The sequence below is a fragment of the Miniopterus natalensis genome, chromosome 19 (genome assembly GCF_054644295.1).
Source record: "Miniopterus natalensis isolate mMinNat1 chromosome 19, mMinNat1.hap1, whole genome shotgun sequence".
In the NCBI taxonomy this organism is placed as follows: Eukaryota; Metazoa; Chordata; class Mammalia; order Chiroptera; family Miniopteridae; genus Miniopterus; species Miniopterus natalensis.
In genome coordinates this window covers 17,844,154-17,988,332 of record NC_142099.1, presented here as the reverse complement: position 1 = coordinate 17,988,332, position 144,179 = coordinate 17,844,154, and the positions used below count along the sequence as shown (strand labels likewise).

The following is a 144,179-nucleotide window of genomic DNA, read 5'->3' as shown; positions in this document are numbered from 1 at the left end:
CTAGTCAGGCAGGGAAAGCCAGCAAGAATTCCATACATTTGGGTGAGACAGGGAGCTGCTAGAAACCCAATCGTCCTCTGAAAGGGTCGGCGCAAAAACTCTCACTGGCAGACACTCACCTTGGGCTCCAGCAGAAGGACAGAGGCTTGGGAGATGCTAGAGACATACTGGGAGAAACTGAGTTGTGTGGCTTCTGGACAAGGGCTGGAGGGACAGCCGCTATTGTTCCTGTGCTGAGCTGTCCTCCCATGTGGCCGATGGACTGAAAAACACACAAACACATGGAGGCTAAATAACATGTTACTAAACAATAAATGGATTAATAATAACATCAAGGAAGAAATCTAAAGATATCTGGAGACAAATGAAAATAAAAACACAATAACCCAATAGCACACAAGAAAGCAGTCCAGGAGGGAAATTCATAGCAATACAGGATATGAACAAGCTAACCTTACACCTAAAGGAAGTGCATAAAGAACAACAAACAAAGCCCAAAGTGAGTAGACAACAGGAAATTATAAAGATCAGAGTGGAAATTTTTTTAAAAATAGCCTAAAAAATCAATACAAAAGAGCAAAACAAACAGCTGGTTCTTTGCAAAGATGAACAAGATTAATAAACCTTTAACTAGACTCATCAAAAAAGAAAAGAGAGCAAGGACCCAAATAAATAAAATCAGAAATGAAAGAGGAAAGTGACAACTGATGCCACAGAAATACAAAAAATTTATAAGAGAATACTACAAATTGAGACTCCATAAAATCCCATTTCTCACTTCACTTTCATTAGTTTTAGCATTCATTAATGTATCTCATGTAAGAACTTTTTCTCTTCTCCCCATTTATTTATTCATTCATTCATACATACATATCAGTGTGGAATCATGAGTTCCTGTTTCACTCAATAGGTTGTTATCTGTAACCATTACCATTTATTTTGATGCTCAGTTTGTTCTAGATTTGACCTGTGGGGCCCTTCAAGCTGGCTTCTGGGTCCTTGCCATGCCCTTACCATTCCTGGAACATATTTTTCTTTATAACACAAGATATTCTAGGATCATCTCATACTTTGCCCCAGTTCTAGAATCCACCATTTCTTCAGGCAGAGAGTGATACTTAGAAACAAAAATCTGGGCTCTAAGTATGCTCAATACTACTGGGGTACTGCTGTTCCCAGTCCCCTTCAGTGGACAGAACTAGAAAATATATGCTGGAAGATGTCTAACAACCAGATTTTGGGGGGAGGTTGCAAAGAAAAAGCACTAATTTTAAACGTTTGCCAATTTCTAAAGTGTAAATGCTCCCACCATGATTAATTTCAAGATATGATCTCAATGTCACTGAAGGAGAAGCTGAGAGGAGGTGGGTACAATCGGCTCTCATGAGCTGGTGCAAGGCAACTCCAGCCACCTCCAGCCCACCATTGTTTATAACCATAGTTTTGTTCTTGGTCCTTCTATTGTACAATAGTGTACTTTAAAATTGTTAGTGTATAACAGGAGTGATGCTTTCTGTTTGGTTTTGTACGGCAAACAGAAGGAATACAGCTTCTTTTCTCTTCATAATGACTGCCCTGAATGAAATGATGGAAAAGGGGGCTTTATTGTCTAGTTGATAAAGCTGCTCTTGCAGTGCTGGGGGTGGGAGGGGTCTATTCCTCATACACTATGCATTTTATAATATGCGTTAATGCTATGTGGTAAAATATTCTGATTCCTAGTGCCTAAGGTCAGATTCAATGTGTATCACCGAAAATATGCTCATTTGGGCTTGTTCTTAATGGTCCTTAAAGTAAATAGCCCTTCCTTTGTAAGTTATGTAGGTTGCTAAGATTACTGAATAATAATTTTAAATTTAAATTTAAATAATAATAAAATAAGCTTATTTGGGGGGGTATATGATATAGTAATATATAGTTACAGTTTTCTGGAAAGATTCTGTTTAGCAATTTTTCTTTGGATATTTTTCCATAAATTATACATATAGGTATAGGGGCATAGGTGTAAGTATGTGTGTGTAAGAGAGAGTATGTGTGAGTGTGTGTGTGTGTTGGGCTTTCTCTTTTTTTTTTTTTTTTTTAAATGGAATCAGGAAAGAAGCCAGACCTGAATGTGCAATAAAACCATTTTCCTATTGGCATGCTGAGATGCTGTTGCCAAATTCCTGAAGAAAATAAGCGTTTGAACTAAAGTAAAACACACCTCTTATGCAGCTACTGGAATCATGAACCTTCTAATTATAACAGTCGCCCTCACTTTTATGGTGTTTTACAGTTTCCAAAAGGCTTTTAAGAGCATTATGTCTTCTGGTGGACTTGTGCCAAAGCATGCTCTTGAGTCTAAGGTGCACCACCTTTTCTTGCATGGTCCAGAATCTCGGCAGAAAAGCTGCCAGAAGAGCACGAAAACAAATACCTTGAAAAAGTCTTGAAAGAATTCGAGATTGGAGGAAAGCATTAAATAGGCAATGTGCTCTCCATGTTGGCTTTAACACAGTGGGTGCTATTATATTTGGGGAGAAAAGCCCCCAAATAATCATCATTTAAATTAATTTAAAGCAAAATGCCTTCTAGGTCCATCCATGTCACAAATGGCCGAGTGAAGTAAGTCAGACAAAGACAAATACTATACAATTTTACTTACATGTGGAATTTTTTTAAAATGAACAAACAGAACAAAACAAATACAGACTCAGAAATAAAGAACAAACTGGGGTCACCAAAGTGGAGAGCTGGAGAAATGGATGAAAAATGAAAGGGATTACAATCCGATGACAGTGGGATAATCTGCACAGTGACAGATGGTTACTAGACTTAGTGTGGTGTTCACATCGAAAGATATATAAATATTGAATCACTATGTCGTGTGCTTGAAACTAATATAATGTATGCCAACTATACTTTAATAAAAAAAATTTAATAAGTTAATCTAAAGCAGCGGGAATCATCACCGCATCACACACAAGACGGGGGACCTCACTGGATAGTGCATATTGTTGATCTGCGTAACAAAAAAGAGAAAGGCTGGGAGAAAACAATTTTTGGAAGTTGTCCTGAACTCCTAGGATATGACCAAATTATGGTATAAATAATGAGGTTTCCTGTTTAATTCAATGGAGCTTAAATTTCCATGCCAATCTCCCAGGCAAAGTTGTGGGAGAAATAGATGAAGCAACAGAAAAAGAGACTATGTGACTTGACCTCAAACTGTAAAGGCAGTAAGAACAGGTACCTAGAGTGCCCTGTGGTGGAGCTACGGCTTGTAAAGATGGTTGTGATTATTTTGCAGTTAGGTTCACTGCATGGCATGAAAATCAACCAATGGCAATTTCTCACCTGCCCCTGAAAGAACTGCCTCATTTGAATGATACTCTTTGAACCGTACTCATAGAGAATCTGGTATGTGTAAGAGAATTCAAAGGAATACAGAGATTTCTCCTGACTTCAATGAAAATATGGCCTTGTTGAGGCAGTAAAGCAATTGCACATTTAAGAGGAACTAGCCAAAATATTCTCTGATATTCTCAGCGGGGCTGACATTGCTAACCTTGGTCAGGTCCAGGGACTTGAACATCCCTTTGCAATACCGTGTTCATGCAATGCCCGCTCCAGCGAGGGGCCTGGGATGCAATCCAAACATATCTGCAAGCTCCTCCCCTGACAGACAGCATGTGAGCTATATCGTGTGGTCCCCTTTTGGCCCGTGGCTGTGCAGTCTGCTTTTGTGTGTCAAAAGAGCAGTTTTGGTGTCCTTTTGCAGATGTTCTTGAGCTATGTGAAAATGCGATGATAGCAACATCTGTTCGTAAATAGCTGAAGAAAATATCTCAGTGCTTTTGATGATCCAACGGCACAGGGTCCTAGAGATCATTTAGAAACTCTCCCTCCGCACACATCCCTCATTTTTCACGTAAGGAAACACGGCTGCAGCAGGCTGGAGATGGAGGAAGACTGGAACCCAGATTGCTTGTCTCAGAGACACCGTAATTCTCACTAAAGCATGCTACTTTTTCCACATATCCCGCAGTGTCAATCTCAGGGGGTTAAGCACTAATATAGATATAAAAATTACGTTCAAAGGCTTTACTGCTTACAAGTAACTTCCACCCCCATTACTTCAATTGGGTCTCACCACAAAGAAAGCTGACACCTGGAAGGATTCAGTGACCTGCCCAGTGTCACTTAGCCAGGTGGTAACAGCGCCAGCCCTGCAGTCCAACTCCTTTGATTCCTGGTCTTCTTTGTTTCCTGGATTTAGCCCTGCCTTCCATCAAACGGGCTGATTACCAAGAAATGAAGTAGATCTTTCCACCGTGTCTGGCTGCTGAGGGGTCAACCTGAAAAGGATTGGTCCAGTTGGCAATTTACTCCAAGCTTTTCCCATGTTCTAATCTACTAATATCAACACTATAATTAAGTTTACTTTTAGGAAACTCCTGAGCAGGAAACTAACCAGAAGCCAGACGTTCTAGCCAATTCTTTCCCCCCTCCCCCCCTTTTCTTTTGGTGCTCTGAAATAGCTCGTTAATACACTTTTCATTATGTTAATACACAGTTATATAAATGGGTGGTTCACCCAGACACAATCACTAGATAAGCTATTTTTTTATCCGAAGCATCGTGGTCAAGGAGGAGGACAGGAGTGATCATATCAGGGTCTAAATCATGCCTCTTTTTCTAGATGTGCAATCCTGTCAGAGTCCTCCTTCATATAATGGAGGTAAAATTATAGCACACACGTTATAAAGCTGTTAAGAGAACTAAATGTGCTGATATTTATAAAGGGCTTAAAGTTGTACCAAGCCCACAGTGAACAATGAATGTTAGGTATTATTATTACTTATATAATGGGGAGTCACATTATCCTTATCTTACAAACAAGGAAACTGAAACTCAGAGAGGTCAGTGGTTTTCCTAAAGCCACAAACTCTTAATTGTCCTTATGGGAATTTATTTGCTCAAACCTTATTAAAGATTAATTGGTGTCAGGCTGGGAGCAAAAACAAGTGGTAGGAGGGGCAGAGGTGTGAAACAGGTTGGCCCTGCACCCATGTGTGGCATCTGAGAATCTAGAAAGAAGTGCCAACAGCAAATCAAGGCTCAGCTACAACAGGAGGGCACAAACACCCACACAAACGCCGCTTCTGGAGAACCCCGCTCAGGGGATCAGGGAGACTGTGCCACTGGGCCCCACAGGACACCTACTACATAAGGCCATCCTGCCAAGGCTGGAAGATGGAGCAGATCTATCTAATACATAGAAACAAACACAGAGAGGCAGCCAAAATTATGAGACAAAGAAACATGTCTTGAATGAAAGAACAGGGGACATCTCCAAGTAAAGCACTGAATGAAATGGAGGCAAGAAATCTACCAGCTACAAAGTCCAAAATGCTGGTTATAAGGATACTCAAGAAACTTAGTGAGAACTTCAACAAAGAGACGGGAAATGTAAAAAAGGACATCATAACTCTAAAATGAAGCAGTCAGAAATGAAGAGTTCGGTAGCTGAAATGAGGAATACCCTGAAAGGAGTCCACAGTGGAACAGATGGAGCAGACGATCACATCAGCTATCTGGAAGGCAAGGTAGCACAAATGCCCAATCAGAACAGCAAAAGGAAAAAATAATTTTGAAAAATGAGGCTCGTTTAAGGGACTTCTGGGACTACATCAGGCATAATCAGAAGGAGAGGAGAGAGGGCAAGGGACTGAAAATCTATTTGAAGAAATAAAAGCAGAAAACGTCCCTAACCTGGCAAAGGAAAAAGATATGCAAGTCCAAGAAGAAGAGAGACCCAAACAAGATGAACCTGAAGAGGCCCACACCAAGACATGTCGTATTTAAAACAGCCAAGGTTAAACACAAAGAGGGACTCTTTAAAGCAGCAAGAGACAGACAGTTACCGACCAGAAAGCTCCCATATAACTGTCAGCTGATTTCTCAACACAACTTTGCAGGCCAGGTGGATTGGCATGAAATATTCAAAGGGATGTAAAGTACTATATAGGCAGTATAATCAATAACATTGTAATCACTACGTATGATGCCAGGTAAGGATAGAATTACTGGGGGATCGGTTCACAAATTGCATAAGTATCTATGCTGTACACCTGAAACTAATATAAAACAATATTAAATGTCAACTGTAATTGAAAAAATAAAAAAAGAAATCATTTAGAACAGGTCTTGGCATGTGGCAAACCCTAAATAAATCTTAACCTTACTATTATTGCTAAATGGTTGTGGGGACTAATTTTGAGTTTCTGTATAACCCAAGGTCACTTCAGAGGTACCGAGGGCAGTTTCCGGAACTCACTTCACATAAATGCACAAGAGGGGAACAGTGAGCACGTAGAGAGAGATGTTATGGGCTACACCTGTTGCTTCTGAGAGAGGGATGTCAGGGCACTCGCTCAGAACCAACGGAGAGTCACTGGACTCAAAGCTGCCTGAGTCCGGCAAAACCCGGGAACCTGGCAGCGTGAGGCTGTGGGCCCTTAGAGTCCTGCTTCTCCTAAGACACTTTGGAACCAGTTGTGGAGAAGTCCCCTGATGGGCCATGGAGCACCAGAACTGTGCTCCGCGCCTAGAGGTGGGGCTGAGGTAGTGCTGTCTGCTTGCCATGAAGCTATTCCAGGAAGCAGGAGACTCTGGAATGACCCGGAGGGCCTTTCAAGAGCTGTTGACAGGAGCAACTGGGAGTTGCCACGGCCAGCAGCAAATGCTGTTGGGAGTCACGGCATGCAGCAATATAGAGAGGAATGGTCACCAGGAGCTGGGGCCACTGGCTTCTCCTATCATTGAGGGTGAAGACCCACCAAAGCTGGCACCATCAATAGCAATTTCTAAACGGCAGTGCTAGAAACTGCCCATGGAACGAATCCTCATTATTCCAAGCAGCAGACCCTAGGTCGGAACTGGAACATTTTATTGCTCAGGCGTTTCTGGCCCTCCTGGCTGTCAATTCAGTGGATCAAAGTGCTGATCATTGAACAGCAACTTTAGAGGGAACAGCATGTGCTTGGAACCAAAGACCTGGACTTGAATTCTGGATTTTCCATTCTGTGACCTTGGGTAAGTTCCATAATCCTCTGAGCTTCAGAGGATTTAATGAGCTAATACATATACATATATATATATATATGAAAATGCTTTATAACATGTGCAGTGCCAGGAAAATGAAAAACATTGTTATCATTATTTTTTCAGTATATTCCTCAATGGAGAGCAAAATTAGCAATTTTGCACCAGAAAACCTGAAGGTAATATAACCCCAGAAAATCTGAGCCGAGGCCCAAGCCAGCTTCAGAAACCTCTCGCAGAAACACAGCTAAAAGGATGGGGTGGAAAATGAGTCTCGCTAACGAATAGGACCAGATTCAAATCTGTGATCTCCAGCTCTTGGGCCTCTGCATAGATGTGGTACAAGTTTTCAGCTGCTTAATGTTCTTGAAATCCCATTTTGCTTCAAATGAACAACCACCTGAAAGTTTTTTGAAGAGGGTTCTTTAGGGAAAATTTAAGCATAGCATATCTGTGGTTGATCTGTCAGTAAAGTCCCTTCCAAAGGTCCTTGGGAAAACCAGAGGGCAGCAATATTGCAGCAGTTGGGAGAGAGGGACACATGACAAGCTGCCATCACAGCTGCTGTGTTGAGTCAGGACACCCTTCATACGTGCGTACTGGGGCTATGAGGGTGGCCATGCTCTCTGCCCTTCACCACCGGTCTGGAGGATCCCTGCTCACATCTCAGGGGCCGCACTACCTCTGTGCCTCCCTTGCCTTGGGCACCGTCTTCTGTTTTGGCAACGACTGGTGCTTCTGACAGACTCCATCTGCCTATCCACTTTGAGTTTCCACTGCACTGACATCTGGGATTTAAAACTATTCAATCTACTGTCAACAGAGCCTTCTTTAAAAAAGGGGGGGGGGGAGAGAAAGAAAGAAGAAAGAAAGATAGAGAGAGAGAGAGAGAGAGAGAGAGAGAGAGAGAGAGAGAGAGAGAGAGAGAGAGAGAGAAAGAAAGGAAGGAAGGAAGGAAGGAAGGAAGGAAGGAAGGAAGGAAGGAAGGAAGGAAGGAAGGAAGGAAGGAAGGAAGGAAGGAAGGAAGGAAGGAAAGGAAGGAAGGAAGGAAGGAAGGAAGGAAGGAAGGAAGGAAGAAAGAAAGAAAGAAAGAAAGAAAGAAAGAAAGAAAGAAAGAAAGAAAGAAAGAAAGAAAGAAAGAAAGAAAGAAAGAAAGAGTCAAGAAGTGATAGAACCCAAACACTATCTAAAATAAAACAGAGAAACATCATTATTTTTGTCTTGTTTTTTAAAATAGAGCTTTCCATCCCCCACTAGTTTATTCTATAATTAGAAAGGGTATTATGATCACCCTCTAAAAATCCTGTTTTTGTAATACTGAATTTACCATATGATATTAATTTAGGGAAAGAAAAAAAACAGGAAAGCAGCTACAGCACATAGAGTTCTGCAATGCAATACTATGGAGCTTCAGAGGCAAGAGGAATAACTGAAAAAAAAATAGTCTATTAATGTTTTCAGACATGAAAGTGATGAAATTGTTTAGTTTCAGTCCATATTGACTCTTGCCTGGACTATTGCAATATACTGAATTGCTTATCCTACTTTCCAATTTTCCCCTCCTCTGACTCAATCTCCAGAAGTTATTGTCCTGAATTCCAAGTCATATCATGCCCTTGGCCTGGTCAGAAGTGTTCAGTAAACCCTTATCACCTAAAAGAATGAAGGACTTCCCCCAAACTCAGTATCCAAGGCTCCCTCCGTCTTTTTCTACAGAGGTGACACTGTCTCCCCTAGGGGGAGTTTTTAGAATGTTGAGGGAATTCTCAGTGATCAAAACAACATAGAGCAATACTGACTTTTAGAAGGCTGGGGTCAGGGATACATAATCCCTAAAACGACAAAGAACCATCCACCCCAACATACCCATAGAGAAACTCTGAGCCTAACTTTTTAACTTTTCCTAACTTTATTTTCTCTTCCTTCTTCTGTCATATCCAACACTCCAGTCACCCTGACTAGTCCCATTTCTTTTCTTTTTTAAAATTTATTGATTGATTATAGGGAGGGAGGGAGGGAGGGAGGGAGGGAGGGAGGGAGGGAGGGAGGGAGGGAGGGATTGATTTGTGGTTCCACATATCGATGCATTCATTGGTTGCTTCCTGTATGTGCCCTGATAGGGGATCAAACTCACAACCTTGCTGTATGGGGTCAACACTCTAATCAACTAAGCTACCCGGCCAAGGCCCTGACTAGTCTCACTTCTAAGCTCAGAGGCTGTGCTCACACTAGTCCCATGTCTGAGATGCCCTTCCCAACCCACTGATCTTTGACACACTCTGACCTTCAAAACCCAGAATAAACTAGTCTTAGCCTGCAATTGACATTAATTTCTCCCAATTCTGTGGTCCCACATGACTTTGCTTATACCTCTGCTTTAGTACTTATTGTAGTCTGCCTAATATTAGTGCCTTTTTTATTACTCTTATCTCCACTACCAAATAATACATCCTTGAGGACAGGAACTACTTTATACAGCTTTATTACCTCAAACAATGGGCACTCACTTAGCATCTCACTGCCTGGTACTTAGTAGATTTGTTGAATTTAATTAAATTAAACTCATTATTTGTAAATATTTTCTCTGTCAAATTATATAATGATATTTTTTATTTTTTAATTACTAGTGGATTTAATATGTAAAGTCTTACTTCATTAGTTCTTCATGGACAAAAATCTGTTTAAGTAAATTGAAAAAAAAAAGGTTGGTTTTCTGCCCCTGTAACTTAGGGTTAAATTCTTTCAAAAGAAACAGCCAAAAGGAGTTAGTCTTCCAAAAGTCACAAGGAAAGGGAAAATGTAATTTTTTGGTGTTACCAGTGAGATCTTTGTGTACACACAGCTCCCCAAATGACTAAACTTTACAAATTTCAATTGACTTCAATTCAACTTTCCAAAAAAAAAAATTTTTTTTAAGTCACCTTTGGACCAGGATGAAACGTGGAAAATTTCAACTCAAAGTTAGACTTTTTTTTTTTTTTTCCTAGGAAGCTGTGAGCAAATGAAAACAAGATTTGGCGGGAGCATTCTACCACCTCAACCATAGGACGGGTCACTGCCAGCGCCATACTTGTTGATGAGACATTTGGCAAAAGGCCTGCTGTAGAAATACAGTCTGTGACTTTATTTTGCTGGACATTTCATCTGTGAAGATTTTCTTTTCCAGTTACAAAGTCCTCCCAAGAGGGACATAGCCACTTTTTGGAAACCTGTGAAGTGTTGGCAAGTCTTGCCCTGTTTACCATGGAAACTTGTGCTTGGATAGAATTACAGTGTATGACCTGGTACAAGCATAGATGAATGTTTGATGCCTGCTATTTTCTCTTCATGTTGATTTGGAAATTATAAATCACAGGACCAGATCAAATAGCTTTGATCTTTCCAGTTCATCTGTTCATTGTGGCATATGGTCATACCTGCATAGACTTGAAAATACATTGGCAGATAACAGAATGTGTTATGATTAAAATGTAGGAGTTTGGTTCTGATTAACGGCATTGCCTGGAAAAGGAGTAGACTATTTGTAAACATGGATGATTTAATATCTGTTTATCTGTTGTTCTTTCTTAGAGAGTTCTAAGTATCATATAGCTTTGAAATTGCATTGACAGGTTCTTGGGTTTTTTAATGAGAAAGAAAGAAATTAATTAGCTCTGACTGCAAGCAGATATTATCTGCTTTCCTCTAAATAGCTGTTTAAAGCATCTGGCCCAGGATTGTGTAAGACATTTGTTTTTATATCTTTGGGAAATAGTTAACTGTCTAGTTCAGGACCTCATCACTTCTTGCCTGGATTACTGCAATAGTTTCTAACTTGATCCCCGACCATGGTTTCTGCACCCCACCCTCAAGTCATTTGCCACACTCCTCCCTACTGGTACTGTCATTCAAAACACAGATCTGATCCCCCCAATCCAATGGCTAAAATCCTTCAAAGGTTTTAGGAGAGCTTTTAGGAGACAGTGTCAAATTACGTAGTATGACATGCAAAGTTCTATCCTAGCCTCCCTCCGGGCCCCACTTTCACTCTGTATTCCACTGTGCCATGTGTCACACTGTCAGTTATCACTCATATGTGTTGCCTCGCCTTAGAACCATTTGTTCCCATGCATATAATGTCACTTCTAGAATTCCCTGCCCTTCCCATACCTTGCTTCTATTCATCTTTCAGGTCCTAGATCACTTTCTCCAGAAACTAACCCAAAGTTTCTCATCTAGAAAAGGTGCCCCCCCCCCCCCCCAAGTGCTCCAGCAAACTTGTACATTTCTGCAGGATGGCAGCTGTCACACAGCCCTGCGTTTTAATAGCAGGGAAGTTCCAAGAAACCAGACTTTATCCAGAGCCTTACAAATACTCTGGTATGTAGAAGGTACTCAATAAAAATTGGTCAAGTTATAAATGAGCAAAAGGATGAAGGAAGGAATTAAATGTGGACATTTACAATGTACTTGTTTTACTTTTAGATACAGATCTTGAATTTGCCCTTTGGAAAGGATCTCGGAAATTTTTTTTTTTCACTTTCTACCATTTTGAGGAAACAAAGTAGATTTAAGAACCAAGTTGAACACAAAGAAAGTTTAGATGAGCTAAAAAGAATTGAAATTTCTCTTTTTGTGGCTAGCACAGCCATGGCTCTCTGTCCCAAGAAGCACATGAAGCGCGGAGCGGCTCCAAAGCATTGGGTGTGGATAAGCTGACTGGTGTGTTTGCTTCTCGCACACCTACCAGCCCCCCCAAGCTGGGAGAATGCCTCCCTCTCATCGTTTTCTAAACAGACTTCTGTATGCTCTGAAGGGAGGTGAGGTCAAGACCTGTCTGCAGCAGTTCATTGATATTGATGGTAGGGTCTGAATGATATAACCTACCCTCTGGTTTAACAGGTATCTCAGCATTGACAAGACCAAAGAGAATTTCAGTCTCTTCTGTACACCAAAGGTCGCTTGGCTTTCCATCATATTACACGTGAGGAAGCCAAGCACAAGTTGTGCAAAGTGAGAAGGATCTTTAAGGACACAAGAGGAATCCCTCATCCGGTGACCTGAGATGCTCACACCAACCCTTACCCTGATCCCCTCATCAAGGTGAATGGCACCATTCGGATTGATTTGGAAACTGGCAAGGTTACTGATTTCACAGGGAACCTGTGTGCAGTTACTGGAGGTGCTAGCCTGGGAAGAATGGGTGTGATCCCCAACTGAGAGAAACACCCTGGTTCTTTTAATGGGTTCATGTGAAACATGGCAAAGGCAACAGCTTTGTTATTGGCAAAGGTGACGACCCATGGATTTCTCTTCCCAGAGGGAAAGGGATCCAGCTCACCATTGCTGAAGGAGAGACAAGAGACTGACAGCTGGACAGAGTGCTGGGTAAAATGATCTCCAGGTGATGTGATTGTTAGGGTCTTTGTACTTAATTAAAAACAATATGGCATAATTTAAATTTTTAAAAAAACAAGCCCTGGCTGAGTTGCTCAGTTGGTTGGAGCGTGATCCTGGCGCACCAAAAGACTGTGGGTTTGATTCCTGGTCAGAGCACACACCTAGGTTTTGTGGGTTCAGTCCCTGGTCAGAGCACATACAGGAGACAACAGATCGATGTTTCTCTCCTTCTCTCTCTCCTTCCCTCTCTTTCTAAAAATCAATAAACATATCTTGGAGTGAACATTAAAAAAAAATTGAAAATGGCACAAATGATTTAAGAACTAAATATGAATTATTTATGTAGTCATCATTCAAATAACTTCTGACCCTTTGCACTGTGTACATTATATTGACCAACTCAGGGCAACTAAAACGTCAACTATAGTTTGTGACCAATAAGCCACCTCCAGCCATCCCATAGATGTAATTTTCAGAATAAAATCATCTTAAAAAATATAAATACAGAAGAATTAACACAAGTGATCTTCTTTAGCACTTTTAGTAAAAAGTATGTTATTAACTTGAACCAACAATAGGGTTTGTAATTCCCCCTGAGATTTGAAACAATCTGCTTGCAGGATTGTGACTTTCCACTTAAAAAAAAAAATCCTGCATATGCATCGAAGTTCCAAGAACTCAATCTTTAATTCTAGCAGCAATAAATCCAGCTCCAGTCCAGAACATGTACTTCCTGGCATCTTCCACATAGGCTCCAAGGAATAAAAGCAGTGTCTGAAATCAGCCTTCTATGTTGAAAAAAACATCTAGAGTGTAGTATGAAGTACAACAGACTTTCTAGCCCCAAAATACATCCCTCCCTGACCCCCACCCTTACTGTCAATGCCTGAAATTGCTTTAACAAACAGAAACATACAATAAGAGAAAATAAGGCTTAAGATGTCCAAGAGATTACCCACTGACAAATTCATAAGGCCTATTATATTTCCCTTTTTGCCTTCTGTGCCGGGAAGCTCGAGAGTTTACTGTTCAATTGTAGTAACACTTCTCTAATTTTTGCTTCAGTTAGAAATTTCTTTTTTCTTTTTCTGTATTTTATGAACTAGATATTTGTGGCCCCCACAGTTCATATATTAAAGGTCTAATTCCCAGTATGGCTGCGTTTGGAGAAGGGAGCCTCCAAGGAAGCAATTAAGGTTAAATGAGGTCATAAGGGTGATTCCCGGATCCAATAGGATTAGTGTTCTTACAAGAAGAGACACCAGAGAGCTGGCACACTCTGCTTCTCTCCCCCTCCTTTCCTCCCTCCCTCTCTGCACATGCACCAAGGAAAGGCCTTGTGAGGACATAGTAAGAAGGCAGCCAGGAAGAGAACTCTCACCAGAAACCAAATCATCCTGAACCTTGATCTTGGACTTCTGGCCTCCAGAACTATGAGAAAATTAATTTCTGTTGTTTAAACCACCCAGTCCACAATATTTTGTTGTGGCAGCCCAAGCTGATGATTACATATACGATCCCTGTCTTCTCTTTTTTTATCTGTCTCTTTACCGTTTCCCTGGCAACCAGTCCCTAGGCTCTGGTCACCACAAACTCTGCTGTGCTGCATCTCTCACCATGCATGAAGGCTTTGAAAAAAATATTCCAGAAAGTGAAAGACACTAAGGAGGAGAATAACTGAGCACAGTAATTTGGGGGCTGCATTCAATCTATGTTTACAACCTTAACATTAGCCTTGTCTAAAACTTTCAACAATAAAGATAATTTTTTTTTAAAAAAAGTGTACTCTATAATTTCATTTAAAAAAACAATAATAACTTTTTTCCTTATTAGATAAGTGTTCAGTTCTATAAGTGATGTTTCTGTAAAATTGGCAAAATTAACAAGTGTGCTCCTGTGGCCTGATTTCATGGGATGGTGTGTCCTTATTGGACACCAGAACAATCTCCTCCCATCCCATTTCCTTACTTTTCCTGTTTTTAATGTGATTAGCCCAGTCTCACTCCATTCTCAGGCCTTTCCGTCCTAATACATTATCAGCAAGTGATCTCAATATGGCCTATTTCTCTGCTGTCATTCATTTTAATTTGTGAAAACTAGGTTCTCATAAGATATACTCCAGATAGCTATCCTATAAGCCTTATAAACAATAAGATAATCTAAGAGAAGTATAGATGCTTAGAGGTATAACAAGGCTAATAGTGTTCAATTAATAGTTTTTGGCCAAGAAAAAAAGTCATCGATTCAGATAACAAGCATTTCCTCTACAGCGTACATGCTTAAAACGTTCTTTAAAAATTCTCCCTGAGAGCTAAAATATTCTTTATTTGCATTGCATGACAAATTATGCCACTGGAAATGAGTCCATTTTGACTTTTCCTTTTTTAGGTATAGAAGCAAAGAAATGTCACATTTACTTACTTAAAATTCTATTTGGACATTTTTACCAAAATAAATAAATAAATAAATAAGTAAATCTAAAAAGTGGTTGAACTTTATAGATTCCTGTGCGGATAGACTTCAATGAGAGGTAATGTTAGTGAAACCCAGTAAAAATAATAAATGAGCTTAAATGTGATTTGAAAATACTTTGAGTGACTAAAAAAAATTCTTTAAAATCTTCTGGATGAGCTTGTCAAGAATAGCCTTCTGGGCCATTAAAAACTGAATAAAGTTAAAAGACTCAAGATGCAACAGTGCCCAAATATAGAACAGCCAGGTCCACTTAGCTGTCAAGCTTGGATGCAAGTGTGCCTCTATACACGGCTCTAGAAAACATCATTAGTCAGAAAAGTGAGCACCAGACCTCACTAATTTAAGAATTAAAGTACTTAGAGTTTTCTAGAAATGCCCAAAAAGGTGTTTCATGGGATCCCCAATACAGGCCTTTCTAGTTTTCAGTTCCACAATCCTATCACAGACCTCATTCTGCAGTCGAAGTAAATTCCTCCCCGACCACTCACGCTCTATATTACTTTACGTTGTTTCCTGCATAAAACCTACACTATCTGAAATTATCTAATTGATTTGTTTGCTGTCTGTCCCTTACCTCTCAGAATGTAAGTCTCATGAGAACAAAGATTTTTCCTTGTTTAGTGCTAGATCTCCAGGGTCTAAGACAGTGTTTGTCACATAGTAGCTACTTTATAAATATTTATGGAATGAATGAATGAATGACATAGTTCCCATAAACATATGAACTTAATTGCCTCTGTGCCTTTTCATATACAGCTTCATCCATCTAGATTGCCTATACACTCCTTCCTCTCTACATCTTCATGGTCCATTTGAAATTTTATAGCCTTCAGGCTTATGTCAGAGTTGCCATGTACAAGCTTCAGCTCCCTTCACAGAGTGGGAGATATTTAAAGGATCAGCCTTTGATGGTTTCTGTTCACACATACGGGGACACACACACACACACACACACACAAGCACAGTATCACTCAACAAGCATTTATTACATTAATAAATGAACCTAATGTAACATTCGCCTTAGCTAAAAATTCAACAAGAAAAGTGAACCCATTACTTAATTAGTGTTGTGAAACAATAGGAGAAATATATCAGTTACATGTATTCGACCCACACAGAAACAGCCAGAGTGACAAAATTCTGATCACTAGTTAATAAACCTGGATTTAATTTTGCCATGTTAAGGTCAGTTGTCTCCTGCCTGGCTCCTGGGACAGACCCAGGGCTCCCTATGGCATTCTGATGGGAGTTTGGAAACAAAGAGAGGGAAAGAAGGAAAAACAGAATCTTCCCGAACCTACATAAATCTGCAAGGGCCTCATGTCTGTCGGTTTATGTCAGGCTGACCTCTGCTCTGCTCTAGTTGGAGACTCTGGCTGGAACAGGTCAGCTGTGATTTATGAAGGCAGAAAGCGAAATGCTTTTGTTCATCCCTGAACTGGAAGGTCTCAGGACCAGGTCAGTCATGCTAGTCCCGCTCATTTACTCAGCCACCAGTTCCCTCTTCTCCTCCCTCTCCCTCCAGGCATTCGGTCTCCAACAGTCTATTTAGTAACAAGTTCTTTCAGCTCTAAACAAGAATCCTCATGACTTGTAATGACAGTGAGTTCTCTGACTATAAAAAGTATCAATGTTTAATCTCATTCTTTTTCTCTACTCTGTACTCAGTCTTTGCCTTATAACACAGAAGTGTGTCTTTTTTATTTCATGTTGCTGTGTAGTATCTCTGGCTGGGTCTGGAAGGGAGTGAAACTTGTGGATGCTAGCACAGTTGGCACCTGTATTTTGTTTTTTTTTTTACAAGTATGAACAGGGACTTACAAATTGACCAGAGAGTCCCAAAGTCCATTTTGGGATGCCCAGGTTGTGATAGCCCAAAAGGTATTATAAAATTCTTAAAACTAAATTAACGTGGATTCACCTTTAAATTTCTGAGATAAATATGGGGTAACAGAATTCCCGGACACAAAACATGACAAAAATTGTTGCATCTCCAATCAGATTAGGAACTGTTGTTCCCAGAGGGAGAGACCTAGTCCATCTCATGAGTACTGTTCAGTTACTTACCACAACGTTTAGATGTTTTGTCATGATAATAAATGAATTCGTGTTTCCTGCATTTAAAGCCTTTGTATTTTAAACCATTCACCCCCTCTGTAAGCCCTTGGAATTAGAAACCTGACGTGGGCGGGCGAGTTACATAGACAACTACTAGGAGTTACTTGCACCAAGTGTTACTTCCAGGCCTTAGGATGACTTGCGAGCATTAGAAGACAGGCAAGAGTTACCCTGTGGACGAGACACAAGACAGTGGCGCAGGTAACAGCTGCCCCGCCGCCTCCCGCAACCACACCAGAATCACAACTGAAACACAGAGCCACCATCACTCAGGACCTCCTGAAACCTGCCTGAACAGAAGCCCCACAGCCAGGGAGCTGAAGAGGCATCGAGACCGGTAGGAGGGGCGGAGACGCGGCCGCGGGCCCACGCCAGGTGCCGCGGGTTAAACCCGGGAGGGAATCTCGGCGGTGGGGGTTTCCCGGAGGGAGGGGGCCCAGCCCCACATGGGGCCCCCAGCCCAGGGCTCCAGGGCTGGGAAGAGACGTCCCCACAGCTTCAGGCTGTGGAAACCAGCGGGGACTGTTGCTAGGGGAGCCCCAGGCTTTCCTCTTAAGGGGCCCACGAACGCACGCGGACTCACTTGGACGCGCTCCCTCTGAGCCCAGCGCCGGGCAGCGGCTTGAAAGGACCTGGGACACTCGGGGAGGAACTAACCTGCCTGGAATCGGGGTGAGAGCTGGAGGGGCGGCTTCCTCCCAGGCAGAAGGGCTGGTGGAGGCCATGGCTCCTGTGGCGAGTCCTCCCCACACATAGCGGGCAGGCAGGCGCCATGTTTGAGTCGCCAGCGCCTGACTCGCACCTTTGGCCCCGCCCCGTGATTCCTGGAGCCCCGCCCCTCCCCACCTGCAGCTCATCCAGGCCAGTTCCAGGGGCTTTTCTGTGCAAGTGGCCTCTCGAGCCCCATGCTTAGGACTCTCCTAAAATCTCTCAAACAACCTGTACAAATTGGGATGTAAATTAGGAACAAGAGGAGGTGATAGGAAGTGTTCCTTGTGCGGCCTCAATCCCACTGCACAGTGCTTAGAGCTGGAAAGTATTTTGCTTGGTACCAGTGCACTCAACACAAGTAACATTTGATACTTATTTACTTAATAGTATTTAGAACTTATAAGCTAGGTTTTATTTAGTACTTAATATGTGCCAGGAATTGTTCAAAGTCCTTTAACACATTAGTCATTTAAACTTCACAACAGGTAGGAGGAGGTAGGCAACTGTTGCTGTTTCTGCCATTTTACAAGTGAAGAAACCGAGACACAAAGAGAATAGGCAACTTGCCCTAAGTCATAGGGGCACTGAGTGGCAGAGCTGTTTCAAAGCTGGGGATTTATGGCTCCAGAACCCATACCATTAACTGCTATGCTGCATGCTTAAGGGGTTATAAATCATACCTATAAAACTCTAGTGAAAGATATCTTGAAGTTACAGAATAGTCGAGAAGCATTGAACAAGAACAAGAAAAGTGATGCCAATCCAAGGGAATGCATTGCTGCAAACAACCCCAGAGAGACCGCAGACTAATCTAGATCCGTGCAGACTGAAGTTACCAAGATGGGTGCACACATGACCTGCATCATCACTAAAGGAAGACATTCCACAACTGCAAAAGAGGAAACCTTTAAAAACCATCCAGAAAAAAAATTATGCATTTATTGTAGACAAATGAAATTACTAAGAAGCATGGTAAGTACTATAATGATGGGTTTTCCTCAGTCATATTTAAGGGGACGTTAGATATACCCTTCTTGGCATGACAGCTGCAAACAGGTATGCAAGAAAGGAAATGAGCAAATATCGAGTATGACAATGAGGCATCGTTGAACAAAGGTCACAATAATCGTGAGGGCACTGGAGGTGTTTTGAAGAAACTTCATTACTCCTTCGAAATCATTTCTCTTTTAACGGAGTATATCCATGGTCAGCACAAAAACTCCTTTAGGCCATGTGAGGAGCTGAGTCAGTGATGAACAGGTTGGAGTTCCATTACTAGTTAATAGTTTTCTTTGTTTCTTACTTACATCTTCATTTCCTCTTCACTCATTCTTCTTTCTCCTCCTGGCATCAACATACACGGCAGCGATACAGAGTTTTACAAGGCAAGAACTCCATCTAAACCAGGCAGGCCCAGAGGCGGCACCTAAACATGCTGGATTGGTGAATCCTACCATATATTGTTATCACCTTGGTAGAAGTAACCAAAATTACGGAGATATTACTTCAAGAAGCCAGCCCTAGAGGATCATGACTTAAAAATCCATGCTTTGAGTCTAATAGAGACTCAAACTTGTAGATATTATTAAATAAATTAAATGCTACTATTTCAGCAACAGGAAATATTACAGCCATCCTATTAGTTCTCACTGAGAATGGTGATACCCAAATGCCCATGTTAGCAACCAAGATAATGAATAAAAGGAACTGCTTGCCTTATGAGATACAAGTTTGATGTTATAATCAGTGAGATCATATGAAATGCAGCATTTCTAATCTATTGATTTACTTAGTAGATCACTTGAACAATTATTTAGGCTTAACTAAAAATTTTATTTTGCACATAGGAACTATAAATATTTTACTCATACTGGTTTATTTTTAGGAAAGAAAATACAAAGTTAAAAATTAAATTATACTTGCAAGTGGAAAATAAATTACATAAACGTATTTAATTATCTACAGGCAATATTAAGACACCTTAAGATATGCAGAGCATTTAACCATGTCTTCAAATAACACCTTTGTCAGTGGCAAATGAGTTGCTAATGAGTTACATTTAAGCCTTTATGATTTTTAATAAACCCGTAGACTTAAAGCTTCAGCAACATAGTGTTTTAGCATTTACTCTCTGGCTCATGCCAGTGATTATGTAAACTAATAAAATTATAAAAACAAATATTTTATTATTATTAAAGTCCATTAAGACAAACACCATCATTCTCACATATATTTTTTAATAAAATAACTAAAAAGTAATAATAATGCTGAATTATGTGCTATTATAATTAGGACATCAGGGACATTGTACCCAGATTAAACTGCCTGAACTAAAAATGTTATGGTACAAAATCTTCCTGAGGAAATAAATGTATTTCATTGGTTCATTTATTCATTTACTCAATAATTATTGAGTGGCTACAAAATGATTTAACATATGTTGTACTGCCTACTAACTTTTGATAAGTATTAATATATTAATTTATTGTATTTTTTTATTCATACAGTCTATTGTAAGTGCAATTAAACATTGTTCTTCTTAGATGCATTTAATGAATTCAATATTGAAACTCTTGAGAAAATCCCATATAGTTTCCTCAAAATGTTGTCTCTGGGACCAATTTTTAATTGTAGAGAAATGCACATTAAAAAATGGGGGGCGCCTGGCCCAGCATAGCTCAGCGGTTGAGCATTGATCTAGGATCCAGGCGATTGGGGTTCAATTCCCAGTCAGGGCACATGCCTGGGTTTCGGGCTGCAGCCGATCAATGACTCTCTCATCATTGATGTTTCTATCTCTCTCTCTCTCCCCCTTCTTTCCTCTCTCTGAAATCAATAAAGATATATTAAAAAATAAATTAAATTAAAATTTTAAAAAAATTAAAAATGGGGGCAATGGACCACATCAGCAACTTACTCCCAAACGTTTCAAAGGAAGAAATTACTGTGCTGTACTTGAGGCTTTTCGGTGTCACATTTCTTTTTCAAACTGGTTTTGGGTTTTTTTTAATATTGAAAAAGAATAAAAAGACAGGCTAGAAATTGCATTCTTTGAGACTCTTGAATAGCTCCACTGTAGAATTAAGCGGGAAGGCTCTAAGTGTCCTTGCTTTCCTTCCGCTTGATCAGTCCTCCGGCGTTGGGGCCTGTGTGCTTGAGTTCTTTCTGCGAGGAATGCCTCACCCCGAAGACGTCCGTGGCTTTGTTCCTCACTGCACTCGGGTCTTTGCTCAAATACCATCTTCTCTGGCAGTGCACGCCTCGGTCACTCTCCATTCTTTCCCCCGCTGTAATAGACTGTTATGTGAATCTGCTTTGAAACATTGTGCTTGAAATAGCACCAAGAAGTGCATGTGAAATGGACTCAGCATTAAGATGTCCCCGTAGCATGGATCCTGAAGCCAATCTTAGCATTATTCAGCCTTACACATCAATAAAGATTCTATTTCCAGACATAATGACATCTACTGGCTTGGAAACTATTTTCGTCTTAATAGTAAAGACTACTACTTTCATTAAAACTCTGATGACATTTGCTGAGTGAATTTGAAAGTCAAGTTCCTGAATTTGAGAGCGAGTCCACCTCAGGCACTAGAAATGTGGCTTTTGAAGTTAGATAAACTTGGCTTCAAATCTCAGGTCTGCAACTGACCAGCACATAAGCATACCACTGAAACTACTCTCATTAAAAGCACCTAAAACCTTCTCATAGTTTAATCTGGGGGATTCCAAGACGGCAGATTAAGTGGAAGCCACGCTGACACTCTCCCAGGACCAAACTGGAATTACAACTAAAATATAGAGGGAAGAGACAGGGGATGACTGTAGATGGATTAAGTTTTTGGGGGGGGAAGGGGAAAAAGGGGCCTAAAATTAGATTGTGGCGATCGTTGCACAACCCAGTGAATATTTGAAAACACACTGAATTGTACCCTTTAAATGGATGAATTGTATGGTATGTTAATTATATTTCAATGATTTATAGGATAACATCATTTACTAATTCAGCTCCGTGATCAGCAGGCACAGAATTGACTGTCACGTATCTTCACCGCTTTACCCTGTCACAGCAGCGTTCTCCGTGCAGTGATGGCTTTGCTTTCAAGCTCCTTGCCTCTGCCTCCCCGGCCCCTCGATGAGCAGAGAGTAAAGTTCAGAGTTTCTTCTTAAGCCTGTTACATCCAAGACCTTGTCATTCCAATGAAAAGATTGTTGCATGCGCTCCTCAGGTCTGAGCTGTCTATTTGGGGGAACCTTGAACACTGCTCAAAAATATAGAGACATATACCCCTTTCGCACGTTCCCTCTGGTCTGGTTTTACTGATTTGCCAGTGACCCTTTACCATTAGGGTTGGGAGTGATTGCTATTTTCATTAAAGATGTTTTCTACTCTGTTTTTACCCATGGTGTTGCTTTTAATTATTTTGGAGATAACAAGGGGGTAGAGTTGCCTTTACCATTTTTTAACCACAGTTTCCTCATAATTAGCAATGTGAACTATCATTAACACTTCAAATGTTCTAGCCCTCTTGAGCACAATTGGAATTCGAACATGCAGTCTCCCAGCTCCCTGTCTCCCGGCTCCCTGCCGAGGTGCAGGTGCCATGGATTGCCTCTCACCAGCCATACAGCCCTGGGCCTAGATTTAGTCCCAAAACTCTTTTCAGCCTAGCTTTCCAGGTACCGCTACTGATTGATGAAAGTGAGCACATGGCAAGATAATCATTTTTCATTCTGTGTCTATATTTGTGATTCTTGCATAAATAAATCATTTACTTGTGAAATCCCTCCTTTGTAACTTCAAACAGTGCCATTTGTCCAGTTAATCTTAGGGAGATTTTTTTCCAGTGACATCACTGGTGGATCATCTTTGCTGATGTTTGGATTTCTGAAAATCCAACTTGATTCACGGTCTTGACTTCCAACATGATCCATAGTCAGAGCAAGTTTTAAAGCTTCTGACTTGAAGGCACAGACACATATTAGAGAAATCTGAGAGAGGAGCCTTACCAGATGCTGACCCTAAGTGTCTCTTTACCTGTGAGCCAGGGTTGAGTCCGTTCCACTTTCACCACTCTGCACAGACTCTCAAAATTCTAGCTAGAATTTATAATCTGCAAATGGATGGAACACATTACTAAAATAAATCAAATTTCCTATTTATTCTGGACTGCCTAAGATTAAACTACTAGCTTTGGATTTATAGGTTTTGCTCTCCGAAAAAATACATATGTTTTTAGACATTGCCGTTGTATGATAATCGAAAAGCTTTGGAGTTATTCTCTTTGTAAAGATAATTCTAAAATAAGGTAAGTTTAATAGGATATTAAATTTGATATTAAATTTGATTTTTTTGGTTCCTCTTTTTTTTATACAACATATTCCATTACATACATCATAAAACAAGGTGTTTGACTACTTCTTTATTTATTCACTTATTCATATGTTCAACATCTGTTGAGTACCTACTATGTGTCAGGTACTCTTCTAAAACCTAATGATACACCAATAAACAAAACAGACAAAAATGCCTGCTTTTTTGCCACTTGCGTTCCAGTGGGAATCAAAGGCCCTGGGAGACCAGCTCCTCAGCCCCCTCTGGATGGCTCAGAATCCATTGGGGTGGTGAAGGGGCTGGTAAGGGGAGCTCAAAAGAGCCATTTGAAACACTAATCTATATTCTCCAGAATTAGAGGAACACAGAGGCAAGTTGCTTGATCCATTACTGAACAAAAAAGCAATGTGTGTAGCCAGAGCTACATATGGAAGAAAAGTCTGTATCAGTTGAGAGCTGGGCAGAGGGGTCTGTTTTCCACGGATAAGGGACAGACCCTGTGGGATGACTGACAGTCAAATCCACTAGCTGGCCACGAGTTCCACCAAAATCTCCTGGCAAAAGTGAGGCAGCTTCAATGGCGAGAGAATGAAGGTGTCCCCTGGATGCAGAAGCGGGGTGCAGGGGTGAAGTAGGCCCCCTGGCTGCAGCATCGCTCATGCCGAGAAGTGCAGGTGCCGGTTTCAGGGAAAAGCAGCACCCCAGAGGGAAAGGTGAGCCTTGCTTTTCCATCACGCTCAGCTGCCAGGGTCACCGCTTTATAACTTTACCAGTCCAGGACTTTTTCTGCCCCCTACTTCCTCCTCTGTTCCCTTATAAAAGGGTCCCAGAACAGCAGCTTTTCAGTGGGGAACTCAGTAAAGTGAGAAAAGAAAAGCGTCAGACCGAAACCCCTCCCTACCCCATCCTTTCAATCCCCTGAACCCGAGGCAGACCTCAAGTGGGGAAGAGGAGATTTTACAGTGAATGAGGTTTGGGGCTTTTGATATTCATCTGTACCGTGCTTTTAATTATTTAGTGAGACAGAAAAACCTTGGGACCTGACAGATTCTATGCCAGGGGCAGGAAATAACTAATCCAAAAAACAAGCGAAGGGGAGTAAAGATGCTTTCTGCTACACTTTAGTGAGTGCAGCTCATTCAATAACCAATTAAATAAGTTTAGCTGTCATGAGTAGGAAGAAATCCACAGTTAGAAAAATGTCTGAGTTAGACGTACTGGAAAAACGGGGTGACATAACTGTGGACTCTTTTGATATTGGAAGTGAAGCTAAACAAAGCCTCCTTGATCAATTTCTAAATACCCTATGTCATGGACAACAGGGTGGTGATTGCTGGGGGGAGAGCGAGGGGGTGGGGGTGGAAGAAGACATAGAGGGGGTAAACAGTGATGGAAAAATAAAACAATACATAAAATTAATAAATAGTTAATAAAATATAAATACCCTATATCAATGGAAGATTAGAGATTCATAGACAATTAATAATATATAGCCCACTATTGGGCATCTTTATTGAATATTCCAAATATTCTACTAATTTCTGTCATGTAATTCAGGATAGGGAGATTGTGACCCATGAACTACAGAGCTCCCAGGTGAGTAATTATTTTTCTTTTTTACTGAAGCTGAATTTGAGCATCAAGGCCTGTAAAAAGGTTCAACTGTGGTCAAATAAACACAGTTTCTACCGCCTTTTCAATAGGATGCAAAGTTCAACCAGGACAGGAGATAAAGGAGTCAGGTGAAATATTGTAGATGTTTTCGGATCGGCATGCCCTGGTAGCACAGATCCAGGAATATTTAAGACATGTCCTAAACTTATCATAGAAACATCTTTCTGGACACATGGTGGGCGGCTGCGAAGCCGAAACATAGAGAAAGGACATGGGTAGGACCTACCTCTGGAGAAGAAAATGAAGTAATAACCCTAAAAATTATAGCCTGGTCACCTTAACTTTTATACCTGAAAAGACCAAACTCATCAATCACTTCATTTATAAAACACTAAAAAATCACAGGGTGCCAGTGACTGGGAAGCTGGACTTCGGGAGGCTAAATCAGCCAGACCTATGCGCTATCAGACTGCCAGCCGTTATTGATGGAAAGGGAAGAAGAAAGCCCTTAATCCTGGTCTTAAAGGACATGCTCATAAATAAAGCCGGGAGAATGTTTTCAAAGTGTGTAACTGTAAGAATTCTCAACTTATTAGAAAGCAAAACAGATGGGGTTTATTCTCCCCTTTTCTTTCCTGGAGAGAGGGCAGCGAGAGGAATGGCTAAACCTTAATTGAATAGATCGGGGTGGGAGTGACCCGCTGCCAAATTTTTGTAAATTGGGATGATGTGATTTCATTCTGCAGTTGGAGAAAGCACGCTTTCTTCACTTGGAATATTGTAAATATTCCCCGTCTGCAATATCCATCTGTAAATGGCTTTGCAGATGGATTTATTTTATGCTACACTAATCCAAAAAGAATCAAAAGCTAGGGGATATTGCTCCCAAGAAAAAACGAGAGGGGTTCAAGGGATTCAGAAAACGTAAGCTGGCTGGGGAAAACCAGGACAAGCGGAACAACCAGGCCGAGAGGAATTCATGGGATCTGAGTAAGTTTTACCATACTGAGGAATGGAAAGGACTTTCATCCATGTAGATAGAATCACAAGAAGATAGGAATTGGGTGCCGGATTTCGTTGACTTTGAAACCATTTTGACCTGAAGCTAAAAGGGCACACTCCCACAGGGACCAAAGAGGGATTACTCAGGGGGATTACTCAAACTGTAGCAGACCATTCGAAAGTCTCGGAATTTTCTGCAAATGTTGCCTCAACTGAAATGTGCCTTTGCTATGATAATACAACTACCTCGGAACCTTTCTCACCAATGGAAGCCATTCTTTTCCCCAGTCCCTGTCTTTTTTTTTTTTTAAATATATCTTTATTGGTTTCAGAGAGAGGAAAGGAGAGGGAGAGAGAGAGAAACAGCAATGATGAGAGAGTCATTGATCGGCTGCCTCCTGCACACCCCTGACTGGGGATCGAGCCCGCAACCCGGGCATGCGCCCTGACCAGGAATAGAAGCCCGATCGCCTGGATCCTAGGTCAACGCTTAACCCCTGACCCACGCCCGGCCGGGCCAGTCCCTGTCCTTAACTGGGCAAGAGGAGATACAGCTCTGAATGGTCTTTGCTCCAAACTACTCCATCAACAACTCCTAACAGCTTTTATTACTCATTGCTATTACTTACAGGTCATGTCACCATTCCTGATGACTTTAATCAATGAACTAGTCTTTCTATTCATCTGATGCCCTACCCAATGCCATTCCTGTTCTTATCAACTTAACACCTAGCTCCATGGCTACAGAATTCCTCTATTCCCATGATACCTACGAATGCTTTATTTCAGTTGCAAGATGGCATGACCACACTGGGTTTTATTATATAACATTGTTTCACCTCCAAATTTATAAAACCTGGGTTTCTTCTATACAACACTTTCATTCCCTCACTTGTATTAAACTCTTTCTTAAACTTCACTGGGATCCCTAAACCTTGGACACTAGAATAAACAAAACTAAATTTAAATACAAACTTTCACACTTGCAGGCCATATGCCTTTATAAAAAGTTACTCCCCAAATCTCAGGCTGTTTCTTGGTATAGCAGCCTACCAGCATTGCCTGATAAAACTCAGTGCACCCTCAATTTAACATTAAAAACCCATGACAATACACGAAATGACAAGAACAGACTACAACATCATCAGCTAAAGATGAGAAGACCACATGTCACGTCTGAGTGGAACTTCCACGAGCTGCATTGTCATTCAACATGGATTAAGAAAAATCCTTGGACTGTAAATCACGTTTTCCACAATCTCAATAAAATAGCACAGAAACACAACCCTACCACCCCAAAAAAGGGAGAAAAAAGCTTTGCCTCTCCCTTGCTATATGTTGTCAACTCTGCGATACAAGGACTATAATAACCAGCAAAACAAACCAGTGTTCCTCAACCCTATCAACCAAAACCAGAATCTGAAATAGTCGTGTTCTTTGGTTTCTCTACTTTATTATATTCGTGGGTCCATATGGTATAAAAAATGATTGATTGAATAAGGAAGTACATGGTGGAGAAGAGACAAACCTGCCATGTAGAATTATAAATAATTCATGTAGGTGCTTCGCTCTCATGGAGGTGGAGCATAGCTCCCTGTCCTTGACAATGAACTGGACACAGTGACTTCTTTCCAAAGACTACAGTATGGAAAGAAGGGTGGTCGGGGGAAGAAACCTTACTGTAGGGAAACCTGACGAACGCCTGGTGATCTTGTGGTGATCAGTGATAAGTCATGATGCTAGAAAGTATTTTTGACATAATGTAATGAAAAGGGTAATTTACCTTTGTGATCTTGCTCCCCCAAACCCATAACTTCAGTCTAGTCATGAGGAAAAAAATCAAGCAAATCCCAATCGAGGGACAATTTGCACAACATCTGACCAGTAGTCCTCAAAACAATCACAGTTATTTTAAAAAGTACACAGAAAACAAGTCTGAGAAACCATCACATCCAAAAATTGTCTAAGAAGACATGATGGCTACGTGGAATTTGCCCTGGAGAGGATCCTGTAACAGAAGTACCTCGGTAAAAACTAAGGAAATCTGAATGTGTGGACTTCAATTAATAATAACATATCAATACTGATTCATCAATTGTAATAAAAGTACCATTCTAATGTAAGATGTTAATAATAGAGGAAGCTGGATGTGGAGTTTATGGGAGCTCTCTATTTAACTCATTAATTTTCTGTAAATATAAAACTATTCTAAAAAATAAACTTTAGTAAAAAACACACACACACAAGTTCTCCCTCTCTAGGAGCAGGCTCACACAGTGCCACCCCCAACCCCACCATTAGTACCCCACTGGAAGGGAATGTTTCTTTTAAGAAATTACTATAAATTCAACAAAAACATCACATTAAAATTTTTAAAAGAAATAACTGGAGCAGGGAGAGCAAAGGAGAGACAGTAGATGAGGCTAGAGAGCTAGGAAGAAGGCCCTCAGGCTGTAGGAAGATTTTGAACTTCACCTAAGGGAGGCACTAGTTTTCAGCAAGGAAGTGACATAATACAATTTGCATTTGCAGCAGTTTTAAAATGGTATCCATAATGGCATGTGCAAAAATATAAACTCATTTTCTATAACACAACTAGCTTAAAAGTCCTCACTTCCTCTTAGTAGCAAAAATAAAGTCACTCTGGGGGAAAAACTTAAGTACTTCTTAAGTAACTCAGTTTCTTTGAGATTAGATATTCAGTGTTTCTTTCTCAGCCCTCAGCCCTTGATACTGGAGGGCGAGAATTCTGGGTGACTTATGTGATGTCTGTTATTAGACAGAACTGTACGGTACCTTTCTTTGGTACTTCGGCCTCTTGTTCCTGTGCAATTCTCTTGTCTCAGCACATCCTTCAACACACACTGGCATCTACTGAAGCATAATTGTTCCAGCCTGGCCTTAGGTATTAGGGAACAGAGGAAGTTTTGCATGGTGATTTGAAAACCTGAGTGCTGGAGCCACATGGCCTAGATTAAAACTCCAGTTCTGCCACTTACTAACAATCTCTGTACTGGACTTTCCTCTTCTGTAAAACTTAGATGCTTATAACACCTACCATACAGGGTTATTTTTCTGGTGAGGACAGAGTTAGTTAGCATAAGTGTAGAACTTAAAACAATATTTATCATATAGTAAGTGCTATGTAAGTGTCAGCTACTATTATTAATGAACATAGGTTCCAACTTTACACTTGAAATAAATAATTTACTTTTAAATAATTTTAGATATGCAAAAACAATAGAATTCCCATGTACCCTTCATCCGGTTCCCCCTAAAGTTAATATCATACACAACCATGATACATTCACCAAAACTAAAAGATGAATGTTGGTACATTTATTTCGTTAACTCCAAACTTTATTTGGATTTTGCCAGTTTTTAAATTAATGCCCCTTTTCTCTCCCAGAATCCAATCCAGTATAGCACATTGCATTTCGTTTATTATATTTCTAAAACATCACACAGGAGCTTCTGCTTCTAGCCACGGCAGAGGAATGAAAACCAGACTCTCAAATACAACTATGGACAAACTAAAGTGTTCAGGCAATGAGCAACTGTCAGCAAGTGAATGAGCATTGAAAAAGTAGACACACTCAACGGGAGCCCCACAGTCACCTCAGATGTTTGTCAGGAGAGACAGAAGAAGAAAGCAGAGGCCTGGTGGCACAGTGTACTTGTTGGGCTGAAGTGTTAGAGACTTCTGAAGCAGCTGGGATTTGTGGAGCAGGGTACCTGAAAACAGGGAGCTGCCTATGACCAGAAGGCCAAATGTCTGTGTGGAACTCACCACAAGGTCATGTCCATGGGCTGGGCCACCTAAGCACAGAACAAGACTGCTCAAGGCCTAGCAGGGATTACCTGCAACAGAGATGAGAGCTACATTATGATCATACATTGAAGCCCCAACTCAGCCAGAGCTGAGAGGTCTCACTGACCATCTCAGAAACATCCTTGGAGCTTCAGAAAGTCCATGTCTTAAGAAAGAACCACACTCCAGAATAAAAGCACATCCTAGAAATAGGCTCAAAATTGAAGACTGACAAGGCCAAAAGGGTCTACCAGTAGTTCACTTGACCACAAGAACAAAATTTAATATTTTTTATAGTGGAAAAAGTCATAATCCAGGCTCCCAACAACATACCATCCATAATCCATACATTATAATAGATGCGTGCATGTTTATAAATATAGAGAGCATGAAAGACAGGAGTGGCAAAGGATCATACATTTTATATAAAATTTTACGCAGTCTTGACTCTAAGTAGGCTGTTTTTAGTATGCATCCTGTAGTCCTGAGAGCCACCCTGGAACATAATGTGAAGAAGTACTGCTGAAAAGGCTACAGAGTGATTATACTAGAATACTAAAATAATATTCTATTAACCCAAAAGAAGTCAGGAAAGGAGAACGAGAAAAATAAATTGATACATTTGGCAAATCAGAAGCAAGTGACAAAAAGGACAGACCTAAATCAAACGGTATCATTAATTTCATTAAATGTTAAAAAAAAATAGGTTTGAAAGAAAAAGAATGAAAAAGATACACCATGTAAATGGTATGCAAAAGAAAGCTAAACGAGTTTTATTACTATTAGACTTAATGGGCCCAAAGACAAGAAGAATTCTCAGAGACAGAGACATTTATGATGATAAATGGGTCTATCCATGGAGAAGACATAGCGAATCTAAAATGTAGGTGGCTAATAACTGAGCTTAAAAATAGATGAAGCAAAAGCTGACTGAACTAAAGAGACAAATAGAGAAATCTACAATCAGAAGTAGACATATTAATTTCCTCTTTAATAGCCAGATATTACAGAAGGATGTGGAAGATCTAAAAATAACGATTAACCGCTCTAACCTAACTGACCTTTATAGAACAATTTATCCAGTAACCGCAAAATTCACATTTTTTCCATGTGCCCACAGAGCATTAACCAAGATAGACCTTGTGCTAGGACATAAAACAAATCTCAGTACATTATAAGTTTGAAATTTTAGAGGGTATTTTCTCTAAACACAACGAAATTAAATGAGAAATCAGTAACAATTAGATAGCTGACTCCCATCCTTTGCCTTCCTCTGGGAAAAGAACTCCTTCTAATCTGCTGTTCTAGTTAATATATCTTTTTCCTCTGAATACTGCTCCTCACTAAAAGCAAACTCCACTTGTCCCAGGATACGTAGGCCGGCATCTATCTCTCCCAAGGCCCTTTTCTGACTTGCAGGTAATTGTTGTTTAATCCACTGTGCATTTTATTGTAATCACGTGTTGTTGATCTGGGTCCATTTAGGATACATATTTTGTACCCAAAAAATGTTGGGTCCTCCAACTAGGATTAAATGAGTGGTAGTCAAAGCCAGCTTGAATTTGGTTTGAGTATGTATGCCATAAGGCCTCCCACAGCCTTCCTCATCTCAGAGTGAGGCTGTTCCTCAGATCTCAGATCTACCGCTCAATGCCCAGGCTTTAATCCCATCAGGAACCCATTGCTTCCCTCCTTCCTGCTTAATAGCTTTCCATCCACAAAAACTGGGGTGATTGCCTGCATGCATAACACACTGTGGCATATTGGGCATGCTGCCATTATATTTTTACTGTTATAACCAGGGACCTTGCTAAGCATCTGACCCAGCAATCAGTGTGCTATGAGCCACATGGTTTAAGGCCCCAGGAGGAAGCAATTCTTAGAAATTCTTTCCCAAATGATGCCCTTTGCAGTGGATGCAGCTTGAAAACAGTAGTCAAAGACACCAGCATATTGCTAGAGTTCAATTTAGTCATTAATAGTTTATCCAATTCAACAACATATCATATGACCAGAATGTCCCCCAGACTCAGGTTTGCAGACTGCCATCCAACCTTGTCAGCTTCCAAAAGCAGGGGTGGTCTCGGTAACCATAGCTTCACTCTTCTGGGCATCCGGTATAATTATGCTCAGAGATAATGTTACTCTCTTACTCTGAGCTCTTGAGTTATTAATACAATGTTGGATTTCTCTCACTGAGTAACCCTCATACATTTCTTTACACTAAACTATTATTTCTCCTCTCGATTTGTCATTTTCCCAGCATGCTGTGACCAAGGCCCCGGATTGCTCTTAACTCACACGGTAGCCCCTACTTCCCGAGTTAGCAGTCCATTTTAAGTCATCAGCACGTCATTGGCACAGCAGTACCATAGACACCCACACGTGTTCCTTTGATATTAATAGAACATTCTTTTCCTGCCTACTGCCATCACGATGCACACAATTATAAATTATTCTCTTCTAGCCACCAAAAAGTATTCAGTTAACTTACTGTAAATTGGGAGAGTTGGCCTTCCTGCCTCTTTCCTTTGGAAAGTATAAAATAATCATATCTTTCCTGACATCCAAGGCTTTTTCTTACCACAATGTGGACTTGCCTTCCTCCCAGGCTTTATTATACTAATTCATGCCTAAAAGATAGGACTTATTACCATAAAAACAATTTACCATTTTGAAGGGTAGCAGAACACACCACCCCAAAATATGACTCTTTGGCATAAGGATTATTTTGAACTAATTATTTTAAGAAACTGTAGGCACAAGAGAAACTCTGAAAACAGTAGAAATTACCCGTCTGTAAGAGAAATCTACATTTGTAAAGGAAATTTACATTAGAAAGGGGGCCTGTACCATGAAGACACCTAGTCTGCAGATAAATTTTTCACCTGAGAAAATTATTTGCATGGCAGGGTAACCTTTGTTTACTAAATATTTCCTCTTCTCAACTTCCCCTGAATTGCCTTCCCTTCCCCTCTTTGAAGCCCCGGACCCTAACCCGTTCCTTAGTTCACGGTATGTTATGTAAGTCTCAAACCTCTGGCCGTCTTTTGAGTCATATCTTTGAGGGGCTCCTATAAGAACAAAAAAGCTAAGTAAATTTAAAGATCTAATTGATTTTATTGAATGATTCATGAATTGGGCAGAATCCCATCTAGTAAATGGAGAGGTGTTTTGAGAAGTGTACAGAAAGGAAGGTTTTTATAGGCAGAAACAGGGCAGGATGAGAAAGGGTAGGAGGGGTCTTATCAGTATAGCTCACTAGTGTTGATCGGGAAACTCCAGGCTGATTGGCTTAAAATTCACTCCTAAGAGGCTGAAACTGCGATTAAGTTAGGTATTAAGTCTTGCTGGGGCTTAGCACAAGTGACTTCATTTTGGGCCTGTTGTTTCTTTCTTAACAGTACATGACTAAAATAGGGTGTTGTTGTTCTTGTTTCTCCTGTTAATCTGTCTCCTTACTCCAAGCCCCTAAACTTCGGCCTACCTTCAACCTGAGCCCGTGTACATCTCCTCCTGAGAAGAAACTGTCTTCAGGATAAAATGAAATACTCTCTGAGCTACTACCTGAATGTGCCGCCCATTCACCCCACTTGGCCACACTTAGTTCTTTCCAGCTTTGCTTACTCTTCTCTTTTTGCCTGACTCTTGAGCCCTTGTGGTCAGTGTTCTCCTATCGCAATGATCTCCCGCCCCCATTTCCCCATTTGCAATCGTCCCTTCCCCTCTCTTGCAATAGTAGTTTTGAATAGAGTCTCTTGTTCACTAGATCCAGATTTGACTTTTATCCCAGTCTTGTCTGTCATTTTTCTTGCTATTACCTACCTTGTAACATTCAAACATAAGGGCTTTATCTTTCATGGTTAACCCTGAGTTAATGCTCGGGATGAAATAATGAGACACCACCTGGAGCAGAGGTCATCGTCGCCTGCAGCAGCCCCACTGACAGCCCAAGGAAGACCTGAAGGACTTCCCAGTGGAGCTCAGTAGGAAATGCCAGCCTGTAGAGTGATAAACTCAATAAATAGTGTTGTTTTAAGCCTCTAAGTTTATGGGCATTTGTTATGCAGCAAATGGATTAATAATACATTGGCTGAACACATGAATGTGTCGGTATAAGAAATGTCCAAACCTGTAGAGAATTTTTATGAGTTTATTTAAGTCAAACTGATGACAATTGCCAGGAAGCAAAATCTGGATGGACTGAGAAAAATGCTCTGAAGAATGGCAGTTTTACAGCTTACTTTATACATGAAATTTGTTGGTGGTAGATTAGGGAGGTGGCAGAAAGCAAAGCGGGAGATCTCTGAGGTTGGATAAAGGCTAAAATGGAGAGACACATACTTTTTTTTACATTGTTGGGTACAGAAGAGTTAACAATGAACATTTACTGCACATAGAGATGGTATTGGGGGGAAATATAACAATGAGGGGTTCTGTGGTCTTGTGCCCTGAGGGCTCTGGACAAAGAGATTATGCTGACCTTCCAAAGGTATATTATCTTAGATGCAGAGAGACAATAGACAGGCTCCTTTAAGGTGAAAATTGACCTTTGTCAAGGAAGCTACGGGCCTAGGATGTAACTACCTGCCAGGGTCCACTTTTTAGTTAGGATTTTTATATCCAGACCATCCTATGTGGTTACTTTCGGTCTCTGACTTACTAGGGCCTGCCATGCAGGCCTCCCCTGATCTTGCCAGGTTCGGTATGTGGCCCATTTTTTTTGTCCACAAATGGAAGAATTAACAAACAAATGAATAAAATAGATAACGTCAGTCTGGGATTGTGCTTCTTCCCAAGGAGGAAGGCAAACAAGGGGCTCCAAAGCAAGTTGCTACCAGTCCTTCTGTTCTGAGGTGATACATAGTACATGAGCTGACAAGGATGAAAATATGACTTTTGAGTATATTTCTGAAACTTCAGTTGCTATGGGGGTGTTTGGAAGTGTAGCAAATGTATCACCCACCAAAAATATGGAGTCGTCATGCTAAAAAAATATTAGTAACTTCTCTGTGAGTCATGCATTCACTCCGGACTAGAAAATATCTTTATGATGTTGTGAAAAGTCAAAATCACATAGGGAAATTGAATTGGTCTCTAAGGCATCTTTAAAACACGAGAGCATCTTCATTCAACATTGATTTAGTAAAATACATGAGCCTTGACCTCTATATTTCAGGTACTTTGCCAGATGCTAGGAATCGGCCAGAAAATAAATAGTCCTAGCAATCAAGAATCTGACAGTCTAGTTGAAAGAATTAACAATTACAATGCTAAGTGTAATAACAGCAGTAAGAAATTTATTGCCTGTGTAAATATTTTGGGTTAATGCTGATATCGGGTATGGCTGGATTCAGGGCTGAAATTATGTGATCAGAATTTCATTTCTCTCCACTTATTAATTCTGCTTTCCTCTATGTCAGTCTCATTTGTTCGGTTCTATATGGTAGCAAGATGGTACCAATAGTTTTAGTCCCTATGACCTCTGTGGCTTCAGATCCAAAGAAAAGAAAACAAACTCTCCTTCTTAGATGTCCCAGCAAAACCTCCTCTTCTTGAGTAATTTGTCTACTTCGGAATCAGTCATTCTGGAAGGGAGGGAGAGACACTAAGACTGTGACTCATTAATTGGTCAAGTCTGGACTATATATTGAACTTGCTGGAATTCTGGGGTTCGAGCTCTCTCCAGAACCACATGAACTGAAAATGAGAAAGGGCAAGATCCCCACATGTCACCAGAAGTAGAGCAAATAAATGATGATATTCAAAGCACAATTACTGTGGATAATAGAGGACCTAGGACTTGTCATTCTTATTTACTGAAAAAATTTACCCACAGTTTATGGTTTGCCTTTTGACGTTGACATTTGTGAGTTGAATTTTTATTGTTCTGGTTGTTAAAATATGTCCATGTTTTTCTCAGCGATTATTTCAGGAACTTCGGTGAAATTCTCCACAATTCTCACCACACTATTGGTTATGCTTTCTTTTTTTAATGGGAAAAAATGGAAATAAACCGTGAGTCTTATTATTCTCAAGAAAGCCCCACCAAATACACCTTAAAACAAGTGGAATATATAATTTTGTACAGTTTCCATGAATAAAATCTTTGTTCAACCTGTAGCAGTTTACTGTTAAAGGCTCCTGGTTACCTATATTAGTTTGCTAGGGCTGCTATAACAAAATACCACAGACTGGGTGGCTTGAACAATCAGAAATTTATTTTCTCACAGTTCTGGAGTCTAGAAGTCTGAGATCAAGATATCAACAGGGTTGGTTTCTCCTGAGGCTCCCTTCTTGCACATGTCCACCACCTTCTTGCTGTGTCTTCACATGGCCTTTCCTCTGTATGTTTCCCCGGTGTCTCTCCCGGCCCAAATTTCCTCTTCTTAGAAGTACTCCAGTGAGATTGGATTAGGACCCACCCTAAAGGCCTCATTTTATGTAATCATGTCATTAAAGACCCTGTCTCCAAATGTAGTCACATTCTGAGGGATTAGGGGTTAGGGCTTCAACACACGAATTTAGGGGATACAATTAACCTCTAACACTGCTTTTCTGACCTCAGCCACTTCTCAGACTTCCAATTCCGTTTCCTCAACTGAGAGAGAATATCTGGCACTGCCTAGGTGCCCCCTCCCTGTAGTGTGGCCTGGAGACGTTCTTCGGGCAGTAAGCTGGGGCTCATCTAATTTATTTCCCTTTCTCAGGGTTTATTCCACCTCTCCCTCTCCACATCCTCTGTGGGTATTAAATCTCTGCTTATCTAGGTGGTTCACATTCTTCAGAGAGCTCTTTCAGTTAGGGGCAAATACTATTACTATTAGCTTTCTTAGATATAGCTGAATGGGAAAGGGCTTGATCACAGAGGCCCTGATTTTGATCTGCTAAACGTAAGCATCTCCTGCTGGGGGGGGGGGGGGGGGGATCAGTGCCCACTGTCAGCATGTATTAGCTTTAGAATTACCACAGTTATCCAATAAGACAAGAGTGAGTGACCAAAAGGCACCATAACTGATTTAGTGAGTGATTCACAGTTTTAGTGCACTTAGACCAGCTGTCCCATGGATAATCTTTTCATTAATTAGCACAAATAATGCTTGAAGGCTTCACCATGCTTTGGGCTCTAGTGCTCTCCACTAACTTTCTTCTTAATATGTTTTGAGCTATGGACTCTTGTACTCTAGATTCTTCATTAGTCTATTACAATTTGCTATATAGGGTATTATATTGATAAAATTATATATACTAGCATAGCTAGTATATATACACTATCACATATATACTAGCATAGTAATATATATTACTAGGTATTATATATACTCTATATTATACATACCATGTATATATGGGAAAACTCCCACACTTCTTGTTCACTATGGGTCTTCCATTGTGTTTTATGGTGCTGTTATGGATGCATTTTTTGATGGATATATCTTTTTTTTTTTTTTTAATTGATTTGGGGGTGGGGGAAGAAACATTGATTTGTTGTTCCACTTATTTACGCATTCATTGGTTGATTCTTGTATGAGCCCAGACCAGGGATCAAACCTGATGTGAGAGTGACATGAGAGTGAAATATCAATTGGCTGCCTCCTGCAAGCCCCCCACCTGGGATTGAGCCTGCAACCCAGGCATATGCTCTGACCGGGCATCGAACTGGCAACCTTCAGCGCATGGGACAATGCCCAACCAACAGAGCCACACCAGCCAGGGCTCACATAAGCTCTTGAAAAGTGGAGAAGGAAGATAGAGGAGTCCATCAGACAGATGCAGTGTGAGAAGAACTTGACCCACTGTTGCTGGTGATGGATGAAGGGGACCCTGAGCCAAGGAATGCAGTGGCCTCTCCCTAAGCAGGCAGCCAGTAAGGAAATAGGAGCATCAGACCTAGAACCACTGGGAATTCAGTTGTGCCAACAACCTGAATGGGCCTGGAGGCGGATTATCTACCTCCCAGAGCCTCCGGAAAGTAAAGCAGCCTTGCTGACAACTTAATTTGTCTTGTGAGACTCAGGCTGGGAAAACAGCGAGCCTCAATTGTGCTGTTTTCAGCCGCTAAACTTGTGCTAATTTGCTATGACAGCAGCAGAAAAGTAATACATTGCTATTGGCACTGCAGTGAGTAATACCAATACTAATCTAGATCTTCAGTATGGAATTAGCTTGTGACTTCTTCAGAGGCATTACTAACGTTGGTTAACATCTTGGTACAAACCAAGCTTTGGAAAGTGATGCAGTATCACACAGCAAAGGAAGGAAGAATGAAGAATCGTGTATGATACTCAATTTTCATTTGTGATTTTTGTTTCACAGAACTAATATATGCTCTTGTGTCAGTTGAATTACTATCAAACAGATCACCCAGATTCAACAACCCTCAGTTGTTGAATGTAAGTGGAGTATCGGGGTTTGGTCAGCAGCTTAGTGCCTTGACCTAATTTTTTCAAACTGAAGACAAGATAATACAAGTTTCTATTATCTCCCAATAAACTGTTAAGTGGGAATGCAGTTGATGAACTGGTTTAATAGATGCCCAAGGCTCTGTGTGGGAGGAATCAATGGGGCGAGAAAAGAAATGCCTGCCGTAGCTGAGTAAAGCAAATTTAGAGTATAAGAATTACCATACAGACTGAGAGAACAGGAGGAAACATTGTCAGAAGGAATACTTCTTTTACTTGACGTCACTTTCAAAGGTTAAGAATAGGCTCCCAGACTAACTTCTCTCCCAGCTGGACATAAGTCTAAATAGAATTATTATATCCAAATACTATTCAACCTTTATTCTAAGTTGTTTAGACAAGTTCACAGTTTAGTGCTGCTTTAGCATTCCCGGTTTCTTACAGAATTCAGTGGGTTGACTGGAGATGGTGTCATAGTATGATTTGCCAGCAACTCCATCTGAATGGTCCACCAGGACAGTAGGCAGACAGAAGTACCACTCACGGTCTAGGGAGGAGCCCTGATGCAACCTGCAGTGGACAACGGGCCTTGATTCTAGCTCTACGCACTTTTCCAGACCACTTAGCTATGCCACATTGCATGCACGGGTTGTCAAACCCAAGGAGCCAAAGACTTGCAATGTCATCTGCTTCAGTTTCAAGGTTAAGTGGAGTTTGTTTTTTTCCTGACCTGCTATCTCATGATGACACCAATTGTTCTGGGGGTTTTTTTTGTTGTTGTTTTTTTCCAGAATTCATTAGACCTCATTTTGTTTTGGCTTATGACCTTCAGGTGGATCTAAACCTACCCACGTACATAGTCATAAAATATGTATACATTCACCGCATAATACAAGTAAATGTTTTTCTAGTCAATGTTGGTTTTTCCCAATCTTGCTTTTTTTTTTTGTAGTAAACTTCTATGACTTTATTTGAGACAAACTACTGATGACATGTATCGGGGAGCAAGATCTCAAATGCTGCCTTGTTCTTTTTTGTGTGTGTGTTTAAGCTGACTAATCCTATTTAGTAACCTGCATTCACACACATACAGCTCCACCTATATAATCTTTCATTGTCACAATTACTCTGATGGACCTAGGCCGTATTTTACAACTACCTTGGCTAAAATTGCTTAGCGATAGCTTACAAAAGAAGTGCTTTAATAAAGAACATTGACTTCTTTTAATATGATGACTGACTTAGCAAGGTATTAGATCTATTAATTTACCTTCTCTAAAAAGTGCTTGTAATTTTATACAGGAAGACTGGGAGAGGAGTAAAAGCTAATGATGCAATTCTAACAACGAAAACAGTGTGACGGACAATTTTGGAAAAAGAGTATGCCCTCAAATAACAGCTCTAAGCCATTATTAGTTCTCCATAGGTAAGTGCCTACGTTGGGTTTTAATGTGTAAATTGGAGCTTTTCATTTTCCTGATTATGGATAATTTTCTGCTATATGCCTTATTATGCTATCAGGTTACAGAAACTTTTCCATTTCTTTCTTGTCTATTTATGCTGACAGAAAAATTTTTCTCCTCAATTTAGCTTTCAATACCATGGGTATTTCACACACCCCTCCTTTTTTAAAAAAAAAAAAACAGGGCAAACACATTAATTTTTTAAAAAATGACAGGACACTATTATTCAGAGAGATTTGGTGAGAGATTTGGTTAAACAGCAAACAGGGCTAACAGGTAGCAAACCCTTCAGATGAGTCAGGTAAATACAGCTTTTTAGGGAGGATCCTTTTGGGAGATTGGTTACCAAAGGGCAGGGCTAATGAGATGAAAACTAGCAGCCTCATTTCCCTTAAATATTATATTTGGATAAGACACCTTAGAAATATGTCTGGGAAGTTCAGTTCTCTAGGTAGTTCCACTTTACCTTAACTCCATTAGCTTTTACTTCAGTAGCAGTGTTTTTGTGGAAGACTTTGGGTTTTGGTCTTGTCAGTTTTGTCACTCACAGGATTAATGTATTTAACAATATGATGGAATTCTTTTAAATATTAGGGCTTAGTTTTGTGTGTTTTTTAAACCCTCACCCAAGGATACTTTTTTCCATTGCTTTTTCAGAGAGTGGAAGGAGAAACACCTTGATTGGTTGCCCCCCGGCACGGGCCCCAACCGGGGCCGGGGTCGAGCCTGCAACTGAGGTAGGTGCCCTTGGCTGGAATCGAACCTGGGACCCTTCAGTCCACAGGCTGACCCTCTAACCACTGAGTCAAACCGGCTAGGGATAGGGCTGTTTTTATTTTACATTTACTTTCATTTCTCATTAATGCTTTCTTCCCTTCTGTTTACGACGTCTCCCGAGTTGTCTGACTTCCTTTTTATATTTCTGTGTTTTGCCATGCTTCCTCTTCTCTCTTCTGCTTCCTCAGAAGATCTTGCCAGTAGAAACTAATAAGGACTGTGTATTTCCAGAATAGTCTTTATACATGTATCTGGTATTTACCGAAGTATTACAAAAGTGGTAAAACTAAGCACTGACAGTGTTTTCCTCCAAGACTTCTAGGCTGGGGTCATATTTTTTGTCCCCTGAATAAGGCACCTAGACTATTTTATGTATTTCTCTTACATTACCTAAAATATCACGGCATTTCCCAAAGGGTTAGTCACCTGCGTGAGATTCACCTGGCTGCTGGTAAGAATGCATATCCATAGGCCTGACCCCAGACCTGTGGAGTCAGAATCTGAAGAAGCCAGGAATCTGGTTTTATTCCTCTCATGTGCTGAACTTTTTCCTGTGCCTTGGCCTGAATTTTCAATCACTGCCTGGATATACTTACCTGAATGTATTTTTATCCCATACTCACACAACACATCCAAAACTAAACCACCTATGGGCTGTTTCCAATTCTGTCCTCACGCCATTATCCCTGGAGTCATCTCTGGAATCACTCCTCTTCGCATTCCATCATTTTTACTTCATCAGTTTGTTGGCCTTTGTACCAAGGACTGAGAAAGACAGTGATGAGCACAGACATGGGTCATGTCCTCAAGGGTTGTAAAGATTCTTTCATAGAGTAACCTACTCCTATAGATTCTTTTGTGTTTTTCTCAGGCTACTCCCTTTCCTTGTCAGCACCCTGATCTAAAATCTCACCACTTATGCTTGGACTGCTGTAATTTTTTCCTAATTAGTCTCTTTGCTCCTAATCTCCCATCTCTTCTGAAAGATTAATCTGCTGAAAGCTTAATCTTCAAAACACCACTTTGAATATAGTTTACCCCCACTTACTGTCTTCATTGTTCCTAATTGCTTACAGGCTATTTTCCAAAGCGTATTCAAGGCTGTTTACAACCCACCCCACAAATGAATTTTTCCTGAATAAACTCTTTACCCCTATCAAATAGACATCTGAACTTAATGTAGGTATTTTTACTTATTTTCTGAGCTTATGACTTTAATCAAACTGATTGACCAGACCATACTTTTCTCTCTTAAGGCCTAACTTTCCCCCACCAGCACAGCTGGCAACAGCACTTGTTCTTGCTTCAGCTCCTGTGGTGACTCTGTTTTCCTAATTAAGCATTTTGCATGTGATCCTTGGTACTATTACGTCTTTATTTGCTTTCCTATTTCTTCAATTATATCATAAACTTCCTGAATGTGGGAGCAATGTTTTATATGCTTCATTTACTTATGCACTCCTTCATCAAAAAACTGAATGGCCACCGTGAACCAGTATGGTCCCATCTTTCATGGAGCTTACAATTTAGTTGGAAAGGCGTATTTTCAGCAAATAATTAAAATGATATCAACTGCTTTATTCATTTGTTAGTCAAGAAATATTTGATAAGCAGCTATCACAGGCCAGGTATTGTTACATGCTGAGACTACGAAGTTGAAGCAGGTAGGCTGGTGGTGGTGGAGAACCATAAACAAACCACTAAAACGCAATGTTATAAGTGCAAACGAAATATCCTAGGCGCACATAATGAAGGTGAAACTATCTCTGTCAAGGAGTAAGGCAGGCTTCACATTTCAGGTGGGTTTTTTGGTTTGTTTTGCCCCCCCCCCCTTTTTTTTTTTTTTTTTTGTATTTTCAGATGGGTCTTGAAAGTGACTATGAACATGGGTTGGATCATGCAGTGTTCATACAAGGAGAGTGGTTCTTGGAAAGCTGGTAAGGCCGTTCCTATATTATTCTGAGAAGAAACCCGAGCTGGGGATGGAGGGTGAGCAGCTAAGGCAGAGTCGAGGCAGATGGCAGCCTCATGGTGGCTCGCTGCTCGGGCCAACCGCTAGGTTTTGTTGCTGGGCCTTCATTCTAGGCCCTTCCCTGGCCCTCCTCCCTCAGCGTGGATAGATGTTACTAGGGAAAGGCTCTCCTTGCCCTACAGTGTTCAGAGCTCGTGAAAATTAAGTTAGGGGTCTTTTCCCTCTAGAATCATACCACGGTAACAGAAAAAATACCAGAAATCACCCAGTTCAGTTTCTAATTTACATCCCCGAGAATCTTAGGGATTCTCAAAAAGGCAAATGAAAATCCGTAATCAGGTCTTACTATTCCAACAAGCCTACCAGAAATCGCACATATTTTCTGGTGGTTTTAAAGGCCAGGCGTCCTTGTTCTGTGCTAGAATTCTATCAGATCCACACGAAACCGGGGTCGTGACTGAGCTGTGCTCTGCTTAAACACGTTTTCCCATCGTTGATACGGTTCACTTGGTAAATAATTTTTCCAAATGCAAGAGTGAGCTCACGGTCGAGCCCATAGACGTGGTAACATGAGCTACGACGTTTCCCACTCACGAAGCACTGCCGACGGGCTTCACCTTTCTTCCTCACGATCCTGTGCAACGGCTTCAAACGCCAGAGCCGGGAGTCCCTGCCTCGCAGCCCAGCGCTCCCTAACTGCTCCGAGGTCCTGGGTCCCTGCAGTGCGTCCCGGGCCACAGGGGCTTCAGTTCCCTCCTCGGAAGCACCTGTCGCGCCTCGGCCGCCGGTCACGCCGCCCGCCTCCTGCCGCCGCGGCCGCTCCCGCCCCAGTTCAGGAATGCGGCGCTCCGCGCGCATGCGCGGCTCGGCGGCTGCCCCTGGGCCGGGAGGCGGGGATCCTGGGTAACCCAGGGCGTGCGGGCCCGGCCGCTTTCTGAGCGCGTCCCCTCCACCCACGCCGCCACCCCGACCACGCATTCCGCGCTCCTCCACCTCGTCACCCATTAAGCGTGCCTGCCCCGCGGTACGTCACGAACGAAAACAGCTCTCCTAGAGGGCCGCGCGGGCCCCGAGGCCGCCGCCGTCACCGGAGGCGCGCCGTGCGTGTCTGAGCAGCGCCCCGGCGGCGTCTGAAGTCGTCTCCCCCGCCGCTCCCGCCCCTTCCGCCGCTCGCGCACGCGCACAGCCGGCCCTCGGCGCGCCCGGGTTGGCTGCGGCGGGGACGGCGGCGGCGGCGGCCTCCGGAGCGGTAGTGGTTTCCACTCTGCGTAATTAGTTTCCTCCGCCCCCTCCCGTCGGACGCTGTTGTGTGGTCGCCTTACAAAAAAAAATCAACTTTATTGTTCCTCAGCCCCACCTCCTGGCGCGGCGCGCGTCCTCAGGATGCACTGAGGCGGCGGGCCGGGGCGGCGGCGGCGGGTCGCGGGCCCTCTCCTCCGAGAGCCCGGCCGGAGGGGAGGGAGTCACGATGTCCGGGAGCCGCCAGGCGGGGTCGGGCTCCGCCGGGACCAGCCCAGGCTCCTCGGCGGCCTCCTCGGTGACTTCCGCCTCCTCGTCCCTGTCCTCTTCGCCGTCGCCCCCTTCCGTGGCGGCTTCGGCGGCGGCGCTGGTGTCCGGCGGGGCGGCCCAGGCCGCGGGCTCCGGCGGCCTCGGGGGCCCGGCGCGGCCTGTGCTGGTGGCGGCCGCCGTGTCCGGCAGCGGCGGCGGCGGCGGCGGCGGGGTGGTGTCCGCGGGCCTGTCCCGGCTCGGCTGCGGCGCCAGGCCCAGCGCCGGCGGTGGAGGGAGCAGCTCCAGCCCCGGCAGCGGCAGCAGGAAGCGACCTCTGCTCGTCCCGCTCTGCAACGGGCTCATCAACTCCTACGAGGACAAAAGCAACGACTTCGTCTGGTGGGTTTGAAGAGCATCACTGCTCGCTCCCGTCGCTCGGGTCTGAGCTTGTGCGCTCGGGCTGTTGGGTGCAGCAGGGGCGCTGGGGCTGAGACGGGGGAATGTCGGGGGCCCCGAGACGGGGTGGGGTGCAGACGAGGTAAGTCCTGCGGTGGCGGTGGGGGGTGAAGGGAGTTTAGGGAATAAATAAGGGGGGGCGAGATGGAAAGGCAGTAAATGGGTGTGCGTAAAGGGAGAAAGCTGGGCGGGGAGGTCGGGCCTTGAATTTTCCGGCTCCCTGGTGAATTAATTAGGCTCCTACCGGCCCGATTGCTGGTCGAAGTGGATTCAACTTGTAAAGGGAGAGGGTTAAGCTTTTCGGGGATGCTGAGGGATGGAGCTGTGGGCCGGAGTTTGCTTCCTGAGAGTGTGGTGCGCGGTGCCCTAAGCACGGGTGTGGATGTTGTAATCAGCCGTGTTTCATGTAAGCGCCCGTGGGGTGTGTGTATAAACAGCTCCCGTTTCGGGGGGCGGGCCCCTTTGAAATATGCTGTTGAGGCTCCTGTCGTAAAGAAAGTCTGTTTGCCCCCCCCCCCTCAAATTTTACTTCTCAATGTCTTGAAAGAGGGAACCACGTTTACTAAATCTCGCCGGGTGTCGGCTGTAGCTCGCACCCGCGCGTGGCGCCGGAGGCTGCGCCGAGCTGCTGACCCGCGGCGCTGGGCATCGCTCAGTCCGGCGTCTCCAGAGGCTCAGCTCTGTCGTCGTCGGTCGCTATGGAGGAGACAGCGGCCGGAGGTGGACGACGGAGCTGGCCCTTTGGTTGAGAGTGTTTTGGGATTTTCATTGGGTTTGTATCCAAAATAAACGGTCAGATTGGTAGAATCGTGGGAAAGGAATCGCGTTTGGGCGAGTGAGAATGGGTAGGATTTTGTGGTTTTTCTCCGGAGGAAATTGTATGTAGACTTAGAATATTAGTGATATAGGAAGTTGGCTTGCACGCTCTCATAGGGGAAGTTGATTCATTTTCAGGGCCAAAGATGATCTGAGTCGGTGTCATTACAGGGGTTTGAAGTGCCCGGGTCCATTTGTAGGTGGAATTTTTTCAATAAATACGGTTGGCCCTTGGATCCGTGGTTTCCAATCTATAGATTGAACCAACGCTGAACAAAGACAGTGTTTCGCATGCCTAAGGGCAGATAGGAGATACTGTTTTCGGTCCCTGATGAGTTGAGTCCACCTTGCCAAGGGCCAACCTTAGAGGTAGAAGTTATAAGTGGATTTTCAGCTGTGTAGGGGTTGGTGCCCCTAGCCCCGGTGTTATTCAAGGGTCAGCTGTAAATGTGATAGGAAGGTATTGATTAGACTTAATAATTTCTAGTTCTTGCAGTCAATAATGTCTTCATGTTTTTGCTTTTGTCTTAAATTTTTCTGGATTCCGAATTAATTTATTTTTAATTGAAACTGGCCTATAATTGCGATTGTTACTTATAAATAAATTACTTAAGTAGCTTATGATTGGGTCTAAAGGTGTTTGGGGTCATACTCAGTAGAGAGCGCCATATGATAAAGTAGAAGCTAATGGAACAAAGTGAGGGTTTGCAGGATTCAGTTGTCTTATTGATTGATTGAATGATTTTAGAGAGAGAGGAAGAGAGACAGACAGACATTGATTTTTGCTCCACTTATCCATGCACTCACTGATTGATTCTCGATTGTGCCCTGACTGGGAATCGAACCAGTTATATCTTTTTAGGCACCGTTTGCATTTCAGTTTTCGGTAGGCTAAAAGAAAACATGCTAGCATTCGTGTAAGTACACTAAAATAGTGTAAAAGATGTGAGAAATAAGGGAATCAGGTATTCATTCAGCAGGTATTTATTTGGCACTCACTGTCTGCCAGGCACCATATGAGTTTCACTGTATTTACTACAGGCTATTTTATAGGAAATTGAGAGTGATGGGGGAGTATAAGTAGCTGGCACTTTTTTTAGGGGTAAGGTTATTTTTGGTGAAGTTGACTGTTCAGAAGAATTCATTAATGGGAACCTAGTTTCCTGATTCTCAAGCTAGATTTGATTTTGCCAATCTTTTGGGGTAGAAAGATATGGATTAGGCAAGGCACAAGGAATCCTTTTCATTTCTAATTGACTCTGGGTATGGTTGGTCTTGTATGCTTCAAGGTCAAACTGAACCAATCTCAGTTACTCCATGCTTTTACATCTAAATGAGGTTGAAGTTTGAATAATGATGATACTTTCTTATTCATTACATTTTAAAGATGTTTATACTTCACATTGCATTTTATCCTTAGAGAAATTCTGTGAAGTTATATAGGCTTCCAATTTTAATACAATGCTAATGTAATTATATTTTGATTTCAGAGAGAGGAAGGAAGGTGGAAAGAGAGAGAGAGAAACATCAGTCTCCTGGTTCATGGTTCTGCACTCAGCCACTGAGCCGTGCTAGCTGGGCTAATTATATTTCTATTGAGGTACAAAGAAGTTATGTAACTTTGTTTCAAATTGGACGGCTAAGGGACAAAATCAGAACTCAGATCTCCCAATTCTGGACTTAGTGCTTTCTTTGTATGGAATTAGAAGACTCCAGACCCACAGGTTTGAGTACAAGTATTTAGCCTAGTGGTAGATTGGAGGGAAACAGTTGTTTCATAATCACATGAGATCAATGGTTTTAATCCCTAACCGGTCCCTCCCCCTCCCTGTCAGCCTGCTCACATCCTCAGAGGACGCATCAGAATTGAGGCTGGAGCAAGGCAATGTAGTTTTCAAAAGCTCCCCTGGTGATGATGACTTATTGTCTTCTTGAGAACATTCGAATTAAAGTCAAATGCTTAATTTTCAGTAACACATATTGGCCTGCCTAGACTTATATCATATATAAAAATAAGTTTATGTTTAATTGCAGAATTGATGAACATTTTAGGGATTTATAGTTTTCACTTTAATATTTTCTTTCTCACAAAGGATCGAAAGTACCTATTAAATTGCAAGTACTTCTAAGTGATTTTATAGATAGAGAATGTATAGTACAGGAGAGAGTAGTATTTAACTTGAAGTTGGGAAAATCTTTGACATTCAAAGGAAATCTTTGTTTCTTTGATTTTTCAAATGTTTCTTCATGATCCATTTAACTAAAATTACTTGAGTCTAGCCTGTATTTGAAAGATGACTTCTTATTTTATCACGGTACTACTTACTGCCTTTGCATTAGCTTTTCGACGGCCTGAAATGCTTTTTTATACCTCTGCAAGGCCCAGTTATTCTCTTAAGTTGCAGCAGAAATAAGTGTTTTTAAGTAGATAGTAAGCCCCTTGTGGGAAGGGTTAACTCTAATCATCTGTCTGATAGGAAGTAGGTAGGATCTACATTAAATAGACCTACCATTTATGAAATCTGTCACTGCCTCTGAGTCAAACTATTAATAATAGACTATCCTGAAGGCTCTCACTCTTAATGCAAAGAAAGACTTTTTAATAATTGTGTCATATCCTGGCATCATTGCTTTACTTAGGTGTTAAATACTCTTCTGAATTCAGATGTTATCTCACTGCATTGCACCCTAGGCAGCCATTACCTATAAATCACACTTAGCACTAAAGATGAAACCTGGACCATTCTTGCTTCTATGTTTTCCAAACCATTAAAAAGTGTTTTTAGGAGATGTTAAAGCATATTCAACTGCTGAAATAAACTAGAATTCATCAGATTGTTATTATAGCAGCATCAGTCAAGCACTTCCTTGAATCTGCAAAACAAAACTTGGCCCTGGCTAGTGTGGCTCCTTTGGTTGGAGCATGGTCCTTTACACAAAAAGGTTGCAGGGTTCCATTCTGGGTCAGGGCACATGCCCAGGTTTTGGGTTCAATCCCTGGTAGGGGTGAGTTTGGGAGGCAGTCTATTGAGGAGGTGTCTCTCTCACCTTGTTGTTTCTCTCTCCTCCCACCCCTCTCCCCACTTTACCCTTTCTCCCCCCCTTTCCTTCCTCTCTCTAAGATCAATTAAAAAAAAACTAAAAACAAAACTTTTTTTAAAAAATTTGTTTTTATTGTTGAGGGTATTACAGTTGCCCCCCCACACACCTCTTTGCTCCCCTTGCCCAGCTCCTGCCCCACCCCAGGCCATTATTGCGCTATTGTCTGTGTCCCTAGCCTATGCATATATGCACATAAATTCTTTGGTTAATCTCTTCCTGCACCCACCCCGCACTTTACCTCTGAGATCTGTCAGTCTGTTCCATGCTTCCATGTCTCTGGACCTGTTTATTCGTCAGTTTATTTTATTCATTAAAAACAAAACAAAGCAACAGAAAAAACCCACCTTGATTCTTTTGCTTTATAATACATGTGTTGTTTGGATGACGATGGTAATGAAAGGTACTTTGCAGAATTTGTCAAATCATAGCAGTTCATTATGGTCCTTTTGTCAGTGTCAACACAAGATTTAGGTGCATCAGATGGCAGAGAAAATGAATGAAGATCATGAAGCAGGATATAAAAGACTATTATTAACTTGAATTCTGGTCTATAAATTGAGAGGGAGGTACTTGTGGAGTAGTTTATTACCAAAGAATGTACTGATTGAAGGCTACCTTTTCCCTTTACGAACCTTTCTTGATAATGAACCAACATTCTTTAGTTAACCCTATTCCACCTAAGAATTGGTAAAATAACTACAACCTTAAACTCTGTTGCTTATTTTTTCTCCTTGCATGCTCAAGTTTGTGCTTGATGGTGATTTCTTTCTGTTTTAAGTTTAGCCTGCAACCCTTTTCCCTCAAAGCTTTAGCTTGGGAGGAAGGCTTTGACAGTCATTCTTCTTTTTCCTGTTAAAATTTGTATTGTGCGAAATTAAAATGATTCTTAAATTCTTGACTTGTTTTTAACATGTGTCATCTCCCCATCTTTGCCTCTCACCTTGCTTGTTCTTTGCCCTGCCTTTTCTCACGTATGCATGTGTCAGGTTCTGTTTGTATAGTCCCTACCATCTCAAATAATACTGTCATTGGGCAACATGTTTTCTCTTCATATTCTCATATATAAAAGTTAACTGTCCTTTCATTTTTCAAAATTAAGTTTAATGAACTGATTTTTGTCTCTGTTTTTATGTAGAGAGAAAGGTGGATTATAATAGGTGATCTGATTTCAGTTTGTATTTCTGGTATCTTTGGGGGTCCATCCTTCTCTCTTCCTAATCTGTGTGGTTTGGGGTGGGCGCTCTTTGTCCCCACATTCAGAGTTGGAACACATGATCCTAGGCCCAAGTAATCTAGTGTATTTGAATCCTCTGCCCTCAGTATTAGTTCAAGGATGAGCATTTGGCTCAAACAGAAATAATGAGACAAACTGGATTAAGTAAAAATTACAGATAACTGTTTGGGGACTTTTTTATAGATACTTGAAACTCAAAGGTCGTAAGTGCGAAGTCCACTCTAAAGTGAAGATTGAATGTGCTATACTAACAATTGGTTTGGTATATTAATAATAATAGTATGTGCTCTCATGTAAGCTGTTGTTATTTGCCAGGCCTATTTTAAAGGTTTAACTTAACTTACTCATTGCAACAACTGTTTGATACAGATACTTTTATAATTCCCACTTTAATAGATGAGGAAATGAGGGTTAGAGAGATTATGTTACTTGTCTCAGTTCATACAGTTAATAATGGTGGTATCAATATTTATATTCAGACTTTATGGCTCAGGGCCCAGGTTCTTTTTTTTTTTTAATATATCTTTATTGACTTCAAAGAGAGGAAGGGAGAGAGAGGGAGATAGAAACATCAATGATGAGAGAGTCATTGATTGTCTGCCTCCTGCACACCCCTGACTGGGGATTGAGCCCACAACCTGGGCATGTGCCCTGACCGGGAATTGAACCGCGATCTCCTGAATCCTAGGTCGATGCTCAACTGTTGAGCCACACCCGGCCAGGCCCTGGTTCTTAACCATTATGCTACCTTGCCTTTATTTAGAGGCTGGAGATTTTGTTTAAAATCAGCTTTATTAAGATATAATTTGCAGCCAGGCCGGGCGTGGCTCAGTGGTTGAGCGTTGACCTAGGATCCAGGTGATCAGGGTTCGATTCCTGGTCAGGGCACATGCCCGGGTTGTGGGCTGCAGCCGATCAGTGACTCTCTCATCATTGATGTTTCTGTCTCTCTCTCTCCCTCTCCCTTCCTCTCTCTGAAATCAATAAAGATATATTTAAAAAAAAAGATATGATTTGCATACTATAGAACATACCAGTTATAAGTGTATACAGTGTTTTGACAAATGAATACATCTGTGTAACCACTACTCTAATCAAGATATAAAACATTTTCATCACCAGAAAGTTTACTTGCACTCTGTCTTCTAACCTTACCTTTGACACCTGGCAACCAGTGACCTGATCTGTTTTCTGTCACTGTAGTTTTGCCTTTTCTAGGATTTTATTAATGGAATCATTCAGTACATTGTCTTTTGTGTCTGACTTCTTTCATTTGCCATAATATTTTTGAGATTCACATTAAACCATAGTAAATGTATACATAGGTGTGTATGTACTTATGTGCATAAATGTGGTTATTTTTTAACTGATCATGTGGAGTTTTACTCTGGTCGTGTATGAGTAGTATTCAGCAGTGGATTTGAAGAAAGCCCTGTATAGATTTGTAGAATTCTTTGTCCTTATAGCTCCTTCCTCTGGTGTCCTGTCCTGTAAATTCTTTCCCCTTTACCTTTCTGGGCCTGTGAATCTCTCTGTGACAACAGAAAACTGGTCTGTGATGGTGCTCACTTACTTGTTCATCTTCCCTCAAAAATATCAGTACGGTGTTGCTTAGTGTCTGGTGTCTGAAAGCAGTGGTTTCATTTACCCTCCTCCCCAGTTTTCTAAGTGTATGTAGAAAGAACATATGTCTGCTTGCAGTTAAATTTTAACCTCAAGAGAACTGTGAGTTTTGTGTTTCACTTTGTCCATTGGCCCATCCAAGGCTCCTTTCTTGCTTTGTTTTACTTTGTTATATTTCTTTTATTTTGAATTGAACACTTTTTCTTCAACACTTTGGCATCTCTGAAAGTTGGATTATGTGTTACAGATGATGAAATTTAAAAAAACTTCTGTGGGTTAACTGGCCATTGGATATAGTAGCCATTGTTTCATGCAGGTGTGTGAATGTAGAAAATGCCTGCCTCAAAACTTGAATATAGGTTTCAGCAGATTGGAAGAAATTCTCTTGAGACAATTGTGAATTACTGTTTTATTCCTTATGAACTAAATGTTTGTTATGTGGGAGTGAGGGGTGGAGGAGATTCTGGGATGTGGTGAATTAGACATGCTTAGCAACATTCCTAAAGCTGGAGTCAGATGTAGTTTAGCTGGCTGAATGTAAACCTGGCTTAAGATACCAATACCAATCAATGGCTTTTAGTTCTATTATATATTCTCTTAATAAATGCTACTTCACCAAAGTAATGGAAAATATTGTGTGGGAAAATCTGGATATCAGTGAGTTAGTCAAATATTGATTTAGAGAAGTTAGACACTGAAGAATGAGAATTTGCAGGAAAATCCTAATTTTCCTGCAAATCCTAATTATGTGTGTATACGTACATATATGTTTTTCTCGTAAAAGTAATACATGATAAAACTGTTTAAGTCTAAAAGAGCTTTTTAGAGAAGCATAAAATAAAACTCCTAACTGGCAGGAAAATATGATGATAGGTTAATTAGTAGAGTTGCTTCTCATTTAGAAGTATGCAACGGTAAATCATATTGTTGGTGACATTTTTAGCCCCTAGTGAGTAAGGGACTGCACCCCCCCACACTTCATTTATCCTTGTCTCCTGGCTTTCTGTTCCGTTGTGATTTATGCATGTCTTTGAATGTGTGTATCCCTGCGAAATGCGTATTTTACATGTTTTAAATGTATATAAGTTGTATCATGCCACAGATCTCATTTCATTTCTATTTTCACTTGACAAAACATTTAGCTATGTTCTGTGTACCTTTGGTTCATTCCTCATGACTGTTGCATGATGTTTTATAGTATGTATCCAAGTGTATTTTACTTCTCCATTCTAGTAATTGTGAGCATAAGGCTGCTTCTAATTCCCTGTCACAATAAGTACCTGGCTTGTTACAAGTATTCTCATACACATTCCAGGCAAATGTGGGTGTTTTTCTTGGCTGTACACATACACACACACAGCCACATATATATGCACATAAATGCATATACACCTATGTATATGTTTACATATATATACACATACATATACTCAGGGATAAGTAGATGTACTGTATATATCTGTATTTAAATATAATCTCAAGAATGGGATTACAGGGGTATGTGCCCTGACTGGGAATCAATCCCACCACCTTCTGGTGTATGGGATGACACTCCAGCCAACTGATCCACAGTTGCCAGGTCAGGGAAAATTGTTTGTTTGGTTTTTTTATAATGCTATGCATTTTTTTCTGATAGTGTCCCTTCTGAGATTAATAACTATCATTTGTTGGCCAGAACTACGTCATAGTTGTAGGACTTGGTATTTAACTCATAGTGTCTGGAAGTAGTATACAGTTATGGTTAAGATCATGGACCTAAGTTTGAACATCTCTGTACCTCAATTTTTTCATCTATAAAATGGGTCCAGTAATAAGTACCTGCCAACACTGTGTTGTTGAAAGGAATAAATGGGTTAATAAATGTCATTGTTTTAATGGATATAGATTGTTCTATTTTAAATATTAGCTATCATTACCATCTTCATTACCTGGAAGAGTTATTGAAATTAGAATTGTAAATTTATCACTCAAGGAATTAGTTTTCTTTGAGATGGGAAATAAAAGAGCAATTGAATTAGTAGGTCTGGGTAGTTGTTTTTGAATGTGGATGATCAAAGAAGATGATAGAGCTTTCTTAAGGACTCTTGTGATTGTATTGCACCGTTCACAATTATGGGTGAGTTCAAGTATTGAATTAATATACTTACTTAATTCACTGTAGGGCTTGATGACCCTTAGGGCCATCTTGAACAAATTGTCATTTTACCTGCAATCCCCTGAAGTTTATTCAGCTCAATAGACATTTCATCTCTTATTGATAGGATGTTTGGAGACTTAGCTGTGTATGGAAGTAGGATTTTGTTGTATTGTTGCTCGCCTTTTCCAATTTGAAATCACTCTACTTTAAAAAAAAATGTCAATTATTTTTCTGCTTTCTTTTTAGCCCTATCTGCTTTGATATGATCGAGGAAGCATACATGACGAAATGTGGCCACAGCTTTTGGTAAGATGATTTTATTTAGCAAATTGTCTTTTGGCAGTCTTAAACTTGTGTGTAAATATAGTCAGTGAGAGGTTATTTTTTTAAAACTAATTTTGGTTATCTTGTAATCATATTATTTCTTTGGCTGATCTTTACAGGTTCTTTGGCTCAAGGCAATAAGCATATGGTTGGTGCATTGTATCTGTGAAATACTTAGATTTACCATAGGCCTTACAGGTGGATTTTAAAACATTTGGGTTTATTAATTGTTAAAGAGCTATCTTAGAAAATTGGGGTGGTGGTGCTGGGTAATCAGGATGAAGCACCTATACGTCACTTGGGATAGGTATGAGGCCCAGTAAAGTAGGCTAGAAGGACATTGGGAAAGATATAGAGGATTAAAAAGTTCTGTGTTCTCTTCTTTAATACTTTTCTCAGTGTCATTAATATGTATATATTTAAAAAATTTTAGTTGTGGTAAAATACATATAATAAAAGTTACCATCTTAACCATTTTTAAGTTGAGTAACGTTAAGAACATGCACATTGTTGCTCAGTCAATCTCTAGACCTTTTTCTTGAAAAACAGGAACTGTATACCCATTAAACAACTCCTTATTTTTTCTTTCCCCAGCCTCTGTCAGTTGCCATTTAACTTTCTGTTTCTGTAAATTTGACTATTCTAAACCTCATATAGCTGGAATCAAATAGTATTTGTCCTTTTTGTGACTGCTTATTTTACTTAGAATAATGTCCTCAAGTTTCATCCATATTGTAGCATGTGTCAAAATTTCCTTTTTAAGGCTGAATAATAATATTCCATTGCATGTATATATTTTGTTTGTCTATTCATCTGTCAGTGGACACTTGGGTTGCTTCTACCTCTTAACCATTGTTAATAATGCTGCTTTGAACATTGATGTATAAATATCTCCTTGAGACCCTGCTTTCCGTTCCTTTGGTTATATATTCAGAATTGGAATTGCTGGATCGTAGGTAATACTATGATTAATTTTTTTTGAGGATCAGCCACACCGTTTTCTATAGCTGCTGTACCATTTTATATCTCCACTAACAGTGCACAAGAGTTCCACTTTTTCCACATCCTTACCAACACTTGTTATTTTCTGCCTTTTAAAAAAAATAGTAGCAATCCAAATCGGTATGTAATCTGTGAATGTGTAATTTGTTTATTTTTTGTTTTGGGGTGGTGTATTCTGCTTGCAATCAATCATCTCCATAAATTATTTACACTATTGGTATATTACTTTAGCCTTAGTATTTTTGTTGTGTTCTAATTGTCATTATATTCTACTTCATGTTGGAGTTAGAGCCATAATTTTATACTGGAGTTGAATATGGTTTCTGTTAGGTTATTAATACATTAGTCAAGAATCTGGAGTCTGAAGCTTCACTGATAGGTATGTCCAATCTGCCAGTCATTTAAAAAGTAGTTTAGAATAAAAATCGCTTTCTTAGCTAACATTATTATGTTTCATGAATCACTTTCTGCTCTATGCTGCTATTGAAATTCTGGTCATGTGGATCTTGCTTCCAGGCTGAGACATGTATGGTCTTGGTCTTCTCAGGTAGATGATTTAGCAGGAGTGTTCTCTTTGGCCCATGAATTGATTCAGCACCTTAGCATTCCATAGGAAACCATGTACTTCTCTTAGAGACTTTGGATTTGATCATTCTAGAACATTTAGATAGAACAGGTGATTTATATAGAACAGGCTTTCTCAGCTTTGGTAGTATCGACATGCTAAACCAGATAATTCTTTGTTCTGGGTGACTACCATGGGTATTGTAGATTGTTTAGTAGTGTCCCTGGCCTCTAACCAATAGCAACCCCTGTCCCCTCATTCATGACAACCAAAAATGTCTCCAGACATTGCCTGATATCCCTTAGGGGACAAAATTGCCCTCAGTTGAGAACTATTGAGATAGAGCTAAAAGAGCAAGCTCTTGAAGTTTGCAGACCAGGGTTCTAGCTCCGGCTTTAAAGCTTATCTTACCTTTGTCAAGTCACTCAACCTCTCTCTTCTGCTGCTGCTCACTACCCCTCCCCCATCCTCTTCCTCCTTCTTCACCTCTTCTTTCACAGATTTGAAGGTGTTGGAGTGTGAAACAGACTGTTAAGTGAGGCTTTAATTTTTCCTGACTGCCCTCTAACTTCTGTGTTCACTTTGGCATTTAAAAAATGTGTGGAAGAGTCTGCTGAATCAGTTCAGTAATCTTGCTTGATTATGTGGTGAAGTGTTATCAATTACTGATTGGCTTTATAACTAGACAGGGCTGGCCTCTTCAGTGAGTCCTATAATCTTCATGGTGTGTCTGTGTCATTGGAAAGCTTCAGTGTGGGGGTTTTTTTCAATTACAGATTGCATTCAATATTATTATATATTAGTTTCAGGTGTATTGCATAGTGATTAGACATGTAGTTTACAAAGCGATCCCCTCCATAAGTCTAGTCTTTGGTTTCTTAAGTATCTGTTTTCCCCCTTCAAATAAAAATAGTTTAAACTTACTCCTTGTTACAATTCAAGTTATGTTACACCCTGATGTGAATGTGTTTTAAAGTATCTACTAAAGAGCAGCTTTTGGTTGGATAGAGACTACAGCTTTGCAGGAGCTAATAAACCTGGAGGTCCTCATTCCCATTGTCAGGCTTGCTAGCTGTGAAACACTTCTGCACTTTGTTTAAAGCAAAAGCTCATAATTATTTACCCTATCCTAACATGTGAGACCTTTGAAATGTCAATTAACAGTAGCCTGTTGTATCAACTCTTTGCTAATTTGAACCCTGGCTGGTAATCTAGAGCAAGAAGTGTACCACTTCAAGTCTCCATCCAAATTATTAGCATTAAATTGAATTAGACTACATTAACTGTTTATCCCTTGTCCTGCTTATAAATGATGGTAACTCTTTGCTACTAATAGGTTGGAGACAATGTAACAGGAACTTCTTTCACTTTATTCATTCCCACTTGACAGTGAACCTGCGATTAGCTGTAGCATAACTGAAATTCAATAATAAAAATTCTGGCTTCTATATGATACAGAAATAAGGATTGCTCTCTCTCTTTGTCCCTTTACTGCCTCTAGCTTGTCCACTGCACCTTACTTCTCAGACCTCATGTCTATCAAGTCCTCATTTACTATTTTGCTTCATTAAAAATAAGTTGTAATTCACAGATTCCCTCAGTGTTGTCATCTTCCAACATATTCTCTCAAACCTGGGTGCCAGCTTGCCTTTGGGGACTTTTGACTAATTCATCATCTTGCACCTTGCTATTAGTCTTTCTTTATTCCTGGTCACTATATATGACCACTGTTTCTGATTTGTCTTTGCTATTCTTGTTATAGTCCCTTCTAGAATTTTATGATTAGCCGCAATTTTCTATTTTTATTCATCTCTCTTTACACGGACAGAAAAAAAAATCATATTTTGCAAATAGACATATACTTGATAGAAGAAATGGCAGCCATATGTAGCTATAGAGAAATACTCATTTTCTATTATCAGATATATACTTAACAGAGGACACAGGCATCCTTTTATATCAGCACATTGTAGTACTGAATAGTTTTTTTTGAGAGTTGCAGTGTAGCTCAGTTGAGCATCACCCCATGCACCAAAAGGTTGGATTCCCTTTCAAGGCACATGCCTGGGTTGCAGGTTTGATCCCTGGTAGGAGGCGTTCAGGAGGCAGCTGATTGATGTTCATTTCTCACATTACTCTTTCTCTCCCTCTCCCTCCCCCTTTCTCTAAAAATCAATAAAAAAATATATATTTTAAAGGCTGCAGTGTGAGTAGCTATTGAAAATTGCTCAGGTTTGGTTGAATAATATTTTAAAAGTTTTTTATTATAAGAAAATACACAATTGTAAAAAGCCTAACATTACAGAAATTTATAAGGTAAGAAAGAAAAAATGTTTTGTAATAACATTTCTTCAGGTATAACTATTATTAGTAATTTTTCATGGCCATACTTACATATTATAATGTGTTTTTTATTGGCTATATATAGTACATTGGATTGATATTTACAAATTTGTTTAGTCAATTTCCTAGTATTTTGATTGCTTCTAATTCATTTTGTTATTTACAGATAACTTTGAGTTGAACACATGTCTACATATGTATTTCTGCTTATTTCCTTAGGATAAATTCCTAGAAGTAAAATCGCTACATCAAAGGGGATGTACATACAGCCTTAAGGTTTTTCATGTAATTTGCCTTCTAAAAAGTGGCAGTTACATTTCCTGCAACAGTACATGAGATTGTTCATATCCACATGTACTCCGTAACTTTGACACTGTTTTCTTTATTTTTCCATTTTAATTGGTAGAAACTAGAATATAATTTTAAATCGGTTTTTCATCCTAGTGAAGGTGATGGTTTACTCATGCTTATTGACTAATTTCTATCATGTTGATTTTTCTGTTTTTCCCTTCTTTTCTTTTTTTTTTTTTTTTATTTGAACGAGCTCTTTTTGTATTTAAGGATATTAACACTCCAGGAACACAGATAGTCTGCTTAATTAAATCATAGGCAGTTGCTTTTCATGGTGTTGTAATATACTATTTAAATTGCATAAACTTAAAAGTTAGTACATCTTATTAAATTTTATATTTAGTAGATTTGCTACTTTTCAATAACTTGTATACTGTTGTCTAATAAATACCCTGTGTATCTTCTTTAAGATGTAAAAATATAGGCTGAAATAAATTGGATAACCTTTTGATTACTTATGTTGAAAATGAGGAATAGAAAACTAATAGGCATTATTATGTGACCAGTTTATTAATCTATCACTGACTTAATCAAACCTATTTTATTTTTTCTCTGCTAATAGCTACAAATGTATTCATCAGAGTTTGGAGGATAATAATAGATGTCCCAAGTGTAACTATGTTGTGGATAATATTGACCATCTGTATCCTAATTTCTTAGGTGAGTCTTTGGAATGATTTTTTATATTTTAAATATTCTTTCTCCCAAAGTGTATGCTAGCACTAATTTATTCAGAAAACATAGCTTAGAGTAAGCGAGTCTCTCTTTCCTACTCACCAGCTGCTTTCCCCAGTCTTATCTGGGTTGTGACAGATTCCACACCATATCATATTATTTTTAAGTTTCTTTAAAAAAAATTTGATTCACACAACTCTTAGATTTTTAGATAGATGGCTGGACAGAATGTGAGGCAAAAGGAGAATGCAAGATGTTTAGAATACTTGTCTCTATATAGTGTTGTGCATTCCTGCTGTTTCTGCTTCAGGGGTAGAAGTGAGAAACAATGGAAGAAAGGGTTAGTGTAGAGGGGGAAAGGCAACAAACACCCTTTTGGGTATGAGAGTCTGTGACCCCGGAGGCAATAGAAAAGTAAGAACTGGGGAGGGAAGACATGGATGTAGAACTTTTAAGAGGGGGATGGTAGCTGGGGAAGAGAGACAATATAGGGAACCCTTAGAATAAATGATAAATGGTTGATAATCATCTAGTCAGAGACAGATTGTGATTATCTAAAAATTCTACATGTTCAAAAGCCTAAAATATTGTAGGAAACCTTTAGATTGGGTTTTTAGGAATGAAGATTATTTTTCAGATCTGCCAGGCATGAAGTAGGGTGTTACTGGGTATATTTGTCAAAAAGGCGAATTCTTCATTATAAATGGTTACATTCTCAGAGTTAGGGTGTGAGATTTACTTGTATATTAGATTCTGACCTGCCATTGCTTCACTTGCAGTTTGACTTTCTCAGCTCAAATGCTAGTTTATAATCAACCATGAATTTGAACCTTTTTAGCTGTGGCTTTTGTTTCTACCTCTGCTCTAAACTTGCATTGGCCACGATCCTTACTATTTTCTCTTTTCATTACAATTCAGTATTTTTTCATTAAGGCAAATCACTGGATGATTGCACAGCAGAAAGGAACCTTGGAGGAAATAATGTGAAGATTTTCTGTTGGAATAACAAGTTCTTCTACATAGATAAAGTTTTATGATAAACTTGTAGCAGGAGTGTAGGAAATGAGGAAACACTGAGTGGTTTGATACTCTGCAGGACTGGACTTCATGGGCCAGGTTAGATAAAAGGGAGAGCAACTAACCCTTTGTTCCTCAACTCAGATTGGTGCTGCTGTGAGCTCTAGAATCACTTTTCTGTCAGTTGCATAGCTTTGGAAAACAATTTCTTTCGGAACAGTTAAGTATAGAAAGGAATCTAAAGTTCTAAAAATTTTGATATTTACTAAATTTTTCAAGCACCGTATTCCTTAATGAGTCCACAAGTTAGAAATTCTGTTATGTGAGTTTCTAAATGGAGAGAGAGAGAGGTACTACACTATACACTAGCATGGAAGGAATATAAATAAGTTTATACTATATATGTGTGTGTTTATATGTATTCACTAGTGAACAGTGAAATCACAATTACTGATTTTTCTAAGCTAGAAATTATCTTGGTGATGATATAATTTTTAACCTCTTTTTATGGATAAAAAATTTTGGTTTTGGGTAATTGCAGGGTAAGTATTTTTAAAATCTTTTAATCATAGTGCGGCTTCCAACAATATTTTATATGTCAACTGTGGAACATTTCATCCTGATACATCTATTTGTTTTTCTGCCCATCTTCATTCTTTACCTTTGTATAGTGAGGGTGAAATCCTTAGGTTTCCTCACAGTAGGTAAATCAGGATTATATTTCTTGTGCACTCAGGATACCACTGAGATCTGTTTCTAAAATGGAATACCACTTGGGTTTTTTTCTATACTGTAAAGCTCTTCTAAGTTATTTACTTCCATTGCTTCATCTTGAGGTTATATGATTTGTTTGATGCTTGTACTTTTGGGTTGGGGTAAGAAGACCCTGAACCTTTTAAAGTAATTTTAGATTCCTTCCTGAGCATGGTAAAATAACTATATGTTATATGATTCTGAAATATTCTGAGTAGCCTTGCACCATTTTTTTGATTGATTTTGGACCCTTCACTTTTAATGCTATACACCTGAGTCATGGGTAGAGGGCTGGACTACACATTTTCTATAGCAGTAGTCTTCAAACCTTTTTGCTTGGATGACCCATATAAAAATTCTGAAAAATTATGTACTTCCTCACACATTGATGCCAGGTTTTAAATAGCATCCACAATTTTTCATTATAAGTTTAAGTGGATGTAAAGTAATGTAATTTTAGGAGTACTGTAAATAGTTATCTATAAATACAACTCTCATTTCTTTTTCAGATGTATTCTGTGAAATCTGAATATCATAGTGATGTAATACTTATTGATTTGAAAATAGACACTTTAATTATCAATGTGAAATTTATTCATTCCTTTTCTGTTTGAATTAAGCAGAATTCTATCTAAATTGCATATTGCCCACATAATTATATCGTTTATATTAATGTATTTTCATGCTTGAAATTCATATTGATCTACCTGTAATACTTTTCTGTAACAGAAATGTATGTAAATAAAAAATTATAGATTTAGAAGTTTCTTTTGAACGTAATTTGCTATTAAGTATTAAACTTAAATATTTTGGGGTGTTATTGTAATTAGTAGTATGCAATTGATCAAACAAATACTTACAAATTTTATAAAGTATTAAACAACAAAAATTTATTGTAAATATGCTACTTAATGTTTGACGGTGCCCTTCTCAGTTAGTGCCAGCGCCATTGCTGGTTATTACTAGGACGAGGCTTCAGTTTCATATGTGTTCTTTTTATTATTTATTTATTCAGGATCATTACAGTGTTTTAAATTGACATATAATATTGTGTAAGTTTAAGGGTTTTCTCCTTTTTATTTTTAAAAGTGTAAGTCTTGAGAAACTTTGCTTTAGGTTGATGGGGATTGAATGAATTTTGTTACTGTGATTTCACTCATTTCTTTAACCACCTTCTGAATTATGTGCTGAAACAACAGCACTTACTGATTTATTGTCAGAGAATTTGTTAATGCCCTATTAGTTAACAGGTTAAGTCCTTCCTTCTGTTTTAATGAAAGCAAAGAATTGGAAGCCAGACACAAAAAGAATTTGGTTTTCTGTTCATTAGAGTCATATACTTTTTGTCAAGACATATTTTTTCCTTTCCTGCCATAACTACTACACTGCAGTTCCTCCTTCTATGACTCCTCCCCCCTTCGTCTACTTTCCACAGCATTCTCTCTCCCTCCTACTTCTTCCCTCCAACTCCCTCCCACCTCCTCAGCGGCACACTCTCTCTTCTCCTTTCCACCCTTCTGGGTCTTGAGAGCTTTCAGAGCTCTCTCCTGACCTTGCGGCTCATGCGGGGTGAGGGCTTGGGTGGCAGTGCCTCCTCCACCCTCCCTCTCCTGCAGTTCTGTGGTTGCTCTCCTCCACTTTGCCAAGGCCTGCTCTCTAGTCTCCCCATTCCTTCGTGGTACAAGATCACTTCAGCTGCCTCTTCCTTTCTCTCTCTCTCTCTCTCTCTCTCTCTTTCCCTCTCTCCCCCTCTCTCTCTCCTTGCTTCCCCTGTATATAAAATTTGTAAATTAATTTTAAAATCTTCCTAATGAATGAACCTCTTTTTAAAGTAAAGGCCAATGTGGATGCAAAGTTTAAAATCTCTATTTTTTTTTTTTTAAAGTAGCTAATGCGTGTAACATCCTTACTATTGCCAGGCACTGTCCTAAGTGCTTTATGTGTGTTAACTCATTTAATTCTCAGTTCTATAAGGTAGGCACTGTTGTCATCTTCATTCCTCAGGTGAGGAAAGTAAGGCAGAATTTAACTATGTAAAAGTTTCACAGCTGGTAAGTGGCAGAATTGGGATTTGGTCCTAAGCAGTGTGGCTCAAGAGTCTGTGCTTTTACTACACTATCCTGCATCTAAAAAGAGTTGCTAAAATGGAAAATTTAAAAAAGATATGCATTGTTTGTGCTTAGTACTATGGCTGTTATAAGAATCCAAAGAATTATAATTATGAATATAGACTGTCCTTCAGTTTCAGTGGTATAGGAGATATCTTGGTAACATGCAATGTAGTATATACATGTAAAGTATTAAAATTATTTAAGTCATATTTTTATTTAAATGATTAATTCTGTAACTGAAACATTAAGCTCTTATTTACATATCCTGTTTATTCCCAGTACTACATTATTTCAAGCTTTCTCTTTTATCTTCTCTGGATTATGATGATAACTTTACTTGTGAGATACATACCAGGCTCTTCAGAATCAGGCTTCAGTCTATATTTCCAGTCTTAGTTCTTAGCTCCTGTTAATCATTAACAGAATCACTGTGACCCTGTGTTCAGCCATATTGATTTTAAATCATTTTATCTCCTGCTGTTTTATGACTTTGCCCCTTGCTGCCTCCTCCCCCATCTGAATTCTTTTCCAAGCTTTTTTCTGTTTAGCTAAACTCTGTTCCTGTTTTGGCCCAATTCTAGTGCCTCCTTTTTTTGGAAGCCTGTTTCTTCAGTTTTGATTGCTCCTCTTCTGTGTTCTTTGTAAATCTTTCAACGATAGCACTGATTTTCACATTATATTACAACTACTGCATCATATATATTTTCCTACTCTGAGCTGCTTGAGTCTTCGATTGAGTGTTAGATTTAGTCTTACTTATGTTTGAAGATTGGATCTCTAGTATGGGCTTGATACCTTCCTTGTTTGTTAAAAATTATTTACAGTTGGATTGTGGTGTAGTGGAAATTATTAGATAGTTGTGTTTGTATCCCCAACTGTCATGTGCTATATGTACACGTCACCTTGGTAAAGGTCCTCTCTAATATTCATTCCCTCATCTCTAAATGGGAAAAACAACCAATGGGATAATGTCTGTAAAATTAAAGTGCCTACCTAGCCTGGTGCTAGTTTCCTTTATCATTTTTTTAATCTGCTGGCTGATAAAGACAGAACAGTTCAATTAAAAGTGGCTTAAACATTAAAGAAAATGTATTGAGTACCATAAAAAGAATTTCTAGAGCTAGTTAATTCTGTGGTTCTGTAACATTATCAAGTTCTTTCCATCTTTCTGTTCCTCCGTACTCAGCATATGTGTTGGTCTTTGGCTAGATCCCTTCAAGACTGCAAGATGGCTCTAAGCAGTTTCAGGCATCATCTGTTTATGAGGGCGAGGAAAGAGCTCATTTTTCTCCTCTCCTTGTTCTGAAAGACAGCATACCCCTCACTGGTCAAAACTAGGTCACATACTTAACCCTGTGTCAGTCACTGACTAGAGTATAAATGACTAGATTTATTTATCTTAGTTAAGAATCATACCATGGATGTGGGGAGGGGTCTAGCCTCTGCAAGTATGTGGTAATCTGACACTTGGGAAAAATCATGCTGTTATTTAAATAAAAGGTGGGATGGTTTTTGGATAGATAACTGACATTGTCTGCCATGATATTTATAAAATAGTCAAACAAACCAAAAGAAAAAAATATAAATCTTTAGTGCTACCTCATAGAATCAGCCAGTTACCATGGAGAGCATGATACAGTCTCACACAGTGAAGAATTGTCTCTCCAAGTGCCAGTAGTGTCACCATTGAAATGTGTAAGAGTGCGTACATATTCTGAAGAAGCCTCCGTAGTAACAGTAGTGGTAACAAGACCAATAGTTTTACCAAGAGGAGCCTGTGACAAAACTGTTTCTAATTTGAAATTTCCGCTTGCATCTTTTTAATTTGGGGCTTTTTAAAGTTAAAATACAGTTTATCTAAACAGAACAATTAGATATCTTTAACAAAATGTAAATTAAGTGTGTTTCTTGTTTTTATTTTCAGTGAATGAGCTCATTCTCAAACAGAAGCAAAGGTTTGAGGAAAAGAGGTTCAAATTGGACCACTCAGTGAGTAGCACCGTATGTTTCAACTCTTTTTACTATTTTTAATAAATTTTAACTCATTGTTTTTATTGGTTTAATATTATTCAAATTTAGTATATTGTTGATTTTTCTTAAAGAGATTTGTTTAAGATTGTTTTGTTCAATAAAGAACTTTAAGTGCATTGTTTAAAATTTACTCTAGTGATCATCTTTTGAAAGGTCTGGTGGGATCACACTGACACCGTTGACTTGTAGTACATGACAGTTGAAGGGTAATATGGCAGGGTGAAACTATGTGGTAATTTGGGAAAACTTTTGAAAGATTCTCAATTTAAGAGGATTAGTCCCAAATTATTGAGGCAAGTGAGCCAAAATTAATACCTTACAACCAAGTACAAAGTTGAAAATATGGTTAGAAAAATAATTAAAATCCAGGCACTTATTTTGAAGGAATTATATATACCTGTAGAGATGCTGACTTAACAGTTTTCTTGATATCCCTTTCATATCTGTTATCGAAATTTATTTAAGGGGAAAATAGTGTTTAAATGATAATAAGAAGGCAGTGGGAAGCTACCAGCTGAGAAAGAGTAGGTTGGAATATTACAGTATATTTTTGATATCTGTATAATAAACATATTAGGAAGAAGGAGTTAAACATTTGTTTTAGACTCTCTAAAACAATCTTTTTAGAAAGGTATTGTGTTTCTTTTCTTCATTTTTAGAATGGCCACAGGTGGCAAATCTTTCAGGATTTACTGGGAACTGACCAAGATAACCTTGATTTGGCCAATGTCAACCTCATGTTGGAATTACTAGTGCAGAAGAAGAAACAACTGGAAGCAGTAAGTGGCAGCTGAACTTGAAAAAAACAAAAACTTGATTTAAATGGTACTCTTTATTGCACTGTAAAAGATCTAGAAATGTTTATAAATAATAGGGTAGTGTCACTTAATCCATCCAGTTTTATTCAGCAAGAAACATCTTCAAGGTGTCACTTCTAATGCAACCCCCTTTTTCAAGTAAAAGAAAGAACAAATTGCTTGTAATATAACTTAGAGTGGCCAGTTTGTATTAACAAAAGCTGAGTATTAAGAAAGATTATGAGAAAGTACAATTTCATTTTAATAAGGAACAATCCTATCGGTCATTTTTCTTCTAATATCTTCTTTGCCGTATTGTCCCCTCTTTACGTACAAGATTTGAAGGAGAAAATTTGAAGGAGATGTTGGAAAGATTGGAACCATGGCTTTTCTGGAAACTGTAGGGAAATGAAATTAGGCGCTTGAATGTTGAGAGTTTGTCTTTTGGGCTTCTCGTGTGTGTGTGTGTGTGACAGGTATGTTGGTTTTTTTGAAGTGTGGCTTAATCTTTTATTTATTTTAGCTTTATTGAGATATAATTGACATATAGCACTGTATAATTTTAGCGTTTTTTTCCCTCTTGTGATGAGAACTTTAGAAATTTACTTTTAGCAACTTTCAAGTATAGGAGTGTTAACTATAGTCATCGTATTGTACATTATTGCATCCTCAGAACTTAACTTATAACTGGAAGTTTCTACCTTTGGTCACCTTTATCCAATTCCCCTTCCCCCTGATTTTGGTGACCACAAATCTGATCTCTTTTTCTATGGGGTTCTTGTGGGGTTTTTTAAGATTCCACAAGTAAGTGAGATCATACAGTATTTGTCTTTCTCTGACTTATTTTACTTAACATAGTGTTCTCAAGGTCCATCCATGTTGTTGCAAATGACAAGATTCTCTTCTTTTTATGGCTGAGTACAGTAGTATTTTGTGTGTGTGTGTGTGTGTGTGTGTGTGTGTAGGTTGCCTTCATTTTGTTAATCATTTCTTTTGTTGTGTAGAAGTTTTTTAGTTTCATGTAGTCCCACTTACTTGTTTTTGATTTTGTTGCTTAGGCCTTAGGTGTCATATTTTGAAAATTGTTGCCAAGACTTTCGAATGGTTTTAAACAGTTTTCTGTTAGCATCTACCATGTGCTAAGAGTTGTGTTAAGGGCTGTGGAAGAGACACGGTTCTACTCTTGGGGGTGGTGCAGGGTGAGGATAGAAACTAAATTAAGTAAATATGTTCACATAGTGATAATTGATATAAAGAGACTTCTCTATAGATTGAGCATATGCAGCTACCATGCTCCCTTAATAGTATGAAAATGAGATGTAAAGGGATTTTTAAAAGACAAAAGAATGGGTGAAGAGACGATGGTAGCAGTGTTTTGGAAGCTCTAAAGCAAATGGACGAAAAGTAATTGATGAGGAGACCTGAGAAACTTGACTCTACTAGGCCAGCAGTGGAGAAATAGCCAAGAACCAACCCTATGTATACTGTGGAACAAAAGCCTTGGAATTGGGAGCACTAGGGACCTCATATAGTATTAGTTGAGGGTCTGATTAAGAAGCAGTTGGAATCTCTGGTCCCTTCCTGTACAACTCACAGCAAGTGATTCTCCCTTCTCTACCTTAGGATAGTACTAGAATTTTTTTACCCTGGTGGTGGGAAAAGAGAGGCTCTCAGGACTACTGCCTACTGCGCAATAGGCATACTTAAAGGGGTGAGGTACCATACTGAAGACAGACAAGTGTACGTGTTGGATGTGAGAACTGTTAACCTTCCCACCTTTTGATGTGCCAACATTAATCTTTGCTTGTTTTTGGCTTTTCATCTTGGAATAGAAGAAATACAGGTATCTTAGTTTTAGGCCACAGATCCTTTTCTAATATTTCTTAAAGAGGGAGCCATCTCAGAAGCTAAGTTCTTAGATTAGGCTCTATAGCTTTTTTACATTATTGTTTTCCTAATTTACTTTGCATTATCATTTAACTTGAATATTTTCAACATGTAGAAAAGTACAGAAAATAATGAGTCTCTTGACATAACTTGTTTCAGTTTCACTAATTATTAACACTTTGCCAAATATGTCTTAGATCTGCCTTTTGAGAATTAAATATTTTTTTATACTTAAGCCCTCTCATCTCTCATCTTATTTCATTCCCCCAGATGAAACTGGCAAGTATTTTTCTCAAGCACGTATATGCTTTTCTTACATGTATTTGTATCTACAGTTATATAAAGTATTGTTTGTATAATTTAGACGTTTATATGAAGAGTTTCATGCTGTAGTTATCCTTTTGACATATTCTTTGTTTGCTTTTGAGGTTCACGTCGATACGCATAGATCTAGTTTATTTTAACTTCTTATAGGAATCCATTGCAAGAACATATCTCTTCCCCTGTACGTAGATGTTTAAGTTCTCCCCAATTCTTGGATATGAATGACAATACTGCATTTAATATTGTTATACGTGTCTCCTTGTGTCATACATGTACAGAGTGTCCTGAAAAAGTGTATACACACTTTGAATAACTTAACATCAGTTGGGTTATCAGCTGCTAAATGTGTACACATTTTGGGGGGATACACTGTATATTCCACTTAGTGAGTTAAGAAGTGGAATTGCTGTAGGGTTTGCATGCACATTTTAACTTACTAAATATTACTAAATATTGCCAAATTACTCTTCTTTGAGTTTGTACCATATTAACACTTGCTATTTTCTCTTTTTTAGTTTCTGCCTAACTGATAGTTGTCAGATGCTTGTGTGTGTGCATGTGTGTGTGTATTTTGGATATTGCTACTTTGCCAAAAATATATTTAGGTAATCAAATTCTAGTTGAATTGCATTGTGGCCAGGTAACATGATTTTAAAAGTCGTATATTTACTCATATATTTTCCACTTCTGGTGCACTTCATTCTTTTATTTTCATTCATTCTTTTGAATTCCATCTGTAATTTTCCTTCTGCCTGAAGGACAACGTTTATCATTTCTTTAATGCAGATCTGGTGATGAATTTTTTAGCTTCTTTGTCTGAGCAAGCCTTTATTTTGCCTTTGTGTTTGAGAAAGGTACTTCCAAATAAGTATAGAATTCTAGATTATTTTAGATCTAGAATTTTAATTTCAGTATTTTAAAGATGTTTCTCCATTTTCTTCTGTCTTACATTGCTTCAGATGAGAAGTCTGCTGCCATTCTTATTGCTGGTACTCAGGCTAGAATATATTTCTCCAAGTGTAAGATGCTCTCATGGTTTTAAGCATTTTGATTTTGATATGCCTTAGTATAGTTCTTCACTCTCACCTCCACCCCCATTCCCCATGTTTCTTGTTCCTGAGGTTCTTTGAGAATCTTGGATCTGTGTGTTTATAGTTTCTATGAGATTTGGAAAATTTTCAGTTCTTGGTTTTTCAGATATTTTCCTGTCCCCTCTTCCACTTTGAGAACTTCAATTACACAACTATTAGGCTAGTTGAAGTTACTCCATAGTCCATTGATAAACAGCTCTGTTCATTTATGTTTTATCTTTTAACTTTAGTTCATTTTGGATAGTTTCTATTTTTGTTGTCAAATTCACTAATCATTTCTATCTTCCATGTGCCTCCGTAACATGCTTATGCTTTCCTCTAACTTCTAGAACATAGGTAGTTATAATAATTCTTTTAATGTTTTTAATAATTCTGTTATTTGTGTCATTTCTATATACCCCTTTTTATTGCTGACTTTCCCCCTTATTATGGATGTACTTTCCTTCTTATTTGTATGATTATTAATTTTTTGATTGTATGCCAGAAATTGTCAATTTTACCTTGTTTAATGCTGGGTATTTTTGCATTCCTTTATGCATTCCTAAACTTTGTTCTGGCATGTAATTAGGTTACTTGGGAAAAGTTTGATTCTCTTGGAGCTTGTTTTTAAGGTTTGTTAGGTTGGACCAGAGCAGATATTTGTCTAGGCTAACTTGCTCTCCTACTTGAGGTAACCTTTTTGAGTATTCTACCTAATGCCTGTGTATTTCAAGGTTTTTCCACTCTGGCTCCTGGGAAAATGTAATATTTCTGATTCTTTGTCTGAAAACCATTGTTTCATATCTGGCTTTCTGTTTTGTTGTTTAAGGAGGAGTGTAAATTCTGTATTTCTCACCGCATTTTAGCCAGATGTAAAAGTTCAATTTGTATGCTTTTGGCCCGTTGAAATTTATTGTGATTTTCATTGTATGATGTATGGTCTATTTTGTTAAATGATCACTTGCATTTGAAAACAGCATGCTCTTTGTTGTAATGCTTTTATAAATGTTGTTATGTAGTTTGTTAATATTATTCAAATCTTGTATTCCTCCTGGCTCTATCAGTTACTGATAGGGATATGTTAAAAATATAATTTCAGTTGTCTAGTTTTCATTGTTTTCTGTGATTTTTGCTTCATTTGTTTGGAAGCTCCTTATTAGGTGCATCCATGTCTAGGATTGTTACATCTTCTGGATGAATCGTTCCCTTTATTATTCTGAATTGTATGTGGTTACCTCTTGAGGTGTCCCTTGTCTGAAGCTGGTGTATCAGTTATAATACCAGAAGTGCATATCCTTTAGACTGTTTTCACAGTAGATTTAAGGAAAAGAATGTATTGATACAGAGAAAACTACCACCTAAGTCATAGTAACAATTACATAAGATATACGGCAAAGTGACTCTCATTTGTGAAATGTTACCTCCTTATTTTATAGATAGGGACTTGAAGCCAAGTAGGGGAGGCACTCATAAAGTTTTACAAGGTTTTTAAGTTAGAATCCTAAAACTTTGACTTTCTGTTATAATGGAAAGTCAAGTCTTGTCTTCTCTTCTGTCTACTCCATCTCCTCCCCTTCTTACTTTTCTTTCCTCTTTCTTTCCCTTAAAATCCAAGTAATAAATAGCACTCCTAATTTACAAAGTCAAATGACATTACAAGGTCAAAGGAAAACTGGCTTGTTTTGTTTTTTTTACCATAAAGCTGGGGGGTCTCGCTCCCCTTTCTACAAATCACGAGCATTATTAACCTGTTTATGTCTTAGTTGGTAGATATGAAGTATTCAAACTTACTATTTTGAGGATAGTTTGTACATTTCCTTTGCAAATGAAGTGTGTTATTTATTAGCAGTCTTGGTTGTGCATGTTCTTTTTTGTATAAAGATGTGATCTTGGCTCTAGCCATTAATCATCTGTAGACAGTTATAAATAATCAGTGTGAAGAGTCCCAAGAAAGGTGCAGAGGATCCGAGGATACATTGTCATATTGTTGGGACACAGAGCCCTTGTGAGTTTGTTCTTTGGGATAGTTTACTTCGCAGGAATGTGTCTCAGGTTCAATAAATGCCAGTTTGTTATGCAAGAAAAAAACCTCACTTTTAAATCTCTCATCACACCATGCTTTACAAATGTACTTATTTAATTGTTTATTTTGATTTTGAGAGTATGTTTATTAAAGCTGGGGACGGTGAAACAAGGAAGGGCTTAAGATAGAAGGAGCAACAGGAGAGACTAGGCAGGGCTGCTTTGGCTCTCTAGAGACATGGGAAAGAGGCGAGCCAAGGTGGGGCTGCAGTCAGCTCACTGGAGAGTCAGAGAAAACGGGGCCTTGGGGACGGGTTCAGGGGGTTAGCCTAGAACTAGCTGCCTCTGCCCATTGCTTCCCTGTTTGGAAGTCTCCTTAGGTCCCTTAGAGTTTAGGAGATACAGGCCTTTGAGGGAAGAAGAGGGGGAAGGGAAAGGTGCAGGCTTGCTCCCAGGAGGGAGAGTGCACCTATTTAGTTGTGATTTGTTAATTGTGTTTGTTAATCCTAATGTGACTGTCAGTTCGAATTTGTCCTCCTTTGTCCTTGTCTTGACTTAAACATTTCATTGATCTATTTTGCCTTTTATTCTTTAAAATGCAAAGATTTCCTCCCTCTCCCCAAAGGGGTGATGTACTCCGGGAGTGGAGGCGAGGTGGCCATGCTCTTTTGTAGTACATGTAATATCTTACTGCTTCTTCAAATTTTGATAGGCTTATTCTTATCATCTGGGGACTTGTTAAACATATGGATTCCTGGAATCTTTTCTAGAGTAATAGAATCAGGTAAAATCTGTCCCAGTGTTTAACAACTGGATCCTATAATTCTGTTGCATAGCCAGGTAAATGAAAGTTTTATTAATCCCTCTTATTTTGCTTGTTTTGGAAGTGTTCCACTGGGCATTTTTATTCTATTTTTCAAATATATATTAAAAAATTGGAATTATATTTGTTCATAAACTTATCTTGTTGCAATTTCATTTTTACCTTTTGGTTTTCTTTTTACATATATTTATTGAGACACTTGGAATTCCTTGGTTCTTTATGTTAATTTTAACATTAAAAGACATATTTTTTGTAATTGTATTTTTTGATACCCAGAAAATGTCAACCTTATAATTATCATTTATCCGTTACATTTTTGTTTGTTACCAATTTGGGCTATTTACCCCTTCTGTCACTTGATTATTTTAAAATTTTTGTTTTTAATTGTTTGATTTTGACTGAAATCTTCTACAGAACTATATTGTCACATCTATGAGCAGGTAATAACCAGAAATAGTAAATTTAACTTCTGAAGGTATGGATTTCTTTTCATTTATCGTGCTTCTTACTCCCCTGCAAATAAACTTCTTATGGGGAAAGTGATGTTAGGGTCTAAAAACTCTACTCTGTTGGTTCCAGTGTGATTTTTGCCTTGATGTTGTAGTAGTGTGATTGGGAAGTAGAAAGGTAGGGCAGATAGCAGAATCAGCACTTCCCTTGAGTAGTTTCTCACTCAGCAAGGGAGATGAAAAATGAATTTAAAGCACCTGTTTCTTAAAATTAGTTTTAGTTTTTGGGGAAAAATGGCTTGCTTTTTAAAATTTCAATTAGCAAATGGGAAAACTGAATAGAAGTAATAGACTGACTTAAGTGGATGCATTAAGTTGTTTCATGCTGATTATATTGTGGTGTTAAAACTTTGAACTCATACATTATATTTTTAAAAGAACAATTATAATTTTCTATTATAGGAATCACATGCAGCCCAACTACAGATCCTTATGGAATTCCTCAAGGTTGCAAGAAGAAATAAGAGAGAGGTATATTATTTTGTGTATTTTACATAATGTTTTATTTACTGTTGTTGACTATTCCCATTTCCCCCCATTTTTGTAAAGGCATATCAGGCTAAAAATTTTTTTTTAAACGTTTAAAAGCATTTGTGTTTTCATGAGTTTTTCTTGCGCTTTGTTACTTTAACTTCTTTTACCTTTACAACTTGGTTCTTTAAAAATCCTTTATCTGGAGATGTGCTGAAAAGTCTTATATAGGAATGAATGCAATGACTTCCTTCAAAGCTATAAAAAATATAAAATAGAATTATCAAATGACAGCCTACCCTTTACCCTGAAAGAAAATTTAGATAATAGAGACTTAGATAGAAAGGGTTACAATTTTCGTAATGGTAAAAATGCATGACTGGGTAAAAACATGGCTACCTGTTTAGAACTTGGAAGGTGTAAGTCAGCAGGATAGCTAGAAGATAATTTTTTATTAACAATTTTATAACTGGAATGCTCTAATTTAACATTTTTGAAGTTCCTTAGTTATAGCACACTTGCACTGAATATGTAAAAATCAAAGTCAGGCTCCTGTGCCCTGGGCAGCATGCTACAGTAACCTGGAAGTTGTTTTTATGTCTAAGCCCCTAACTACCTCAGATCTCATGTGTTTTTATTTTAGTTGTCTAAGTGAGGTACTTTTTACTCATGAGATCTGACCACCTCGTATGTGCTAGACCCTAGGCTATCTTTATTATTTTTGAAAATTAAAAGATGAGAAATGTCTTTATTTTGATGAAATACTTTAAGTGTGCATTGCCAGAACCTTATATTGTCTTAATTTGATATTTCCCCTTTTTTGATTATTCATGATGTGTATCTTTAACTTTTTCTTAGCTTGTTCAGACAGACTTTTTTTGTGTTATGTTAGTGTTTATAGCTAATTATTTTTACATGGCTTGTGACTGTTATCCTTAACTTTTGTTAACAATTTTGATTTTAATATGTCTGTTATCAAAAACACTATCTTCATTATAAATTTAAGATTGATTTATTCTGCTTTTTTCTGTGTTTGTGGGAATACTTCTTAAACTTTTATATGTGTGTGAGAATCACCTGAGGATCTTGTTAGAATCCCAAGTTCTGATTAAAAGAGTGTGTGTTGGAGTCTGATAATCTACATTTCTAGCAAGCTTCTGGTGGTGATGCTCTTGGTCCTTGGACTACACTTTGAATAACAAAGTTAAATTTTATAATATATGGAAATAAAATTATTAATTGAATATGCACACTCAACATTTTTTGCTATAGAAAGCTCTTTAGAAAAGTGATAATTTTTCATATTCTATACAGTACCCTCCACCCCCCCTTTTAAAACAGAATGTGAAATTGTTTTGCAGTAGTTGTATATGTTTCTTCTTCCCTTAGACTTTGAACTCTTTGAGAATGAGATTTGGTACTTAGGAAATTGCCTGATAATGAATGAATAAATCAGTTAAGTATCTGGGGGTTAAATGAAATGGCTGGTCAATGTCTGTGCCCTGTTATTTAAGGTTTTCATTAGCCCCTGCGATTTCTTAGTGCTTCTCTAGGGGTCTATTAATGCTTGCAATAAATTGTTAGATTTGAAATTGTTTCAGGTAATGAGGACATAGCATATAACTGTTAAAAAAGCTGTAAAGGTCTGAGATTTTTATCTTACTAGCAAGTTAACAAGGTAGCCTGCCACAGTTTATAGATGCTGGGAGAAGATGTGCGACTCCTGGGTAGGAGATAAAGTACTTAATTACATCACACCTGGCAGCATCAGCCCCATGTTTATATCAGTTCCTTGTGACCCCCAAGTTCTACAGAGGCAATGTAGAGATGGACACAGGTTGACACTGCACATACAATGGATTTATATTACAACTAAGGAACCCTGAACTTAGGAAACCTCAGTCTTTTAAAGGGGTCTGCTAGCAAACCTGTCCAGCCTTTGATGCAGGTACACACACTATTTTTATTATATTGATCAGAAAATAAATCTGCCCTATTTCCTGGAAGAAGGCACTGTTTCTGCCTTGCCAGAGCATTCTTTATACATCATTGAAAAGATAATTTGAAACAAAAGCTATCACACAATGAGCAGAAATGTGAGAGATCAGTGGAGAACTGATTCTTAACAATAACTCTTTCTTGTGATCCTAATTTGTCCTCTCTCTGATTGGTTGATGGCCTCCAGTAACACCCTTTATGATATTGCCTTTGATCACATAGCTTTTAGTATCAGTGTTTCTATTTTTTGTTATTAAATGTCTAGGGTAATTGTGTTGTAGAATTTTTCAGCTTACCTTTAGTTCGAAGTAATGTGATCTTGTGAATGATACATTTTCTTTAACCCTGGTCCATATTTTATTATGGTAAGCAGTTTAATGAAGACACATACTACTGTAGTTCCAGGTACTTCTGAATATTGGTGCCTCTCCTGTATACTGATTATATTGTCAATAATACATTTTGGTTTTCTTGTGTTCAATGTATCCATCATTCAGTGATTTTTGAGTATTTCAAGTTTAATTACACAAGGGACTTTGAGGAGCTAGGTTAACAAAATTTGAAACATTTGAAAATTTGGAGCTAGGTTAACAGACTTTTAAAAATTTACCTGTTACTTTGATTACATTTCATAAATTTCTTCCATAATTGGAGTTGGGTACATTAGTGATCTGTAATCATAATGAACTTTACTCTAGAAAATATAGTGGATTAATATCTCAAGATTTAGTGCAGACAGAATGAAGTGAGTGGTTATATTTTTTGCAAAATTATAAAGTATAAGTTCATGTTTAATCCTCAAAATGAATATAATTGTTAGAGGTCTTATCTCTTGTAGTATAGTTTATACTTGAACTTATTCAAGCAAAATACAAAATGATCAGGAGGCATACTACTGCTTTTGCATTTATTTTCCTAAGATAAGCATTCAGACTTTGAAAATTAACTTTGTGATTTCATACTTATTTATTTATCTGTTCCTCACCCGAGGAATAAATTGATTTATTGATTGATTGATTGGTAGCCTCCTGTACACTCCCCTATCTGGAGATCAAACCCGAAACCTAGGTGTGTGCCCTGACTGGGAATTGAACCCGCAACTTTTTAGTGTATGGGATGACACTCCAACCAACTGAGCGACCTGGCCAGGGCCATACTTAACTTCTCATTGGGGTTTTGATGAGTCTTGATTTAGATATCGATATATACCAAAAAGAAGTTAAATCTGCTTTTAAGATTTAACATATTTATTCCACTGTCCCATCTCACTAGTATTTTAGGGCTATTAGAATCTTAATTTAACCTTCATTTTTGACTTATTTTATCCTACTGACTCTTTTGAATATTAAGAGACAGGAATGTGCACTTAGTATATCTCTGAATTAGTTTTCTATTGCTGTGTAACAAGTTACCCTCAAATTTAATGGCTTAAAACATCAAACGTTTATTGAATATCTTGGGTCAGGAACGTTGATACAGTGTAACTGAGTGCCTTGGCTCAGGGTTTCTTACTAAGCTACAATCAAGCTGTTGACCAGGACAGCAGTTATCTCAGTCCCACTGGGATAGGACCATTTCAAGCTCACTCACTGGCTCTTGGAAAGAAATGCCAGTTTCTTGCCACATGGGCCTCTCCATAGGATAGCTTACTACATGACAGCTAGCTTCCCTCAGGAAGTACGTGAGAAAGCAAGAGAGAGTTTTGAAAACAGCAGTCACATAGTTTTTGTAACTGAATCTTAGAAGTGACATCCCAACATGTGTACTGTTTTCTGTTCGTTAGAAGCAAATCATTAGGTCCAGCCTGCACAAAGAGAGGACATTACAGAAGGATGTGAATACTGAGAGGTGGGGATCTTTGGAGGCCTGCCTATACACATATTTAATCAATATATGTGTATAACTGAACATGTTATTCTTCATGTTCAGATTGAACAATTGGGCTTTGGTTTCCATGAAAAGCCAGTTTCATCTGTGCAAATTTGTATTAGCACTTGAACGAGTTGCTGTATATTTCATTTGATTTCATTTTAAAATATGCTTCTGGACATTTGTGGTACCTATTTAATTTGCTGTAATGGGGCAGTTTTGATGAGCCCTGGTTTCTTTTTGGTTTTGTTTGGAATGTTAATGAATTGAATGTTTCAATGTTTTTATGTGAAGTACACAGAAAAGTTTATTAAGCAGATTTACAGTTTAAAGAATCATAGTAGAGTGCCCATCCATGTACCACCATCCTGATTAAGCAATAGGTTATTGCTAGGAATTCTGAAGCTTTCTTCCCTTTCCAGTTTATATCCTTCCTCTTTGCCCATTAGGTAGTTAATATTCTGATATTTACGATAATCACCTCCTGTTTTTCTTAAGTGTTTTGATGCCTAAGTATTTATGTCTCTCTTTTTTTCAACTTACATAAATGCACTTCTATAGTAATATGTTGTTATTGTCTTCCTTGGCTCAGTGTTAAGATTCATCCGTATTGTTCTATGTGGCTGTAGTTGATTATTTTTGTTGTATTCTATTACATGAATATACCCCACTTTTGTTGCTGATGGACTATTAAGTTGTTCTTGGTTTGCAGCTATTCACAAAAGGCTCTACTGTCTTACATATGTATCCAGATGTATGTTAGCATATATATCTGTATGGAATGTATATAGAAGTGGGATTGATGAGTCATAGGATATGAACAAACTGTTTTCCTAAGCACTTGTATTACTTTAGTTACACTTCCTATGGGCATTGTATGAGTCTTCCTATTGCACTGAACTTATGCCAATACTTGGTATCAATAGACTTTTCAGTTTAGCTAATCTTTGGGGTATGTATTGCTATCTTTTTATGGTTTTAATTTGCATTTTTCTGATGACTAATTATGTTGAGCACCTGGTACTATGTTTATTGGCTATTTAAAGTTTTTGTGTATGTGTGAATTACTTGCTTAAGGCTTTTTGCATCTTTTCTGTTTTGTTAGTTGATTTTCTTAATGGTTTGTTGTTTATATAGTCTAGATAAAAGTTCTTTGTCTTATCTATCTATCCATATCTATCTGTCTATCTGTCTGTCTGTCTATCTATCTATCTATCTATCTATCTATCTATCTATCTATCTATCTATCTATCTATCATCGCAAATATTTCCCTCTCTAATTGGGCTGCTTTTTTCATTGTCTTAATTGATGTTTGATGAGCAAGTTTCTGTCTTTACTAGAGTCAAGTTTATTCATCTTTCCTGTTATAATTAGTGCCTTTTGTGTCAGGTAAGAATAATTCTCCACTGGAGGTCATAAAGACATTTTTGCTATATTGTTTATTTGAATCTTTAATTCCTTATTTTTCACATTCAGATCTGTAATTTACTTGGAAATTTATTGTGTATAGTGTGAGGGATAGGAAACTTTTCATATAGATAACCAGTCATCTAAGCATCCTTAATTAAAGGGTTCTTTCCCCATTGCTTTAAAGTACTGTCTTTGTCATACATTATGTGTCCATATATGTGTGGGTCTGTTTCTAGGCTCTCTCATATGTGCCACTGGTCTATTTGTCTTATTATTTGCAGTACCACATTGTATTAAGTACTGGAACTTTAAAGTAAGCTACTGTTCTTTAGGAATGTCTCAGCTATTCACGGCTATTTGTATTTCTATATAAATTTTAGAACCAGCTGTATATTTTGGTGATAAACCTGTGATTTTTATTGGGATTACTCTGTAGATCAGTGTGGGAGACTATATCTTTACAACATTGAGTCTTCTAACCCATAAACATGGTATTTCTTTCCGTATAGTTGGGTCCTTAAGAATGTCCTACAGAATTTTGATATGTTTCAGGGTATTATTCTTATACATCTTTATTTAGATTTGTTCTTAGGTCTTCAATCATTTTTTTATGCTATTGTAAATGAAGTGTATCTTTCAGTTTCTTGCTGTTTGTTGCTGGTATATAGAAATAGAGTTGATTTTTACACATACATGTTTTTGTATATAGCAACCTCGTTAAACTCTCATTCTAATAATTTGTAGATTCTTTTATGTTTTCTGTGTACACATCATCATCTGCAAATAAGTTTAGTTTCTTTCTTTATGATTCTTATATCTTTTATTTATTTTTCTTGTCTTACTCTGCTGGCTAGGACATCCGGTACAATGATGAATAGAAGTGGTGATAGCGGGGCATCCTAGTCTTGGTGCTGATCTCAAAGTGAAAGCTTTCGGCGTGTCACCATTAGGTATGATGTTTTCTGTAGGTTTTTCCTAGGTACTTTTTATCATTCAAGGAAGTAAATTTCTGTTCCCAGTTTCGTAAGAGGATCTTTTCCTCTTATCATTAGTGGGGTTTGAGTATTCTCCAGAATTTTTGTGCATTTGAGACGATAAGAAATTTTTTGCATTCTGTTAATGTGAATAATTACATTGGTTTAATATTAACAAGTAAATCAACTGAGCACAAGAATACCAACCGTCCTGATTTGCCCAGGAGTATCCTAGATTTATCACAGAATGTTCTGCATTCTAGGAGACCCCACCAGGACCGTTGTTCGCCTCACTTGCATCCCTTATGGAAATCAGACTTGGCATGATGTACACCCTCGTCTAGGTGGTTTGGTGTGCTGATACTTCATTTGGGATTTTTGCATCCTGTGTTCATTAGTACTGTTGTCCTATAATTTTTTTATACTGGTCTTGCCCAGTTTTGCTCTAAATATTGTTTGTTAACAAATGAGTTGGGGAATGTACCCTTTTTACGTTTTTCTGGAAGAATCTGTGTAGTCTAGGAAGGATATCTTGGCTGAATGTTTAAAGATCTTGCTGGAGAAGCTATCTGGACCCGTTGTTTGTTTGCAGAGTTTTAAACTATTGATTCAGTTGCTTCAACAGTTATATGCCTGTTCAGGTTTTTGTTTTAGATGTCATTTTTGATATGTTATACACATTCTAGGAGTTGTCTATTTCATCTGACTTTTCTATTTATTGGTATAAGATCTGTTTCAATGTTAAATTTTTAATGTTCCCAGAGTTTTTAGTGGTGTCCTTCATTCCTGACTCTGCTGATTATGATGTGGCTTTTCCTCTTTTTTTCTTGATTGGTTCTTGCCAGGGATGTATAAGTTTTGAGTCTTATCTAAAAACCAGCTTTTGCCTTTATGTTCTTTAGTTTTGTTTTCTATTTTATTAATTTATGTTCTCTATAATTTCCATCCTTCTACTTTGTTTGTTGTTGTTGTTCTTTTTCTAATTTGTTAACTTGGTTGTACATATGCAGACTTTTTTCTAATATAGCATTTAAGGCCAAAATTTTTTTAAAGGCTGAAGCTATTTTCATATGGCATTTTGTTCGTTATTCCTTAGTTTAAAATAGTTTTAAGTCAGCGAGCTGTTTATAAATAATTACTTATTACTTGGACATGAGGATTTTCTTGTGTTTTTGTTACAGATTTCTGTTATAATTGGATTATCAGAAAATTTGTTTTGTTCGTTTGAATATGATATTTGCACTATCACCTAGTAGTTGGTTACATTGAGAAATGTTTGTGCTTGAAAAGAATGTGTTTTTTGCAGTTGCATGGCGCAATGTAAACTTAAATGTATGGTGATAATTTTCTGCATTCTTACCGATTCTTTGTTACATCAATTCCTTGTTACATGAATTACTGAATCATTTTTGAAGGGAGTTTCTTATACAGAAGAGGTTTGAATTCCCATTTTGATTTGTTTATAATGTCTTTTAATATATCTTTTTGTATATTTTTTTAGGGGTTAGTCTAGGTTTTACATTATACATTCTGACTTATTACAGTCTACTAGTACTGACATCTGTTTACATTTGCTTTTAAATAAGCCATCTTAATATTCCCCCTATAGTCCAGTTAATTTTTTGGTTGGGGGAAGGTTCTTGCTTATTCTGTATTTTCTTCTCAACTTAAAAAAAAAGTTTTCTGTGGAAGGGCTGAGTCAAGCCTGCCAGTACAGGACATAGATATTATTAATTTTTACTTCATATGACTAAATTTGCTTTGCTTTTGGTGGTAACTTTATTAGAATTTGTGTGTGTGTGTTTAAAAACTTTTTTTAGAGCAGTTTTAGGTTGACAGCAAATTGAGAGGAAGGTGCGGAGGTTTCCCGTATACCCCTGCCCTCACAAATGCATAGCCTCCTCCATCATCAATATCCCTCACCAGAGGGTACATTGGTTACAATTCATGAGTCTACACTTACTCATCATAATAATCCAAAGTCCGTAGTTTACTTTAGGGTTTTTATTCTTGGTTTTATACATTATGTGGGTTTGGAGAAGCATAATTACATGTATCTATCATTATAGTATCATACAGAGTATTTTCAGTGCCCTAAAATTTCTCTGTTCTCCACCCATTCATCCCTTCCCATACTCCCAAACGCTGGCAATCACTGATTTTTACTGTCTCCATAATTTTGCCTCTTCCAAAATTTCATAGAGTTGGAATCATACAGTTTATAACCTTTTATTTTATTATTTTTAATTTTTTTTAGTTTATAGCCTTTTCGATTGACTTTTTGAATGTAGTAATATGCATTTAATTTTCCTCCATGTCTTTTCAGGCTTGACAGCTCGTTCCTTCCTAGTACTGAATAATATTCCATTGTATGGATGGTAACAGTGTTTATCCATTCACCTACTGAAAGATGTCTTGGTTGGCAGTTATGAATAAAGCTGCTATAAACATGTTTTTGTGTGGTTACAAGTTTCCAATTCCTTTGGGTAAATACCAAGGAGTGTAATTACTAGATCATATGATAAGAGTAGTTTGGGGTTTTCTTTTTTCTTTTTAAAGAAACTACCAAACTGTTTTTCAAAGTGTCTGTACCATTTTGCATTCCCATTCACAACAAATGAGAGTTTGTGTTGCTCCACATCTTCATCAGCATTTGGTGTTGTCAGTGTTCTGGATTTTGGATGCTGTAATAGGTGTGCAGTGGTAATCTCATTTTTATATATTAAGTTTTGCTACTCTGTTTTTAAACCAGCTTTTTTCTGAAAGTGTACCAGTGTTCTCTTGTTCAGTTTTGAATGTCATCTGATTGAAGTAGTCTTAGAGTATTGTAAAAAAAAAACTTAGGGTGGAGGGAAGTTTATTAGATGGAAGAGTTGAAAGCATTTGACAACTCAAGAGTGCTAATCACTTTTTTTATACCCCACCCCTGGTTTCTAGTATGGGTCTTTTCTCCTAGTTTTGTACCTACCACTTTGCCCTTGATAGTTAATGCAGGGTCTCGCCTTCCCTTGCCCATCTCTTATATTGGTGGTCCCTACTATCCAGTTCTTGTTTTCATCTCTTCTGGCTTTGCTGGTTGACATCGGGGTGATTTTGTTCATTGTCATAGCTTCAGATTTATTATTTTTCATAGCTTTTGTTCCTTTGTATGTATTATTATTATTTGCCCTGCTTATTTGTATTTTCCCACTGTTTTCTACCTGGAAAAATTCTAATCCTTTAAGCCTCAGCCTTTCATTTAATTTCAGATGTACTTTCAGTTATCCAGTTACCCATTCCCTACCCCTGAGCTTTCCATCTAGGTTAGGAGCAATCTATGTTCCCTTAACTATGCATACCATCCTCATCATGCTTACTGTGGTGTAACTATTGGTTTACTTGTTTGCTATCTTCCCTAGACTAAGTTCTATGAGGGCAAGGGCTATAGTTTTCTATTTTTTTTATTTTTTTTTTATATCTTTATTGATTTCAGAGAGAGGAAAGGAGGGGGAGAGAGAGAGAGAAACATCAGTGATGAGAGAGTCATTGATCGAGCCTGCAACCCGGGCATGTGCCCTGACTGGGAATCGAACCCTGATCTCCTGGATCCTAGTTTGATGCTCAACCGCTGAGCCACGCCCGGCTAGCCAAAATGTTTGCATTTAAATGGCGTGGGAAAAGTTTATGATGCAATAAGATATCAAAGAAAGAACATATTTTTTTAAAAAATTGTCTTTATTGTCGAAAGTATTACAGATTCCCCCCCCCTTTTTTTTAAGTTTTGCCTTCAGGGATATTTATTTATTCATTTATTTATTTTGATGTATCTTTATTGATTCAGAGAGAGAAAGGGAGAGGAAGAGAGAGAGAGAGAGAAACATCAATGATGAGTCATTGATTGGCTGCCTCCTGCACGCCCCCTGCTGGAGATGGAGCCCGAAACCCAGGCATGTGCACTGACCTGGAATCGAACTGCGTCTCCTGGATCCTAGGTTCATGCTCAACCCCTGAGCTATGCCCAGCTGGGCCACATGTCTCCTTTTTTCCCCATTGACCCTTTCCACCGAACACCCACTCCCTGCCCCAGGCCTTCACCACACTGTTGTCTGTGTCTGTGGGTTATGCATTTATATATGCATATAAATTCTTTGCTTAATCTCTCCCTGCCTACCCACCCACCACCACCTTCCCTCCGAGATTTATCAGTCTGTTCCATACTTCTGTCACTTATCTATTTTGTTCTTCAGCTTATTATGTTCTTTAGATTCTACATATAAGTGAGATTATGTGATGTTTGAAAATGCTTAAGAAGGAAATGTTAAGATGCTAACTTGTGGTTGCTTTTGGATGGTGGAATATAATCTCTGTGAGGCTAATTTTTATTTTTAAAAATGGGGTTAACAACTGGCATGCTAACATTAATTGCTGACAATGGAATGAGGTTCTTTGGATGTCTTGTATTTTTATTTAGTGAGTCACATTGTCATTGTTCATCTTTTTATTATAAATGCAATTCTTGCATTAAAAAAGTACATTTTGTTTTCTTAAATATTAAGTCTCTTCATTTACATTTTAACATAGGACTTCCAGATCTTTTTGTGTATGGGTTTTCATCTCTACAATTTATCATTAGTGCCTAGTTTTCTAGAAATTATTTTTCAAATGTAAAGTTATTTTGTAATCTGCTGTCAGTATGGTTCGATTTACACTTTCTCTTTTTCTCTTTTATCTGCAGCAACTGGAACAGATCCAGAAGGAGCTAAGTGTTTTGGAAGAAGATATTAAAAGAGTGGAAGTAAGATATCAGGAATTTCTCACCTCTAGCAATTTTTCAATTTCATGAAATTGTCACTTTTTCTTTAAATTGCTGCATTAAATTTATGGGATTGGGCTTCTCTGAATAAAAAGTAACAAATGTTGCTTTAATTTTAATTGAGAGTGCATTTTTTATAGGAAAGGTATTGCTTTCTTGATGATAAAATGTATCCTAAATTTGTTTTCAGTGTGTTTTATTGCCGTAATTAGTTTTGGGCAGGTTGAAAATATTATTCAATTTTGTGTGTGCCATCATATTAACTTAAATCAACTCCCACAAAACCCTCCATTATTAATATTAAAATATCACAATTCCATTCTTTTATTAAGTAAATATTTTTTTACATACCTACTGTGCATTACTAGGTGCTAATGTTAATTTTAAAAAAGATATGAAACCAATAATATTCTTACCAATAATCTAAGAATTTATCGTATGATACAGTTTACTTATAGAAACCCATGGGAGGATCTTTTAGAGGCTCATAGGCTATTATGATGTGAGGCTATTATCTTTAGCTGTATTTAAATTTACTGTATGTTTTTAATTATTCACAGGTGTTACACTTTTGCTGATACATGTTAATTGACATTGAGTTTACTGTTAGTGGAAGTTCAGTATCTATATTGATGTCCCTTGCTTGGCTATATGATTGAATTGAGTTTGGATCAGTCAGAAATAATTCTGCTTCACTATGTATCTTTAGTGGCATTTTAAAATTTGCTATATTTCCATTAATCAAAATATAGAACATAAAAAAGGAAGCCACGTCGTTGGTATGATTCAAAGGCATAATTTATGCAATAATGCTTAATTAGGAGTCCTTTTGCTCTGGGTTAATGATCAGACTTAGAGTTTAAGTCTTTATTAAACAAAGCTAATACTGAATCAAGGGAAGTGTTACTTTTTTTAATGTTTGCAGAGGTTATTTTTAAAGAAGAGACTGACACGTTCTGTTCTTCTGGACTTCAGAGAATTGAACCTGATGATCCAGTTATCATATTGTCATATTTATCAGTAGTCTCACCGAGATCAGTGATTAACCAGTTCACTGTTCACATAGTGTACTGTGTATCTCATTTAGAATACTGTTGACCCTTGAACAACACAGATTTGAACAGTGCAGATCCACTTATATGCAGGTTTTTCTTTTCAACAAATACTGTAAATGTATTTTCTCTTATAATTTTCTGTTTTTTAAATATGTTTTTATTGATTTCAAAGAGAGGAAGAGAGAGAGAGAGGGAGAGAGAGAAACACAGTGATGAGAGAGAGTCATTGATTGGTTGCCTCCTGCGTGCCCACTGGGGATCGAGCCTGCAACTGAGGCATGTGCCCTGACTGGCAATCAAATGGTTCATAGGTCGACGTTCAGCCATTGAGCTGTGCCGGCTGGGCATGATTTTCTTAATAACAATTTCTTTTCTCTAGCTTACTTTATTTTAAGAATACAGTATATATAATGCATATAACACAAAATATGTGTTGACTGTTTACATTATCAGTAAGGCTTCTGGTCAATAATAGGCTAATAGTAGTGAAATTTTGGGGGAGTCAAAAGTTATAGCAGATATATAGGGAGGTTGGGGGTTGGTGCCCCAACCACCATGTTGTTCAAGGACCAACTATATTTACATTTGTCTTTTTTTGCATTGGTGGCTTTATTAATGATGAACAATATTTGTTGAAGAGTATCTAGTTTTTAAGAATATGTATCTAGAAAAGCTTACCTCTTAACTTTGTGGATACTCTTGAGCTTTTGCACTCTATGGAGAGGAAGCCTTGAGAAAGTTGGATGTTGATACAAAAAAGGACTGATAAAAACCTGGTCATATCTGGTTTTGATTTTTACATCTTCTGTTTGGAGTACCTACTATAACTCAAATAATTATGCTTTCAGGAAATGAGTGGTTTATACTCTCCTGTCAGCGAGGATAGCACAGTGCCTCAATTTGAAGCTCCTTCTCCATCACACAGGTACAAAACTTCAAACTTGTAATTGCATAGGATTTATGTTACAAAGTGCACCTATGGTACTAGTCCTTGGGGACCTTTTCCATGTAATGTACAAAACACCAGAGAAATTACTTTTGGTCATGATCTAGAAATGAGATTCAGGTTACCCACCTGTTTCTTTAATGCTTTGAATTTTCATACCAGGTATAGAATATTATAATATTATGAATTCACTGTTGGATTAAAGGTTTGGTGGATTTCTTAAAATAATGGTAGCTTTAAATATCTAGTGAATTAAAAAATCAGATAACATTAAAAAGCTATAATTTTAGGACATAAAATGGTAGTATTAGGGGAAATTTAATAAAGTAAAACCTTGAGCTTTTTCCATAATTTATTGAATTTTCTTCAGCAGATCACTTTCCCCAGATTTAAAATGAGGGCATTTAGATAGGTGAGTTTAGATCTCCCTGGCATCGTCTCATAACTCTTATTAAGTTAATTAAGTCTTTTTTTCTATATACTTTATTAGAGCAGAGTTTATATTTGTCTAGCTTGCGACTGTTTCCCTAGGTTTTAGAGTGACTGGCCTCGTTTAGTATTTGTGAGATAAAGAAAATGTCTGTGGTTCCTTCTGAAGTTCTATTTGATGAAATAAGTGCTACCTAAATTCTGAAAACTTTTGCTTGAAATATTTAAAGAGCAATATTCCATGTTTTTAACTGGCTAATCCATTTAGGCTAATGGTCCAATGGGAGCTTTTTATTTTATTTTTAAAGATTTTTTAAATGGATTTTTTTAGAGAGATAGGAAGGCAGAGAGAAACATTGAGCCTGCAACCTGAGCATGTGCCCTGACTGGGAATCAAACAGGCAACTTTTGGTGCATTGGACGGCACACTCAACCCAGTGAACCATACAGGCCAGGGTCAGTGGAAGCTTTTTAGACAAATAGGTTTTGGATAACGTGGGTTATCATGCAGTTTAATGCCAACATGAGAGATTATAGTAGCCTTCAGAACCTGTGAGTTCAGGAAAGCTATAGTGGGTCTAGTTTGGTACGATATGTGGGGAATGGGACACAGGGATATGTTCTAGTTAAAGAGCTTTCCTGAAATGTTTGCTATTTTCCCCATTAACCATTTTATGGAAATCCTTGTGAATTCTAGTTAATTTGGGGGTCACTTTAGCTAAGTAATTCAGATTGCTTTTCTCCAAGCTTATTTAAAACAGTTGGGAATGACTCCGTCTCTGGTATATTGTTATATTTAAGCTTAGCTTTCACTTTCTAATATACATGGGATCTTTATCCATGAAATATTTTCTGTGTGAGTACATATAGGCAAGCAAAAGTTGTCATGTCACAAAATATTCACTAATAAACTGACAGTTCCCATTATCATATCCCTCTCTGTGTAATAATAGTAGCATGCCTTTTAGTCTGTTGTGCCCAGGTCTTTATTACTCAGTCTCTCACTGATGGCTTTTACTAACACGTGACAAGATAGTATTATATTCATGTAACTGGCTCTATTTATTCAATACTTCTGATGTGCTTGATACTGTTAAATGTTGAATCTAGTTGGCAAAGCCCCTAATGGTATTTATCTTTTGGGGGAGTGTGTGTGTGGATGTTGAGGAAGATACTAAATAAGCAAAGTTATAATGTAGGAGTAGTAGGTAATGTGTAAATAGTACCTCAGGAGGTAAAATTAGGCCTACTAGGGGTTTGCAGAGGTTCTATTTTAGTTTAGAAAGTCAGGCTTCTCCAAGGAGCTGGCATTTAAGCTGATACATGAATGAAGTGTAAATATTGAAAGTCATGGGAGAGTTTTGAGCAGGATGTGATTTAGATTTTAAAGTGTGTACTGGGGTTTCCATGTGGAGCACAGAGAGGAGTTGTGTCCCTTTCAGCCCCCTGCATGGGAAGCCGGGAAGAAAGTGAGAAGCATTCCAACAGTCCGAGGAGAGGAGAGGATGACTAGGATTAAGATTTTATCCATGGAAGAGATGAGAAGTGGTTGCATTGTAAAATAAATTAGCATATCTTATAAAAGATACAGGGTTTCATGAAATCTATGAAAATGTTGGAAAATTGCTAAAAAGCATGCAAAGCTATCAACAGATAAGATTCTGGTAGACTTAGACTGGTGAATAGTTGAAGAAGGGAAAATAGGCAGACATATTTTCTTCAAAAGAGTGTTTTGACATTTTATTAAAACAAGTAGTTTTAATATTCCTCAGAATTTGAGAGAGGCACTTGGGGAAAATGTTGTTGCCCTTAAATACTCTTGGAAAATGATCTTTAAGTTTGGGATATGAAATTGAACATGTTGAGAAGACTGTCATGTTATACTATCAATATTTGATTTTTCTTTATTTTTAAGAAATAGTATGTAGTTGCAATTATAATTCTCCCCCTGATTATTAGCTTTATTATTTAAATGCCAAACACTTTTTGTTTTTATTCCTCACTGTAATGTTTTGATTTCTCTTTTAAGCAGGTTTATTATTTTAAAAGCCTATTTGTAGAGTTGTTTATTTCTGTGATGAGGATTTTCTTTATATTTCAGCTTATTGAATTCTGTATAGACTCTGGGTCTATGATTAGCTTATGCGTTTAAATGTAAAGAGAGGAGGACGGATAACGGACCTCCCGCCCCCAGGACTTTGTCTTCTCTATACCATGATTTGCTGTGACTATCATAGCCTGTCCCTTCTCCTTGTGCTGCCTTGTTTAGACTCAGTATCACATAGAGTCCAGCAGTGATTTTTAACTACTCTACAGCATATTGCCAGAAATCTGATCACACTTCTTTCCTCCTTAAAGTCCTTCAGTGGCTTTCCATTGTATGTAAATTGGTTTAGATCCAGCTTTTTTGCATGGTCTTTCACACTCACCTATACCCTTCCTACCATTTTTTCTTATTAGAATTTAATTTAACTCCCCAAACAGGATGTTAGGGTACCTTTATATATACTGCTCTTTTTGCCTAGAAACTTTGTGGATTCATCTCTTCAATAGCTTCTCCCCAAGGTTAGGTAATTACAAACATATTTTAAGAAATCTCTGCTATCGATCTATGATCCAGGAGATCTAGATTCTATTCCCGGTCAGGGCACATGCCCAGGTTGAGGGCTCGATCCCCAGCTGGGGGCGTGCAAGAGGCAGCCAATCAGTGACTCTCTCATCATTGATGTTTCTCTCTCCCTCTACCTTCCTCTCTCTGAAACCAATAAAAATAGATTAAAAAAAAAAAGAAATCTCTACTATACATGCATGGAGGACTTTTGAATATGAATGATGTTTTGCCATATTTTAATGAAGTTTATTGTGTGGAAGAAGTAGTAAAACCAATTGATTGTTTTACTGTTGGGAGTACAGGGGATACTTACCTTAACTCTGACCCTGTACCATGCAGAGGAGTTCAACTTGATGTCATAGGCAATGGAAGACCATTAAAGAATCTTACAGAATTTTTAACTTGAACTAAAACAAAAAAGAAACACAAAACACAGAAATCAAACCCCATGGCAATAATAGAGAGGGTACTCTTCCTACATCTATAATTTTTCATTAAATTGGTAGGTAATAGAAATGTAGCGAGTTATGGAAACCATTTTTGAAATGGTGCAGTTTCTTTTTTTTTTTTTAAATATATCTTTATTGATTTCAGAGAGAGGAAAGGAGAGGGAGAGAGAGAAACAGAAACATCAATAAGGAGAGAGTCATTGACCAAGCCCGCAACCGGGCATGTGCCCTGACCGGGAATCGAACCCTGATCGCCTGGATCCTAGGCTGATGCTTAACCACTGAGCCACGCCTGGCTGGGCGGTGCAATTTCTTTTATTTAGAATATTTGAAGAATTTTTTCTTAGTCATTCAGCTAGTTTTAGGGGGTGTATCAGGCATGTATAGAACACTGTTTCAGGCACTGGGAATACAGTTGTGAATATGACAGACCCTAGAATCCTGCTATTATAGTTCCACAGCCTTAGGATGGAAAATAAGTTATGCTAGAATATGGTATAAACAGACCTTCAATTCCAAGAGTTAAAATAATCAGAATGAATTTAACTCTAAAACTTTAGTAATCATAATTTGATTAGTAGGCATTTCAGGATTTTTTAAGAAATACCTTTAGGTTCTTGTTATAAACAAGAATTTTCACTGTTTAATGAAGCTATTGATAGTCATCCCTTCCAATTCTGAATTCTAAGGTATGAATAGGCCAAATTTCAATAAACATTCTCAGGCGTGCATCTAAAAAAAAGGGCAGAATTAGAAAGGTTTATTTTTCAGATTTCTTCTGTCTGGTCTGTATGCAATAATAAATTTTTCTTAGTGAATAAAATTAAAACCTGATATAAAATAAAAATCAAATTCTGCAGACTAAAGTACCATTTGAAACTTGTAATTTCAATATCATCAACAAATTGATGAGTATTTTTAAATTGAATTTATTGGAGTGACATTGGTTAATAAAATTATATAGGTTTCAGGTGTATAATTCTATAATACATCATCTGTATATTGTATTGTGTGTTCACCACTCCAAGTCAAGTTTCCTTCCATCACCATTTATCCCCCCTTTACCCTCTCCTACCAGCCCCCTGTCCCCCTGGTAATCACCATGCTATTGTCTGTATCTGATGAGTATTTCTTATACACACTAATACATCAATATTATTGTTCAGACTTGTGATCAAAGAAATCTGAATTATAACACCATAAAAATCATATCTAGAAATTCTTCTATTCTATTGACCTCTAAATGCACAGCTACATAATTTTATTAATGTTTATACAAATGCTAGGGGATTGGGTTTTATTAGTAAAAGTAACAGAGAGATTTTTGAATGCATGGCATCTCCTTATTTTTAGCCCTATTAGTCCCTGGATGGAGTATACTGAAAATAACATGTGATCTTGTCATACTCTGTGCAAGGAAGGTGAGCGTTGGTTATATTTCATCAGAAGAAACCCGTTATGTGTTAATTCTTTAATTTTTAGTGTAAGTGCTTAGAAGGCTTTCTTGTCTAATTGAGTCTTATTATAGAAACAGTTAAGGACATAGTGACTTAAGATCTGTTAATATGTGTTGCTTTTTAAAAAGACTACTGTGAGGACAGTTCCATCTGATTTATTATATTTTTGAAAATGTGAGGTTGAATGTTACTAATTTTATTACTAGAGGGTAAAATTTATTGAATTTTTACTATTTTTTGGCATTGCACTGAGAACTTAACACACTTATTTTAATGTCATATCTCTCTGAAGTGTCTTCCTCATTTAAAAGATGGAGAAACTAGAAACCAAATTAACGTTAGTAACTTGCCCAGGGTCATTTAGCTGCTAAGGGATGAAATTCAAACTCACTCTGTGCTCTTAAGAGTGCCTCTCATATTATAACCTTTGAGGTTATTTGTGTACTAACATAAAATAATGATTATGTGTAATTGTGTAGAGAGAACCATTTAAATACCCTCAATTGCTTAATGTATTAGGATAGACAAGAATATAAATATTTTTATAGTAGAAATAAGGAAAAGGAGTTTTTAAAATATAAATAACTGTTGGTTTATCATGGCTGGTATATATGTTATGCCATTTTCAGGTGTTAATAGTTTTCATAGGCAAATTTATTGTGTTTAAAAATGGGAAGGCAGTAAGAGTAATGAAGTGATAAGATAGAAATGGCAAGATAGAACTAATAGGAATAAAAAGATAGTCTGGACTTCTAGAGTTACGCAGAAGAATGCACAGACGGTGTAACCAAATGTAAAGAACCAATGCAGAAAGCAAATTATATTTGACCAGAGCAGAGCAAACTGGTATATAGGTTTGAGATTATGAAAGAAAGATTATTGGTATTTTACCATTTATTCCATTCTTTTGATAGTTTTCTTTAATGTGAGATGATTATCATAACATTGGACCTGGAAGGGACTCTGGATATTGTAGAGATAAGTTTAGTTCCCACTCATCTCACTTTGCAGATAGGAAACTGAGTGGTTTTAAAGTACTTGTCCAAGGGCACATAGCTCTTTAGTGCACAGCAGCATTTGTTAACCATTGCTTTTAATTGCATGCTTGTGCTCTTTTCCCAATACTCTTCTTTAAATGGGGTTCCAAACAACGTATTAATGTAATGTATCTGAAAACCAGGTTGAAGCAAATATATCTATGTATACACCTGTCCAGTGACTATTTTCTGTTGATATTCTTTCATGGTTGCATGTTTAAGGTAGTGGGGTAAAGGGATAAATTGTTTAAATATTTGCTGATTTTTTTGTTGTCATTTAAGGGTTATGCATTTATTTGATGTCTCATTAAATTATTGGTAATATTTTCTTTGCTTAGAAATTAGAAATATTGGATTCACGTATTTTAGTTTTACTTTTTCTCTTGATAAAGTAATATAAACACTGAAATCACATCTTTTCTCTTCATTTTGCAGTAGTATTATTGATTCCACAGAATACAGCCAACCTCCAGGTTTCAGTGGCAGTTCTCAGGTAAATTATATAGTTAACAATAGGTTTCAGTGGTACCATGAATATAATCATCCGAGTTATAAAATCAGAGATTGGTTTACTGTAGAAGCCTATAATAAATACTACTGTTTTGAATACTGTGTCATTGATTAGGACTTGAGTAGTTTTGAGGCATAATCAGCTATTTATTTGCTCATCAATGATGAGTTAAAAGGTTTTTTTAAACATACTGGTAATGGTAACATCAGACCTCTAGAAGAAGGAAATACTGTAAGAAGAAATTATGAATAATCAAGGTATTGTTTCTCAGGAATAAGAAAGTAATAATCTGCTGATGAATTACTCATCATTGTGTTGAGCCAAGTGATGTGTATTTACCAAAAATTGTGAGGCAACCTAGTTTTGGATGGGTTAAAATGGAATTGCACTGAATAAATAAATTCAAGAAAAGCTTAGACGGAATATTAGCAAAATAATTGTGAAGGTAAATTATGCTATAAAAACTGGAAGCCAAACCAAATAGTGTTGAGTACTCTTTGTTTGTGTTACATGTCATATTCCTGATTTTTGTTATTGTAATTCTCATGTTTAAAGACTATGAAATCTTTTCTCTTTCTACATGGAGCTGATCACATTTTTTAAAATCTAGAGTTTTCTCCCTTAAAAATTACAAAATATGTGTTGGTACATAAAAGGAATATATTTTATGAATATGTAAATCAGAAGCATAATAATAACAAAAAAACTTATGAACCAAGCTCCTGTGTTAATTACTGGAACTTTAATGGTACCATTCAAGTTACCCATGTTCTCCTAACAAATTCCATCACCCTACCTCATGTCAAGAGATAATCACTTTTCTGATATTTGTGTTTATCAATGTGCTGACTTTTAATAAGTTACATGTTTTTCAGAGTCTATTAATTTAGAACTCCCACCAGAGTAGTATATGAGTTCCAGTTTCTCCACATTGTTGACACTGTTGAATTTCTAAATGGTTGCTGCTGTAGTGGGTAATACTAAATGGAACTTAGTTGTAGTTTTACTTTGCATTTTCCTGTCAATAAGGTCAGCATCTTTTCCTATGGCCATTCATGTTTTATCTTTTGCGAAATGGCATTTCATGTCTTTCTCCCCTTTTTTTGTATCAATCTTTTTCTTATTTACTTGTAGGAGTGTTTTTAAAATGTATTCCGGATACTAATAATTTGTTCCTTATGTGTTGCTTATGGCTTATGATCTCCAGAATTTCTGTGTCTGTATTCAGTACTAGAAATTTGTCAACATCAATTCTTTAATTGTTTCTCCTTCAGTATGTTACATGTTCTGAGTCTGAGTATTTAAATCTTACTGTCTTTTATGTTTCTTACCCTCTCTTTCAAGTTTTCTATCTTCTTTACTTTTATCCTTCATTCTGAATAATTCATTCTATTCATTTGCAATTTCTCTTTTCAGTCTCCAAATTTCAGTTCTAGCACTTGTCCTTTTGTAGGTATTGACCCCAAGTAGGTACTGTTCTCTTCCTCTTTCCGCTGTCTGCACCCTTATCCGTATTTTGTTTACCATCACCTCTCTCCTGAGTTCAGCTTCCTGTTTAGTTGTTTATCTGTTATATCTTTGGAAATTGTCTTACTTTCTCGTGATTCAAGCACTGCTTTAAAATAGTGCCTACCATCTAGTTTTAGTGGGGGTTCACTTTAGTGTTTCTTCATAATAATGCCTTAATATTTCTTAATACATTTACAGTTGTGGCATAGTTATCCGTGAACTTGTGTCATCTCTCGTTTTGTATCTTATCTCTGTATCTGTTTCTGTGCCGCAAGCATAATCGATAATAACCACCTGTGGAAGAATTGTCTTATCATTTCAATTAACATATGTAGGTAATATTATACACAGTTGACCCTTGAACAACATGGGGTATGCTATTATATGCATTATATACTATATTCTTACAATAAAGTAAGCTAGAAAAAAGAAAGTGTTCTTAAGAAAATCATAAGGAAGAGAAAATACATACAGTATTTATTGAAAAACAATCCATGTATAGGTGGACCTATGCAGTTTAAACCTGTGTTGTTCAAGGGTCAACTGTATTTTGTTTTTTATAGGAATTATGTGCCAGTACATTTCAGATTTGTTGTCTTTGTCCATATATATATGATTTAGTTACTTTGATCTTCTAAACTATATGTCAGACTATTCAGTGCATACATATTACTCCCCCTAATCTCATTCAGTTTAAACTCAGGGACATGTTCTGTACAGTCAAGCACAGTTTCTGTTATGCAGAAGAGTTCAAGGCTACAATACAGGGATGATGAAAAAGTGGTTTGCTTTATAATTGTCTTCTAACCATTTCTGCATATTGACTTTCTTAAAATTCTAAATTTTAGAATGAGTTATAATGGATTTTATCTTTATTTAATTTGGAGATTTTGAAAGAAGCTTTTTATTTTTACAAAATTGGCCTTAAGAGCCTATGTTTTCACTTTAAATCAGAAATTGGAAAATGTGGTGTAAGAACTATGGCTTTTTACCATTTGTAATTATTTTAATGTGATGAACTTTTGAAATTATTTATCCTGTGCAGAAAAAAAGTATGTTTTTTTTCCTGAGTTATAAGTGTCTTGTCTTGTTATCACTTTAGACAAAGAAACAGCCTTGGTATAATAGCACATTAGCTTCAAGACGAAAACGACTCACTGCTCATTTTGAAGACTTAGAACAATGTTACTTTTCTACAAGGATGTCTCGTATCTCAGGTACACATTTAGGACTTCTTTTTTTAAAAATTTAATTTAAATTTTGTGTGTGTGTGTGTGTGTGTGTGTGTGTGTGTGTGTGTGTTTTGTCTGGCCCCCAGTGGCCAGATATTACATAACTTAATACATGTTCATCCCAATAAAGTATCTCAAATTTATATTTCAGATCCATCTCTAGCTTCCTATGCTGGATTTATGGAAAGTTCTATTTATAAAACAAAAGCGTGTATTTTTGACATAGTCTACCAGAGCTTTGTGAAGATTCTTAAAGATCTTGGAAAACATTGCTTTCCCATAGCTAGTTTTGTTCTCTTTCTGTGTTTGGAATTTTAATCTTTATATAGTGAGCTATATAAAGTTAAAAAAAAAGTAACCATGAATATGTAGCTAGCAAAAATAAGTTTCATTCAGTTGCCTCCTATTATTCAACATTTATTAAATTCTAAGTGTCTTCTGTGCTAAGAATGAAAAGATGTAAGAACTGGTTTTTGTTGTCAAGGAGTAGTATAAACTTAGTGGGAGAATGCAACATGTAAATAATCACTGTAGGGATTTCTTAAGAGTTGTATTTAGTCAAGACTAGTGTTAATGAGCTAAAAAAGGTAAGCAGAAACATATTCAAAGTAGAAGAAATAACTTTTGTAAAGGCATGAATGTAATAGTATGGGATATTTTTATTGCTTTTTGTTAGCTCCCTGATCTTTAGCTTTTCTTGGTATCTTTGCTCACTAACGAAGTTGGGACATTAATACCAATCCTACAGGTTTTGAGGTGTTTTTTTTAAGTTGTTCAGGTGATATATATAATTTACAGTGATTGATATAAGTTGGGGGCCCAGTTAGTTAATGTCCTTAGTAGTACACCTGCTCAAAATGAAGGCCACCAAAAAAACAAATGTCTGATACTTTATTAGTTGTTTAAAATTTAGCCTTGGTTTTCTCTTGAGTTGGCACGTTTGTATTATAATTTACGCATTGCTTAGATCCTTTGGCCAAATATGTCTCAAGATTGGTGGTGCAGGGAAAAAAAATATTAGATTTACGTAGCACTTTTCCTGTGAAGAGTATGAGGAATCCAAGGTTGTTGATAAGTGTGTTTGAAATTAACAATCAACAATTAATATACATATGGAAAGCTTTTATTTTCTTGCCTAGGAATTGAGTCCCTTTTTGAACCTCTCTAATAGTCCATAAATTACAACAGGAAGCTGTTAAGTTGAAAGTGATCTGAGACAAGTTCATGATAGCCCTTTCAGACATCATATGTTGGTATGATGTTGAAATACAACCCCAGGCAAGTGGTGGACATTTAAAAAGAGATCGGAAAGAGAGATTGGGCTAGGCTATTGTTATTAATAATTTTTAACTAGCAGCATAGGCATGCCGTGGGATAGTGAAGGTAATCACAAACCAATTTAATTTATTTTGGGGATGTAGCTTTATAGGAAAGTAAAATGATAAGTGAAGACCAGGAGGAAGATTAGATTTTTATTTTTGTGGGCATAGCTGTATTATACTTAATACACATTGTCCTTAGTTTTTAGGAATCTCAAGCTTATCCTATCAAATGTGCACATTGACTACACCAATCATATTGCTGAATGTGAAGTTCTAGGGTACCTAAAAGTTTGGTGGTTCTTTTGTATATTTTCAAATGAGAACCTGCCCTACATCCCCCTTTCTCAACTTTTATTTTCTGCTATGAAAATGAAAGTTGAAGATTAAGAAATTAATGCCTTGGCTCTCAATTGTAATTGAAAGAGGAGGTAAATTATAAAGCATTAGAAGAGAGAAAAGAGACACTGGATACATTTTTACAAACTAATCTGTAATTAGGATAGGAGAGGTGATATGGCAGCAGATATGTATGGATGTTCATAAACCAACCAAGCAAATAAAATCCTACCTTTTTATAATCAGATAAGTGAAATGTAATTCCTATACTTTCAGATACAGAAATAACTATTTTTAGTACTTTCTTTATAACTTCTGTTGAAAGTAGGTGTTAATGTAATGAATGGTGGTGTAATGGCCAGAGGTTCAGCTACCCTAGAAAAGGATTATGGTCTTCAACAGAATACACATTCTTTTTTTTTTTTTAATTTATCTTTATTAGTTTCAAAGAGAGGAAGGAGAGGGAGAGAGGGAGAGAGAATGTGTGTTCTTGCCGGGCCAGGCATCGCTCAGCGGTTGATCGTCGACCTAGGATCCAGGTGATCGGGGCTCGATCCCCAGTCGGGGGCAGGCAGGAGGCAGCTGATCAATGACTCTCTCATCATTGATGTTTCTATCTCTCTCTCCCTCTCCTTGCCTCTTTCTGAAATCAATAAAGATATATTTTTTAAAAAAAGAATTATTGTTTGTATTTAGAATATTATTCTTAATCTGTGGATATTGCTCTTTGATGCTATAGTTCACTTATTATGTTTTTTTAATATAGATGACAGCCGAACAGCAAGCCAGTTGGATGAATTTCAGGAATGCTTGTCCAAGTTTACTCGATATAATTCAGTGCGACCTTTGGCTACCCTGTCATATGCTAGTGATCTCTATAATGGTTCCAGCATAGTCTCTAGGTAAGTACTGGGCAGCACGCCTTAGTATTTTCTTTTGCAAGAGTATCTAGAATTTAATTGAATTTGAGAAGCAGTTATAGTGTTATGGTTAAGAGACTGTGTTCTGAAGTCAGTTACCTCCTAATTTTTAGTTCTGTGGTCTTAGGCCAGTTTTTATTCTCTTTAGCCCTCAGTCTCTTCATCTCCAGAATGGGATGATTAATAGTATCCATCTCATAGGGTCAGAGTTGTGTTCCTGTAATGTCTTTGACTGGTTTGGTGACAAGGTATACTCTCCTCATAAGTGCTTCCTCTTCTCCAGTTTTCTGGATGCGTTTGTAAAGAATTGCCATTATTTCTTCCTTATATTTTATAGAACTCTCCAATGAAGCAGTATTGACCTTGAGTTTTTTCTGAGGGAAGATTTTAAATACAAATTTAATTTTCAATATATGTAGGGCTAACCAAATATCCATTTCTTTTTGATTGTGCATTATTTTTAGTTTGTCTTTCAAGGAATTTGTCCATTTCATTTAGGTTGTTGAATTTATTTGCATACAAGTGTTTATAATATTCCTTTATTATCCTTTGAATATCTTTAAATTCTATAATGATATTCCCTTTCTCATCCCTGGTATTGGAAATTTCTCCCCCTCCCCCTCCTTAGTAGTCTGACTTAGAAGTTTTGTAATTTTATCTTCTTAAGTAGCCAGCTATTGGTTTATTGATAATCTCTGTTTTTCTGTTCTCTGTTTCATTGATTTCTATTCTTTATTGCCTTTTTTGGTTTCTTTAGGTTCAATTTGCCCTTATCTTTTCAGTTTCTTAGGATAGAAACTATCTGAAGTTGAAATCTTTCTTCTCTATTGTAGATAATTTGCGTTATAAATTTTCCTCCTAGCACTGTATTAGCTACATGCCATAGATTTTGATGTGGCATCTTTCCTTTTCTCCAAATTTTTTTTATTGTGGTAAATACACATAATGCAAAATTTATCATCTTAACAAGTTAATATTCAGTGATACTAAATACATTCCTAATACTGTGCTACCCTCACCACCATCCATCTCCGTAATACTTGCCATCTTGTAAAACTGAAAGTCAATGCTCACTGAAAAAAATAACTCCTCATTCCCCCCATTCGCCAGTCCTGGCGACCACCATTCTACTTTCTGTCTCTCTGATTTTGACTAAATATCTCATATAAGTGTAAGCAATATTTTTAATAACATTTCTGAAAGAAAAATTTCCAATATTCAAAGTTTATTAGGACAGATGAAGACTAGTAGGCAGCAACAAGGGAAAATAGCATACAAAGAATTGAAGGGACTTTGAAACTTTAATAGAACCAATGATTTTTTTGCTTTTCCTAGTTTCTCACATTCAGATCCATTATTGGTTATAAGTTTATTTTAAAGGCTTTTAATTCCTCTCAAAAAAAGACATTTAATGAATTTATTTGGGGCCTTGGCTGGGTTGCTCGGTTGGAGCATTGTCCTGTACACCAAAAGGTTATGGCTTCCATTGCCAGTCAGGGCACGTACCTAGGTTGCAGGTTGGATCCCCAGTCAGGGCGCATACGTGAGGCAACCAATTGATATTTCTCTCACATCAATGTTTCTCTCTCTCTCTCTCTCTCTCTCTCTCTCTCTCAAAATCAATAAAAACATATCCTGGGGTGAGGATCTAAAAAATAAAGAAAGGATTTATTTGGGGAAGAAGGGTAAGACATTAGAGATGAAAAATGATGTTGAATTTGGTCCATTATTTCATATTGTAGAAGAAATTATTCTTACTGTAAAATTGTAAGAAATGTATCTACTTCTGATCACTTACTTGCAGTGACTATCTCCCTGAGAGAAAAAGCTGAACCAGAAACTTTGCTTTTAAATTTTTTCTTCCTTTACTTCTGGGTAATTTCAGGTTATTTAATGCCATACTCATAAATCCACAAGGGGGCAGTATTTGTTTACCATAACTGTGTCTCAGCTAATTACACAATAGGTATAGAAATTATTGCTTAGGATGAAGTACATAGAGAGCTCATCTTACACTTAGCAGTAATGCCACTTTTGCACGTTTTCTTAAATTAGGTATTCAGTAGCCACCAGAGAAGAATGATTTAAAGCATAGTTTAAACTCTGACTAAGTAGCAATGGCTGTTCTCTATTCTTGGGTTGAATTTTACATAACCTAGATTGTTATGTTTAAAACCACTATACACTCCATTTGTAGTCTAGAGATTAACATTTTTGCTTATGCTTTCTCAAATTTTTGAAATAGAATTACAACAGACATTAGTAAATTCATAAGAAAATGGTTATATATTGTGTCATTCATTGCTGCTAGATCAATCACTACACGGGTGATGTGGCGTTTGATTACTTCTTTTCAGACACCATTATAAGTATTTTATATGACATTGTAAGTATTTCACTGACTCATTTAATCTTTATATTAACCCTGTGGAGTAAGGCATTGCTGTTAATTCCATTCTACCGATAAGGAATTGAGGTGAAGAGAAATTCTCTAACTTGTGTAAGATCAACACAGTGCTAGTAAATGACATAACTAAGATTTGAGCTAAGATATTCTTGCTCCCTAGTTCTGTTCTGAGTCCCTTTGGATCTTTTGAAACCTTTGGATAAGTTTCAGAAAACACTTTACTTTTGAGACACTCAAACGAATAAAAAGAATTAATTTTTTTGATTTTCTGATACTTTGTACCCCTGTTACTGTCTTGTCTAACTTGGTTTTAATAGTGAACATTGTTTTGGGTTTTAATTTAATGCAGACATTACATTCAGATGCGTGTGTGTCCGTCGTCGTCGTCCCCCCCCCCCCCCCCCCCCCCGGTTTGGAACTATTCAAATTAAACTTTTTTTTTGTAAAAGCCAGTTATAAAGATTGTTTTTTACTAAACTTCAGTTTATAATGCCAGGCAGTGCTGATCCAGATTTAGGGTAACGTTTAATACATTCTCTATTACAGAATGGTGTGAGTGTTTCATTTGTATACTTAAAAACAGATCTCCGGGTAATTATTGACTTGTTTTCTAAGGAATAAGTATGATTTTTAGGATTGTTAATGTACTTTCTCTTTTAGTCAGATATTTCTGTTACTGTCTTAAGTTACTGGTCCGTCTGGGGTTTGTGAGGAATGTGAGTACCAAATTACATGTTTCTGGAAAATCACCCTACTATCATCAGTGCTTCAAATGGATTAGAAAAGAGGAAACTCAGTGGTAGCAGACAGACTTGGTAAAGAGGCTGTTGGCAATAGCCCAGGTTAGCGTTAATACAGTCCTAGTTCATATTTCTGTGAACTTCTCACATGTTGTTTTCTGGTTTTTATAATCCTGGTTTTCCATTAGCTAGGTTGGGCAGATAACAGGCACACTGGATCTTTGATTCCTGAGGATATTCATGCATCATCCGTTTTCTTTCCATGGGCCTCAGCACTCCTTGAGTTCATGTAGCATATGTGTCCTTATCATTTGGCATTTGCTTATATTGTCTATAATCTTTCCTACCAATTATAAACTGTTAGGCTGTCTTACTCTCTTTTTATCTCCCTGTGTTTAACTTGTTGCACAGGATGAATTATTATGTTATCATTAACATATATATAATATAGTATATGTCATTATTCTGTGTTAGTATTCTTGTTTATTTTGCCTTTGAATGTGTTCTTTGAAGACCCGCCCTTTTTTCCTGTCATTAAAATTGGAATTTTGCACAGTTATTGAGAGCATAGACTACGGAACCAGATTGCTTAAATTTGAATTATTTAGTGAACCTTGTGCAAAGAACTTAACATTAGTATACATCAGTTTCCTTAGCTATACATTGGAGATTTGAAGATTAAATATATTTTATGTAAAGTGTTTAAAATAATGCTTGACACATAGTAAGTGTTAGATATGTTATGAAAGTTTTAGCTGTTTTATAGATTCATTTGGGAGAAAGTTGAATAATGTCAGTATTAATTTACTTTGCCTATGTTTATATTCTTTAAAGATCTGCCCACTTCTTTCATTACAATGGCCAGTTTCTCAACCTTTCTTTGTTTCCTTGAAATTATAGTTGTCACTGTCTCTTGAGTCATACTATCATGGTAATGAATTAGACCTTTAACAACTGTGTTCACTTTACAGTTTCTTTTGATAAATTGGATTCTAGTGTTCAGGGATATTAATCCGCCTTGTTTGTCCATACCTGTTTTATAATTTCAAAAAATATGACAAACAGTGGGAACACTGACAAAATTTCTTTCTTGGGACACTGATGTCTTTGCATCACCTTGTGCCACACTGTACTGAGGTGGCATTAATCAGCTCCCCTGTGTGATCTGTTGCCTTGATGCCTAATCACTTGACTGATGGCCCTTTTGACAAAGAATATAGCCAGTTTCCTACATCTGAATTACATTTTACAACTGTTTAAATACATCACTTTTTAAAAACAGTTGACACATTTCTTCAAGTGTGAAAGAAAAATGCAGTTTATTTCCATGTTTAAAGTAAGTCTCCATTAATATTACTTTTCACGGAAAATATGTTTGTGTATTTTGAAATTTAAAAAATTTTATGAAACAATTTGTCATTGCAATGACTTTCAAACCACTTGTTTTAAGAATGACTGGTGATAGTGGATAGCAGAAATGAATTTTATATAACAGGCAAGATTTCTTACAATTCTCTTGTGAATTTAATTGTAGAAGCAGGTATGTTTTATTTAATTTGTTTACCTTTTACTTTGTTTTTGTTTTATCCAGGCTGGTCACTGTTTATTATTTTTGTTTACATTTCCTAATTAAAGCAGCTGAAATATTGTATTGTGAAATAAGAGGTCCATTTTGGATAAGCTCTGAAAAGCTCTAAAACCGACATTGTCCACTTGTGTTATTTCATGATCTGCTCTAGGTCCTAATTATGTTTATGTTTGGGAACAGATATGCTTAATTCTGTCCAAGATTGGGAGCAAATGGCTCAGTGTTTGAAAGTACTTAAATCCAGAGTTTCAGTTATGTGCAAGTACTTGCATATTTTAAAAAGGCAGCTGTTTTTCTTTCTTTCTCTTTCAATCAAAATTTATGATATTATATTATTTATAGTAAATAATATTATTCTTTACACTTTTTGGTCAGTATTTCTATTAAAATCTTATTGATTTAAACTGTAAAGAACCTCAATGTCCCAGAATATAAAAAAGGATACTGTACAGGTCCTTCATACCCCAATACGTTAAGAGCAAAACATAACCAAAATGTAAGAAAATAATAGCAGTGAAGTCAAAACAAAAAGTTAATTTTTTAGTATGAGAATAAAGAATGAGTAAATGTCGATAATTAATCTTTGTTGAAAAAAGACAGAGGAAGTAGTGACAGAAGAAATAATAGACTTACATCATTAAGTCAGTTTTTTTGACAGGTAGCATTTTTATTTATATGTCAGTTTTCTCCTTTCAGTGTCTTTGGACTGTTGTTTTGATAAGTTAGTGTTTAAATTTTCTTTATATTTTAAGAACTATAGTTTGGAAAGGTCATGTTAACTCATGGTACAACATTGGGATGTTGTTGGTTAGCCATGTATGTTTGTAGGTGGAGGAAAGGTATTTAGGGATAATATAACTGGTTCTTCCATGAAGTCTCAGCTATACCAAAACCGCCTAAGTTAAGAGTAGGATTTCAACTCCAATAACTCTGTCCTTTGCCAGACACAGGAACATTTTTTCTTCAGTGGCATGAGGTTGTGGGTATAGAATGAGTCAGGAGAGCTGAATAGTTGACATCAATATAGTTAAGTTGCACTAGAATCCATACGACAGAAGCTGAGCTAGGAGTTCAGTTGAAGTTGTTGTGCAAATAAATCTATTGCATTGCTACATAGTCCTATTTTATTGGAGGCAACATTGGCTGAATTGTGCTATAGTCAATGATATTTAGTGAAATTCCTTTAAAACTTTTATAAAATTAAGAAAGATTTAGAACTGTAATGAAAAGTGAGCACCTCAACGTGTTTTTATGGGAACTATTTTTAATGTGTACTTATTTTCCTTATTCATCTCATCATCAGCTCAGCAAAGCTTCTCATTAAATTATTAACTAACCATTAACTGTTCTGTGAAAGAATATCACAGGTAACCCATAAAGAAAGTGTGTCATATAGGGATTGGTGTGCATTTAATGAGTGATTGATATATGCAGAGTACTTCTAGCATATCATCTTAGCCACTTACTAGCCGGCTAATTTTGGGCAAATTACTTCACCTCTAATCTTCCATTTTCTCATGTGTGAAAGGTGGATAAAAATAATACCTATCTCATAGAGTTATTATGAGAATTAAATGAGTTCATATGTGTATTGGTTGGAGTGGGTGAGTCGTCAGTGAGTCTTAGCTATTATTATGTAATCGTAGATCAGTGAGAATTCTTATATAATCTCTAGCCTTGTGGCTAAGCAGAACTCATTGACAAATAATGTCTGTGATGATCCATTTCATTCTTAATTCCTTTAGGTCACTCAGGTTTCTTGCTGGTTATATAATAACTTTGTTGAGGCTGCAAATTAAGTTCTGTGAAGGTAAATAAGGTCTTAGGCTTTGCTTTGAAGTAGCTTATTTAAGAACTTTATAAAATAAAGTCAGAGGGGTGGGTACATTCCCAAGTAACTCTAAAAGAAGGGAGATTTTTAGTTTTTCCCTTGTTTGTTTGTGGTATAAGGAACCTGTATTGAGGTTCATAAGTCAGAGATCATATATGTTTGGGAGATTAGAAATGAAATTGGAGAAACATAATGATAATTTGATGATTCCATTTTTATGTGTATTTTATCCCTTTGTCACCACCCCTCCCTTTCCTGTTTCAGTAATTCCTTTTATATACTAATTTATTTATTAAAATGACATTAATTGCTGTGAAATTCTAGGAAGGGGAATAGCTATAATTTATGAAAAAATTAATTGATAATTCTTTTTTATTTATTTTTAATATCTCAAACCATTAAGTCTCTTCTCACTACTTTTACAGTATAACTTGTTAGCCTTGACAGTTGGGTAAGTGGTAATATGGTTACTAAAGCTGAAATGAAAAATATGCCAAGCTTCTGGGAACAAAAGAACCATCTATAAGCAGAATTGGGTAGCTATGCACATTTTGCCACCACTTGTAATTTGATATGTCTTGATCATGACTTAATCTGGACTTAGGGCCTGGTACAGTTTGAGGGCCTTTCAAGTAGATCTCTTATCATTGTAGACAGAATCACTTCAGAAATAGAAAAAAACAGATTCTGAATAGTTGTCATTGTAAACATCACAAGTACAGGTAAATAGTCTTATCAAGTATATGCTTTATTTTCCTAGTATTGAATTTGACCGGGATTGTGACTATTTTGCAATTGCTGGGGTTACAAAGAAGATTAAAGTCTATGAATATGGCACAGTCATTCAGGATGCAGTGGATATTCACTACCCTGAAAATGAAATGACCTGCAATTCCAAAATCAGGTACCTACATTTTTTTCTTGGCATAATGCAGTCTGTATATAACAATTAGTATCTATAATTAGTTTGAGTTTGTTATTTTACTTTTCTGTGAAACTCCTTACTTATTCATGGTGAACACTATAATTGCCTACAGAGGATACATCAGAATATCTTTCTTAGTAGGTTTGATTGCTTTTCCCCTGTAGTTACTGTTTTTCAGTTTATCAAGTGAAAGCTATTTTTCTTTCACTTAATCAAGTAAAGGTCTTTGTTGTAGATGGCCTTTCATGAGGTGTTGAATAAAGGATTACTGCAGTTTATGAATAGTGTCTGAAAGTCAGGAAGTTTTCCCCTGGTGTGCACATCTCTAAATATTATAATTGTTTATAGTTTTAAGAATTCTTTTCATAAGAACATTCTGCTTCTTTTCATTGAGGGCATAATATGTGTGTGTGTGTATATATATATATATATATATATATGTATGTATGTATGTATGTATATATATATTTTTTAAATATATCTTTATTGACTTCATAGAGAAGAAAGGAGAGGGATAGAGAGATAGAAACACCCATGATGAGAAAGTCATGGATTGGCTGCCTACTGCACGCCCCCAACTGGGGATCGAGCCTGCCACCCAGGCATGTGTCCTGACCAGGAATCGAACCCCGATCGCCTGGATCCTGGGTCGATGCTTAACCACTTAGCCATGCCCGGCTGGGCAAGGGCATAATATTTAAGTTGCATGTACTAGGGGTTAGAGTTCGTATTGAGTACAGTAAAATACTGCATTTTTTTACAGTGTTTAAACCTGGGATACTGTTAAAAATTCAGGAACCGGGCTGTATTTCTGGTTTGCAACCCAAAAATCTTAGAGGAATCCTAGAATCTTAATTTTCAAAATAAGTTTCCTAAGCTGGTCTCATGGGCACTGGCTTAAAGGAGAATAATATAAGGAAATCATCTAATAATAAATTATTTAGAGCTTTGAACATTTCCCAGTCATCTTTGTACCCTTTTTATTTGAATGAATGACATATATAGTATGTGTGTGTTTAATAATGTTAATTATATAGTATTACAGTCTTTACATAATTTGTTGTAGTTTTCCTTTTTGTTTTCTAATTCATTCATAAAAATGGTATACTCATAATTTGTGAGTCTGCTCAGTTATCAATGGCAGACATTGCCCTAAGTGCATTGTCTTAAGCAGACCTATGAGATAGTTACTGTTATTGCCCTATTTTATAGACAAGGAGACTGAAGCACAGAAAAGTTAATGAACTTGCTTCGGATTACACAGCTAGTCTCTGGAGGTACCAGGATTCAAACAGGTAGTTTGGTTCTGGAGTCTGTGCTCTTAACCGTTTTATACTCCACATTTATAAAATGGAGAATGTAAGAGTAATACCTGTTTTATAAGATTGTACTTTAAATAAATCCACATAATGCACTCAGCACAATACTTGGCCCATATCAAGAATTCGTAGCAAATGTCACTTTATTGAAAATGTGGATTAGAGAGTTTATCCTTTCTGTCTTGACACATGTAAAAATATAGCAATACTTTAGGTACCTTGCAGTAAATGGAGGATGCTTTTCAAGACAGGACACTATGGGCTTAGGGCTCAAAGAATCAATATGTAAGCATATCTAAAACCAGTTTGGAGCAGGGCAACAGTGAATGTGAAGTAAATTACCCAAAGCCACAGCTAGTCAGTGGCAGATCTGGAATTTGAGCTCAGGTCTATCTGAATCCAATTTAGCTCTTAAGTGTTCCATGTAATTTCACCCAGAAATTCAAGTAAGTATATTTAAACATGCAAATTAATTCTTCCAATCTCTGAAATTTAGCATGAATGCAACTAGTAGAGAGCAAAATATTTTATTATGTTCATATGCTTGGAAGTCATCTAGGTTAATTGCTTTCAAAGTGGCTTCTTAATATACTATATGCTTTTCTATATGCACAGTTCACATCTGTGTCTCACCAAAAATGTACATTTTTAGACGTTGCATTTGCAATTTTGGAGTGCCTGAGAATAGAAACCATAAATGTTAAAAGTTTAAATCTCACTGTTAAATGCTGTTCATTGGAATTTCAGTCATAAGATTCTGTTGGTTAAGATTTTTTTTTAATGTAAACTGAAGCTCAATTTAAACTAGTTTTTATTGGCTTTTATAATTTGCTACAACTGAATTCAGGGACCTAAACAGTATGATTATGTCATTCTGCTGTGGCATGCTTTGTGCTCCCTTGGCCTCTATTATCTTCACACATGTGTATACTTTCCTCATGTATCAAAGATGGCCACTGGCAGCTTTACGCTCATATCCATCTTTTAGCTAGTGATCAGAGTGAAAAGTGGTATGGGTCATTACTTGGTAGTTTCAGTAGGAAAATATGGGAATTATTTTATCCATTTTATTCCAGATTTGTTGTGAGCAGAAAAATGATTGTGAACTTATATAGAACATTTCAGAAGGGTTCTAATCTTTCTGGCCACATCAAAATCCTTTCTGTCCATTGTTATTTTTACATAAAGTGAGGCTTAAATATATTTCTTTCAGCTGTATCAGTTGGAGTAGTTACCATAAGAACCTGTTAGCAAGCAGTGATTATGAAGGCACCGTCATCCTATGGGATGGATTCACAGGACAGAGGTCAAAGGTCTATCAGGTAAATAAGGATACTAGTTACTTGTTTTGAAAATCAGATTTTCACTTTCTTAATAATTGCAAATCTTCATATGCTTCATAATTTAAAAAATTTAAAGTCACTATTTAGCACTTTTTACACCTATATAATACTAAATAATGCTTTTAGAAGCATCTTCTCAGACTTTTGCATTTGTAGAATGTATCACATATTAGTAAATGCATATTATATATAAAAAGTTTCGGAACTACTTTGCATCTCTTTTGTTTTCATATCCTGTTCTCTCTCCTTCCCACCACAGCAACAAATTGGTATCGAGGTTTGGGGGTTTTTTTTGCTTTATTTATTTTAAGATCTGTATTCTGTCTGAGACTACTTTGTCTTCCTTCTACATCCAGGAGCATGAGAAGAGGTGTTGGAGTGTTGACTTTAATTTGATGGATCCAAAACTCTTGGCTTCCGGTTCTGATGATGCAAAAGGTACTGTTTGAATCATTTTTCCTTCCCCCCACCCCCTTCATTCCTTTTACTGTCAGACATACAAGTATTTATTGAAACTCACAGCAATCCTTTGTGATTACTGATTGTTCCAAAAATAACCTAAGCCCAAAAATCTTTATCTCTTTTGAAATGAAAGAAAAATAGGTATACTGCATCGTCATTATATTTTCTGGATACATGCCACATGGTGAAATTTTTGTAGCTAATTCCTTTATATATACCATTGAATGAACTTTTTTCACCCTGAAACATTTAGACATCTTTGCATTCTGAATTATATTAAATTTCCAGTGTATACTAAAATTTTTGAATAAAGTTAATCATGTTTCAAGGCAAAAATTCTACATCTTTCTGCCAATTTAGTTGACCTCTCTCTTTTTTCTTTTATATTTATCTTTATTATTTACTCTTTTCTGTTATCCTTACTGTCCTGTTTGGCCTGGTTCTTCTCACCGTTAGATTTATAAAGCCCTATTAACAATTATTTTATCTTAGAGTTAGTAGCCTTAATTTCTTTGTATTTTTTTCCTTCTTTTCTACATGTAACTTCCAGAAGCAGTAGTTGTTGAGACCATTTTTACTTTTACAAATTATTGTATTGGTATTCCTTAAAATTTTACTATGCCTCCATCCCTAATACTGGTTTTCAACCCCAAATGCACATTAGAATCTCTGAGAGAGCTTTAAAAAACACTAACATTTGGACCTACCTCATCTCGGTATTGTCCTGGATGGGACGTTGGGACCAATCAAAAGATGAATGGGAAGGTTTTTGTTACCTTATTGTTAATGTTTATTATTCTATTATGCAACCAGGATTGTGACCTATATCCTGAAAACATTTTATATGTGTGTTCTAGTGCCTACTAGGACATTCTGTTTAAAAATGGCATGATGGTTGCTCTCATACCTCACAAGACAACAGCCCATTTTTCTACTTGTGCTTTCAGATCTGACCTGCTCTGATCAGTCAGCTTTCTTCTCCCTATCATTACAAATCTCAGTATATATCACTGGAATGGATTTAGTTATGGGATCGTGTTACCTCTTATTTTACATAGAATATCTGTTTGTTTTCTGACTTTGAAACTAAGCTCTCTTGGTTTCAGTACACTGTTCTATTATTTACTTGTTACGTTAAAAATTTTTGGTCCTGGTAAATGAAAATGCTTTAGATTAGTTCAAAAACATAGCTGTAGCAATAAGCAAACTTTCTAAGTTACAGAAGCATTTGCTAATGATTGTTTATTTTTATTTTCCTTTATTCTTAGTGAAGCTGTGGTCTACCAACCTAGACAACTCAGTGGCAAGCATTGAGGCAAAGGCTAATGTGTGCTGTGTTAAATTCAGCCCCTCTTCTAGATACCATTTGGCTTTCGGCTGTGCTGGTAAGAAATACAAGTAGATTTGTCTTCTTTTGGTGTTGGTTGAGAATCATGTGTAAGATACAAGGGTGTTGTAAAAACAAATAATTTTCTTTGTAGGTTTAAATTGTGTTTTCATTGTTAGACTCTAAATTAGAAGTGTGCAGTATGCTGTCATTACTCATTTGTTGCTGTGCCTTCATTTCAGTATTTTGTCATAATGTTCAATACATAGGTATGGGTTTGTTTATTTTTGTCATGGTTCCTCTAAGGTCTTGTATGTGTGAATTAATGCTTGCTTATTCACAAACGTAGGTCGTGATGCTTAAACCATTAAGGTATATTGTATAGACACAGGAATTTTTTTTATTAAAGGAAACTGATTAATTAGTTCAACAGCTATTTATTGAGTGCCTTCTATGCACAAATTACCTACCTAGGGACAGTGAATAAAACACTTAAAGCCTTATGTCATGGAGTGCTTAATAATATAGTAAGTATTCATAAAAATGCTTGCTGTTATAATAATAGCAAAGAATTTTTTGCTAAAGTACTTTTTTTATGCCTAGGGTGACCAAATGTCTAGGTTTTCCTGGGGCAGTTCAAGTTTATACTTGTACCAATGTAATTACTATTACACCTGTAGTTGAACTTCTGCATTGTGAAATCCCCTTGGTTCTTTTTTATTGATAATCTGTTTTTTAAGATAAGCTAGCATCATATCATGAGCAAAATATCACCTTTTAAAAGAGAAAAGCACAATTTAAATCTTAATATGTCATTACACCTTTTCCTCATTTCAATGAATTATTTATTTCACTTGGATACTGACATAATTTCATAGTTAAATTCAAGGAGGGTATGGACTAACATGTATGTGTGGGTAGAATTCTCATTTCTTTAACATACAGAATTTTTGTTCATGATTAAGTGCTATTCTTTTTCATTTGAACTTCTTCCTTATTTAAATTTTTGTTTTGTTACTGACTAGAAATGTGACTTTCACAGTTCTTCACAGGTAAGTGTGGTATTAGCTGTAGGATTTTTGTAGACATCCTTTATCAGCTGAGGAAATGAATAAGTTTCCACCTATTCCTAGTTTGAGTATTTATTATGAATGAGTGTTGGATTTTGTCAAATGCTTTTTCTGCCTCTATTAAGATGATCTTGTGATTTATGTCCTTTATTGTAATAACATGGAACCAACCTTCCTTCTTCCTTTCTTCCTTTTTTATGTTAAACCACCCTTCCATTTCTGGGAAAAATCTCTCTTGGCCATGATCTAAGATCCTATTTATATGTTATTGGATTTGGTTTGCTGTAGCCTTTTTCCTTATGCTGTTTTCTGGCTTTGATAGCAGACTACTAATGGCCTCATAGAATGAGCTGGGAAGTGTTTCTTCCTTTGTTTACTGAATGAGTTTGTGAAAGATAGGCATTATTTCACCTTTATAGACTTTATCAGTGAAACCATCTGGACTTGGACTTTCTTTTGTGGGGAGATTTTAAATTTCTAATTCAATTTCTTTACTTATAAGTCTATTTAGATTTTTAATTTCTTCTTGAAGTTGGTTTTGATAGTTACTGTCTTTATAGGAATTTATAAATTTAATTTTTTAAATTTGTTGGCATAAAGTTGTTTATAACATTCTCTTATAATCCTTTTAATTTTCATAGTGTCAGTTAATAATGTCCCTTCTTTTATTCCTGATTGGTCATTTGTGTCTTCTCTCTTTTTTCTTGGTCAGTCTAGCTAAATATCTGTCAGTTTCTTCAAGGTGTATTTGTCTGTGTATGTAGGGGTGTGTGTGGATTGGAGGTGCTTCAGGCCAGAACACCACATAATATTCTTACCCAAACTTAATTATTGGAAGGGTTGGATATCTGTAGGCTGAGCCTCCTGGAATGACTCTTAACTCACCATGAGTTCAGATAGGCTAAGAGAACTGTTCTTTGTTTCTCAGCTATTAGAACTTTTGAGATCAAGAACATGATGCCCTTGCTATAACCAAGGGCTCAGAAATCTTTCACTGTATCTGCGACAGAGATAGAGACTGGACACTGGAACACTACCACAGAGAACCTCCTTTACAATGGTGCTTTCAGTGGAAATATTCAAAGCAGAATGACCATAAAATTTCTACCTTGAAAATCTTACATAAGTGTACCTCATTGGTGGAATCTAATTCACATCCAGAAGCATAGCTGCAAGGGGATCTGAGCAATGTAGTTTTTAGCTTTCCACCTTCCATAAGCTATAAATAGTATAAGGTGATAGGAATGGATGCTGAGTGTCATCGGCCCTAGCCAGCACAGTGAGGTTTGACATGACTTAAAGACTTGTTTTTTGACATTGAAATAGAGGTATCAGAACAGGCATTAATTAAACCAGTAGTCCTTACTTTTCTCACTACTTTTAATTGTACCTTTCACTTACTGAAACATGCCTTTAATCATAAGAAAAACCTTTACTACTAGAAAACAATGACTGTTGTTGAATCATCTTCATTTAGAATTGAAAGATTTCTTTAAATGTAGACTATTATCTACATGTTTCTCTTTAAGCTATAAAACATCACTCTCTAGCTGTACCATTTATTTTACCACTGAGAGCAGTACACAGTCATATTCACAAGATTGCTTATTAAATACCATTTGTAATGATGAATTTGACATTAGGAATGGGCTGTACATTGCTAAACATTGCTTTTGGAGTTATGAGAAATAGATAATTAGTATGTGAGCTACCTACCAATTATATTTTGACTTCCTGTTACAAGGACACTGTGGATCCTACTTGGGTAGTGATGCATTGTGCTAATTCTAAGCTTCTCTGCCGTCTGTACCGTCGTTTAGATCTTATATTTCCGTTTCATGTAATGAATTCATTTCTCTCTGTTTTTTTACTTCATTATTTTATTCTTTTATCGTAATATAAAATGATGTCTAGTTGCTCTTTTTTGTTGTTGATTTTTTTGGTTTTGTTTTTTTACTGGAGCTTATACCATGAAGTTTCTCAAGGTGGACTAAAAAACACAAGCATTTCTGTTAAAATAGCAAATCCTAAGTCATGGTCTCCTTGAAAATAATAGATTAGGAATTTTAAACTACCTCTTTGTGATTAGTATTGAGAAAAAAGCTTTATAAATCATTTAAAATCTATTCCTAAGCCCTGAGATTATTCAGAACATGCTTTTACCAAAAGAGAGGATATTTTTAACATAAAGGTAAAGGTGTTTATTAATTGTCTGTTACTTGTTTAACAAGGACATTTTCTTATTGTGTAGGAAAAGGCAGAAAACAACTTTTTCTCCAGCTTATATTCTCTAAAGCCAATTTGGGAGAGCCATTGTAAGACTAAAGTAAATAGAACTCCTAGCAATCTGTGGTTTTAATAAAATATTAGAGTTGCTTGCATGCTAACTTGAATCATCTTACAATTTTTAAAATTGTAATTATTGTAACAGGAAATATGGGTACTTTTAAAGTGTTCTACTTAAAGTAATAATAGTCGCCACCACCACCCCGAAATTAGTGATATAAGTCAAAGATAAAATTAGTATTAATCTGTTTCAGAAGTGGCATTTATGCCAATAACATATTCACTGGGAAGAAATAATGTTCCTAGAACAAATAAACAGAAATTCTGAAATATTCTACTTAACTGTGTTATCAGTAAACATAGTTTTGGTTACTGTTACTCTCAGTAAGCTAATCAGTTCACACACATAAATACCATTTGTTTTCCCATTTTCACTACTTTCTAGTTGTTGTGATTTGGCATAGGATAGCTCAGTCTTCAAAAGGAAAAAATAAACCTTTCAGGGTTTGGAGGGTTGATTAATTTATTGCCCTTACTTGAACACTTTTAGCAGCTTCTCATTGCCTAAAGAATAAATACAGATTCTCTTGCTTTCTGTTCTAGGCCTTTCATGGTCAACTTCAATATTCCTTATATGTTACACATGTTGTTTAATTTCTGAACATTTCGGTCAAAAGAATTTTTATAAAGCTGCTTCCATGAAGACGCTTGATTCTCAGTAAAGCTATCTGAGCTATCTTATATTTGTGGCTTAAAAAAAAATTACCTGCATTTAAGATTGTTTATATTTAATTATACAAATAGTGTAAGATTATATCCTCATTCTCAACTTTTATATGTTATAAAGCTTAAGTTCCCCTTGATCAAACATTATTAAACAAACTCCCTCCTCAAAGGTACTACTGGTGATAGTTTTACAGGTATCTTTCCACAAATACATAGTAGTTCTTCAGGAGGCCAATAGTATTTTTCTTTATTTAGACCTATATATATAATTTTAAATCAGAGTAGATTCTGAAAGATGAATATCTGTACTATACAAAACACATACAAATTTAGAATATCTTTAGATCTCTGAAGTTAGTTTATGGACTACCTTCTGCTCTCCTCCCTCTTCTCCCAACATCCCTGTCACCAAAATATAATTAATTCTTTCAACTTGAGAACCTGGTGTTTAGTTTAAGTAGCTATGACACCTAATTTAATTCATGATATAGAGTTAACATAGAGAAATTGAGTAAGGTAGATATGTAATTGCTCAGGGTGACTTTTACTATATTTTCCTGTCTTATCTAAGTAATGGGAAACATTTTAGATTTGTTAGGTTTATAAATCTGCCTTGTCTTTTATACAGCATTTGCCAGTGGGGATGATGTTTTTCCTTCACATTTAAATAAATTGAATGTCTGAATATTTATTTAATAAATCTTGATTAATGTCATAACATTCATGAACATGTGTTTCAGCTATCTATACTACATAGATAATGGGGGGAGGGGTGAATATCAAGGACATTTTATTTTTAAGTTTCCAAGTAATTTGAGTGAACTCATATGGAAGTGGCATGCATAAAGTCAGTATTCATGAAACAAATTATTCTATTACTTTGTCATACATAAAATGTATTTTTTAGAGTGCTAGAATCTAAAAACAACTTTGAAGCATCCAGTAAATCTTAAATCTATTTATGTCTGTCTTGCCTTCCAGCCTGTAATTAGCACTCTAGCTAGATCTTTTAAAAAATGAGCTTCACAAGAAATTTTATATTTATGGTAAATGCAGAGATATTTTAAAGTCAGGCATCTTTTACTTAGCTGTTAACTAATATTGAGTAATCACTATGAACACTTGGAAAGTATGAAATACATGATATGATTTTGAGGGAAACCATTAAAATAATAGAACCAAAGTACAAAATCCAAACTATTACTGGGAGAAGAGGGGAAGGAGGGAAGGAGTAAAATGTTTGCCTAATCCAAAAGCAAACAGGAAAGGGAACGTGGGGGGAAGCATAGAAAACTTGGGCTAATTTTTTTTAAAAGACCCCAACAAAATAAGCTCATTGATAGAAATTCAAATATATCTAATTATAATAAATGGAAATGGATTAGCGAGTCCAAATAAAAAAGACAGTTAAACTGTTCAAAGTGCAATACTATACTCTTTATAAGAGACGCATTTAAAACAAGGATAAGGAAAAGTGAATGAAAACAGCTTTATTGAGTGCAGGAGTAGATACCTGACAAAGATTATATTGCATAGGAGTTTGGAAAATATGGAATTTTTGGACAGTTGATATGGGGAAATGATGGTGTAATTCTACCTTATGAAATACACAAAACCAATTCCAGGTGATCAAATGACCTAACTGTGAGCAGCAAAACTATAAACTGTTTATAAGACAGTATTTAAGAGAGAATATCTTCACAATCTTGTTGCAGGGAATGCCTTAAGATACAAGAACTATGAACTATAAATGAAAGGTAGATAAACTTGGCTATTTTAAAAGTTAATACTTTTGTTCATCAAATAATACCTGAAAGAAATAATTTTTAAAAGCATTAATTGGGGTGAGATATTTAGAACACATATACAGAATACACAAAGAACTCTTTCTAGTAAGATAATAATAAATGTACTCTATAGCCTTGCTACTCAAAGTGTAGTCTGCCCAGTGGAACAAATTGAGAACCCAGAAATAAACCCAAAACCATCATGCATCACCGCTGGGAATGTAAAAATGGTGCAGTCAACAATTTGTCAGTTTCTTTAAAAGTTAAACACAAAATCTAGGCATTTCCCAGTAATTACACTTTTATAGGTATCTCCCTAAGATCTGAATACATGTCCACAGAAAGACTTGAATGTGATTGCTCATAGCAGCATTATTAATGATAACCAAAAAAAAAAAAAAGTGGATAGACAAAATTGGTATATCATATACTGGATACTCTTCAACAATAAAATGGAAAAAACTGCTGACACATGGTAAAGCATGGATGAATTTCAAAAACATTATGTGAAGTATAAGAAACCATACAGAAGAGCTATGTATTATAATGATTCCATTTATGTAAATTGTCCAGGAAAGGCAAATTTATAGATAGGTAGTTACATTGATAGCCCAGGGCAGTGGGTGACAAATGGGCATGAGGGATCTTACTAGATGAGGAAAATGTTTTAAAACATTTATGGTGATGGTTATACCACTGAGTAAATTTAGTGAAAATCATTGAATTTTATTCTTACCATTTTTATTATATGTACAATGTCTCTCAAGAAAGTGTTTTTACAACAGCAAGTGTTGGAAATAAAATTATATAGCATTATGTTTAGCAAGAAGCCCAAAATATGCTTTTTAATAAAGCCATCAAAATTTAAGATTTGTTTTTAAATTTCCAGTTACTTTGAACCCTTAGGAACTGTCAGTGGAATTTCTGAATTCCCTTTCAGACTGACATTGGCATGTGTGTATGTTTATGTTTTTTAATGCAACCATATTTTCCTAGATTTAAAAAAGAAAACCCATTATATCTTCCTTATCTTTGAAAATGAGTCATAGCCCTTAGTTTTCTATTAACAGGTTGACATTGTCCATGAAACATTTGATAACACCAAAACCAGTTAAAATTAGCTTTGCTTCCCACTTCTTCATTTACTACATTTTTCTGTTTTGTTTTGTTATAGATCACTGTGTCCACTACTATGATCTTCGTAACACTAAACAGCCAATTATGGTATTCAAAGGGCACCGAAAAGCAGTTTCTTATGCAAAGTTTGTGAGTGGTGAGGAAATTGTGTCTGCGTGAGTATTACTCTTTTCAGAGGCTGAACTGAGCATAGAGCTCTGTCATCCTTACCATTTTGTAATGTCACCATGGATATGTATATAAAGAGTAACACCATGGGTGTGTGCACTTTTTCTTAAATAGTAGATTTTTATAACTTGCCTAATTAAAGTACATGCATATTCTGATCTGTATTGCTCACTTTAATATGTAAGTTGTGAATTAAATCCTGATTATACTAATTTTTAATGTCGCCCCTTAAATATTTGAACTTCCGATTGAATTTTAGCCACTGCTTCTCTGGAAGAAGAAACAACATAGTTGAGGAAATAGAATGAGAAAGTGTTTTATTTAAGTCAACTAATGTTATTCCATATATATATATATATATATATATATATATATATATATACATTGCAATACTGTAATATTATTTTTGGTTTAAGTAATAGTTGGTTGACTTTTATGATTCCATGTTACTTGATCTCCTTATGATTTCATGGTGAGTTTTACATGTGTTTTGAAGAGAACTTTCCCACTATGACTGCTTATACCCTGCAAATGCCCTTTTAGAACCGTCTGACCTAGGGACTTATATATAGTACAGTTTTTAGTTGTCTTTTGTTGAAGGTAACAAGATGTCAATCAGGTAAATAAATCTCATTTGCCAAAATATTGTTGACAAAGCTTTTCTGCTACCGGAGACAGTCCTTTCTTTCTGTGATCCGTTTTATAGTTCTCTTTATTCGGTATTACCCTAGTAAATACCCATTCTTAATATCTCTCATTTTCATATTTATCATTTCTTCTCAAGCTAAATGGTATATTGTTTTCTTTTTTCACTTAGTTTCTAATCTCTCTTAGGAAATTATTAATGCCAGAGCCTTATATTTGGTATTTCCCACCACATCTTCCTTCATGCTGTTTGCCCTAGATAAGAATTTGGTAATTTGAATTGAGTTACAAAAAAGGGAACAAAAGAAAGTGGGAACTGAGCTTTACAAGGGGAGTAGTATAGGTCATTGGTTCACAAATCTAAATTTGTAACCAGTCAAAAAACATTCTATCATTAGGAGTAATAATAGACAATAAATAATTAAAATTTTATTCAGATTTAAATACGATAAAAATATTTTTCTTTAATTTCAGATTTATGTATGTTGAATCAGTTTGTTTCAACTAAAGTATATGTATACTCAGTTGTATATATTGGACATCTTAGTTGACCTTATTAACGTGGATATATTGTTTGTATTTTTACTAATTTTTTAATCTTAGTTTTTATAAATCAAGATGATTTTTCTCTTCGACATACTGGAGTTTAGAAATATTTAGAACAAATTCATTACAAGTATACTTGGAAATATTGAAAAGTAAGATTAAAATACACACATTGCTGTAACCTCTGAAATCTTGGCCAATTAAAAAATATATATACACATAAAGGGATATTCATAAACCAAATTTAAAACAACATAAATACCTAAGAATAGAGAAGTATTTCAAGAGTTTAGGGTTTGGTCTCTGAAATAAGATTCAGTCTTGACTCTACTATTTACTAGCTGTGGTACCTCAAAAATGTCTTCAACCTTCTGAATCTCAGTTTACTCATCTATAAATAATAGTACTAATCTTATGTTGTGAGTCCTTAAATAAAATAGTGTATGTAAATCACTTATCATGGTTCCTTATTCTATGAATGTTAGAGTAAGAAAAAAGATGATTTATTGTGTAGTCGTTAATAAAGTAATTATTTTACAGCAAAAAAATAACTCAAATTTATGAATGAAGGAGAAGCAATTTACAAAATGTGTGGTATGATCCAGTTTTTTTTTTTTTTCACAAAGAAAAAAGTTTTAAGTCCCGAGACTGTCTCTGTATAATAGAATTACCAGTGATTTCTATATTAGTTATTTTTTTGGTAAATAACTGCATTTGCATATTATTTCAGTAAGATAAACTACTTTATATAGACCATTCAACAATTTATAGTATTCTACCCCTGCGGGTACAGCTAAGCTATGAATATAGTTTATATTCAGTATACAATTCAAGAATTGAAAAGTAAACTAACCCTAGCCAGCTGGGCTCCGTGGTTAGAGCGTCAGCCTGCGGACTGAAGGATCCCGGGTTCAGTTCCAGCCAAGGGCATGTACCTCGGTTGCAGACTCATCCTCGCCCTGGTCAGGGTGCTTCAGGAGGCAGCCAGTTGATGTGTCTGGCACTTCGGTCTCTCTCTCTCTCTCTCGCCCTTCCACTCTCTCTGAAAAGCGATGGAAAAAAATATCCTCGGGTGAGGATTAAAAAAATTTTTTTTTAAGAAAAAGTGAATCAAACAGGTGGAACAAGTTGTATCTGTGAAATTAGCACAGCTTTCAATAGAGCATTCTCATTTGAGGGTGGTGGTATGGTGTTACGAATGATATTACTAATGCTTAGAGATTATTAAAAGCATTTTAAATGAATTAATTTCATTTTCAAAATTTTATAAGATTCATCTAATACGATAGGGTAAGAATCATTATATCTCACATTCAACTGATGAAAAAAAACTTAGGCCAGAGAGGTTGTATAACTTTCCCAAGGTTAAAAACAAATTAATGGCATACTAAGCATTCCAACAGGCTGGTTTCAGATTTTGCATTCTTAACCACCAAACTAGATTGCCTGTAATTAGTAGTGATGAGTTTCTGCCATGAAATCTTAAATGTGTTCTAACTTTTTGTGTTTATCTTAGCTCAACGGACAGCCAGTTAAAGCTGTGGAATGTAGGGAAACCATACTGTCTACGTTCCTTCAAGGGTCATATCAATGAAAAAAACTTTGTAGGCCTCGCTTCCAATGGAGATTACATAGCTTGTGGTAAGTGAAACTGTCTTTTCCTAGATCTTTTTAACAGGTATCTGTTACTGAAATTGCATTCAGTGGAACTATAGTACATACCAAGTCACGAAATGATCTCTACACTCAGAAAGTAGCATATTGAATTTTCCTCAAATTGTTCTGCATTAGTCCGTCCCTTCTGAACTGAACAATAACAAATCCTAACCGCATGGAATAGCATAAGATTTTTAAATATGTTGTTTTAGTTCTCCATTATATAGATATTATGTAAAAGACAGAAAATATTAATTTTTGCTAATTTTGGAGGCATTATTTATGTTCTTGAGCTTGATAGTCATTTTCCCCTATAAAGTGTTTTCTTCATTAAGCAATCTATTGCAGTAATCTTGATCTGCTCCTGTGGGGCTTTTATTGTTGATAATTTATACATTTTAAAATCAGAAGTAGAAAAATCAAGTACAGTATTGTTCAACTGCTCTAATATATGTAATGCCTGAATATATGAACTTTCATCAGTACCTTCAAATCACTTGGCCTTTATTGAATAAAATTGACTCTCCACATGTATGTGAACCTAAACCCTGCCAAAGCAAGTCTCTGCATAATTATCCAGCTTCTCATAGGCTGCTCAAAAAACAGGTTTCTAGACCGCTCACCTAGTAGAGTAATGCCTTTATTGGGGAATGGCAGATAACTTTTGTAGGTTATTAAAATTTGCCTTTATAGGTACAATAACTTTCTTTTTCTTCTCTAGATAAAATTGTTCTGGATATAATTAAAGATTCATGCAGTAATAACAAATTTTTGATTCTTCTTAGGACCTTTCCCAGAAATGATGTTTATATGGTAATTTCAGCCTTAGAATTCCCAGTGTTGTCATTCAGCAGTGATTATTTCTTTAGATTAGTGAAGTGTGGCTTTTTTCTGTGGAATCTTTTCTAACATGATTCCCATGAGGTTCTATGCTCTGGTCTTTCAAACTTAACCATAAAAGATACTAGTCTTTGAGTTTAAACACTGAGTGGTAAAGTAACTTATGAATGTGCTGTCCTTATTCTGAGTTATCCCATTCTAAAAAACTATTTATTTTTTTTTTTCAACTTTTTAGGAAGCGAGAACAACTCTCTTTACCTATATTATAAAGGACTTTCTAAGACTTTGCTAACTTTTAAGTTTGATACAGTTAAAAGTGTTCTTGACAAAGACCGAAAAGAAGATGATACAAACGAATTTGTCAGTGCTGTGTGCTGGAGGGCGCTGCCCGATGGGGTGAGTTTTCATATCAGGTTTTTTCCCCCCCACCTTGGTGTCCTATATAATTCTTTATGTTTATATATAAAGGTGAGTTTTTTAAAGTTTAAAATATAAATTGATATGTGATACGCATTTTTTTTTTTTTTTTTTTTTGCTTAGCCTTGCATCGCTAAAAGAAACAAGCATTTTAGGTATTAATGGAAATGTCACTAATGGAAGTGTCATGCTTACATGATGTTTCTCCTGTGTACCTACAGCATTTTGTGTATACCTCTGTACAGCCATTATCACAGTGTCTCTTTATAGCTCTTCTATAAAACTGGAAATTTCTCCAGAGTATATACTGTATCTTATTTTTCTTTATGATCACATGCAGTATATGCTTAATAGATATTTATCTGAACCTGGTATTAGGAAGAAAAAGGTTTGATGTAGATAAAGGGGAATGGTCTATTATATACAACTAATTAAATACTATTTCAGGGTAGAATTGCTTTCTACAAAATACATATATACAAAAATATTTAAACATTTAATTTCTTAAGAAAGTTGCACTTCTAGGTTGCAAAAAAATGTTTTCTCCAACTTGTCACTTATTCAAACATTTTTAAAGTACGTGCTTTCTAATAAAGTATATGAAGAAATAATTTATCTTGATTTTTGTAAACATTAGTCATTCTTTAATGTCATCTTTTTTAAAAATAGAATTTTAGGTGCTTGTTTGGTTGGTTTTATTTTTGACAGAAAAAATTCTTGATGGGTATAGTAAGATATCTGAGTTCCAGGTACAGTTTAACTTGAATTAGATATATTCCATTGCTATATTGTTTAAAGTTCTTCTACTCAATTTTTAGCTTTGGTAATGGCAGACTAAGTGATTTGGACCAGTCCTCTAAGTAGAACTAGAAAAGGGACCAAGTATATGTATTTTAAAAACAAAAATCTGTTTGAAGACATTGAGAAGTAAACAAGATAGAAAAGAATTACCAGCCTAGAAATGTGAGCCTGACTTTTGAGTATACTTTTTGCCTGGGAGCATTTCCCAGTTTTGGTGAAATGGCGGAGAGCAGTTATGGTAGCTTCAAAGGGGCACAGGTGTCTAGTGCTTACCCCACTATATTGGTTAATTCTTTTGGTTTAGGTTCTCAAAGGGCTGTAGTCTAGGGTACCAGTAGAAGAAGATAAGCTCTCACAGTGATTGCAGCTCAACTTCAAATCGTATCAGTCCTGAAATTAAAGGGAAATGATCCTGCATTGCTAGAGTCCACAGAATGCAAAATTAAGTCCTTTCTGAAAGGTCTTCTAAAGAAGATCATCTGAAGATTTCATTTATTTTTTTCAAAATTGCAAATGCAATAACGGGGGCACAATAAAAAAATAAACAGACCTAGGAAAAAGCAAGGCAGCATGAATACATCCAGCAGAAGCAATGGACAGTAGAAACAAAAGTCACAGCATCTCTGGATATTGGATTTATCAGACATAGTTTGAAAATATCCATGCTGATGAGATTAAAGACAATATTGAAAATTTTAACTGGGAACTAAAAACTTTTTAAAATGAAGATTCTAGAGCTGAAAATATATAATTAACAAAATTAAGAACTCAGGATGGGTTGAATGGAAGATAAGACACAGTTGAAAAGAGAATTAATGAACTGATAGGTAAGTTGGAAGAAAATATACAGAAGTAAGCATGGAGAGATAAAGTGATGAGAAAATACAGAAAGGAAATAGAAGATGAAGAAAGTTTAATATATTTAGTAGGAGACCTAAAAGGAGAGATGAGAAATAATACTGCTGAAGCAAATGTTAGAAAAGATTATTGTTAAGAACTTGACAGAATTGATGAAAGACCTCAAGGCAGAGATTCAGTAAGCCTTTGTATCCCAGAGAATAAATGATTTGCAGTCTACAGTGTGAGATGAGATTTAATATTTAACCTGGACCTCGAGTAGACCTAGGTCTGCCTGAAAAATCTGACCTTGGGTCTGCCTTCTCATATGGAAATAAACTGAGTTTAGACAAATATGGAATGTTATGTGCTAGTTATCTTAAATTTACTCTGAAACTTCATCTGTGGTATTTCATCTGAAGTGAGAGAACTGTGAGTTGGCATATAGGCCTTTATTCAAAGTGAAGAATATAAGACTAGCAGGAAAACAAGGCACACCTCTGTATGGGGGTTTACCACTTGCACCTTAACTGCCCTTGGCAACTCTGTGTACTCTGTGTGAGTTGGGGAGAAAGCCAAGAAACTGTGCATGTAAATAGTTGCTTGGCCCCCTGATGAGTTTGAAGGCACTGTGCATGCTCAATTTCTCATCCTATATCCTTCTGTAAAGCTAACTAACTTAGTGCTAGATTAAAGGAGTCGTATCTGATCCTGTGACCCCTCTCCTGATGGTGGGACAGTCATAACTTGACACATAGTAAAACTGCTGAAAATAAAATACAAATGGGATATTTTAAAAGGGCCAGAGGAAAAGTAGTCTTCAAAGGACCAGCAATTAGACTGACGGCCAACTTCTTTTTTTCTTTTTTTTTTTAATATATCTTTATTGTGTGCTATGCAAACCAGCAGTATCAGCATCACCCAGGAACTTGCTTTATTTCACAATAAAAAGATTAAAAGTTCTATAACTCACTTCAGATTGCTTTAAATATGATTTTTATATAACTGTCACTGTTATTAATCACAAAAGTAACTATTTTCTTATTTTAGATGAGGCAAAGGGTATGAAAGACTCCTTTGTTCATTTATTCAAATATTTATTATGTGCAATCACAGTACTAGACACTAGAGATAAACTGTGAACAAAACTGTTAAAAAAGTTCTGGCCCTCATAGGCTACTTAGAATTTTATGTGCTGAAGGAGACTGAAAACAAAATAAATAGGTTGTTATATTAGAAGGAACGAGTGCTTTGGAGAAAAACAAAGCCAGAAAGTGGGAGAGGGAGTGCTGGAGTAGGGAGCTTTAGTTTTAAATCGGTGGTGACAGAATGCCTACCTGAGCAGCTGACTTAGAGCAAAGACTAGGAGATGAAGGCATAATCCATGTTTAAATGTGGGAGAAGAGTATTTCAGGCAAAGCAAACAGTTCAGATGCTTTTAAGTAAGAATGTGATTAGTGTTCAAGGATCAGAAAGAAGGCAGGTTGCTGCACTACAGTGAGCTAGGTGGAGAGTAGCAGGTATTTCAGAGTGGTGAAGAGGAGCTGTTTCAGTAGAGCTTTGTTTACCATTGTCAGGACTTTGGCTTTTACTAGGAGTGAGTTGGGAACCATTGTAAGATGTGTCCCCCCCCTCTCCTGTCTCTCTTCCTCCCTCCCACCCCCCTCTCTTTCTCCATTCCTCTCTAGGCATGTCCTCTGGTGAGGATTTTTTAAAAATTTTAAAAACTAAAACAAAACTTGGCTTGGGAGTCAACTATGTTATCACCTATACTATACAAAATTATAACCATATGAGGTGAAAACATCTTTTTTAGTCATAAATATATTCTTTCTGAAATACATTCTTTCTGTTCTTATTTCTAACAAAGTTTTCTATAATGAAACACTTATTCTAAACTGTTTTTAACTAAATTTTGTGTTCTTAAGTAGATCTTTACCTATATCTCTCAGGATTTCTATCCATTAAAAATATTTGCTGAATGAATTAATATAGTGCCTTATACTGTTACTTGTGTTCATGTCACAAATTTCTTGCTAACCTGCAAACTCCTTGAAAAGAGCCATCATAGGGTATTGAATAAGAGAGAGCACAGACTGTAGAGCCAGGGTGCCTAGGTTCAAATCTGATTGTCCAATTACTGCATCTGTTACCTTGCTGAATTTCCTTAACTGCACTGTGCTTCAGTTTCCAGTCCGTAAAGTGCTGGTGCTAATAGTAACATGCCTCTTAGGGTTTTTATATAGTTAAAATTAGTTAATGTAAATAAAGGGTTTAGAATAGTTTTTGGCATATAGTAAGAGCCACGTAAGTGTTTGCTATTAGCATCATTCAGTTTTTAATTACTTCTAGCACTAAGCAAATTGTTTGCACATAATGTGTAGATAATATATAATTTTTGTAATGAGTGATACAGTCCTTCAGGCTTGGCCATTATCTTGTTTGTTGCATAATTAAATAGTAATTTTTGAAACCAAAGAAATGCTGGAATAGTGGTAGGAGATACTTTGAATAGCTAATAGAGTCACTTACTCATCAGGACTACATTAGTTTAAGGAAACAGATTTTCTGACATGAGCATTCATTGGTACCTATACAATTTTTTTCATAATTATCATTTGCCCCTTGGGATATAACCTCCAGGCTTTTGCCTATTTTCAAAAGCAATGAAAATTTTAAAGTGTGTACAGCTATAGGGTAATTGATATTATTGACTTAATATTTTTGTTACGTTTATAGCCTATTCCTTCTTTTCTTTCTCTATTTCATTAGCACTGTTTCACAACTCAGTCTTCTCTCAAAGAGACTTAACATACCTGTTTTTCCAATTTTTATATGTTTTTATCTAAGAGATAGCATCCCTCTCTGACTTAGTAAATGCTTTGTATAAAGCAAATTGCAATAAATACTGGGGGAGTTAAAGCACATGTGAAAAGCCAGTCTACTTCCATTAATGTGTAGAACACATCTATAATAAAATATATTTATACCAGTGATTTCCAAACCGGGGTGATCATCAGAATCACCTTGGGATCCCCCCACCCTCAGTAACAAAACAGTTCTATTCTTAGACCCATGAACCCATATTTTGGGAGAGGAAGCTGGGAGGGTAAATATTCGTATTTTGAGAAGTTCCTCAGGTCTCCTTGGAAAATTATGTGAACAGTCAAGTTTGGAAACAGATGATTCATATTACCACTGGAAAGAGATTTGTTATACATTGTAACCAAGAGGCATAAATGGCTCTTGAGCATCTGCTAAAGAGGGAATCATTTTAATTATGAATACCTAACTTCTGTTAGATTTTGCTACTTTCTTACCCCCTCAGGAAGAAACACAACTAAAAATACAGATGTGGTCTTTTTCCTTTTCTTTAGTTTAAACACACACACACACGAAAAAAACCCACTACCTTTAAAATATATTGACTTCCCACACTTATAATCTATTTCTCATCCTAAATTCTCAGTGAACACTGAGAAGACTATATAGGAGCATCTTTTTCTTCTCTCCTTTCTTCATTTGTTTCCCTTTTTCCTTTTATCTTTCCTTTCCTTTCTTTCCTCTAGCCGGATGGTTTATAACAGTGTAGAAAATTTTCCTGACTGGAGGAGGGCCAATCTGAATGAACTCTTGTCTGTCTTGGGCGTGGAAGGAAAGAAGATTCTGAGCATGGACCCTGACTTCAGGAAGACTGTGGCTCACATCCCCTCCTAAGTGCCCCACTCTTCCCTTAATGTCCACACTGGAGTGGGTGGGGGAGTAGAAACGAGAGGAATCAAGCAGGTGGTGGGAAACTGAAGCAAACCTGTAATTAAGTATAAATATTACTTAACCTTAATGTCCAGTAATGTATGGACAGCCTCTGTGAAAACATTCATTGCATTAGATAGTTTATGGTGAATATTGTAATGAAAACAACAAAATATAATTTAATGGGTCTTTTAATTGACATTTTTAATATTTTATTGTTATTTTCATATGTGTTACAATGGAATTTGACCTCTATTAGAATGGTTCTTACAATTTTTTTCTCATTAAATACTTTTAAAAAAATAGTATTTGTCCTTCTGAAGTATGCCAATTTTGAAGCCTAGAATTGGCACAGATCTTTAATCTACTTGGTTTTTCATGTGTTTTTTTTCTTTTTTAAGGGAAAAAAGAAATTTATTAATTTAAGAATGCATTCTGAATTATGCTGTTAACTTAAAATTTCGTTATTACCCCACCACGCTAAAAAATGTCCCAAGATATTTTGAGATGGGAAGGGATTTAACTTTGGTCTCTAAATGTTTATCTGCTGATAGTTTCTATAAATTCCCATATTAGTAATAGAAAGAGAGTGAATATTGAATATCATTTTCTTAGTTTAGAAGATTTTAATAAACACTACTTGAATTGATTGCATATGCTGAAGTATATGTATGGAAAAACATGATTATTGGTTACAGAATAAAATGTAAGCTTCCTTATGTAACATCTAATATCCTCTTTCATCAGACCCCTGCCTGACTCCCCAGCATGGCCATCTACCGCTCGCATAGGCACATTTAACACCCAGCAACACTGAACTGCTTATAGAGCCTCAAACACCCCATGATGAATTTTGTTTTGTTTTATTACATTTGTGCCTTTGTCCTTGTTGCTCGCTGTGCCCAGATATCCTTTCCTGCCCTTCTTTTGGATACATATTGTGATGCTATTTGACTGGAAGCCCCTTAAGTAGAGAGTTTTGTAGCTACCGAAGTAGTGGAGTATTCATTGGGTGGATGATTACCATTAGACTCATCTAGCCTTACCTTTTTTCCATTGTAGGAATGATTTATATTTCTAGTGGAGTATCCTTCAGACTTTCTGAATACTCCTGGTGACAAGAATCTCCTGCTTCACCAGGAAGCCAGTTACAGTTTTCCATAATTCTAAATCTTATAAAGTCTCATAAGAACAGCTCTCATTTCTTCTTCCCATCTCTTCATAAATAAACATTTTTTAAAAATGTGTAATGTTATGAACTTGTGCTTCCACATGCAGTAAAAGTCAACATTTTCTGAATTAATTTTCATTGTGTTTACCCCACTTTTACTTGAGTCCTTTAAGGGTACAATGTCACTTGATAATGTGGGCAAAAAGTTCAAAACTGCATTCTATAAAGCTATGCTGACTTCATATATTTTACTTTATCATGACTACTTTTAAAATGTGGGAATGAGAGGGTGAAAGAAAAGAAGGGGACATTTTATAGTATATGTCAACTGCACTAGTGTAGGTAACAACCCAGTTCTCAGCTTCCCAGTCCATTTTATTAATTCAAAGTCTCATAGGTCTCCATTTGTGAAGTTAACTTTTCTACTAAATTTCTGTGAGCCATTTATGTAATTCCAATTCAAGTACTGAATATATGTCTTTTTTAACCAAATAAATTTATATAGATTTGTGGAAGTGTTACAACTAAATTTTTACATGTATAATCATTCTCCCTAAACTTAAAATCTTCCTTAGGTTTAAAACTCTTGTCCTATTAATCTTTGTATTCTCTTGTCCTTGCATGGGATCTGTAAATAGGCACTCAAGTTTTTTTAAAAAAATAAACAAGTAAATCTTTACTCTTCACTTTTCTCCTCGCCAGCCCCCTGACCACAAGCAGAAAAGTGCAGATTTCTCCTTTCTCTGAGTTCAACATTTATAGACAGTTTTCAGTATCTATACTAGTCTTTTTCAAAGTATAGTCCACTAGTACCTACTTCAGAATTATTAATTACCTGGAATATGTATTTAAAAAGCAAATTTCTAAACCCCCAGACTTATAAGTCAGAGTTTCTGAAGGTGAGACCCAGGAACCTTCATTTTTTTGGTTGTTTCTTTATGAGACACATAAATCTCTTATTTTATTAAATAGCCTAGAATTGAGTGGGAGAAAGAAGTAAAGATCCCATCCCTGACACACCCAGTTTTCATCCCACTTGTGGAAATTTGTAGAGATCCAACAGTATTTCCATGTGAGAAGGGAGAAAAAGGCGTTTCCAAAGTATTCCCAACAACGGCTACCACAGAACTGTTTATTTCATAGGAGTAATAGGTACTATATCTCAAACGCTTCCAAGAGCCACATAAGAAGGCTTTCCCAGTCCCCTTTGGAAGAGGTTGTGAAGACCATCTCTAAGGGCAACATGGGGTAGTAATAGGCAGGGGTTCTCTTTGATCTCCTCACTGGCACAAAGAAAGGCTAGAACATTCTTGTAGTGCTTGTCCTAAATCAGAATCTTAAAGCTGGAGTCAAAGATCTGTCTCCCAGAAGGCAGCACCTGTTGGTGTTCAACCAGCCAAATTTGATCAAATGCTTACCAGTTTATTATAAAGGCTATAGCTCAGGAACAGCCAAATGGGAAAGATGCATAGGGAAAGGTATTGGTGAGGGTGGTGTGGCATGGGGCTTCCATGCCTCCTGTGGGTAAGCTGTCTTTCCATTTCCGTCACCAGTATGTTCACCAACACAGAAGCTCCAGAACTTCCATTTTTAAAACACTGCCCATGGGATTCATATATACTTGAGTGCTATAACATAATCAGGTTCTGAGCCTTTTTTATTTTTATATTTGCTTTATAAAAAAATGTGTTGCATTAGCAAGTTAGATTTTACTTAATTAAATTTTCAAAGACCCTAACTGGCCAAAAAAAAGAAGTGAGGGCAATTTAAATCAGGCAGTGAGGTCTTTGGGAATTTATTCTGAAATGCTATTCCTTTGATTTTTTTCCTTTCAGCCTCTGACAGATTAACATCCTTGTTTCCTTTTGGCTTTGTCATTCTTCTAAGTCATGTAATCCCCAAACTCCTAAATCATTCTTGTTGCATCTCTTTTTTATCTTCTAATTATTCATCAAACAGCAATAGTACTTTGTTTGAAATATCCTGTATTTTTCATTTATTTGTGCTTTTCATCTCCTCATTCCTGTCGCTCCCCTCCTTGCATAGATTACTTCCAGCACCTTTATCTCCCTCTTAGATTACCTTCGTACACTGCTGCCAAATGTCTGTAGTCATTACACAGGAATTCACAGAGTCAAACATTGCTTATTACCTTTAAATTGACCCTAGGCCATTCAGAAAACCTACTTTCAAACTCAGTATTTGCATGGAACTCCAACTTGGATATTTGGCCATCATTGAAAATTAGAATATAATTTCATAAATGTATTTTCTCAACTTGATTGTTTTACCTATTTCACTTCAGGTGCCTTTGATTTAAAAATTGTATTTTACCTTCCCAGTTAAATAAGATCCTTAAGAAAATTCTATTTCAATTATAGGAAAAAATACCCAGAAGAACCGATTCAGAGGTAGCTCAGATTTCAAATTTAAGTAATTAATTAGAAGTCAGCCTTTAAAATAAATATAGAGTAATCATAGATGTGATTTTTAATGTCTTCTCTCCTTTATTTCTCTTTCCTCATATGTTTGATCTTAGGCATTATATCTAAACTACTAGTGGTGTTCAAGACTTAAGAATCTGAAATAATGCTACTTGTCCAACCTTATTTCTATTTTCTAGCACAAAACATCTATTAAGAAAGTTTTATTGTCCCATTCTGTGTGTTCTTACCTCTGAACTTGTGTTTGTGTTGTTCCCAGTCTATCTGTATTGCCTTATTCTCTCCCTCCCCCTTATCTAAATCCTCTCATCCTTTTTTTTTTTTTTAACCCAAACCCTACTTTTCTATCCCTTTCTTAACCATCTCATCTCCTTCATTTCTGGCTTCTCACAGCTGCTGATACACCTATAGAATGCACTCCGCCAGCGGCCATTCAGGTATATTCTTCTCTAATTGTGCTTCATTAGTGTGGCCCCAGTTATATTCCTGGCTTCTGCTTTGAGAGCAAAAAAAAATTCAAAACCAGCAGCTACTTAGTTTCTAAGAGTTAGAATTATAATAAAATTTAAGTCTACTTAACCTGGAGAACCTACTTTATGGTTTTAATCAATTTTATAAGATTATAAATATGGTGACTAGAAAGATACACTAGTAGTCATAGGACAAGGACAGCTGTCCTTTATTGAAAAGACATTTGGGCGTTTTAATAAGAATAACTGCCATGTATTTTTTGAGGGCCTATAATATTCTTGTTCCTTTTTGGTTAGGTACTAGACTGTGTTTTGAGTTTTTATAAAAATTCTATGAAGTACCAAAGATTATCTGTTTTATAGTTGAAGAAATTGAGTCTCTTTTAAGAGGTTTAAGAACCTAGGTCTCCCTGTCTTACATCCATTGCTGTTTCTGTTGTGTTACATGGTATAGCTAAAATAGTACAGAAGCTTTGAAACAGCTTTGCCCCAAAATATTCTGGAGGAACTTTGCACATAGCGCCAGTAGATACTCATAGTTCCATGCTCAGAGGCCCCCCTCAATACGGAGTTTTTCCCGTCAGATGTGTCATTGCAAGCCTGTGGTTCTCCAGCTTTATTCAGGTGAGCACTCAAAGGCCTAGAGGTTTTAGCATGTGAAGGAAACTGTAGGTTTCTGGAGATAATATTTGAGTGCTGTGTGGCAGGGAAAATTAAGTTGTTCAAGTCTTCTTGGTGAGAAGGAGAAGACTTGGGAAAGCATTGGGAATGAAGGAAAGGTAGTGAATGTATGGGATATTTTTGTGTATATCTCAGTCTTCCTTTCCTTGTACATGTTCTCTCTGAGTAAAGATCACTGAGTTGGTATGTTGTGTGTCTTTTTAATGGTTCTCCAATCCTGTTTATTTTCCATAACTTGTTTGAATGCATTCAAGTGTGTTTAAATGAAAATCTGATGCAGTCAGGAAGTTGGTATAGAGAAAACTGGATAGCAAAATGTTTCTTAGTAATGAAGCACAGCAAAAATGGAACCTGCAGGTACCAACCATGTGGACAAATGAAAAATGCCTTTGTCTACAAATTGCAGTGATCCTACATAAACATGGAGGTCTCTGTCTGGCTTAGCACAGCTGGCTAAGTCTGATCGTTCCCCTCCATACAGCCTTTGAAACCTGCATTCTATGTGCTGCTTTCCTTGCCATTTGCTTAATATCTCTGCTGATTAAGTGTACTGGATTTTTTAAAAAATTTTATTGAACTTCTTAGGGTGACATTTGGTTAATAAAATAGTACAGCTTCTAGGTGTACCATTCTATAATACAGCATCTGTATACATTATATTGTATCATGTGTTCACCACCCAAAGTAAAGTCTCCTTCCATTATTCCCCCTTTACCCTCTTCTTCCTCCCTCCACAGTATATTGGATTATTAATGGACTACCAAGTGAGGTTACTTCTGCATCCATCTTAACTGGTTTTTGAGGAACCGTATGGTTTTTTAAAATAGGTATTGTTTGTCTGTTTCAGGAAGCTACAGACAGGAAGTGGAATGAATATAGAAATACTTTTCTGAGGGACCACATTAGTTTAACTAACCCAGGGTTATCAGTAAAGGTCAATCAGTATTTTAGAGCTAATCAGAGGTGGCTTTCATGAAGGTTTTCTCATTAAGGATTGACTTGTCATTAAGAAAGTGGGCTTTTTCCAAAATACAATTTATGTAATTTTTTTACTGAAATAAATTCAGAAATGACCATTTACAGGGAAAAATGCTGGCTATTAAGTATTAACTTCTAGTACTAAATTTGAAATCTTAGTTTTTCATGGAGTGTGTTCTGCTGTAGGTGTGAGATGGGGTAGGGATGGGGAGGGAGCGGCAGTGGCATTTCTAATACACTGAGGTGTGACATGTAGCACCAGGGTGTGCTAATAAGCAAGCTACAGCTGTGAATTTATTTATAACTGATGGTGTGAGAGTCCTGTTTGTGGTTCTGAAAACCCCATATTTTTTACTCTGAGCAGTTTTTGCATCAGACAGTTGTTGGATAACTAGCCTTATATTTCTGGGCTCTTTAGAAGTCCTTAGTCTACTCTAGTCTTCATTTTAATGAACCATTTTAAGATTTTCTACTTGTGTTATTTTTACTCTGTTTCTTTGCATGATAAATTCAAATCTAGATTCAAGACCCTTCACTAAAATGACCTCCAGCTAAAAATCATGAACACAAGGGAATAGAATGCCTTATGACTGAACATATGTATCCAATGTACTTGAGAGATGTTGTCGCTGCTCTTTATCACTTTCTAGGATGTCTTACCCAAGGCCAAGAGATGTCCGTGTTCTTAAACCCTTTGCTACCACATTCTTTCTGAGGCTGCTCGCTGCCGTATTCTTCCATGTAACTGCATGTGTGTCCTCACCCTTTCCTGCAGTATCATATATGCCCCTAAAAATTTCTGCACAAAATCCAGTAAATGTAGGTGTAGGTGACCGCAGGCTTCTACTCAAACTAGACCTATGAATATTGAAATCAAGTGATCCTCATATATAACAAATCAAAGCTGATGATTTTAATTAAAGTCGACTTATTTGAATATAAAGGCAGGTGTTTTTTACACTGTACCAATACATCGGTTTCACATTGTTCTTTGCTGTTTGAGGCTTTATGGAACCTCAGACTTTGATCCTCATTATATAAATTTTAAATTCCATTAGATGGATATTTACTCTGATGGATATTTACATATGATGGATATTTACTATGTCTTTACTGTTATACTTAAATATTGGATGGAACTGTAACTACTTCTGTGGCCAAGGATATGCTAATATCATGGACAATCAGGGACAGATATGTAATGATATACCTGTACTAGTTTTTATGACTGGTGCCTATGCCTGTTGTTAAATATTTGTAACATCCACCCCTACGAGCAGCTTATAATATGTATTCCCTAATTGTGAACACAAGTTCCTTTGGATGCCTAAAAAAAAAGATTAGGTCTTAATAGAAAAAAATTTAAGTTGGGTGTAGGGAGTAGATAGGACAATGTGTGCTACTTTGCTACACAAATTCCAGCTGCCCTACAGATACCCTGAGCTCATGTCTCTATCTCCTGTGCTCTACTTAGATTCCTCTATGCTCTATATGGATTCCCCTTGTTTGCTATGTGGTCCAGAAATTGCCTCCAAGCAGAAAGCCAGGGCAGTTATAGGACTCACCTCATTTGTTTCCCTTCTAAGAATCACAGTCCTGCACTGCTGTTGTCCAATGTTGTCTTATATATTTTGTTTAATTTTCTAGCTGGTAAGAGAGCAGATTTGTTCCACTTACTCTGCCATGGCCAGAAATGGAAGTTGTTTGGTGTTTTTAGAGCACAAATTCCTTATAGCAAAGAAAGCAAGTTTAACTCAGATTAGCTGAAGGAACTTTCCCAGTATACAAATCAAGAGTTTTCTTTCTTGCCTGCATCACTTTGTCATGAAACCTGTAGGATAGTCAGGCAGACCCTATTCTTCACTGAGGCTTGACCCTTTATCTGTTTCTCATGGCTGCTGTTTAAACTTGGTCGTTCTGTTAGCCATGTGGCCCCTGTGGCAGTTTGAGCCTGTCTACCTCCTTTTAGCTGCTTACTCGGAAAAGCAAAAGGACTTTTATACACATTCAAGCTCCAGAGCTCCAGACTCCTCATTTCCAACTGGGGACACATCCTGGTCTTCCTACTTAATGAGATTCCTCTGGTAAACTAAGTCTTGTCCATTTTTTTCCCACTCTTCCTACTTGCCAGAGAAATGTTTTTTCCTAAAGCTTTTAGAATATAAAAATACGTTACCACATACATTTTATTTCAGGTAATCAACAAAGTTATAAAAAATGTATGTACTGAGGGATAGAATAATTACAAAGAGAGATAACCTTCCTTCCCCCAGATGAAGATTCACACTTGTTTTCTTATACCAAACAGCTGTCCCCAGAAATTTATGCCAGAGATATTGACCGCATTTACATCAATTACTGGTATTTAATGGGAGAAAATGAATAAAGGGGGAGTTTTCTATGGAAAGGAGTGTGGACTTTATGTTTTTCAAGTTACTTTTATTGGTGTTTTATTCTAGCCTTTGTTTCTCTTGACTTTCCTTCTAATTGTAATCTATTTCTCCTTTACTTTTCTCTACATTTGAACGTTTCCTACTCTGCTTCTAACTTTATTATTTTTATTAAAACTTAATCCTCGCCCGGCCGGGCGTGGCTCAGCGGTTGAGCGTTGACCTAGGATCCAGGCGATCGGGGTTCAATTCCCGGTCAGGGCACATGCCCAATGTGTGGGCTCGATCAATGACTCTCTCATCATTGATGTTTCTATCTCTCTCTCCCTCTCCTTTCCTCTCTCTGAAATCAATAAAGATATATTTAAAAAAAAAAACAAAAAACTTAATCCTCAAAGTATGGGATTTTGTGTTTAAAATTTGTAATTAAAAACATGTTAGCTGGTTTCCCACTTTAGATTCGTTGGTGTCATAGGATGAAGGGGAGAGAGAAAGATGAAGAGGAACTTCCTCTCTGGGACTGCCCTCCAGAAAGGCCTTCTCTGTACTTTAAAAGTTCTTGTTCTTTTCCAGGAGTCCAATGTGCTGATTGCTGCTAACAGTCAGGGCACAATTAAGGTAAGCTATTTATTTTATACATCTCCATTTTCAACTCAGTTCCATTTTTAGATTACCGGACTGTACCCATGACATGGAAATACAGAGTTGTGCTAATCTTAGAGGTATTTCCAAATCATGGGTCTCTGCTTGGACATGGTTTTGATTGAAGGGGAAAGAATAAGTCGCTTGCAGCTGTGGAGGTGAAAGTACTTGTTGGGGTATATGAATGCTGAGTGGATTGATCAGTGGTGAGAAGGAAACAAGGGCAAGGCTGTTAGCATCTGCTGCCAGCCAGGTGCTGTTCAGCTTCTGTTATGCCAGTGCAACTGCCCCTCAGGGCACCTGTGGACAAGGGCCATATTAGAGCTGGAATGCTTAGACAGTCGCCAGATTACAAAAATCTCTTACTTGTATGCTTCATGCCCTCTTCCCTGACAAGTAGGTTTTTCCTCAGTTGCCGAGGGAAGAAAAGGTATTTTAGTAGTCCTTTGAAAATTGATCAATAATGTGATCTTGCCGTTAGTGTAATCCAAAACTTAAATGTCTGTGGGCACACAGTCTCAGTGTCAAATCCATACATAGTTTGCCACCTACTTTTCTTTGTAGTTAGGAACTTACAGAAGTAAAAACTATACCTAATTATACCATTGGGTATTTAGCACTTGGGCACTATACATTGGACAAATCCTGAGCTAAGCCGTGAACTTTTAAAACAAAATACTATTTTGGAGGAGGTTTTTAGTGCAGGGGTTTGATCGGCACATTCTGTGAATACCAATTCTTTCTACATATTCTCTGCTAATATAAAGATATCAGGAAGTTGTTTATTTTCTTAAATATGTATCTCTTTCCCCTGCCACTTAGCATGAATCTTGCCATGGCTTCCTTACACTCATCCTGAGTGGGGAATGACCTAGCAACCAAGGGAGCAAATCCAAGCCTAACACCCTGTCTTACAGGTGAAGGGAGCAAACTCAAAGCAGAGCTGCGCCGTTTGCCAGTCAGACTAATCGATTGGTGTACTCCTTTCCATGCAGTTAGTTTCTCTACTTGGGAAGCCTCTTTAGAGAGCCACGGACAGCTTAAATGAAAGCCAGGCTTTTGACTGATCAGTGTCATGTTCTAGAAGCCTCCAGCAAGATGATAGAAGGTCTTGGAATCTGTTTTAAGTGGCTCTTTGTAGTCTCTCAGTCTCCCCTTATCTTATTCTCATGATAAGCCGTTTACTGAAAAAGCCGCACCTATCCCTCTGCGAGTGTGGCCTTTGAGGCAGTTGGGATTGCTAGGGTAGGCACAGAAGCTGAGCGTACCACATGTGTGCATGAAGCCTTAGTGGCAAACCTAAGATTTTGTTCAACAGCATTGACCTCCTATGTTAAGTAGCCTGCTTACTAACAATAAAGACAAAAACTAGTATGGAAGCAGAGGTCTAAGTCAAGCCTTAGCAGTAACAGAACGGGGCATAGTTGTTCCTTCAATTCTTTCCACCTAGAATTGCAGTCTCCATCTTACATTTCTTTTTCACAGTAACTTGTAATTTTCCTCATGTTCTATGTTCTTTCTTGGCCATTTCTTCTACTCTTTTTATAACTGATCATTGCTTCTTGTTATTTTTAATTTTAGCAATATCACACCTTTCTTGTATGATAAGATTCTACCTTAATAACTAACAAAATATTTTGACACCATATGATTAACTAGAAAATATGTGAAGCAGTAGGCAAAGGCAAGATATTAGGTCCTGTATACCTTGATTACTATAAACTGTTTATTAATGGAAGAAATGAATAGATTAAAATCCTGAACAGAGATACTTAAAATTTTCTTAAGAATGTGGAAAGATACCAACATACAGGGTGTGGCAAAAATAGGTTTATAGTTGTATCCACTTCTGAATACAATACTTAATTAATAAATAACACAAGAATAAACTTTCTGTTTCACATACTCAAATTTATTCTTGTATTTTTTTTTTATTCAAAAGTGGACACAACTGTAAACCTACTTTTGCCCCACCCTGTATCTATTCCAAAAATGTAGTATCCATGCTTCTCTGTTTCACATACTCAAATTTATTCTTGTATTTTTATTTATTCAAAAGTGGACACAACTGTAAACCTACTTTTGCCCTACCCTGTATCTATTCCAAAAATGTAGTATCCATGCTTCGCATCAGCCACTTTCTTTCTAGTTGATGATGGAGATAACTAATCTCAAAGCATTCATCTAACTGTTGAATTGAAAGTAAGAAAGGATTAATGTCTGATTCCTTCAAATTCTTGCGCATTTTAGCAGTAGGAACAGTTTTCCTGATTTAGTTCTCCATTTACAATGTAGTAAAGATTTATTACACTCTTTCTATATTTTAAAACTTTTTATTAAACTGATCCTTTTCCTCCTTAATTAGGTGCTGGAGTTGGTATGAAGGGTTTACTCAAGTTCAGTTGTACTTGGTCCTGCTGAAGTACATCTGCAGCTGACAATGAGAGAAGACAGAGACTGTCACTTTAGTCTGTCCCCAGCGTCGTTGTGGGTTTTGGATCTGTTCTGAGTATGTTTTCTCCTACTTTCTCCTGCCTTGTGCCTGTTGGGACGTGGGGATACCCAGTGAACTCTCCACCATCGGTGTAGCTCTGTGGACTTGCTGCTCTTGGTGGTGTGGGCATCTGATTTTTGTGATAGGGAAACAAATTCTTTTGAATAAAAATAAATAACAAAAATAATAAAAGTTTATTGAGCCACAGTTGAGCTGCGAAAGTTTTTGTCAGTTGTGGCAAAAGTTGGTAATCTCAAGAAGTAGCACACATGAGCCATAGAGTAATGTGCAAGTGAGTAATTTTTAAGGCCCGTATTTCCCTGCCTCTTTGGAATTATGCACATCAATGTAAATATAAAAGTACATTGGTTCCTTTCAGTGAATTTAATGTTTACAGTAGGTGGGAAGATTAATAGCTTTACCTTATGAATTCCTTTCTTCATTCTCTGACCAGATTTCTATCATCAGCAAGTACTATACTCCTCAGCCCCTCTGGTTCTGACCAAGGGTTGAAAATTTTGACTCATTGAGACCACATTCAAACAGAAAGGGAATGTCAATCTGTGAAAGGGAGCTCTGCCTTTAAAGTGTCATACATATACTAAGCCCTAAATGCAGGCAAACCAACTTATTTTATAAAATCATAGCTATCACATAGTCGTAGCTATTAGTACCATCCTGGGCGGAACGTAGACTCAGTGCAGGGGTCAGCAAACTTTCTGTAAAGAGCCAAATAGTAAAAGTTTCGGCTTTGCAGGTCATAAGGTTTGTGTCGCAACTCTGCCTTTTAGCAGGAAAGCAGCCACAGACAGCATGTAAACAAGCGAGTGTGGCTGTGTAACGGATGGAGGGTTGGGTTTGCCCGTAGACCGTGGTTTGTCAGCCCCTGGCAAAGAAGAAAAGAATTTGAAGCCCTGTTACCCAAATGTCCAAGCCACATAATCTCTTAGACTGTCTAGTTAATTTTCTAAATAGTTTCCCATTTGTAAAATTAAAGAAGTTAGTAGAGTAGCGAGTCAAGCAAAAGCAACGTGAAGCCTTCTGTTTGAGCTACTTTAAAAGTCTGAACGCTTTTTAGAAAAAGATATAAACAGAATTAACTCCACATATTTTATGAAAATAGACTCTTGGAGAAGCTCGGTGTGAATACTCTATGAACAATACATGTTTTGTAACACCCTCCAACAGGGTCTGGAAAATAAATACGTTACTCCCAAACACGTTAATATTCTGCAGCAAAATGTATGAGCGTTCACCTGACGGGATTAATCAGGGCTAAAAATAGTCTTACATCAATTCAGGTCAGGTTTTTTTTTAATCCTCACCCAAGGATATGTTTTCATTGAATTTTATTTATTTATTTATTTATTTATTTATTTATTTATTTATTTATTTATTTATTTATTTATTTGGGGGGGGGGACATCAATCGGTTGCCCTCCCACATGCGCCCTCACCAGAGAGAGAGAGCCCACAACCATTTGGTGTACAAGACAATGTTCCAACCAAGAGAGCCGCCCAGCCAGGGCCAGATCAGTTTTTACCATCCAATGAGTTTACTTTAAACTTAGGTGAAATTTTTTTAGTTTCAGCCTCACAGTTATATCTTAACTAACTACTGGGAGGTGAGAACCTGATATACTTTTGGACTGAGTTCTGAGAGGAAAGGTCACTGTCGTTAAAAAGTTATACCTGTCATCAGCCAGAACAATGTTAGTTGACCTTTGTTTCCAAGATTAATGAACAGCCTCTTGCAGAGGTGTAGAGGGAATATTAAAGTGTCAAAAAAATTGAACTTTACTTAGGCAGATAGGTCCAGAAAATCATCAAAACAAGAAGCAGAGAGTTGATATCTCTTTGAATGTGTTTATATAGAAGCAGATTATTATGGTATTTTATGTGGTCTGATTTTTAAAAATATTTTACTTTAAGTGTCAACATTGTAAGGTCGTGTTAATTTTCATGTGTTTGGATGGATGCAATAAGGTACCTTTAGTTATCAGAGGGACTCAGTTTTTAAATGAATTATTTTAAGAAGGCAGTACTTTATTTAAAATGTTTTAACTCCTTGTAAATAGTGAGAAACTATTTTTAAATTTGTGATAGTCTTTGTAGGATGTCAACATCAAACTAATATTACTATTTCTTGGAAAAAATAACATAACAGTTTTATGCTTAAAGATAATGTACATTTTTAACACCAAAAAACCCACAAACCTTTTAACTCAAGAAGAATTTGTGTTTTCATTTTTCAGTCTAATCTCTGTTTAAGCAGATTGGTAGAGGGTTTCTTAGACAAAGTTGCCTTTGTTCTCAGGCACACAACACATGCATAAGAAACAAAGATTGAAGAACTCTGTAAAGTTCTTGTAAGAAGATGGCGTTACTGGACATCAAAAAATGTATGGGACTGAGCCACAGCTTCAGAAAGATGAGCATGGCTGCCATTAATAGGCAAGGAAGAAACAAGTGTGGGATGAGTTTGAAGAGGTAGAGGAACCCACTAGGTACATGGAGCCTTCTAGGGCTGGTTGAGCATTTGAATTTTGTTATAAAAGCAGTTCAAAGGAAGGGTTAAGTGGAACGACATGATCTCATTTCTTGTGAATGGATAGATGCCGCAAGAGTACAATTAGGAAAGTGATCAGTCAAGAGTTAATGGTGACTTGGACTAGGATGGTAGCATGGTCCAACCTAAAAACTGTTTCAGCTTAGTTTACCGGTCTTAATTCCTTTATCTTGAAAGAGTCTTGATAAATTTTTAAATTTTTTCTTAATCCTTACCCGAGGATATTTTTTTCCGTTGCTTTTCAGAGAGAGTAGAAGGGGGAAAGGGAGAGAGAACCATAGATAGATTGGTTGCCTCCCACACACGCCCCAACCAGGGCCAGGGATTGAGCCTGCAACCAAGGTACGTGCCCTTGGCCAGAATCAAACTTGGGACCCTTCAGTCCTCAGGCCAACGCTCCAACCACCAAGCCAAACCAGCTAGGGCTAGTCTTGTTTAATTTTAAAGTCATTTTCTCATAATAAGTTCTGACAAGAATACAATTTAGCAAATTTATTTCTCCAGTGGTTATGTAATCCTCAACTAGCAGTAAGTCACTTGGGACCCTCATAACCAAAATGTGTATGTGCTATTATGGGGACGCCACTTCTCTAAGGTAAGCAATTCTAGAAGCTACCTATTCTTTGGTTCTAGACATAAAGGTAATTGGTCATTGCTCTTAATGTAATTATGCAAATGTGACTGAGATTAATAGTCAGGAAATATCAGTCTTACTTGAATTAAGACATGAAATTACTTAAATCCTGAGCCTGTCATGTTACATGACCGACTAACACAATAGTAGCACCTTGTAGTTCCTCCCAGAGCAGTTAGTTACCAACTTCTGTGTGGCTTCTGGTTAGTATCTTAGGCACTCCTGGACTTTTGGACTAAAGAGAAACCATAATGATCATTCTAGAAATATTTGTTAAGCTTCTGCTTTGTGCAAGTGAGACACTATGTACTACATACATACTAGACATATAAAACAAGATGACCCCTATCCTCAAAAAGCTTATCGTCCAGAGAGAAAGATGGATAAGTATACAGTGTATAAATACCATAATCGATGTAAATTTTAGATGTACATAGGAAAAAACATAACCTAGAGTGATAGGAGGGAAAGGGCTGGGAGTAGGGGTGGTTTGCAGGAATTTTTTTCCTTGGAGTAGGTAACATCTCAGCCAAATCCTGAAAACCAAGGGAACATTCGAAACCAAGGGAAGCAAAGAAGGCATGAGTAGTAGCACCTATTGGCCAAAGGTGGAACAATTTGAGCAACAAAATAAATGATATAAATGACTGAATAAACAAGTGGAATGAAGAGAGGAATTTTTCGTGGAACACAATTCCTCACTTCTGCATATGGGCTGTGCATAGTGACTTTCTTCCACAGGGTCCAGAATAGAAGAAGAGAAACTATACAGTGAGACACCTGACAAACATGACCGGAGCCAGGTGATCAGGGTCAACATGAAAAGTTGTGTTGATGCTAGTATGTACTCTTGATATGATATACTGAAAATGGCACATTAACTGTGGGATCTTCCTCTCCTAATTCATAACCCCAGTCTAAATGAGAAAAATACCAGATGAATCCCTACTGAGGTGCCTCCTCCTAACTAGCTTACCTGTCCTCCACACTGTCAAGGTCACAAAACAAGGAGAGAGAGAGACTTACAGCCACCAGGAGCCTAAGGTGACATGACAGTGTAACGTCACGTCTTGGATGGGATCCCAAAACAAAGGACGTTACATGAAAGCTTAAAGTTAGGACTCGTTGATATTGATGTATTAGTATTAATTCATTAATTGTAACCAATGTACCATACTAATGTAAGATGTTAATAATAGGGGATATGGAGTATAGAATCTATGAGAACTCTTTGTGTCTTTGCAATTTTTCTATAAATCTAAAAAACCCACAAAGCTGTGTCAAAAATAAAAGGTATGAGGATAGCTTCAGCATACGCTAAACAAAGTGCAAGCCAGCAGTGCGGGTTGAAGCTGGAGAAGTACACGAATAAATCACAGTGGTCTGTTCCAGTTGTCACTTAAAAAGAAAGAGGCAAACATGGAGGTTTTTTTTTACAGTCTCCATTTTGTCACTAAGAAATTGTATAATTTTGCAAGAGAGTAAACCCCTGTACTCCATATTTATCTCTCAATTCTACTGGCCAATAGTGATACTCTCCTTGTTAATAAGGAAGGTCGTACTATACTAAGTCCGTGGTCATTCTTGTGATTTAGTCGCTCATATGTGAGTGCTTGCAATTAGTTTCTTTTTACCTGAGGTCATTACAGCTTCTCAACACGAGAATCAAGAAATGTGTTCATTTGCATATGGTTTTAATTTTTTCTTGCCACTTTGTGAGTTATTTGCCCTTCATCAGTTTTAGAAGCAAACTCTCTAGTGCCCAAGTTCTGAAGGAGATCCTGGGTTGGAATGGGGTAAGGACCCAGGAATTCTAAGTTTAAGTTCCCAAAGGTGGTAACGGTCCAGGTTAACCAGCTACTTGGCAGAGTTATTTGCTGTGTCTCTCGAGGATGATTTTATGGGTTTTTGTTTACGCCCTGCTTTTGCCCTATTGCCAGTGCTAGTCTGTGACCAGTAGTTTAGGAGCCTTTTGGAAGAACCACATAAAAAAAAAAAATCTTCAGGATTTTCAAGAGAAAGAACCAAGGCAAATATAAGTAATGACATACTTCTGGACTCAAAACTTAAAGATTCATCTTTAATTTTATACACCTGAAAAGAGGTTTTATCCCAGGAATGTTTCTGTGAATGAGCTTCAATGGAATAGCAGCCGAGTAATAACTCAGTGCAGTCCCACGGCTGGGATCCTAAGCTAGTGGTCTCTAATGGACATGGGCTGTTGCTCAAAAGGAATGAATTCAAGTCCTGTCCATTCAGCAAAATTGGAGTGCCTATTATGAGGTGGTCTATTCTAGGCTAGGAGTCAGGAGACTTTTGTAAAGGGCAGATAATAAATAGTTTAGGCTTTGTGGGCCATACAGTCTCTGTCACAACTACTCAACTCTACTCTTGGACCAGGTGAAAACAGTCCTAGCCAAATGCAAACAAATGAGTGTGGCTGCGTTCCAATGAGATTTTGTGAATGGACACTGAAATCTGTCATTTAATTGTCATGTGTCACAATATTTTTTTAAAATTATTTTTCAAGCATTTAAAAATGTAATAAACTTGCTAATGAGTCATTAAAAAAAAAATTCACCAGCTATGGGTGGGCTTGTGGGCCATGGTTTGCTGACCTCTGTTCTAGGTGCTCAACATGTAGCAGTGGCAGGAGAAAAAGAAAAACCGTGAAAAAATCCAATCTCTCCGGAGCTTGCATTCTAACGATTAAAGTGTTTTTGCAACAATGGCGTTCTTTTTCCATAATGATGTGTGTCCAGCACAAGGACCTGAAAGGCCATTTTGGAGGGCACACTACGTAACTGAAAGCTTTTTTTTGTTGAGTTGCACAGCAATTTCCACGGGAGTGCACACAAGCAGTATTGTGTATATTGCTGTGTGTGTTTTCGGAGAACCAGTGGATACTTTTCTGTTAAAGCTCAGTAAACAACGAGACACTTTGGACATTTTATTGAGTGGAATATAAAGAGCTCTACGATGTTCTGAAAGGTTTGCTTAAGGCAGCCTGTTGAGTGTTGGAAAGCAGAGAGTATTTTGCAAGATTGGCTTTTCCACCCTTCTGGTTCTTTCATCCTGAGCTGTTAAAGTTTCCTTTCTGAATATAAAAGAAGCTTCTCAGCTCACAGCACTTACCTGAAGATGTTTTCTTGGAATGACTCAGTCTCTGACAGGTAAGCATACATATTTTATGTCTGATGTTTGAACTCTGGCCAATTTTGAGGGGTTAAATTTTGAAAGATGCAATAAAATTACTTTTTTCCTAAATTAACCGGTTAAAAGCTAGCCCTAATTGCACTTTGTATTTTTTCAATATTTTTCATGTTTAAAGACCAAACTGGTCAGTGTTTATACTGTAAGAAAGAGTCCGTACTCCCGCTTCCCAGATTATTTGGCCAGGTCCAGGAGAGACTTCCCACTGGCATGTGGGCTTCCTGTGCTATTGAATTGCAAGGCTTTGCAATACAGTGTCAGTGATGCATCTTCTCTGGAAAGACCTCAGCACTCTTGGAAATTAAAAAGCACTCCATGAATACAGGGCAACATTAGCATATGCACAACAAAATTTTAGTTTCCATTATGAATAATAATGAAGTATAATATAAAAATTGGAAACAACAAAAAATGGGAAGTTGAAAGGTTAGATTAGCTCTTCTGGAAGTTTCACTGGGTCCATAAAATGGCATTATTGCTTGTGTTCTCTCATCATGGCATCTGCCTGTGAGCTGACCTGCCAATAGCCACCCTCACAGTGGCCGTGAGAAGCTAGCATAGGGAAATGCTCAAAGTGAGATTTCTGAAATGTCTCTTCCTACCACATGCCCAGTGCATTCTCTCCCTAGAGATTTTTAGTAGGAGTTAGGTAACTATGGGCGGGAAAGCTGCATCACCTCTACAGGAGGCTTATTTATTTACTTATTTATTGTCACCCAAGGATATTTTTTCCATTGCTTTTTCAGGGAGCGTGGGAGGGAGGGGGGGAGAGCGAGGAACATCTATTGGTTGCCTCCTGCTCATGTCCCGTCTGGGGTGGAGCCTACAACTGAGGTACATGCCCTTGGCCGGAATCAAACCCAGGGCCCTTCAGTTCCCGGGCCAATGCTCTAACCACTGGGCAAAACCCACCAGGGCTACAGGAGTCTTCTTAGTCTTATTTCTCTCC

The 144,179-nt window shown here is 37.1% G+C and overlaps 1 protein-coding gene, 1 non-coding gene and 1 pseudogene across 4 annotated transcripts; all 3 read left to right on the top strand.

Moving 5' to 3' along the window:
* Positions 1-11,715: 11,715 nt before the first annotated feature.
* Positions 11,716-12,457, top strand: LOC107543776 (small ribosomal subunit protein eS4-like; annotated as a pseudogene).
* Positions 12,458-43,582: 31,125 nt separating this feature from the next.
* On the top strand, positions 43,583-137,022 carry COP1 (COP1 E3 ubiquitin ligase). Of its 3 annotated transcripts, none has more exons than XM_016221443.2 (20): positions 43,583-44,032; positions 53,248-53,307; positions 58,149-58,246; positions 64,067-64,131; positions 64,833-64,952; positions 72,008-72,076; positions 83,043-83,102; positions 85,024-85,100; positions 91,540-91,597; positions 94,227-94,341; positions 96,781-96,916; positions 104,261-104,404; positions 106,958-107,066; positions 107,444-107,525; positions 108,818-108,934; positions 115,920-116,037; positions 118,758-118,882; positions 119,973-120,133; positions 134,253-134,297; positions 136,687-137,022. In XM_016221443.2, exons 1-20 carry the CDS (start codon positions 43,614-43,616, stop codon positions 136,702-136,704), a joined length of 2,196 nt encoding a protein of 731 aa, XP_016076929.2. In that variant the 5' UTR covers positions 43,583-43,613; the 3' UTR covers positions 136,705-137,022. The 3 variants fall into 3 exon arrangements, with proteins under 3 accessions (XP_016076929.2, XP_016076928.2, XP_087684413.1); XM_016221442.2 differs by having other exon boundaries at positions 64,067-64,143; XM_087828287.1 differs by lacking the exon at positions 72,008-72,076 and having other exon boundaries at positions 64,067-64,143.
* On the top strand, positions 130,655-130,793 carry LOC148090910 (small Cajal body-specific RNA 3). Its single transcript, XR_015716145.1, has one exon.
* Positions 137,023-144,179: the final 7,157 nt, after the last annotated feature.

Coding starts and splice junctions, on each gene's coding strand:
- COP1 (XM_016221442.2), top strand. CDS start 43,614: ATGTCCGGGAGCCGCCAGGCGGGGTCGGGCTCCGCCGGGACCAGCCCA. Junction 64,144..64,832: donor ACCACTCAGTGAGTAGCACC/GTATGTTTCAAC, acceptor CTTCATTTTTAG/AATGGCCACAGGTGGCAAAT. Junction 85,101..91,539: donor GCTCCTTCTCCATCACACAG/GTACAAAACTTC, acceptor TTCATTTTGCAG/TAGTATTATTGATTCCACAG.